General features: G+C 30.8%; 20 protein-coding genes and 1 pseudogene across 25 annotated transcripts in view; 11 read left to right on the forward strand and 10 right to left on the reverse strand.

Annotated features, from left to right (window-relative positions):
* Positions 1-2,715: 2,715 nt before the first annotated feature.
* On the reverse strand, positions 2,716-7,913 carry LOC113861693 (outer plastidial membrane protein porin-like). Of its 2 annotated transcripts, XM_027494681.1 has the most exons (7): positions 7,768-7,913; positions 7,547-7,614; positions 5,549-5,659; positions 4,514-4,600; positions 4,146-4,354; positions 3,695-3,878; positions 2,716-2,967 (listed from the first exon to the last, which is right to left on the reverse strand). In XM_027494681.1, the coding sequence occupies exons 1-7, from the start codon at positions 7,814-7,816 to the stop codon at positions 2,911-2,913; spliced, it is 765 nt and encodes a 254-aa protein (XP_027350482.1). In that variant the 5' UTR covers positions 7,817-7,913; the 3' UTR covers positions 2,716-2,910. The 2 variants fall into 2 exon arrangements, with proteins under 2 accessions (XP_027350482.1, XP_027350481.1); XM_027494680.1 differs by lacking the exon at positions 2,716-2,967 and having other exon boundaries at positions 3,111-3,878.
* A 4,004-nt stretch (positions 7,914-11,917) lies between these two features.
* LOC113863203 (probable auxin efflux carrier component 1b) lies at positions 11,918-14,140 on the reverse strand. Its single transcript, XM_027496698.1, has 6 exons — positions 13,633-14,140; positions 12,833-13,013; positions 12,637-12,722; positions 12,351-12,508; positions 12,078-12,154; positions 11,918-11,984 (listed from the first exon to the last, which is right to left on the reverse strand). Exons 1-6 carry the CDS (start codon positions 14,138-14,140, stop codon positions 11,918-11,920), a joined length of 1,077 nt encoding a protein of 358 aa, XP_027352499.1.
* A 9,305-nt stretch (positions 14,141-23,445) lies between these two features.
* Positions 23,446-25,299, forward strand: LOC113863077 (pectate lyase-like). Its single transcript, XM_027496487.1, has 3 exons — positions 23,446-23,648; positions 23,786-24,443; positions 24,832-25,299. The coding sequence occupies exons 1-3, from the start codon at positions 23,452-23,454 to the stop codon at positions 25,297-25,299; spliced, it is 1,323 nt and encodes a 440-aa protein (XP_027352288.1). The 5' UTR covers positions 23,446-23,451.
* Positions 25,300-29,267: 3,968 nt separating this feature from the next.
* On the forward strand, positions 29,268-32,083 carry LOC113862524 (AP2-like ethylene-responsive transcription factor At1g16060). The gene is made up of 7 exons (XM_027495605.1): positions 29,268-29,485; positions 29,601-29,683; positions 30,661-30,749; positions 30,840-30,913; positions 31,140-31,190; positions 31,282-31,358; positions 31,512-32,083. Exons 1-7 carry the CDS (start codon positions 29,268-29,270, stop codon positions 32,081-32,083), a joined length of 1,164 nt encoding a protein of 387 aa, XP_027351406.1.
* Positions 32,084-33,278: 1,195 nt separating this feature from the next.
* Positions 33,279-47,910, reverse strand: LOC113862525 (annotated as a pseudogene).
* Positions 47,911-50,177: 2,267 nt separating this feature from the next.
* On the reverse strand, positions 50,178-54,048 carry LOC113861585 (V-type proton ATPase subunit d2). 2 transcript variants are annotated; one of them, XM_027494505.1, is made up of 10 exons: positions 53,706-54,048; positions 53,085-53,205; positions 52,613-52,720; positions 52,420-52,522; positions 51,998-52,078; positions 51,811-51,896; positions 51,665-51,724; positions 51,510-51,558; positions 50,818-50,952; positions 50,178-50,608 (listed from the first exon to the last, which is right to left on the reverse strand). In XM_027494505.1, exons 1-10 carry the CDS (start codon positions 53,884-53,886, stop codon positions 50,477-50,479), a joined length of 1,056 nt encoding a protein of 351 aa, XP_027350306.1. In that variant the 5' UTR covers positions 53,887-54,048; the 3' UTR covers positions 50,178-50,476. The 2 variants fall into 2 exon arrangements, with proteins under 2 accessions (XP_027350306.1, XP_027350307.1); XM_027494506.1 differs by having other exon boundaries at positions 50,202-50,608; positions 51,811-51,872; positions 53,706-53,996.
* A 1,742-nt stretch (positions 54,049-55,790) lies between these two features.
* Positions 55,791-59,743, forward strand: LOC113862526 (KHG/KDPG aldolase-like). The gene is made up of 9 exons (XM_027495607.1): positions 55,791-55,984; positions 56,512-56,566; positions 56,936-56,971; positions 57,051-57,095; positions 57,834-57,917; positions 58,165-58,230; positions 58,364-58,402; positions 58,483-58,582; positions 59,589-59,743. Exons 1-9 carry the CDS (start codon positions 55,791-55,793, stop codon positions 59,741-59,743), a joined length of 774 nt encoding a protein of 257 aa, XP_027351408.1.
* Positions 59,744-62,261: 2,518 nt separating this feature from the next.
* On the forward strand, positions 62,262-66,717 carry LOC113863544 (plant cysteine oxidase 2-like). The gene is made up of 5 exons (XM_027497172.1): positions 62,262-62,957; positions 64,303-64,421; positions 64,525-64,687; positions 65,405-65,623; positions 66,051-66,717. Exons 1-5 carry the CDS (start codon positions 62,735-62,737, stop codon positions 66,173-66,175), a joined length of 849 nt encoding a protein of 282 aa, XP_027352973.1. The 5' UTR covers positions 62,262-62,734; the 3' UTR covers positions 66,176-66,717.
* A 4,006-nt stretch (positions 66,718-70,723) lies between these two features.
* On the forward strand, positions 70,724-74,363 carry LOC113863179 (probable WRKY transcription factor 72). The gene is made up of 4 exons (XM_027496651.1): positions 70,724-70,822; positions 71,445-71,966; positions 72,295-72,408; positions 72,895-74,363. Exons 1-4 carry the CDS (start codon positions 70,724-70,726, stop codon positions 73,765-73,767), a joined length of 1,608 nt encoding a protein of 535 aa, XP_027352452.1. The 3' UTR covers positions 73,768-74,363.
* A 1,239-nt stretch (positions 74,364-75,602) lies between these two features.
* LOC113861839 (translation factor GUF1 homolog, mitochondrial) lies at positions 75,603-80,934 on the reverse strand. Its single transcript, XM_027494901.1, has 12 exons — positions 80,476-80,934; positions 79,521-80,262; positions 78,938-79,094; positions 78,778-78,832; positions 78,439-78,506; positions 78,262-78,366; positions 78,106-78,177; positions 77,855-77,968; positions 77,404-77,544; positions 77,259-77,318; positions 76,810-77,011; positions 75,603-75,894 (listed from the first exon to the last, which is right to left on the reverse strand). The coding sequence occupies exons 1-11, from the start codon at positions 80,797-80,799 to the stop codon at positions 76,846-76,848; spliced, it is 2,004 nt and encodes a 667-aa protein (XP_027350702.1). The 5' UTR covers positions 80,800-80,934; the 3' UTR covers positions 75,603-75,894; positions 76,810-76,845.
* Positions 80,935-82,490: 1,556 nt separating this feature from the next.
* On the reverse strand, positions 82,491-85,403 carry LOC113862816 (pentatricopeptide repeat-containing protein At3g61360). The gene is made up of 2 exons (XM_027496039.1): positions 82,901-85,403; positions 82,491-82,791 (listed from the first exon to the last, which is right to left on the reverse strand). Exon 1 carries the CDS (start codon positions 85,123-85,125, stop codon positions 83,566-83,568), a length of 1,560 nt encoding a protein of 519 aa, XP_027351840.1. The 5' UTR covers positions 85,126-85,403; the 3' UTR covers positions 82,491-82,791; positions 82,901-83,565.
* Positions 85,404-86,990: 1,587 nt separating this feature from the next.
* Positions 86,991-89,932, forward strand: LOC113862527 (polyvinylalcohol dehydrogenase-like). The gene is made up of 4 exons (XM_027495608.1): positions 86,991-87,080; positions 87,198-87,670; positions 89,459-89,836; positions 89,914-89,932. The coding sequence occupies exons 1-4, from the start codon at positions 86,991-86,993 to the stop codon at positions 89,930-89,932; spliced, it is 960 nt and encodes a 319-aa protein (XP_027351409.1).
* Positions 89,933-89,948: 16 nt separating this feature from the next.
* LOC113863955 lies at positions 89,949-90,971 on the forward strand. Its single transcript, XM_027497761.1, has 2 exons — positions 89,949-90,062; positions 90,519-90,971. The coding sequence occupies exons 1-2, from the start codon at positions 89,949-89,951 to the stop codon at positions 90,969-90,971; spliced, it is 567 nt and encodes a 188-aa protein (XP_027353562.1).
* A 2,264-nt stretch (positions 90,972-93,235) lies between these two features.
* Positions 93,236-94,023, reverse strand: LOC113863924. Its single transcript, XM_027497706.1, has 2 exons — positions 93,910-94,023; positions 93,236-93,688 (listed from the first exon to the last, which is right to left on the reverse strand). The coding sequence occupies exons 1-2, from the start codon at positions 94,021-94,023 to the stop codon at positions 93,236-93,238; spliced, it is 567 nt and encodes a 188-aa protein (XP_027353507.1).
* A 1,753-nt stretch (positions 94,024-95,776) lies between these two features.
* On the reverse strand, positions 95,777-101,206 carry LOC113862528 (polyvinylalcohol dehydrogenase-like). The gene is made up of 3 exons (XM_027495609.1): positions 101,053-101,206; positions 96,620-96,642; positions 95,777-96,331 (listed from the first exon to the last, which is right to left on the reverse strand). The coding sequence occupies exons 1-3, from the start codon at positions 101,204-101,206 to the stop codon at positions 95,777-95,779; spliced, it is 732 nt and encodes a 243-aa protein (XP_027351410.1).
* Positions 101,207-111,748: 10,542 nt separating this feature from the next.
* Positions 111,749-113,227, forward strand: LOC113863957 (polyvinylalcohol dehydrogenase-like). The gene is made up of 2 exons (XM_027497764.1): positions 111,749-111,862; positions 112,772-113,227. Exons 1-2 carry the CDS (start codon positions 111,749-111,751, stop codon positions 113,225-113,227), a joined length of 570 nt encoding a protein of 189 aa, XP_027353565.1.
* Positions 113,228-114,985: 1,758 nt separating this feature from the next.
* LOC113863081 (aldose 1-epimerase-like) lies at positions 114,986-120,054 on the forward strand. Of its 2 annotated transcripts, none has more exons than XM_027496494.1 (5): positions 114,986-115,324; positions 115,443-115,492; positions 118,368-118,491; positions 118,615-118,722; positions 119,148-120,054. In XM_027496494.1, the coding sequence occupies exons 1-5, from the start codon at positions 115,150-115,152 to the stop codon at positions 119,795-119,797; spliced, it is 1,107 nt and encodes a 368-aa protein (XP_027352295.1). In that variant the 5' UTR covers positions 114,986-115,149; the 3' UTR covers positions 119,798-120,054. The 2 variants fall into 2 exon arrangements, with proteins under 2 accessions (XP_027352295.1, XP_027352297.1); XM_027496496.1 differs by having other exon boundaries at positions 115,094-115,255.
* Positions 120,055-121,497: 1,443 nt separating this feature from the next.
* On the reverse strand, positions 121,498-129,144 carry LOC113863343 (O-acyltransferase WSD1-like). 3 transcript variants are annotated; one of them, XM_027496898.1, is made up of 6 exons: positions 128,885-129,144; positions 128,048-128,620; positions 127,063-127,416; positions 126,712-126,849; positions 126,343-126,526; positions 121,498-123,295 (listed from the first exon to the last, which is right to left on the reverse strand). In XM_027496898.1, exons 1-5 carry the CDS (start codon positions 129,068-129,070, stop codon positions 126,365-126,367), a joined length of 1,413 nt encoding a protein of 470 aa, XP_027352699.1. In that variant the 5' UTR covers positions 129,071-129,144; the 3' UTR covers positions 121,498-123,295; positions 126,343-126,364. The 3 variants fall into 3 exon arrangements, with proteins under 3 accessions (XP_027352699.1, XP_027352698.1, XP_027352697.1); XM_027496897.1 differs by having other exon boundaries at positions 122,455-124,332; positions 128,885-129,070; XM_027496896.1 differs by lacking the exon at positions 121,498-123,295 and having other exon boundaries at positions 126,187-126,526.
* On the forward strand, positions 121,674-124,907 carry LOC113863342 (probable leucine-rich repeat receptor-like protein kinase At1g35710). The gene has a single exon (XM_027496895.1). It carries the CDS (start codon positions 121,723-121,725, stop codon positions 124,360-124,362), a length of 2,640 nt encoding a protein of 879 aa, XP_027352696.1. The 5' UTR covers positions 121,674-121,722; the 3' UTR covers positions 124,363-124,907.
* Positions 129,145-131,645: 2,501 nt separating the features above from the next.
* On the reverse strand, positions 131,646-136,310 carry LOC113862529 (O-acyltransferase WSD1-like). The gene is made up of 5 exons (XM_027495610.1): positions 136,125-136,310; positions 135,243-135,815; positions 133,133-133,486; positions 132,576-132,713; positions 131,646-131,828 (listed from the first exon to the last, which is right to left on the reverse strand). Exons 1-5 carry the CDS (start codon positions 136,308-136,310, stop codon positions 131,646-131,648), a joined length of 1,434 nt encoding a protein of 477 aa, XP_027351411.1.
* Positions 136,311-139,959: 3,649 nt separating this feature from the next.
* The window catches only part of LOC113862530 (MDIS1-interacting receptor like kinase 2-like), a gene marked incomplete at its 5' end in the record, with an annotated part of 7,328 nt that continues 5,924 nt past the window's right edge, over positions 139,960-141,363 (forward strand). Inside the window, one exon of the mRNA XM_027495611.1 lies at positions 139,960-139,989. Within this exon, the coding sequence (XP_027351412.1) occupies positions 139,960-139,989 (30 nt within the window). The remainder of the gene's footprint in view (positions 139,990-141,363) is intronic.

The raw sequence follows: 141,363 nt of genomic DNA on the forward strand, positions 1-141,363 counted from the left end.
ATCCTTTTACACATAGTGCTCAACTTCAATAGGTTGTAGAATAAAGAAAGGAAAAAAGAAAAAACAAGAAAGCCTTTAGGTTGCACCATTATATGCTTTAATTTTATGTGGCTTGTATTTTCTGGTAAATTAAACTAAGATATATTATTCTGGCGTGTATTTTGTGCTGGAAGACTGAGTCCATTTCAGGCATTTGGTTTGTATTTTACTGTTTTTATTATGACTAATTAAAATATCGGATTACTTTAGTTATATATTTTTTTGTCATAATTTACTAAAATGCATATGTGAATGTAACGAATTTATTTTCTCAATTTCAGCACATTAACCGTTGTGAAATGTATAAAAAGTATTGTGCATCATAGAATCCATCCTCATATGATATAAAAATATCTGCTTTTTGACTTACACTTGTGGAGGTAACAATTTTAGTATTTATTTTTAGTGTCATTATTGCATTTTAATTAAATAAAAATATTATTGCACATACTACATTGGGCCTAGGAGCAGAGTTATTTTTAATACAAGAGACAATCTGATTTGAACCCCAAATACAGTCCTATTACTTGTTACAACAAAGATAATCTCTCTCTCTCTCTCGTCATGAGTATTTTCTATAGATATCTGATTTGGGACAATCTACTATGAGCTAATCTCCATTCATGCATTTATATTTGGTATTCTATGTGTGCTTATGATGGCGAGATCGTAGTCATGAATCGCACTTATAATCATAAGGACACTGAATCTTTGGCAGTCACAAGATTATAGCCATAAGTTACACTTATAATCACAGGAACACAAGAATCTTTGATAGTTACACCGCACTTGAGCACTGTATAACCAATGATACATTTTGTTATGAAGTATGTAATCTATTCCCTGCTATATTCTATTGGTACAAATCCTGAATTTAGTGTTATAATGTCTTTTGCAAATACACCACTTATTTTATCATTAACCTCAGATACTAAATTTATAATATCATTCTCTGGGCTATTTGAATATATTGTTATGGCCTCATTGAAAATATATCATATCAATATCCATTGAGTTTTAATCAAACCTGTAAGCACTTGTTTAGTCCATCATGATTTTCTTAGATACCCAAAATATTAAATTTATATATTTAAATATGTTTTAGACCTTATATTTTTATGAGATTTTATTTTAGTTTCTTAAATTTTTTTATTTTAATCTCTCATTTTTTAAAAATTCTAACACTTTTGATTCTTAGTAATAACATGATTAAGTAAAAAATTGATACAAGTAAATTTATCAAATCACGTGATCACTAACAATAGAAAATATTAAATTTTAAAAAATAAAGATCAAAATAAAAAAATTTAGATTAAAATCAAGGTATAATAAAAATATAAAGATCATAATTCTTACTAAATTGTAACTAAGAAAAGTGATCAATTTAGGAGTTAAAAGTGCTAATTGATACATTATATTCTTATTAAATACCTTACAAATGAGAGAAAAAAAAGTTAAAATCATTGCAATTTGTCAGTTATTTAACTCTTCAAAACTTAAATTTTTTAATAATAATTAAATGAGACATTTGTAATAATTTTCGTATTAAGGCTTTGGAAGGGTCATATGAATTAGATCAGAATACTGGTCTTGCGTACGATTTTGCTTGTTCAATATTCGTATGCCAATTGGAAGCTTTTACCATTCATTGTGTGTCATAGATTTTAGACTAGGTCTATTCAGCATATTTATCAATTATCATAGCCACTACTTAATTATATAAATAACTATATTGGATGATTATTTAATGTTAACTTAAAATAAATATGTTAGGCTGATTCTGTAGTAAATTTGCCTTTAATAAAAACCCTGCATCCTTTGGTGACGTTCGTAGTACAAAATGATTTGCTCAGCACAAACTTCGCTTCCTCAAAATTCAAACACGTTACTTTAAGTTTGATCTATTCATAGTTATGTATCGATTGTTTATTTATTATGTTTTGTAGACTCGCCCACCGGTTATTTAGTGAGTTAGGTTCAATTTCTTAGGTGCTTTTTTTTTTTTAATTAAAATTAGAAGTTTATCTCAATAATATGTAATAATATTAAATTTTTCTTTACCGAAATCAAATTCTAATTTTAACTAAAAAAAAGTAAAAATACTTACAAAATTGCACCTAAATTTTGTCCTTTATAAAATACTTTTTATCTAATATATGCTCCTTGACGATAAAGGTTACAAAAAATTACTATCCTCCCATTTCTATTTATTTATCCAATGAAAATAATTATTATTATTTATTTGTTCATGTAAATTTTTAAAAAAATATTAATTATTATTTTTTATTAATACCCTTTTGTCCATATAAAAACTCTAGCTACAACAAATGAACATATATACTAATCGTGAAACCCGAAAGGAAAAAAAATACATTGATAAAAGATAATTAAAAAATTATAACATAATTCTGACAAAATTAAATTCTTCAATCTATATACTTTTGTTTCTCTGAGATGATAAATAAAATTAGAGCTAATATCATAGAACTACTTAAGGGATTTATTATAAAATAATATTTCCACTATATATTCTCAACATACGATACCATCTCTTTATTTCATTATTCAATGTATTCTACTTAATGTAAAAATTACTGTGAAAACGTGAAGAAATAACATTACTCTTTGCTATTGGATCCCTTTCCTTTGGACATCATACCCTAGTTCTAGATTTTAGATAACCTCACTTGTACCTGTAACTTTTGGTGAAATAGTTACAATCTAGGTCGATATTCCTCCGTAAAGCCATAGTCCAAGATGCATAAGACTAATAGTCCATACGGTTGATATCTCTTTTAAAAAATCCATTCATGATAAGTTGACATAATAAAGAAATGTTTTTATCACAATTTGTTTATTTTCGTAGAAGAATTAAATTGAAAACAAATTGTACCCGATAAATGAGAAACCTTTGCTACCTTGAGTAATCTGCATAAATACCATCGAACATTAGTTCGAAGAGGTAAGAAATAGTATTTCAAATCAAAACTTTGAAAGTACTCAACCTCAGGAGAAATTTCCTATCTCTATTTCGATTTGAATTCTAAGGTAAAGAGAATGAGATGTGTAAAGTGAAAAATAAGTATTTATTTACCTTTGATTTAAGAGTTAAGTATATGCAATAGATGCTTAAATTCAAATCAAGCGAATAAGGAAATACTTGACCAAAGAAAATGAAAACAAGAACAAAATACTTAACATTGATCGCATCTTAAGGTAATATGCAAGGTAATATCGCAGAAAATATCCATCAAATCAGAAGAAATGAAATTTCGCATCAAAACCTCAATAGAGTACCAATCCTCATTCAACAGAAGAGGCTTGCTGAGCTTGTGGGCATTTAAGAGTCGCATTTGGTTTTATAGAAAACCTATTTATTTTTACAAGGTTGGATTGCTCAAATGCAAGGAAAACACCATCATGAACACTTCTTACCCAAGAAGAGAACCAACTTGAAGAAAATAATTTTAGTCTGACAGACTATGCTTCCTAACCCCTACCTCAATGCTCTTGCCATGATGGATCAAAATTCTTAGGGTTTGAGAACCAAACCTAATCCAACCTTGGCACTCTTTTCAATGGCCCTGGTGTCTACCTCACCAGATACAGTAAAGAACGATTTGGGACGCCACTCATGCTGGATGAGAGCACTTGCCTTGCCAAAGTTGTTGACACGAGCCTTCAATGTGGTCAATGGATCCAATGCATGTTGGGCACCAAGTGTGAGGGTGTTCTCATTAGTTGAGAATCTATGAGTGACCTCAGCACCAACGGCAGTGTTGGCCAAGGGGTTAACCACATGGTAATAAGCAGCATTCAAAGCATCACCTTTGTCATTCCTGCATGCAAGAACTCATCACATCACAAAACATATAAACTTGTATTATCCGTCACAGGCTTCTGAGATAGTTTTACTTCAACAGTATATGTACGTGTATATGTCAACAGGCATGTCTCTAAAAGAAAAAGGAAAAATCTCTTACAGAGGAGCCCAACAAGGTTCACCGATCAGCTATACAGCCTTGAACAAAAAGTAGACATTACATTTTTTCTAGATGAAGACTGTTAAACAGAAACACACTCAGAGAGGAGCAACAATTACTCACACAGTCAATGAGGCAATCAAGTCATCTTTGGTGAAGCTCAGACCAGCATTGGATTTTGTCAACTCCCCACTTTTGGTGTCAAAGGAGAGATCAGCACCAAGGGCAACAACATTAGTTCCTATAACACCAGAGAAGTTCACAATTGGGTTCGCTGTCAACCCAATGCTGGTGCTTATTCCAGCATAGTCATGCAAGTACTGAATTTCCACCTGTTCCATACAAAAGACAACTCAAACTATTGCCATGAAGGACTATCATAGGTAGTTCTGATAAGGTTGATTCCTCAAACTACATAATTTACTTTAGAACTGCGTGAATTTCCTTTTGATTTTTGAAAGCTTGTTAGACAAAATGGTTTCCTATCTTACCTTTCCAGACCTTTGGTCAGGAACTTTGAAGCTAAAGATAGTCTTCAGACCAGGGGCAGCCTCATTAACAGTGATAGTTGTGAAGAGCTGAAATGCACAAACACTAAGTGACATTAATGAAGGGTCATAGGAGTATAGAAGTAATAAATAAGTCAGAGTAACTTAAGCTAAAATCAAATTAATATTAAATGCTAAGAGTATAATACTTTGGTCCTAATTTCCCAGCTACATGGTACTGGTGGAAAGGGAGCAGATGTCAAGATGCAAGAAGCAAACAAATCAAATTCCTCAAACAAGTACTACAATATTCCAGTCTATTGCTTATGCATGAATTATGTATAGGCACGGATGTATTGTATTGAATATTTCAGTAAATCTGCAATCTCAGTAGCCAAATATGCATACATACTCTGGACCACAATAGTTCCTTCTGCTCACAGAAACTATCAAAATATGAAACTCAGCCTGCACATGTCCAAGAGGGGCCCCATTTTCAATCTTTCAATAAACACCTTTGAACTTACTTATCGTGGCTTTTAACATCATATCCTTCATTAATTTATGAATTGTTTTGAGATTTTCTGCTTTATATAGATTAATTGGACAACCTGTAACTAGGTGTTGGCAAAATTAAGTACTACTTTTATTCATCATGGTGTTGCAGGATATGACCTTTCTTCCAAAATTAATTTATACATATAGTAATTAGTAAGAATAGCTTGATTAAACTTAACTAAGAAAAAAATGAGAATGAGTGATTTTAAAATAATTAGACAATAAATGGTGCTGTCTGAAGATTGAAGAACCAATGCTGGAGAGAAACACTTTTACATGTTATCCTAAAATTGGATAAAACAACAAATTGATTCTTTGGAAACTCACCTCCCAAGGGTAATTAATAAAACAAAGATCAATCACAAATATTGGTTTGACAATTATGAATATGGCACATAAATCAGAAACACAGGAGTGCAGATCTCAGTTGAAAAGAGAAGAGAATAACATATCCAGACAAGACAAGAATGTTAAACTTACATTAGAATCTGTATCAACTTTGATATCAGTAGTGATGTTTTTGTTCTTCAATTGGGTGTTAACATCACCAACAAACAGTTCACCTTTCCTGGTTCCTGATGATGTTATGGCCTGAAGCATAAGCCAAAAAATACAAGACGTAAAATTTCTAAACAGAGGTTAAAAAGATAATGACATAATGGATTTCTCAATTTCATCTGATGGGTTCCATAGGATCAGTTTAAAGCACATATTTACAACTGATAATCTAATATAGTACTATGCATCAGCATCTATCCACTTCAACCCAGGTGTACACATTGGATGGTATATGATGCAGGTTATGCAAACTCTTCTTAATATACATAATGCTAAAATAAATAGTATACAAAATGGACCATAGCAGAAAATAGGACAGATGAGCCACACTAAAAAATGTGAGGGCAACACATCAAATCCCAAAGTGATCGCTACAACAAAGATAGCCGCTATAATGGAAAAACTATAAAAAATGCTAAACATACATAATTAATAATCCTAATACTAATAAAAACTTTACACCATCAACAAATGGAAATAAACAGATTTTAAATTTTAAACTCAAAATTTAAATTGTTATAAGAAAGTTAACATACAAATAATAAATGAGTACCAGGTATAACTAAACCAAAAAAAAAAAAAAAACAAGATTATTTGAGAGAGAGAGAGAGAAAGAGAGAAAGAGAGAACTGTGTATTTAAAAAAGAAAGGGAAAGCAATATAAATCACCAAGAAAAGGGCAGTAATGCAAATTGCCAAAACAAAAACAGAGAGAGAGGATGGTGATTTCATTTCTTTGTTTAACAATCTGTCTATGTGGACTTGGATTGGAGGATGGAAACTTGGAAAGACAGTAACAACAACAAAAACTAAAAAGATGGCTTTGTGTGCAAAATATTGAATATATGGAAATGGAAAAAATGAAGCAATAGAAGCTGCAATTAAAAACAGAGGATGCCTATTGCCTAATGCCAAAATGGTAGATGGGTCATGCGGGAGGTTAGTTGTGTGAAACAGAGGGTTCGTGTGATGAAACTGAAATACAAGACCTATAAGGAAGGCCGATTGGCTGCACTACATTGGACAACCAACCTGAACAAAAAAACTAATCAGGCACTGCAACATGGGCTTTAATTGGTTTAATTTAAGAATTTCATGTATCACCCCCATATATCATCAAGGATATAACACTCTACCAAGAGTGCCTACAAGCATGATAGCTTTGCTCAGCTTGGATGCAAAAACTAAGCATACACCAGCCTGATAGCACATAAAACCAGATTCAGTGTGTATGCAAAAGGAATTAAATTAGGAAAATATAATTCTAAAAATGGTTAAAACATAAGTTATGTGTAGTTGATAGTATAATATGTATTGATACAAATTCAATTGCTACATTTATATTATTCTCATCATGATTCATGAAGCTAAGGGAAATATATAGTGAAAACTGAAAATAAAGCTCTCAGAAAAGTGCAACCAAACCAGTAAATGGGGAAATTTAAAACGACAGAAAATAAAACAATGAGTAAAAAGTGAAAATCCAAAACAAAACAATAATCAAGGACTATTTTCTTCATTTTTAATTAACAGGATACGTTTATTTGGATTCGTTCTCTCTTTGTTCAAAACAGCTTACAATCAGAATGCTGCTGATAGAACTACCGGCTAAAAAGCTCATTTTGTGGTATAATTAAGCAAAGCCAACATTGTGCGGTTGAATGAAGACCCAGAAAGCAAAAATATATATTGTCATAATCGTACCCTTTTTTTAAAATCAATGTCGCAGAGTTTTTCTCACAGTCAAGATATACAGAGAGCACATATTTCATCCAACAAAATCATTCACTTTTCTTAAACTAGCTCCTTGATTCCACCAACATTATTGTGAACAGAAGTTAAATAGAACAATGCGAAACGAATATTCATGCCATGCATTGTGTTCGTGCCACAAAAATTGAAATGAACAAAAGAACTCACCACTCCAGTGGGTGAGTAGGTGGTGATGGTGAACTTCTGGTCACTGTGGTAGTCCTTGAACAGCAGATCTACACCAAACAAACCAAAACCCATTAAAAGATTCATCAAAAAGCATCAATTTTGGATAGTGAAAGAAAAAATCCCACCTACCCAAAAATAAAAAATAAAAAATCAGAATTTAGAATTTCAACACCACAAGCATAGAGAAAGAAAGAGAATACCCCTAGCTTTTTTGCCGATGTCAGAGTAGAGACCAGGACCCTTAGCCATGGCTTGTTTCGGCGAAAATGGGGATCTCGAAAATTTTTCAGAGAGAAGAGTTGAGCCTGTCTGTGAAACCCAAACACTGTCTTTCGCCAATTAAATAAATACCTCAAACCCTAATTTCACCTTTCTTTTCGGACAGTTTTTTTTTTTTTTTATCCTTGCTCACGAAATTTGAAAATTATTCTCCACCGTTTGATAAACAAATGCTGTCGTTTTCCTTTGTGATTTTTTTTTCACAATGAAAATTCCTTTACATATTAATTAATCATCTTCCTTTACTGTGTATTATATCAATATTAAATATATGTAATATTATGTGGAAATTCCTTCATGGATAAAATTAGCTTTCCATAAATTATTAGTATTTAATGTGACTTATATTATTACTGCAAAATGTTGTCTTAAAAATAAAAAGGTAGATTGAATTAATTGAAAGGAAAAAAAACAGTAACGTGGTTCACATGGTGATTAATTTTTTTTAATAATCTAATCAAAAATTAATTTATAGAAGGTAACATGGACTAAAGAGATAAAAAAAAATAAGAATTAACCCAAATAAAATTTAACTTCAAAGTGTTTATTTAAAAGATTAATAAGGTTTAATAATTAATTAAAATATTTTTTAAAGATATTTAATTATAAAAATATAAAAGTAATTGTTATATTATCTTATAAATTAAAATAGATATTTTATATTATCTTACACGTGAGATAATTATCACTATTAATTTTATATCAATAAATAATGAAATCAATGATTTATTTAAAATATATATAAATGCTTTTAATATTTAAAATATTAGAAGTATTACAATTATCAATATAAATAAGATATACAATATTCTTTTAAGTTTACGGATACTATAATAAACTAAAAAAATAAAAATAAATTATTTTTAATGTTTGTGATTTTTAGTTTTAATTTGGTCATTTCTATTTCAAATTCAAAATTAAAGGTGATGGTAGTTGCTTTTTTGTGACTAATAGCAATATTTGGGTTGGTTTTAAGTATTTTCTTTCTAACACACTCCATGTTTGATCATGAGATCTTAGTAGAGTGATTTAAATTCCCCTTGTGCTTCTTGAAGTTGATTAAGCTTTTTAGCACTTCTGTTCTATGTTAAGCAACTTATGTCATTTGTTTGAAGGTAATTATTCATTTATTTTATAATATGTTGAGCACATAGTGGTAATATATGGAATTGTCTACATATAATAACGTGTTATGATTTTATAATATGGTCTTTGTATTAAAACTCAATTTTGCTATAATCTCTTAAATTTAGTGAACTATCTCATACTTCTACATGCCTTGTTTTAATGGCCTAAACTGTTATATATAATGTAGAATGAATCTTGATAAACTATCATTCCTTCGTATCTGTCATATTCTATTATATTGCATATGTTGCCATAGTTTTTACTTAATATTCACTATTTTGCTATAGAAATAAACTGAATTCTCTATCAGTTTTTACTTAAGATTCACTTCAACTATTGGACCTTCTATACGGCAGCGTCAAAATTAAGCCCACAGAGATTTATTTATTTATTTATTTTATCTAAAGCTGATAGAGCTTCTCTTAGAAGATTTTGTCTATTTCTAACAAGCAGGGCCTAATAAGTTGTGCATATTTTGTAGCCTGGGCTCCTTTTTAATGATTTAGGGTCCATTATCGGTATAAAAGGTTCACGTACTCTTGATTTAGCATACTCATCTCAACACCTTCAACCACCATTTATGATCTAAATCCATCATTTATCTTTGACATTCTTAGCTACTTATTTGGTGTGGATCGTGGGTCATCTTTCACATTTTTACAACCTACTTGACAACTTTCTTAGACTTTTTAAAAGTTTCACATGCTTAAAGTGAAGCATAACATTAAAAATAAAAAATAAAAAAAAATCCTAGAAACATAAAGAAATGCAAGTTAATTTAAACTTACGATGAAGTTTGATTTATTTTATTATTTAATGTTGTACTCTTATAAGTATTTATTAAAAAATTTGTTCAAATAAGACTTAGGTGGATGACATTAATATTATATACATGAATTTTTTATTTTCTAAAATGTTATTTGGACTCAACCAACTTAAATACTTTATTGGAAACAAAGTATTCTGATTAAGGATAAATACTTGTTATTAACAAAAAAAATCTTCACTAATTATAATGCCTCAAATACTCAGAGTATAACAAAGATACATATTTGATGAATTTATACATCTAATATAAGAATTTATGGAAAAGACCAGGTAACAAATATAAGGCCGCACAGATTTTAACTTCATTTTGGTGAAATTTTATCCCCTAAACAATTGTTGTAGTCCTCTTACTAATTTGTATATATTCAAATTAATTGAATATCTAATATAAACTTCCAAAATATAAATTAATGTATAGGTTTACTTAAAAGTTCTTAAACTTTGCAGCACGTATATCAATGTGTCTTTTCGTTATTATTTTTAGGGGTTCTTAAGGGATTCTTTAATATGTAGCTCGGTAACGGTGTGATATCATTTCACATTACGTTCAAATTATCTTCAAAACATAATCAACGAACCTGTGCATATAATATTGCACTTAGTTAATCGAATTACAATAATTCCTTTTATAGCTTTGATATAGATAGAACCATAACTTTATATAACTAAAATTTATCCAAATTACATCTCAAAGATGCCTATGAATAATCTTTTGTCTTTTCTTTATCCTTTCAGATAAAAAAAAAGGGTTAGCAACTAAGAGGGAGTGTTGCCATAATGCCATTTGAAAAATATTTTTACTAATTAATATATTTCTCAATTGAAGAGATAAAGAAGACGACGTATGATCATTTTAACATTTTGTTAAGAATTTACATCATTTTACTATAATTTCATCACGGTAAATATTCAAGAGCGTAATTCAACTATAACTTAATGCTACAACACATCATTTTCAACCTAAAAACACTAGTAGGTTAATAAGTGCGTGTATTTGTTTCAACATCAACATGTTTCTACTTAATTAACAATAATAGTACCTTATATAATAAAGCCACCATAGTCCATTTACATGCTAAAATTTTGGAACAATTCTTGCATCTATTCCTAGCTAAAAGTTCGTCCAAGTTTTGAGAGTCCTCATTTAGTTATTCTTTATTACGTTGATTTGAATTTTGGTACTCATACATTATATGGTAGCAATCACTCCCTCAAAATTACTTCCTAGTATGTTATTACCAAAAGGATTAAAAAACAAGGCAATAGGATATATTTTCTTTATTTTTTGAGAGTATAAAAATATTTGTTCCTGCACGCCAAAATTTAAAGTTACTCATTTTCTGTTTTTATTTTTAATAAAAAAGAAAAGAAAAAAATATGTTTGATTAAGTTTAAATGACTTCGTTTGAATAGTTTATTTAATAAGTATATATAGGAAAAATATGTGAAGTAAAATGAACCAATTTTTTTTATAAGTCAAAATTAACTTATATATTTTTTAAAAGATAATTTATTTATTTATTTCAAAATTTGTGATATATAAGTTAATTTTAACTTATAAGAACTTTAAACATTTTATCTTTTTATTTCCTTATCTTATAAACAATTATCCAAATAAAACTGTTATTAACTATACATAACGCGTCATAATCCAAACCTATCAATATATGCTTTACCGAACGTTTTCCTACACATATTTTGTAAAACTCCAAATTAAGTTTTCAATGTCAAAATTTATATATTCTATTAAACCAAAATCGTATCTAAACTAGCTATTGTATGTTTTCACAATAACCAGTATATATCCCAAGGTTAAAAAAACGGTACTCTTCGAACTACCTTTACAAAATAACCGCAATATTCATGGATCAATAAAGAAAAATTATTCTTATTTAAAATATTAAAATTACTCTTGCCTTTTAGCTTAAGCCACAATCTCACTACTTTAATACACAACACAAATTCACAATTATGGTGATCGCAGTTCTTCTTTTATTTTTGGGTCATCTCATGTTGTTACAATGAATCAATACTGTAAATATACTCACAAATTATTATTTTAAAGCAATGTAACGTTGCTTATTATAGTTTGTAGCATATATTTAACACAGCACTTCATATTGCTAATAGGAAGTAGAAAACCAATTCCACTGGCAAGGCAATGAGCATTCCTAACAAGATCCTGTAATGAAAAATAAGAACAACATCAAATCTCAAGCAATATGTGTGTGTGTGTGTTATCAAAGAGATGCTTAGACAGTACAGTAGTACTCACGCAGTGCTTAAAACGGCTGGATGGACATTATACTCTTTGGCAAAAACAAAAGGCACAATTCCTTGGGGTAGAGCTGCCTGCCACATGCAAAATCATATATACTATTTACCTTTAAATGATCTGAAAAGTAGAATGAAAGAAAAAAAAGGTTTTGAGAACACAAGTTAAAGAACAAAAAGGAATTATTTATTTATTTTTATTAAAAATCATATAAAAAACACATTTTTTTTATTTTTATATATATTTTTAATCAATATTTAACCAAAAAAATACCTGAACGATTGCAACTTTAAACAATGTGTCTCTTAATCCAATGACAAGGGAAGCCACAGCCATTAGGGCAGGTCCGATCAAAATTTTCAGTCCTATTGCAACCATTGCTATCCTTGGCCCACATGCTATGATTCTGGACTGAGATGCCATAAACAGACCTATATAAATGTCGACCAAGAAATGCATATACATATAAAAAACTTTTAATGCAATTCTAACAATTGGGTTGTTATTTATTTCATAAGTTCATATTAATGAGAAACCACATGGATCATTTCTCTCTTACCTAAGCTGAACATTGCCATACCAAGACCTCCATTGGACAATAATTCTATTGACTGATTAACCACTTCAGGCATATGTAGTCCCCACCTACAACAGGTTAACCTAATTATCTCCTTATTAAGATCAAGAAACTAAATACAATGATCTCTTGGACTGATCCTTGAATGGAGTGAACATTTAATTAATTTTGTGCCTACCTGAACTGTATGCTTGACCAAATAAAACCTGTTAAAGTTGCATAGGTATTAGGATTTCTGATTAGCTTCTTTCCCACTGTGACAAGAATGGGCACGATCTTCATTTTCCTTTTTGTTCTAGGTTCTGCTTCTGCATCTTCTTCTTCATTTGATTGTAATTCCCGTGCTGTCCCCGTTTCTCCTTTAAACATACATCAAGAGCTGAATCAGAAAAAAGAAAAAGAAAAAGACTTGACACCTTTTCCAAATTTCGGGCTGTTTTGTTTGACAACTTGAATCTAAATCTTGTGCTAGTTGCTAATACGAAGCATAGGCATGACAAGATACAGGCATTAGTTTAACTAATACTATACTGAAGAACTATGACATACATAACTTGTTAACAAAACGGTGTTATAGAGGACTAAAGGAGTAAATATTCAAAGAGCATCTAACTGAGGATGAGAGAAAAGTATCACATACAAACGAAGAGACCGTTAAAATAGTACGTGTTCTCCAACCCCACTTTGATTGTCTTAATTAGATTACTGTATTTGGGTGAACATGATTTTTTATCAAATGTTAAAATTAGTAGAGTATGTCAAATCTCTAATGCATCGATATCAATTTTGGCCTTAGAGTGTGCTTGTTAAAAGAAAATGGCAAGAAGAAAAATGAAAATGAGGGATATATCTAAATTTTTATGTATTTGGTCAAGCTATAGATATTGTCATTTTTCACTTCATTATTTTACTTCTATATGTCAACTATTCCTTAAATCTCATTCCTTACAACGAAAATTAACCAATTATAATAGTTACCTGTGCCTTGTGACGATGGTGCAGCAGGCCTGGTCTTGGCTGCATCAAGTTCATGAAGGAACAATAGCAAATTGTACCACATCATGCTTTGCAAGAAAATAATCTGTGCTAGAAGAACAACTGTTTCACCCTTATACATAGCCTTTATCAGAGGGATCCCCAGAATCAAAGTGTTAGGAAGTGTTGTTAATGACAAACCAGTTATGATCCACTTTAAACCTCCTCGGGCACTGATCTTAATGATTGCTATTAAGAGTAGAAATGCAAGCAATTTCTGAACAAAGTCGGCAAGTATGAGTTTGAGGCTCATTTTGTAGATGTTGTTGGAAGAAATTATTTGAAATGACAAAAGTGGGACAGAGAACTTTGCCACAAATTTGTTTATGCCTGAACATTGATCCGGTGTGAAGATCTTCCACCACTTCACAGCGATGTAGGCCAGTATCATGGTCACATATAATGGGACAGTGGCTGCCACTACATGATAGGCATCGGCTAAGGAAATCATGAGGGCTAGTTGTTGGAAGATTTAGGATCACCTGCAGGTCACTAAGCTGTTTTACAATGCTTTTTAGGCTACTTTGTAGTTGAATATTGAATGAATTATGATAGAATAATCGGTTTAAGAAGCTTCTTTGGAGGCTCTCTTCTATATATTCAAATAATGACCTTAAGATTTGCTCCAAAAGAAAGACCTGTATCTATAATTGGACTGTTAATTTCAGCTTTATTTTTTCTTTCTTTCTTTTTTTTTTTTTGGAGAGGATGTCTTATAATCTATATATATTGTAAGCTTGAGTTATTATATATATGGAGTGACTAACTTCGTTTTGCAATGTGCATGAGACTAGTTTCATTATTATTCTCTTGAACTGTAATATTGCATGTCTGTGATACATTTAAACTATTATCCTGTATAATGATTCTGATGATATTTTGGTGGCTTTATCATGATTTGATAATTATGCGATGAAAAAGGAGCTTAGTGATCAATAAATATAGTGCAGGGCAGGTATTTTAAAAGATAGATTCCAATTTTCTTCTTGGAATAGTCTTTCGGTACATAGGGTCTTTAGCAAAGCAAACCTAGACAGGACCTGCATGCTGACCCAGATATTCAAAACACTATTAGACTGGGAAATCATGAAATAGTTCAATATAATATTTTTTAATGTAAAAGAACATAAATTCAAGTGCCCTATTTTTACCATCCAGCATGTGTTCAGCTTTTGCCTGTTATCCCTCTAACAATTAATCTTCATTCAGTTACATGCAAAATTCTTCGGGTTTAGACTTTTGTCTTTACATGATACACAAATTTTAACTAAAAATTTCCTACATTGAATTTTAGATTTCTTTTTCTATATAAAAAAATTAATTTAAGATTTTTCAATGCTGGGAAGGAAGAATAAAGAAGTTAATTGCTTGTTAAGTAATGAAGGACTAAGTTAAAGAACAGTGTGAAGATGAATACTTTCTAATTTTGGTCAAAAGTGTTCCAGCAGGGAATTTACTTTCAAAAATGTGATTTTTTTTGCCATAAAAGACCCATCATCTCTTTCTTCAGGATGTCTTTGTGAGAGAATAAAAAAAATAAAATCAACCCATCAAAGATATTTTCTTGCGTTGGTTGATCAAGTAATTAATTGTGGTGAAACCTTTTCAAAGTGCCTATATAATGGTAGCAATTAAATTTTCCTTCAACAAAGCAAGTTTGCTGTATTCTTCACTGAGGATTTGGTTGAGCATAACCAAGACCAAAGGACATTTGTAAGACACAAGAAAACTTATTGTCCACACAAAGTTTCCGACAGAAAATGCTTCTAAGCTTGATAGCTACACCATCCACAAGTTTCAGATTAAACAATATTATTGGCTGCGCGCTGCCAAAGAAATTTGACTTAAATAATAAACCATAAAAATAAAACTCATAAAACAGAATAAAAGTAATCAAGAGCCATGCACGGTATGATTAGGAGTAGTCATGGCTAAAGATGATGTTTAATCCCTAAAAGATTAGTATTGACTACCCCAAAACTACTATAAATGTGAAACATTGATAAATTAAGATTTTCTTTTTTAACAAAAGCGAACATTTTTTATGAAAAAAATATATAACATTAAGTTAATATTATAAATATACTTCTAACATAACTTTAAAGAAAACAATATTTATTAATTACTTGGCTACAATTCTTAAAGCAGTTATTAACCAGATTTTTTATGCTATTATATTTTTATTCTTTAGGACTTTCATTGATGTTGGCTTTAAAACTCTCTACACTATCATATATATTATGCTATCATTTAATGTATGACGATATACATGAATATTTTAAACGAACAATTTTTTTAGTTGTATAATGTCATATGATCACAACAGTTTTTATCATATGATCACAACTGGACACATTTTATATAATGTATATTTATGAATCTATATTCTGATTTTATTTTTATTTAAGCGGACGCCAGAGATGCATATACGAGTAGAAAAATAACGTGTGATTAACATTTTCATGTAAAATTATATATGAACATATATTGTTGTATGGAGGAAGAAGCGTGGAGTACGTATGGTATATATCTTGACTCTTTCTGTTCTGATGTTTGAAGGAAAGAATGTTTATTATATAAATTCCTAAGGTGTCAAACAGCAGTTCTTCTTTCTGCTAAAGTTAAAGTTAGTTTTAAATTAATAATAAACATGTCGTTGCTGCAGTAGCGGAAGCTTTTGACCAACCCTACCACTTACATTGTTAATGCTAAAATTAGTCTTTTTCCCAGCAATCTACTTAACTAGTTATTGCCATTAGTCCATTCTTTAAGTAAAGCCCTTTTTCTCGGTGATTCTATACTAAAGAACTCACTGCATTCGTCAATACAGGGTTTTGTTTTCTTCTCTTTCTCCTTAATGAAAATAAAAATAAATAAATATAAATTTAATAATTAATTTTAAATATTTAAAAGTAATAATTTTCAATTAAAAATGAAAGTATATATTTATCATAATTTTATATTTCAATGTGATGAATGCTTTTTTGTTGATAAAAACTTCAGTTTAAAAGTTAACGTTAACAAAATTTTAAAAATAAAAGAGAAGATATATTATTCCAATGAATATATACTGGTTAGGACATAAGCAGCATGCATAAGCTTTAGAAGAACAAAGAGAAATTTGCTCTGACTGCATTTAACCTTTGGTGTTTGGAGATCTTTGGTCGGTGGGGAGAAATAAACTCCGATAAAATTATAAATCAAAAGAAAAGTTAAACTAGTTTAATTGAAAATATATAAAACTTCATTTAAAGAACACTTGACAAGTTGAGTTAATGCATTTTTTTTTGTTTTGATGATTTTTTTATCTTTCCTTTTCCGATCTTTGGGTTGTTTGTATGTGTGAAAGGAAGATTAACTAATATAAAGCTTAAAAATATAATTTGTTTCTAGTTTTTGAAATTAGTGTTATGTGTAATTTAATTCTTAAATATGTTAAATTATTTGTAATTGTAATGACAATTAATAATATGTATTATTAAGGCACGTGAATTATATACATATATAGGTAAATGTTACTTATTAGTTAAATAACTTAATATTTAAAAATGTCACATAATATTCACGTGGCGGGAGGGAATAACCCCCAAGAAAATTACTAGCCAAGAGATTAAACTCGTGTAGTTGCAAAATATAAAACTTCATTCAAAGTGCACTACTTGAGCAAGTTGAGTTACAAAAAGTACATACATTTACAATGTTATATAGACTTACAATCATTTGACAAGTGTATACATCAAAATTAAGCAAATAAAACAGGGTTGGCAAGTTAATACGGAAGCAAAAAAATCAGTGACGAGAGGGTCTTGCCACGTTGCCATTTCAATCCGATTTTGTAGTTTAACCATCTGAAACACTTTTTTTAACCAAATCTTAATGAAACTAAAATACCCAACAAATGGAATGGTTACACTCCATTTGCTCCTAAATTTAGAAGTATAGTTTTCAGCCTTCAAGGATTGCCATCATAATTTTAGCATATGTACATTTTGCTTCCAAAAATAACTCACACCAACCAATCACCATGCAGTCAACTAAATTTTGCCTTGGTTCTTATTTGATCATCGTTATCTTCTATTAGCCAAGGTAAAAAAAGAGTCTTTGAATTTCAAGCAAAACCAGCAAAGTCTCCAAAAGTAAAATAAAAAACAAAGTCATTGAAAAAATAATGGCATTAAGTGCAAGTTACCTTTATCATGTTTGTTGTTTTTGCCATTACTATTCCATGCCTTGAGGGTGGCATTCGTGAGTTTGATGATTTTCTGAAAACACAAGCTAATACGGCCCATGAAATCGCTCTCGAGTCCTACGTGCCCAACCCTGAAAAGATTACAACCGATCTCAGTGTACACGTTAACATGTACTTAACATTATCAACTCTTTTCTAGTGATGATGACTAGTTAGATTACAATATTTTAATATTCTGCGTTCATGTTTAATTAGTTTATCTTAATTTTTAAGAAATGATTATCCATCGTTATCATCTCTTACCACAAATAATTCATTTCCAAACGCGTGTATGATTTTTTCGCTCGTTGAATTTGGGGTGGTGATTCTCACAAAAACTTTGATGCGAAAAATGTTTGTAATGTACTATTGTAAATACACCCTTTAGCATATATTTTTAATTAATTAAGTTTTTTTAAAATTAAGTACTTATCTCATAAATTCGTTAATTTTTAAATATTACTTTAATTTTAAAAAATAAACTAATCATATAAAAATTATTTTAAAAAAATATAATCAAAAGAAATACTAACATTCCTCTTTAATATTATACTGGTAAGGACTTGAGCAACATGTAAGCTTTAGAAGAACAAAAAGAAATTTGCTTTGACTGCGCTTGTAACCATTGGCGTTCGGAGAAATTTGAAATAACCTCTCCGAGAAAATCAAAAGCCAGGAGAAAAGTTAAACTCATGTAGTTGAAAGATGTAAAGCTTTATTCAAAACACTTAAGCAAGATGAATTAAAGCACCTGTGTCTTATGATGATCTCTTTCTTTCCTGAACATTGGTTTGTTTGTACATGTCTGCAAGGTTGACTAATAAATCTTAAACTATAACTATCTTCTTTCTTATGAATAAATATATGTTTTGGTCATTAAAAATAATATTTTATTTTTTCTTGCCTCAAAAATATTGTTGTATGCAATTTAGTTATTGTCACGACTGTGATTACAACGGAGAGAAGAAAAAAAAATTTTTAAAGAAAATTTGCTTTAAAAATGGTGTCACTATTCTTATTAAAAATGAAAAATAAAAGAAAAACTTTTATTTTAAAAAAATTTGGGTTTAAGATTCGATTAATGTATATAAAAGGATAAAAGCATAATACTACAACAAACATACTGTACCACCCTAAAATGAGTTTCTTGATTGTGTAAATTTATGATAATTTTAAAAATATTTATTTAATCTCATTTTAAAATATAAAAAAAGCGAGTAAAATGAAATAACATAAATAAACAAAGACAAAAGTATTATGAAAATTTAATTTTGACTTGTTTTCGCTATTCCATGTATCATTTGGTGTAAACCTTAAGGTGACATAGCTCTCTGTAAGATGAGTGTGTGTTAATTAATTTTTTTTAAAATAAAAAGGTAAAATCATTATTCACCATTAGGATTATTAACTTGTCACAACGCTCATGCCCTTCGTTAAATCACAAGATTAAAAAAATATCCCACCTAAATCAAATATTTATAAAACTGTAAAATAATTATAGGATCGTCAAGTTATCATAACTCATATTTTTTTAATTAAAAAAAAGATTAACACTATGTTTCACCTAAATTAATCTCTTTAACATAAAAAATATGTTTATATTTTTTTAAAAAAAACTCAAGGTCACTAAACTATTACAACTAAGCATATTAATTAGAAAAAAATTTACAAGACATCTTGCATAAATTAAAAAATATTTCTTGATTTTTATTTTTTTAGTTTTTAAAAGATTGAGCAAGTTTATTTACAAATAAATAAAATTAAAATGAACATGTATAAAAATAGTAAATAAATAATATTCATAAAACACAGAATAACAACAACAAAATGTTAAAAATTAAAAATACATGTATTTTCAGTTTTTTTTAAAGTCTTTTTAAAAATTGCAAACAGACATACCTTTTAATATTTTATTTCTTCCTTATTCATCGTTATCATTAACATATTTACAAACAAAAGTAGGGATTACTTTTGACACCCCCTCTCTTTTAACACAGATATTTTTGTAACTCTTAATTTTCTTTTCAAGGTTTAGGGAAAGTAGTCTCGAACAAAAGTTTCTTGTTATGATTGGAACACTGACTATTATTCTTACTTAGTTGTGATTACGATCATGCTATGTTATTTAGTGTGTGAAAGTTTATGAACTTAGTAGAAAATTTGATATTCAAATATGAAAAAAAAATGCTTTGACGTAATAGAGCAGAATAGAACACTGACTATTAAAAAATATTTTATAGATTACATTTGACAATATTTACTCATGATACATAGAATAATAGAAATTATAATTATAATATTTTAATCAACTTTTATATTATACACAAAAATATTTTATTTGACAAGTAAAGTATTTAATAAATTTATTATATTCCTTAAATACATTTTTCTTCATTGTAATGATTTTGTTCTTTATTTAGTTTTATTTTAAATTTTATAGAGAAAAATTATTATTTACTTTTTTCTTATTGTTTAACATAAACTTTCAAAATTTTCATTGATCTCGATATTTATATTTATAAATTTTTTATTATTTTACATAAAATTTAAATTTTTTAAAATATATTTATTTATATTAAATTATTAATACTTAATATATTATTTTTATTATTTTAAAATAAATTATATTTTAAATTTATTGTAATGATTTGAAGCATAACTTCACAAAATTTATATGGTTCGCATGTTTAACTTTTTACTAATAATTTTTTATTGAATATAAATTTTTAAAATTAATAGATACACACATATATATTCTGAGTTTGATGAGAAGGAACTAGAAAGTAACACACGATAAAAAGACAAAAAAAGTACATATATTTATACTTAGAACAATTTGTAAGTGGATACGTTAAGAGTAAGCAAGTAAACCAAAGCTGACCAGTATTTCAAAAAAATATAATCCGCAATATGACGAAGAAAACAAAAAGAATCTTAACAAAACACATTCATAAACCAACATCCATAATATATTTGGATTCTCTCTAATTTTAGCAAAAATTATACATTCAATTTCATTCTTGTTTAAATAAAATGGATAAATTTATGCAAAAATGTAGAAAATAACAAATTTTTTTTATTGTTTTATATAAAATTTAAATATTTTTAAAATTTATTTATTTATTTTAAATTTTTAAAACTTAATATATTGTTTTTATTATTTTAATACATACAAATTTATTTTCATAGAGTTAAATTAAAATATTTTTAAAAAAATTAATATTTTAAATAATTTTATTAAATATTGTGTGTGTGTGTGTGTATATAAAACATTTGTGCATGTACGCTAATCACGAGTAACTATGAAACTAAAATTGATTGAATCAATGCATTGATATTAGTTTTATCTTACGGTATATTTCATATTAAATTTAGTCACTTAATCAAATTATACATTCTTTCAAATTATAATTTTTAGTCTTTTAAAAGTTATATGACAATCCTAATATAAGAACTTTAGTATTGGGTAGATAAATATTTAATAACTTTGATTTATTTTATAACATGGAAAATTTAAAAGATAAAATCAATTTTATATGTGAAAGAATTAAATATAAATAAAGTTTACAAAATAATGAAAATAGTAATTAATTAATATTATATGAATATTTTTTATATTTTATATTAATATTTAAAGAATATTTTAGTTTCTAAATCATTTCATAATTTTCTCATTTAATTCTTTTTTAAATTTAGTTACCCATAAATTATTATTCATTTTATTTGATCTCTCTATTAGTAATTTGTTAACTTACTTTATTATTATACATTCAAGTTATTTCGCATCGTTTTCAATGAATCATAATATGAATGAGATGCATAATTAATAATATCATATTTTTTATGAAATTTTATATTAAAAATTATAAATTTTAAAATTGAGACTTAGAAATATGAACAGAACAAAAGTGTACATGTCACATTATTATTCACTCATTATTTTATGTTATGTTATATGAGTTAAGTAATTAGATTGTACATAGGTAAATATTAAAAAGAGGTAATAAATTAATAATAGATGAACTATATGGAAAAGAAAATAATTTTTGAAACTTGTTTAAAAAAAATAAAACGAGAGATCAAATAAAAAATTATGAATGTTTAAAAGATAAAAATCTTATTTAAGCTTAAAATTAATATGTATTAAAATAAGATCTTTTTATACTTTTTTAAAATTTAAAATAAATAAATAATTTAAAATTAAATTTTAAAAGGTCTGAAACATGAAGGTTAAGGAAAGTATGCATGAAACAAATATATATAGATTAAATTAAACCATTAATATAAATTCAATTCAATTTATTTTTAATATTCCGCAAATATAATTGATTTTTAAAGCACCTCAAATATATTTTTCTAATAATGAATTCTAAACTTATAATTAAAATTGATTGAGATTATTTCCTTCTTTCTAATGATTTGAAGCATAACTTCATAAAATTTATATGGTTTGCATGTTTAACTTTTTATTAATAATTTATTTTTTTATTGAATGTAAATTTTTAAAATTAATAGATACACATATATATTCTAAGTTTGATAAGAAGAAACTAGAAAATAATACACATCAAAAAGACAAAAAGAACATACATTTATACTTAGAACAATTTGTAAATATATATACTAAGCGAGTGTTTGAAACAAATATAATTCGCAATATAATAAAGAAAAAGAAAAAAAATCTTAATAAAATACATTTATAAACCAACATACATAATGGATTTGGATTCTCTCGAGTTTTAGCGGAAATTGAATATCCAGTTTTATTTTTGTTTAAACGAAATAGATTTATTTAAATGAAAATGTAGAAAATAACAAAATTTTTTATATAAAATTAATTTAGCGAATTTTTATAGATCCATGTTGAGAAAGTAAAACTAAATGTATGGCCAAACTTGTGCAAATTGAGAAATTGCTATTCACTTTGGACAATATTAAAGCAAAGAAATCAGTGACGAGTAAATAGGTGTATTCACTTGGACATTATAGAAGCAAAGAAATTATTCACAAGTTGATAGTAATGAGCTGGTGTTGCCTAAGTGGACGCGTTACCTTTTCCACCCAAATTGGTAGCTTAGCCTGAAACAGTACTTATCTTAACCAAGTCTGAATGAAAGTAAAAAGGCCTACAAATGGAACGGTTATCCACTCTATTCGCTCCTAACTTCTATTTTAGTAATAGTAGTTTAGATGAGTTGGGTTTCAAATACTTGTCACTCCTAAATTTAGAAATAGAATTTTCAGCCTTCAAGGATTGCCATCATTATTTAAGCATACGCACATTTTGCTTCTTCCTAAATAACCCACACCAAGCACTGTGCTGCGGGCCTAAATTTTACCTTGGGTTTTTTAGGTATTGGCTTGCTAAGGTCTCCCCTTTTGTGTCCTTAAAGGTTCATTAGTCCCAAGACCTTGGCCATCCTTACCTTCTAAAACCAAGAAAAACCAAAAGAAGGACTTTCAATCTCAAGCAAAACCAGCAAAATCATACAAAAAAAAAAGAAAAAAGCAAAACAATAAACATCGGAAAAATAATGGCAGTAAGTGCAAGTAAGGTTGGCTTTATCTTCTTGGTTGCTTTTGCCATTACTATTCCATGCCTTGAGGCTGGCATTGCTGAGTATGACGACTTTCTGAAAACACAAGCTAATTCGGCCCGTGAAATCGCTCTCCAGTCCTTCGTGCCCAACCCTGAAAATGTTACAACCGAGCTCAATATACACGTTAACATGTACTGAATTAACATTATTAACTCTTTTCTAGATTTGATTATTAGTTAGATTGCAAGATTCTAATACTTTGTGTGCATGAAATTTCTTTTATTGCACTAGGGACTGCGATTCTCAAAAACATCTTTTATTGATGCAGGGCATTGGAGGAGGCATCAAACAGCAACAGGAGGGAACTATCGGAAAAATTCAAGGGAAAATGCATAGCCACAAACCCAATTGATCGTTGTTGGAGGTGTAGGAAAAACTGGGCCAAAAACCGCTTTAAATTAGCTAAATGTGGCAAAGGTTTTGGAAGAAGGGCCACCGGAGGATTCGGTGGGCAAATCTATGTTGTCACCGATAACTCCGATGAAGATGTGATTAACCCTAAACCTGGGACTCTTAGGTATGGTGCCACCCGAGAGGGACCATTGTGGATCATATTTGCACATAGCATGGTCATTAAATTGAAGCAGGAATTGATGGTGTCATCCCACAAGACTATTGATGGTCGTGGTGCCAATGTTATAATTAAGGATGGTGGTGGCATTACCTTGCAATTTGTTAATAATGTCATTATTCATGGCATTCGCATTAAAAATATCAAGTCTTTGGATGGAGGTATTATTAGGGACTCTTGGAACCACATTGGACTAAGAACAAGGAGTGATGGAGATGCCATTTCCATTTTTGGTTCTTCCAACATTTGGATTGATCACATTTCCCTCTCTGATTCTGCCGATGGTCTTGTCGACGTTATCCAGGGTTCTACTGCTATCACCATCTCTAATTGCCACTTGACCAAACATAACGACGTAATTTGTTTATATTCTCCCTTTCACATTTACCCTTTGTTTTGCCCAATAATTCACAGGTTAATACAATATTTATTTAGACAAAACTTAAGTACAATATAATATTACTCATATTGCTTTTTCAATTCAGATTAACATTTTATCTAAGAAAATATTGTTATTTTATCAAGATATAAAATATTAATTTTGAAAGTAGAACAATTATTTAAATTTTGTTATATTAAAGAGCAGTAGTAACGTTTTTTATTGTTAATTAAAATTTATTACTTTGAGACTAACATCATTTTATGAATCTCAATCAACAGTCGAAAAATATATTCAAAACTGTATTAATGATGTCCCTTAATAAATATATGAACACTAATTTGGTGAATAAATGTGTATACAGGTGATGCTGTTTGGAGCTAGCGATACATACGATCCTGACAAGATTATGCAGATTACAGTGGCATTCAACCATTTTGGGCAGGGACTGATCCAGAGAATGCCCAGATGCAGATGGGGCTTCTTCCATGTGTTGAACAATGACTACACTCACTGGCAGATGTATGCAATTGGTGGAAGCTCAGGACCAACAATTCTTAGTCAAGGAAATCGTTTCATTGCACCCAACAATGATGCTGCCAAGTTAGTCACACACAGGGACTATGCAGGACCTGAAGTGTGGGGAAAATGGCAATGGAGATCAGATAATGACTTGTTCATGAATGGAGCAAAGTTTATCGAGTCCGGAACACCTATTGGTAAATTACCATTCAACAAAGGGTTCTTAATGAAACCAAGACCTGGATCTCAAGCCAGTAGGCTAACAAAGTATGCTGGTGCCCTCAATTGCAGGGTAGGTAGGCCTTGCTAGGAACTTTTTTTTTGCTTTCTCATATATATATATATTTACTCATAAAGGAAACAACATAACTTGATAATGAATATAGGGAAATCCTCTAGGATGTTTGGTATGTTCTCATGGTTTAGAGGATGTCTTCAACGATGTTGTAGCAATTATTTCTTTTTGCTTAGGGGAAAAATGTAGATGGGGTGCATTGGTGCTTGTCATGAAGAAATAAGATGGGATAGGAATTGAAAAACAAAAATTACAACTCGATTGAATAACATTTTTCTGTTTGTATTTTCACTCATCTTCCTCTCTTTATTAGAATTAAATTTAAGCGTAATACTGTAAATTTTTTTATAATGTTGCTTAATTATAATTAAATTTTATATAAACAATATGTACGGATATTCAATATTACATTTTACTATATAAATATTAAAATAAAACTTTATTTTTAATTAAAAATATGTTAACGAATGAAATGCTCAGTGGTAGGACGAGATTATACCCACGAATTAATGACGACAAGCGAATACAACTTCATTCTTGATTTTCATCATTCCTTACTTTTTTTAAGTTTTATATTTGTTTAATAAAATGTTGACATGCGATTTAGAGAATTTTGGTACTAAATGTTTGCGAACAAAGTAACACTCCACGTTAAGTGGAATGGAATCTGTCCATCTTTTTATTTATTTATTTATAAAGTTTTTTAATAACTTTATTAAATTTAATTTTTAAGATTAAATTTACATAAATATTGATAATAAATTTTTATTAAAACACAAGATGACAAACTTTATTATGTCAATATTGATAACTTTATTATTTTAAAGTATTTAAACTCTGTTTTAAGAGTTAAGATTGACAAAATTATTTTTTTAATATGTCTAAGAATATATAATAACAATTAATAAATATAATAAAATTTATTAAAAATTATAACAATTGATTTTATCAATGAATTAAATTTTGTGATATTTTTTTAATTTTAAATAAAAATATACCGTTCACTCCATTCCTTACATTGTTATTTGATTTTTTTAAACATGTGTCTAATAGTACATAATAAAAAATTCATAAATATATTTTTTATTAAAAATAATATTAAATGTTATTAATACTTTGTATTATATAATATTTTATGATTTTAACACAAATTCTTTTCATGTATTTTTGGACATATGAAAATCATTTGTTATTTTTGCTTTTTAGTTTTTTTAAAAAAAAATTATTTTATATTTTTAAGATTTATTTATTTTTACTTGTACCCTTATTTACTGATTACAAATGCATTTTAATTTTAATTTAACTTGCCCAAAAAAATTATTAATTTAACTGATCACTTCATATTCTCACCTGTTTTTTCTTCTCTTTTGCATTCACTCTCAATCTCTCTTAAAATTTTAATGAAGAATTAATAAATAACATGATTAAAGGTATGTATTATTTTCTGTAGTTTTTTTAAGTCAAAATGTGATATTATATACATCAGCTATAAACTTCTCAATCTATGTAGAGGGACTATGTATTTTTTTTTCTGTAGTTTTTTTTTTCATTTCATATGGGATGTTGTAAAAAATTTTAGCAGTAGTTTTTATAAAATACTTCATAATTTTTATGAAGTATTTATTATTATTTTTATTTGTCTCTAATAAATACAGTTGGTGAAAATATAAATTAAAATTACCAAAAGTGAATTTTGATAGTGAAATTAATTCAGTTTAATGATATTAAAAGTAAAACTATTAATAATATTTTTAAAATTAAGAAAATTAAAATTTAACTATTTTTATTAATTTGTGTTATTTAGTTGAAAGTTTCTTATAAAGAAATTAGAAAAGAAGCACTTTTTATTGCGTGTCATTTAACACGTGTTAGAAAATCATTTAACTAAATAAAACAAATTAAGAAAATAGTCTTTAATTGCAACATTTTAAATTTATTCCCAAACTTTATTCTGATGTTTGTTATTAAAAAATTAAATATTTAAAAAGGATAAATATAATAAATATTTTAAAATTTCATAAAAAAACTTATATTAAAGATGTTTAAAAAATTTTAAAAATTTAAATAAATAATAATTGTATTTCTTTAGGAAATGAAGAAGAATATCATTAGTACCCAATTTCATCCACTGACATGTTAAATATGAAATTAATAATGTAAAGCTAGTTAAACATTAATTTGACAAGTTGGCTGTCTGGGAATTAACCACCAAATTACAAACGATCCATAAACTCTTTCAAAAATAGGCCAATGACATGTTGTCACATCCAGTAAATATTACTATACACAGTTAATTTTTTTTTTTTTTTATTTCATACACTAAAATCCATGTCTTAAAGCATGAGTTGAAAGGTCAATTTGCTTTTATATACTTACTTAATAAACCAGTCCGTCTTATTAGCAAATGCAAATAAAAGACATTTATAGAAATGTCAAGTTTTCAGCTCTTAATAAATCGAATTTAAATTAAATATATTATCAATATAATAAATTTTATACTTAATAATGTAAGTTATAATATTTAATAAATTTAACCTTTAATAAATTATCAAAATTATTAAATAATTTAATATTACATTATCACTCTTTTAATTGTTTTCTTTGACACTTAAGCATTTTTGTTTAATTCACTTTTTATAGTCATTTCATAAAATAAATAATTAATTAATATAAAATAATAAATAAGTGAAGTAATTAATATAATAAAGAAAGTATAATAAAATTCAATAACATTTTTTCTAAAACTTAAAGTATTAATTATTTACAAATTTGTGTAAAATATTAAACGTAATAAATAGTATATCGACAAGTTGAATGAATATTATGAGCTTTCTGGCATTGGAAACACCGTAAATTTTAGATAACGTGGGGTAAGCAAATTCTATCCCGCCCCAAAGAAAGATTCCAACTGGACAGTGATGAATCCAAGGAAAACACTATTTTGCTCATAAGCATTAACCTTTCAATTTATGTCGTTTTTTTTTTTAATTGCCTCAGAGAACATTCTGGATCTATCGTGTCAACCATGAGTCAAACTTGTTTTTTAAAACAAAAAGTAATTATTTTTGTTTTAAAAAGCATTGTTATTGTTTTAAATTAACTTATTTTAGAGAGTTGATTGGTTATTCTATTGCTCATCTTCCTAGCATTATGAAAAAACTAATAATCTGAAAACGAATTCCCCAACACGCATCAGTGAAAGTAAGGGAACGGGTAATTTAATTGGTTATTACTATTCACAACCATCTCAATTAGGTGCTTATTTTTACCATTATTACTGCATTTCATAATAAATTAGGATTTTGAGAATAATCAAGGCTTATTTTATTAAGTGAGATTCACGGTATAAATTAAACAACAATAAAAAACATAATGTAATAATTTCAATTCACCTAAACCTTTTACTATTTGGCAACCCTGGTAAAAAAAGAAGAAAAATTTTCAGTTAACTCTGATTGTTGTTAGCTTGAAGATACAGTATTGATTTACTATATATGCATTTATCGTGGTACAATAAAAGCGAATGGTATATATAACCAATCACATAGGGTTGACAATAAACTATGTGCACACACTTTTTTATTATAGTTGGTCAATGTGTTGGTTCATAGAAGAGTCCTAATATCAATGAAAGTGTGGGTATATGTGCATTTGAAATTTGGAACATCACTATCACTTTGGGAGAGGAGTGCTTATTATATGGGTATGGAGGGTTAGAATTCTAAAGAAGCAAATTCAAAACTCTTGGACTTTGAGCTGGCAATAGGACAACACATGGCTGTTCTTTAATTTCCCCGAAATTATCGTCCTCCTTGTTTGTAACATCAAATTTGTAGGTAACAAAAAATACAAAAACATAATAAGGCCAAATCAAGCATTCAAATTATAAGAACAATACATGCCTCACACACATTGCATCAGGTTAAGCAAAGTTGAGAAGCATAAGAAGTGTACATAACAGTTATAATATCACAACACAAGAAATGGCAACGATGAAAGAGAACGAAGTGAATCTTGGAAAGAGTAGAATGTCCATGGCAGAAGGTGAGTTCCAAGTAGCAAGGTGTGTCAAGAGAAGACGAAGAGAGGCTGCTGCAGAAAATAGTGGTGATCATAATCATCAGCAGCAGCTGCCACAAGTTGGTGAAAATTCTACAATCAACACTACAAAAAGAAGCTCAAAATTTCGTGGTGTTAGCAGGTCATACATGAAGGAATTTCCTTGTTGTATAGTTTCAAATCGACCTTGAGCATTATGAACTACTTATAATCTTAATTATGTTAAATTTGCTAATCCATATTGAAATCTAAAACAGACATAGATGGACGGGTCGATTTGAAGCTCACTTGTGGGACAAGCTCTCTTGGAACATAACACAAAAGAAGAAAGGAAAGCAAGGTAGAGTTCCATTTTGCTAACTTTTTCTTATGAGAAAGCTGTCAATCTGGTTCACTACGTTAATCTTTTAAAATGTTGTGATCATTATCATGTTAATATTTCAACGATTTTTGTTACTAAATTAGTTTTTTTTAAAGATTTAATTTCTTACTAAATTAGTTCTAAAATATTGAAAATATTACCATATTATTCTTAAAAGAGATTTGATTTGTTATATATCAAATTTATTTATTCAAAGATGGTTTCTTTTGCCACTTTAATATTTTATATGGGTTAATTTGGTGATAACATTTTGGAAGTAACGATTTAAATATTTGAAAGACTAATTTTGATAATCCAAATTTATAAAGAGTTAATGTGTTGATTCTTGTTATTTTGAAGGACTAAAGTGGAGGTTGTCTACATTTGGTTTTCTAAATTATTAGTACTACAGCATTAATTTTTTTAAAATTATACTAAGAAATTAAGCCCTCAAATTTAAATAATTATCACATTAGTTTTCTAAAATTTTTGTTACTATTTATTTCTTCAAAGATTTAAAATTTTATAATCATATTTAATTTGTCGCAATTAATTTCTTTAAAGATTTTTTTGCCACGGCTTTAGCCCTCCATAATGATTGATTTGGTGATGAAATCTTTGAAAGACTAATACAGTGACGATTTAAATTTTTATGATGGTTTAAATTTTTTTAAAAGACTAATTTTGGTAACTCAAATTTTCAAAGGACTAGATTCTTGTAATTTTAGAGGACTAAAGTGATGGTTATCCCTTTTTCTTGTTCATTTGATCCTCCTTGTAACACACTAACATCTTTTGATGTTTATCCTTTCCTTTTGGAACGTGTTCTGAAATTGGACATTGGGACTAGCAGTTTACCTTGGTGAGTAGTTAGCTTAGTTATGAAACCCAATATTTTGGTTTAATCACTTTGTTAGTCAATTATAAGATGACGAGTAATCTTTCAAATATCATAGGGGCTTATGATGAGGAAGAATCTGCTGCCAGAGCATATGATTTAGCTGCACTTAAATATTGGGGAACATCCACTTTCACCAATTTTCCGGTATGATAGTAATTACCTATGAAATAGTAACAATTCTATTTCTTTGCTTAGCTGCAGATGATTTATCTAATACTCCTAAACTTCAAACAGATATCAGATTATGAGAAAGAGGTAGAAATAATGCAGACTATGACCAAAGAGGAGTACTTGGCCACTTTAAGGAGGTAAATACTTGTCATTTCTTTCACATGGACCTTGATAATTATTAATATTGCAGGTACCTCCCTTCACTCCAGGTGCAGGGAAGTACTGTAGGTTTTTACCCTTATAAGAGATAGTAATAGCAGTGTTTGCAGTAGATAAAGTTGTACATATAACTTCACAATATAGGTTTATATATATATATATATATATATATATGACTTTTCTACTTTGAAATTGATTTTACAGAAAGAGCAGTGGCTTTTCAAGAGGGGTGTCAAAGTATAGGGGTGTTGCAAGGTGATATTCCTGATGAATACTACACTATAAGCTTTTGAATTGTTGCTTATCTATGAAGATGAGTCACTAATGCTTGGTGAACATTTTTCAGGCACCACCACAATGGTAGATGGGAAGCAAGGATAGGAAGGGTTTTTGGAAACAAATATCTCTATCTTGGCACCTACAGTAAGTTACATAAACCCTGCACAACCCATCATGGTGGGACACCAAAAAGACTAAAACATGAAATCACAAAAACACAAGCAAAACAAAGATATAGTCATCCTTCTTTCATTCAATCATTAATCTGTGAATAACATATCTTGTTGACCAACATAGGCACCCAAGAGGAAGCTGCACGTGCTTATGACATAGCAGCCATTGAGTACAGAGGGATTCATGCTGTAACAAACTTTGATTTGAGCACTTACATCAAATGGTTAAAGCCTGCAGGAACAAGCACCACAGAAACAAAACTTGAATCACAGGCAGCACTAGAATCTCAAACAGTTGCATCCCCATCTAACTATGCTCCAATAGAAGAGTCAAAATCTTTGACCCTTCACACCAGTTTTTTCAGTCCAGATACCATAAATTCCCCTGTAAAGCAAGAAAACTTTGGAAACAACGCCTACCAATTCTCGAGCAATAAGTCATCTTCTCCCACTGCTCTTGGCCTTCTTCTCCGCTCTTCGTTGTTTAGAGAATTGGTTGAAAAGAATTCAAATGTAGGCGGAGTCAGCGGAGATGAAGCTGATGGAGAAGTCACAAAGGATCAACAGGCACAACTAGCTAGTGATGATGATCTGGGTGGAATATTCTATGATAGCATTGGTGATATCCCATTTGTCTGCGATCCTAATAGATACAACTTGGAATTGGAAGAAAGAGACCTGCACTCAATATTTTGAACATAGATCTAATGTGTAGATTTTGTAACCGTAGTGTGAACTACTATAGAGGGCTTATTTTTTAAAATTTGTCTTGATCTCAGTTATTTTCAAGGACAAGAGAATAACTATACTTGTTAAAAGAACAGCCTTGATTATGTACATGGATACCATAGTTAACACGATCCTGTTTAACAGAAAGCAATTCCTTCATGATATATTTTTAAAAAAAATGGTTTGAAGTTGTGGTTTCAGTTGTTGTATTGGGGTGGTTGAAGGTTGATGCGGGCCAATAGTGGTTGATGCAACTCATAATCATGTATTTTCTTATTTAGCTGCGGCAATCACAATTGAGATGTATGTTTTTGGTGATTTATTCCCTCTACTCTCCACTTGATTAATTTCTTCTTATTAGTTGTGGTTTTCGGTGATTTATAATTATAGTTGTAATTGTCAATAATCACGTGCAAATCTCTAATAAGCTGTAATTTAGCCTGCCAGACAATTTTGGTGCAAGTATATGTGTTCTGTTATGCTAAGTCATGAATTGGCTTTTATGTTTGTAAATTTTGTAACAGAGATATACATGAATAATATATATGCTTTTAATTTGTGTAACTTAAGCATGCCTATCTTTTGATTGGCTATTCAATTTAGAAGCTGAAAATTAAACTTTTCCTATAGATATTGTTAAATCGAACTTCGTACAGTACATTTGTGGCAGTAGATGTTACAAGTGGCTTTAATATTGAAGAAGGATATATAATTGACAGAGTGCTATTCAGCTTATTCAAGCCTACTGCCTTTTACATTATTTTCTTTACTCACTTACTTGAACTCTTGCTGTTACCTTATGTATTGAGTTATCACTATACTTCAACAGAGAATTAGAGCATACTACATGCGATACTACGGAGGAAAAAAAGAATTTCAATATCGTAGTCTTCTAGTTAAAGAATTGCATTATATAAAGCAAACAGATCATGCATATTTCCATTTGATATAGATTATTTAGCATAATTTAATACAGGTACAAATATAATGTAACCATGGGAGCAAATAAGAAAAGAAGACAACTACTATACTGCATAAAACACTTTTTTTTTGACAAAAAAAAGCACTCTTATTAATTGCAATTACAATAGCCGAAAGGAAAAGGAAAACAATGAAAACCACAAAGACAATTTCTCCACAAGTCCAATCTCTCGTTTTCTACTCACCAGACCCTTTTAAGCCATGCAAGTTTCTCTGGACTGAATGTCCATCCTAATGGTACTCTCATAACAAGTCCACCTGCATACCCAATCACTGCTACTTTCCAGTCAAATATAAATAAAGGTCCTGAATCTTGATCACCAAGAAAGGCAGAAGATGGGTTAATGAATGCCTTGCATGATCCTCACATTTCTTCAACAACTGATTCCCACAAAGTCTTTGGTTTCCCACAAATGAATTGTCTTGGAATGTTGAAAACTGCTTATTTTGTGGTATAGGACCTGAGAGATTGTTAAAGGAAAAATTAAAGAATGACAGAAAGGTGAGTTGTGTTAGTTGTTGGTGAATCTTCCCTGACAAATTGTTGAAAGAAAAGTTCAATGCTTCAAGGTTTGAAAGCTTCCGTAATGAGGATGGAACGCTGCCAGTAAAGATGTTATGGACAAGTTGAGCAAAACAAGACCCTTCAAATGTCCCATGATTTCTGAATCTCTCCAGAGATTCTGTTACTGAAATATCAATGGTTATTATCTTGGTGAAAAACTGTTGAAGCTTTGTATAGATCATCATGGCGACATGGCCCCTTTGTTAGACATTGTGAATGAGTAACTATCGAATTCCGTCCAATATTGTCCCTTCTGCTCATACCAAAGATACCATTGATCGTACTGTAATTGACAGCTGTTGGAAGCTTTCATTGATTTCCAATTCTTGATCATTTCTGAAGGCGAATTTCCTGAGAACTCATTGTGAGAAAGATCAATGATGCGAAGCTTGGGAAATGCACCTCCTGTTCATGGAGCACCTTATGGCTCCATAAAATTTATTATTTCGCAAAGCCATAACCTTCAACTCAGGTAAAGCTCCTAGCCAAAATGGAAATGAATCATTGATATGGTTATGGCTTGTCAAGATACTCTAGCATTCCACAGTTGACCAATGCTGTGCAGATTGTTATTGCTCAAGTCAATCACCTTCAAAGCATTGCTTTTGTTAGATTCTTGATATTTTAGGATGTGAAATCAGTTAGAAACGATACTTTTATATTTTCTTGGTTTAGTAACTTGTTTAGTCTCATAGGTAAAATAGGGTGATAACCCAAAATCTGAAGATTGGGTTGCAAAGTAAATGATGTACATTCCATTTTGCTTGTAATGTTGTATTTCGTCTACCAAGAGAACTGTACATGAATGCAACAGTGTATGAATGAAAAAAAAGAAAGAAAAGAACTACCCCAAAAGTTGGGTGTTTTATTTTTTCTTCATTTCCTCTAGTTCTGTTTTTCTTACATGGTATCAAGAGCTTCATTGATCTTTAAGGTCTGTCAAGGAAACCTATTCACAAAAAAACTACCCACCAAAATAGCATCCAACAACAACTCCTTGTCTCCACCTCCAACATTTGTGGTAGAAAACTATGATTTGTGGGCCTGCAAAAATGAGAACTTATTTGAAGGCTCAAAATCTGTGGGATGTGGTGCAAGAAGGAAGCAATCCAACTTCTTTATCAAACAACTCAAGGATAGTTCAGATAAGATTTTACAGTGAAAAAGTAGCTAAAGAGGGCAAAGTACTTGTCATCATACAAGCAGCACTACATGTCAAGATTCTTTCTGAATCTTGAAACTACAAAAGAGACTTAAGACTAATTCAAGGAAGAGTTCCAACGTAGTGAAAGAACAAGAAGGATGAAGGTATTGAATTTAAGAAGATAGTTTGAAGCAAAATAGCGAAGGAGTTTTATGATAAATTCTCTAAGGTGATTATACAAATCAGAATATTAGGTGAAGAAATAAATTATTGAAAAGTTGTGGAGAAAGTCTTAGTCCATGTTTGATTTATATTTAAAAATAATTTTTAGTTTTTAAAAATTAAATTGTAGTACAAATTTGTATTATAACTTATTTTTAAATACTAAGTTTTTTTTTTGAAAATAAATCTAACATTATGTGTCTTTTTAGAGAGATTTGAGCCAAGGATCTACTATCTTGAAGAAAACAAAATTTTTTCTCAGATATCTCTTTGCAAGCCCCTAATTTTTCTACTCTTTGAATAATTATGAGTTTCTTTACAATTATTTTTATTGTTTATTTTATTATGTCTAGCTAAATTCATAGTTAAGACTACAGTGGATCTTTTGCATAACTTTATGTGAACTTTACGCTTGATAATAATTTAAATTTCATTTCTTAATTGATATTTATCCTATTGCACTATATTTGTATGTTTAAAATTGACAACTCTCAAACATACCATAATGAATTATATTGTAGGCGACTATATTGGTTATAGTTAATGGATTTATAAGATAAGATGAGACAAAACTTTAGGTGGACCCGACCTAGTTCTTCTCTTTCAATCGTTATTAAATTGATAGCTCATAAACTCTTTATATTTTCTCTTTCTTTTATCTTACATGACCCTTAGAAGTAATGACTTTAGGAAAAGACTTTTAACGTTACATGATCATTAGGTGTTAATAAATTTAGTATACAAGTGATTGACAATCATAAGAAAATTGAAATTGAAATTAATCTAAAAGTAAATATAAAGAAGTGTAAAGGTAAAATCTTTAGCACAAGAATTCATCTCGACTAGTTTATTATCATATGTTGTGTTGTTTTATTTTCTTTTAATTACTTGAATCTTTATTTTATTAAATTCTATGTATCTTAAGTTCAAACAATTAAATTAAGATATTATTTATACTTAAAAACAATTTTTATAAAATGATATTTCAAAAATTTATTTTAAAATTCTTTATAATTTTTTGACAAATAAACTTGCCTACAAATACATATTAAGGTGAAGTATCATGCAATTGGAGAAGTTGAGAAATTTAAATAAGTTAATCTTATGCATTCACTCAGAAAATCATATTGCATATATCAGGACCAAGACTATTTTCAAGAGCAAGACTTTAAGTAATAGGGCTTGAGTCTAAAATTGCCTAAGTTATTCAATACAAGTTAGAGACATGCATATTAAAATCTTTAAATATTCGCCATTTTAATTTATTTCATTCAGTTCATTCTTTGTATGAATTCAAACATAACATTAAAGAGTACAAAGCACACTCAAAAAGTCAAATGCAAATAACTAAAATGGAAACTAGAACGAATAAAGAGCGTAAAAGTACAAAGGCAAGAAGAGTCCGCAAGACCAAATTCTTATTTCTGACACAATATACTCAACTTCTTGAGAAATGCTATTATTGCAGGACTGTAAGTGCTTCCCAATGTCACTCCCACAACAAGTCCTCCCCCGTAACCAATCAAACCTACTTTTCAATCAAATTCAAGAAAAGATCCTAAGTCTTGATCACCGTCAATGTTTGACTCTGACCTTGAATGATCCTCCTCACATTTCTTCAATAGCTGATCCTCACATAGTCCTTGATTTCCTTCAAATGAATTCTCTCGAAATGTTGAAAACTGTTTGTTTTGTGGTATAGGACCTGAGAGATTGTTAAAGGAAACATTCAAGAATGATAGAAAGGTGAGTTGTGTTAGTTGTTGGAGAATTTTCCCTGACAAACTGTTCAAAGAAAGGTCTAACGATTCAAGGTGTGAAAGCTTCCCTAAAGAGGATGGAATGCTTCCAGAAAGCATGTTGTTGGACAAGTTGAGAGAAACAAGACCATACAAGTCTCCCAAGACTTGTGGAATCTCTCCAGAGATTTTGTTACTTGAAATATCAATGCTTATCAAATTGTAATAAGACCTTTGAAGCCCTTTATAAACCAAAATCATCCCTTTGTTAGACATTGTATATGAATAACCATCACACTCAAAGCACCAATACTGTCCCCCCATTTTAACGTAGGTCGGATCCTCATATTGTAATTCACTCACGTTGGAAGCTTTCATGGATTTCCAATTTTGGATCATTTCTGAAGGAAAACTTCCAGAGAACATATTGTGAGAAAGATCAATGATGTGAAGTTTAGGAAATATGCATGTAGTAAGGCACCATAAAGATCCATGCAAAAGATTATTATGTAAAGCAACAACTTTCAACTCAGGAAGAGATCCCAACCAAAAGGGAAATGAATCATTTATGTGGTTCTCACTCACATCAAGATACTCTAGCATTCTACACTTCACCAATGCTCTTGGCAGCTGACCCTGCAGCTTGTTATGGCTTAAATCAATCATTCTCAGGCCACTTGTTATCGTATATGTTTGAGGAATGGGGCTAGACAAATTGTTTCCATGTAGCATCAAAACTCTAAGAGATTGGCTAAAACTTCCAAAACATGAAGGGATCATGCCACTCAAGCTGTTAGACGACAAATCAAGATGCATAAGAAGTTTCAAATTGCATATGAGTGGGGGTATGTTTCCAGTTATTGAATTGTTGGATACAATTAAGCCGCGAAGATTTGTTTTTTCCCACATCCAACTAGGGAGTGACATGACATTATTGTATGGGATGATAAGATATTCTAGCTCGCTCAGGTCTCGCAGAAATTTTGGTACTTCAACCAAATTACATGAAGACAAAGCTAACAGTTGTATTCGAGAAAAACTTGCATTGGAAGGATTTTTTTCCACTAATTAATGACAATTTGTTGAAAGATAAATCAACATGATCAAGCATTTTGAGCTCTAGAAGCTTGTCAAGCTCTAATTCCCCCTCCAACAAGTTATGGGATAGATAAATAGTTTCTATGTTCTCAAGCTTCAAGAGAGAGTTTGGAATTTCACCATGAAGATTATTTAGCGAAAGGTCCATGATATTTAAATTGGTTAAATTCATCATCCAAGAAGAAATTTCTCCACCTACATTGGAATGGGGTAAGTTAAAATAGATAGCTGAGTGAGATTCACAAAACACGATGGAATCTTGGTACCGATATTAATGAAGCTTAGATCCAAAATATTTATTCCTGATAGCTTACAAATCCATGCATTGCTCTCAGTAGTGAAGTCATTATAACCAACTGTCAGGGTTTGTAAATTGGTAAGATTTGCCAAGAATGAAGAAAGGTGGCCCTTGAAGTAGTTGTATTGAATAGCAAGATCTGTAAGTGATGAATCCATATTTTTACTGATATTTTAGCATAATTCTAGCTCATTTAACAAGAAAAATATATGAAGAAAGCAGAAAAACTCAGAAAAAGAGAATGATTGAAAGTTTTAATTCAATTTGTAGTTATTTTCGCATTTGTAGAATTTATGCTTAGTTCTTAAGGAATTTATCTTGTTTTGAAGGAATAAGAGCAAAAGTCATGGAAATGGAGAATCAATGGGAAGGAAGAGGAAGAATGGCAATGCTGGACTCCAAAATACAAGAATTATGGGTTGCAACCTGGGCGTTATCACTATTGTTAGTGAAAGTGAGCGTTGCCAGTGTGCGTTATCACTTTCGCTGGCGAAAGTGAACGTTCCAGAGAGACTTCATTCCTGATGAGCTGCGCGTTGTCACTTTCGCCAACGAAAGTGAGCGTTCTAGAGGCACTTGTATCAGGACAGCTTGCACGTGGTTACTATTACTCACGAAAGTGATCACGCGCAGCCCTTGACCTCCTTCGTTGCCACTATTATGAACAAAAGTGAATGTTTCAGAGAAGCCTTCAACTCTGCAAGTTGCGCGTGGTTACTCTTGCTCTTGAAAGTGAACACGCGCACTACATAAAGCTTCTGCGTGGTTACTCTTGTGAAGAAAAGTGACAACGCGCAGAACTGGGTTTCTATAAATACCTGATTGAAGCGCGAAACTGGGATCTTTTTGCTCATTTTCTGTTTTGTTAGTTAGAGTCTCGTTGAGAGAGAGTGGAGAGAAGATTGGGGTCGAAGCTTGAAGCTCCAAGAAGAGGGATCGGATTGGAGCTCGTGGCCATGGCTGCTTTGCATTCTTCTTCATCTTCTTCTTCTTCTTTCTCTGTTTTTGTTGCAATGTGTGCTTAATTTCCCATAGTTAGGGGTTTATGGAACTCGAATTGATGTATTGATTCGACTTTATCTTCTGAACTTTAAGTTCTTGGATTAATTGAGTTGTTAATTCTGCTTTTCATGCAATCTCTGAATGGAAATTCATTTGATTAATCAAGAGGAATCTTTACCAATGGGAATTGGATTGTTTGCTCCGATCTGAATTGGCAACCAGAGTTTAGGAATTTCTTAGGGATAAGGAGACCTAATTCTGCAATCTTATAGTTCTAATTCTTAATGCAACCTGAAATTGAATCTCACCTAAGGGATTAGGGAGGTTTAGTGGATTGTTAGGATCAATGAGTTAAGGAATTAACCTTTGGCTAGATATATGTGAAACTGATTGTCAATTATTCAATTGCTTGAATGTTCAGAGGATTTAATTGGATTGATATTGATATTCTTGTGAAGTAAATTCCTAACTATCCTTCATTGCTATTTCATTTTATCACAAATCTTATACTCTGTTTCTCTGCAAGTTCTTTGCTTTAATCGCTTTGGTTTATTGCTGTTATATGTTACAAATCTCCTTCAAAAATTCGTATGGCTCAAATGGTTATAATTATGTGAAGTGGTACTTGAAACCTAAATTCCCTGTGGAGACGATATTCTGATCTTAAATTTACTCATCACTTGCTGCAATCCTAGTGCACTTGCTAGTGTTAGATTGCAAACAACAGTAAGCTGAGTAAGGTTTCCAAGTGAAGTAGGAATAGTCCCTGAAAAGTTGCATAGTGAAATTGATAACCGCTCCAAAGATTTAAGATTCCTAATGGATGAAGGCAGTGTACCATAGAAACTTGTGTTTCTCAGGCGTGACTTCCTAATGAGTGGACTTGTGGAAAAATCAGGAAATTTACCTTTGAGGTTTCGGTTATATCCCAAATCCACAGATCTCAAGTTTGGAAGATGGAATTATAACCAATTTTTAAATGTAAAGGATTGGGTACATCCGGAAGAAATAAAAAAGTGCCTATATGAAGAGAGATTAACTTGGACAAACGTGAAACTTCTTGTGGGATTTCACCAACAAAATTGGCTTCAGAAAGGTTGAAATATCTTAGCTTTGAAAACTCACCTATCCTTGATGGGATTTGAGAGTAATTGAAGTTATTATCAGCAAGATGAAGCCTTTGAAGGTGAACCAGGGAAAAGATACTGCTATTAGCATACACTGAACCATAGAGCTGACTGCTACTAACATCAATGCCAATCACATGACCTGTGGACTCATCACATTCGATGCCATCCCATGAGCAGCAATCTGTGGTTACATTCCATGATGTTATTTTAGGATGACTCAAAGGGTATTGAGAAGCATGTTTATTAATGACAAAGCCTTCCTTAAATAGCAACAAGGCATGACTTTCATGTTCATGACATCGCATGGACCGAGCAAACGGAAAACTAGTAGTAATTATTAGAAATTGATACAAATTTCTAGAATAGTCTAGAAAAAATATTAAGAACAATATAGAAAAAACTAATTGTATCTTCTAGTCTGTAGATGCTTCTAGAGAAAGTTCTAGAATATTTTAAATCTTCAAGTTTCTAGATAGCTCTAGTATATTGAACCAAATGGTGGATGATGCCTATAAATAGGCATGCTACCTCATTGTAAATGCAATGAAGAAGAAGTAATCATAAACATCAATTCTCCATCTCTTGAGTCTCTTACTAAAACTTCTTCAACTACTATTTTTAACTATTCCTACTAACACATTTCAACTATCTTACTCATCTCACCCACACTAAAAACTATCAGTGGCATCAGAGCTATGTTCAGTCATCTACTGGGCATAAAAATATTACCATACTATTTCAAAATTAAAATAAACCACTTCCAAAAATTTCCTAACCCATGGCTAGCACTACTCAACCATTATCTCTTCCTGTCCCCATTTTCAATGGTGAAAATTATGATTTTTGGAGCACAAAAATGAAAACATATTTCACGTTCCAAGATTTGTGGGATATTGTGGAAGAAGGATTCACTACTCCCTCAGACATATCATCCCTTACTGCAGCTCAAAGAAAAGAATTGAAAGAGAATAAATAAAAGGATTCAAAGGCCTTGTTTACTCTACAACAAGCTGTGACTGATGCAATTTTTCCAAGAATAATGGGTGCTACAACAGCCAAAGAAGCATGAAGTACGCTGCAGGAGGAGTTTGAAGGAAGCGAAAAGGTACGCGCTATAAAACTCCAAACTCTACGGTGAGAGTTTGAATTATTAAAAATGAAAGAGTCTGAGACCGTCAAGGATTATTATTCCAAAATAAAAGAAATGGTTAACCAAATGAGAGCTTATGGGGAGAATATTCTTGACAAAAAGGTTGTTGAGAAATTACTAATCACAATTCCCTGTAAGTATAATCCAATTGTCACCACTATTGAGCAAACAAAGGACCTATCTACTTTATCAGTGACAGAGTTGGTAGGGTCCCTTGAAGCTTATGAGCAAAGGTTGAAAAGGCATGATGAGGACTCAATAGAAAATGCCTTTCAATCAAAGCTCAAATTACGGTATCAGAATAAAGGGAATGAAGCAAGAAAGAATAATGGAGAAACTTCTAGAAACAAAGAGAATTCTAGAAATTTCTCTAGAAACAATCAAGATAAATACCCTCCATGTGGTATTTGTAAGAGGACAAATCATGCTAAAGAAGAATGTCGGTATCGTGGAAAACCACAATGTCGACACTGCAAGAAATTTGGACATGTGGAAAAGTATTGTCGCAACAAAAACAAGTATAAAGCAAATTTCGCTGAAAAGGATGATCGAGAACCACATCTTTTCTATGCTACCCAAGATCCCAGTACTGAAACGAGTGGAAATTGGTACTTGGATAGCGGTTGCAGCAATCACATGGCCAAAGATATAAACATCTTCAAGGATATCGACGAATCCATCAAAGTGAAAGTTCGAATGGGGAACGGTACTATCGCTGAGTCAAAAGGCAAAGGCACTATTATAGTGGAGACAAAGAAGGGTACGAAACTTATTACTGATGTCTTACTAGTCCCCAACCTCAAGGAAAATTTCTTAAGTATTGGCCAAATGATGGAGAAAGGTTATTCTCTTCACTTCAAAGGGGACACATGTAAGATATATGACAACAAGGCGCTAATATTGCCATGAAAGCAGAAGTTGATACTTCACGACTTTGACATCGAAGATTTGGCCACTTCAATACTCATGCCTTAAAACTACTACATCAAAAGAATATGATGAATGATCTTCCATATCTTGAAGAAAATAATGAAGCTTGTGAAGGATGTCTCCTTGGCAAGCAACATCGATTGTCATTTTCTACTGGAAAAGCTTGGAGAGCAAAAGACTTATTGGAGCTTATTCATACAGATATTTGCGGACCAATGCGGACACCATCACTACATGATAACAGGTATTTTATCCTTTTCATCGATGATTTTTCTAGAATGACTTGGGTCTACTTCATCAAAGTAAAGTAAGAAGTCTTTGGAATTTTCAAGAAGTTTAAGGCCCTTGTCGAGAAGCAAAGTGGTAAACAGATAAAAGTATTAAGAAGTGATCGTGGCAAAGAGTATACATCTCAAGAGTTTGATAAATTCTGTGAGGATGAAGGCATTCAACGACAACTTACTGTCGCATATACTCCACAACAAAATGGAGTAACTGAGAGGAAAAACTGCACGGTAATAGAGATGGCTAGATCCATGCTGAAGGAGAAAGAATTGCCAAATACTTTCTGGGCTGAAGCAGTTTATACTGCTGTCTACATACTTAACAAATGTCCAACTAAGGCTGTCCAAGATAAAACTCCAATTGAAGCTTGGAGTGGGCAAAAACCATCAGCAAAACATCTAAGGGTTTTCGGATCAATTTGCTACATACACATTCCAGAAGAGAAGAGACACAAACTAGAAGACAAAACCGTACGAGGTATCTTCTTGGGATATAGCACACAGTCAAAAGGATATCGAGTCTACAACTTGCAAACCAAAAAGCTCACCATTAGTCAAGATGTTGAAGTTGATGAAAATGCTGCTTGGAATTGAAAAGATGAAAAGGTTCAGAAAAATGTTTCCATACCAATGCAGCAACCTCAAGAAATTGAAGAAGTCTCAGGTGAGAATTTCTCACCTCCACAACAACAACATTCCTCACTAGAGTCTACTCCAAGACGAGTTAGATCTTTGGTAGATATATACGAGACTTGTAACCTGGCCATAACTGAACCTGAGAGCTTTGAAGCAGCGTCAAAACAAGAAGTATGGGTCAAGGCAATGGAAGAAGAAATAAAAATGATTGAGAAAAATAACACATGAGAGCTAGTAGATTGCCCCACAGATAAAGATATCATTGGGGTAAAATGAGTCTATAAGACCAAGCTTAATCCCGATGGCACCATACAAAAGTACAAGGCAAGGCTGGTAGCTAAAGGATACTCACAACAACTTAGAGTTGATTACAACGAGACATTTGCTCCAGTTGCTCGCCTGGATACTATAAGAACTCTGATTGCTCTTGCTGCACAAAAAGGATGGAACATTTATCAACTCGATGTAAAATCTGCCTTTCTCAATGGCATTCTTTAAGAAGAGATTTATGTGGAGCAACCGCAAGGCTTCGTCAGCAAAGGTAATGAAGGCAAAGTACTAAGACTGAAAAAAGCTCTATATGGATTAAAGCAAGCTCCACGAGCATGGTACAGTAAAATCGATCAATACTTTACACATCAAGGATTCAGGAGGAGCAAAAGTGAGACAACCTTATACACCAAGATCCAAGGTCAGTATGACATACTCATTGTCTCCTTATATGTAGATGATTTTATCTGCACAGGGAACAATATGGAGATGATAGCTAAGTTTAAAGAAGATATGATGAAGACCTTCGAAATGACCGACCTTGGCTTGATGAACTACTTTCTCGGAATAGAGGTAAAACAAAAGAAAGAAGGAATATTTATCTCACAAAAGAAATATGTTGAAGCATTACTCAAGAAATTTAAGATGAATGGATGTAAGACGGTTATCACTCCATTGGTGACAAATGAGAAATTGAAGAAAAATGATGGAGCACCAGAAGCTGATGCATCACGCTACAGTAGTTTGATTGGAAGCTTACTATATCTCACAACCACACGACCAGACATAATGTATGCTGTAAGTCTTCTTTCAAGATTCATGCAAAGTCCAAGCCAAATTCATTTTGGAACAGCAAAACGAATCCTAAGATATCTACAAGGTACAAAGGAGTATGGTATATGGTACCAAACTATGAGTAACTCAAAGTTACTTGGCTACACTGACAGTGACTGGGCAGGATCGATAGACGACATGAAAAGCACATCTGGTTATGCCTTTTCACTAGGATCAGGAACAATCTCATGGGCTTCAAAGAAGCAAGCAACAGTTGCGCAATCAACAGCAGAAGCAAAATATGTAGCAGCTGCTGAGACTACAAGTCAAACAATATGGTTACGAAGAATACTTGAAGAAATGGGAGAAAAACAAAATGAGCCTACTACAATCTACTGCGACAACAAATCAGCTATAGCAATGACAAAGAATCCAGTGCATCATAGTAGAACAAAACACATAGCAATCAAATATCACTTTATCAGGGAAACAGAAGGAACTAAAGAAATCAAGCTCGAGTATTGCACAACCGAAGATCAAGTTGCAGACATTTTTACTAAAGCACTACCAAGACCAAAATTTGAACAGCTACGCACGAAACTTGGAGTTACAGAAATTTGCATCAAGGAGGAGTATTAGAAATTGATACAAATTTTTAGAATAGTCTAGAAAAAATACTAAGAACGATCTAGGAAAAACTAATTGTATCTTCTAATATGTAGATGCTTCTAGAGAAAGTTCTAGAATATTGTAAATCTTCAAGTTTCTAGATAGCTCTAGTATATTGAACCAAATGGTGGATGATGCCTATAAATAGGCATGCTACCTCATTGTAAATGCAATGAAGAAGAATTAATCATAAACATCAATTCTCCATCTCTTGAGTCTCTTACTAAAACTTCTTCAACTACTATTTTTAACTATTCCTACTAACACATTTCAACTATCTTACTCATCTCACCCACACTAAAAACTATCAGTAATTGTGAATAAGAAAAGTGAATGAAGGAGAAGACGCTGTGGTAATATAACAAGAGACATTGTACGATTGTATCTTAGCGTTTTAAGCTGAAAGATTCATACAAAAAGTGGGGTGTGTAAGTTATTTTTATACTAAAATAATCGACTGGTTATACAGCAATTTTAATTCACACGCATTCACATTTATAACTATTGAAAATGTTTAATTTTTAATGAAAATATTAATCAATTAAAGACCGTGTCGTGCACTCTGGGTGAGAGACTGTTTCTGATGTTTGTCTTGGGCTAATTGTGGGACTAATTTGATCACCTTGAAAAGCCTATGGTTTCGATTATGAGTTTCTGAAAAGTTTTGTTTGATGCACTTGACGGTTATATACAGTAGAGTTTGCAATTTTGTATTGTAGTTACTTAATCTTGTCTGTATTTCTGGCATTCAAACGTGTGTTTTACCAAAACACTTCAATCCAACATAAGGTCTATTTGAAGCTTGATTGTACAGTGAGGATTCTGAGGTTTTCTTCACTATCATCCGCAAACTTTTCCATCACTTGGGAGTTTCTGTATTGTATGTATATACATCTGTCTCTATTATTTCACTCGGGGTTTACGTTCTATGGTTATGTGATGTCTTACCGTTTACGATTTCAAGCCATTCATTTGGGGTAATATATATCTTCAATCTAACTATATATCTCTTCAATTCCGTAGCCAAAACGACCGCTGGGTAGAATCAATTGGGACCCAGCAAATTTGGATTGTCTTGATGCAATTTTATAAAGCATTTTGTCTTCTTGATCTCGTCATGTATTTCATTTGGAGAAGTGCTATATAGTACGAAAATATTTTAAACAAAAAAAAAAAAAAACAACCAAAAGAAATTGACCAATCAAATTGCCTTTCACGGAAAGATATAATAAATAATAAAGGACTAAGTCTTTATTTTGATTATGAGGTAGAACGTAATGTTAATATCTGTATTTCATATTTGTCAGATATTTTAGTTTATAAATTCAAATACTGTGAATAGACAAGTAAATTTAGTGCCTGTTATGACACTTCTAAATTTATATTAACATTGAATACTTTTTTAAAATTATATTAAGTTATTAAAAGATATTTATATATTTTTTAAATATACTACTAACTCTACTACTAAAATAAATGATTATAATTGTTTTACGTATTTATTCTTAATTTATTACCTACAACTTTTTCTTTTTCTTTGACAAAAAGCCTTAAGTTATTCCTAAATCCAATTCACAAATCTTAATTGTTGGTTGTTGCATGACAATCACCAATCCAATAATCTTAACTTGTCCATTATTCCCATTGACAAAAATGTTATCACATTTCTGGTCCTTATGAATAATGGGGGAATTGTGACAGTATAGAAAGCACAAACCACAAAGAATTTACCTTAGTGCTTGATGACATTCATGTCCACCTTCTTATGCTTTCTCCAATACCTTGAACAGGTAAGAGCAACATGAAGCATTAAAAAATAATAAAAAAAACCCTAAAACATTGCTTATTGCACTGTTCAAATTTGCTAAATTCAACTATCTCAAACTTCAACAGGTGAATAATTACAATTTGAATCTTAAGATTTATAAGAAAAATTAGGATTCTTTAGTGAAAAAAAAGAAAAATTACAATAATTATTGTTTGACTATATTTACTCGTTTACACATGTAAAATAACATAGTATATATTATGTCATATTTCACACATATTATTTAACGTAATATGTTAATGTTATTTCAAACTTGTGTCAGCGAGATGTAACACACTAATAAATACACTTGAGTGAAAATCAAGAAATTTATCCTTGAAGTTTTGGTTAAATCCTAAATTTATAATTCTTAAGTTTCGAAGATAGAATATTCCAACTGAAAATTTTTCATAAAGTTCACAATGGTAAAGAGTGAGATGTGGTAAAGATGTAAGATTTGTGAGTATATAAAGTACAGATGATGAAATGTTCACGTAACGAAAACGAAATATTTCAAGATTAGTTGAGTTTTGAATTAAGATTTTTAGAGTGGATATTTTGAAATTCAAAGCATTTTATGTCTAAATCAAGAGAAACTAACTTGGACAAATGTGAAACTTGTTGAAGAATTTCACCAAGAAAATTGGCATGAGAAAGGTTCATATATCTTAGCTTTGAAAGTTCACCTATTCTAGATAGGATTTGAGAGTAATTGAAATCATTATCAGAAAGATCAAGATTTTGAAGGTGCATAGGAGAAAAAAGATTACAATTAGCATGCACTGAACCATAGAGGTGGCTGCTTCTAAGATCAATGGCAATTACATTATGTGTGGACTCATCACATTCAATGCCATCCCATAAGCAACAATCCATGTTTGCATTCCAAGATGCTATTTTAGGATAACTTAGAGAATTATGAGAAGCAAACTTACTAATCATAGAGCCTGCATTAAATTTCAACAGGGCATAGCTTTCATCTTCATGACATTGTGTATGCTGAATCAAATGAAAACTGTTTGTAAATGTGGAAGTGAACACTGGATTAAGCAAGAGAAACACTATTGACAAATCAAGAAACGCCAAAAACCCCATTGTATCTTAGTAATTTTATCTAAGCATTTGGATAAAAAGTGAGTCACTGTAATCGGGCTTTTTACACTCATTGAATCCTGGCCTTGGTCAACCATTTGTTGTAAAATTAAGAAAAATATATATTTTACCTGCATGTATGTTACATGCAGTTTAGATATTAACTCTTGAAAGTGTGTAACACGACGTGTAATTTTTAAATTATGCAAAAAAACAAAATCCTTTCTTATAATCAGCTGTCTAATTTTTCTGTTTTTTTTAACAAAAATATCTTCAAATTCTTATTTTCTTCCTTCTTGGCAGGGAACATTTTTTAAAATATTTTTGTTCAAGAAATAGAAAGATTGGATGGCTGAGTAACAAAAATATTTTTTTACACTTTTAAAAATAGAGTGACATATTGTACACTTTCAAAAATTAAGATCCAAGTTGCATATAATTAAGAATATAGAAATAAAATGAACTTTTCTTCAAAATTAATGTCATTGTTAGTCTAACGTGTTGAAATTGGAATGAAAAAATTTGAAGACTTTTATGTAAAATTTTGAAGAAATAAAAATTAACATCAAAGTAGAAGTGTACTTAATAAAAAAAATTTGGAGAAGAAATTTTTTTTTTTTTTATCTTTCAAGTCTTTATGTAAAATTATTTTTTATCTTCTCTAATAATTACCGGAAAAGAAAAATATGTGTCTCATTTTGTAATCATAAGCTTTTACTTATAATAGTGAAATGCTCTTTCACGAATATTTATATCATATCTTTTAGCAAAGAATTATTATGACTATTAAGTTTTTTTATGTAATTTATTATCAAAAATAAAAATAAGAGTTATGGACACGGTATCTACATGTGAGATGTTATAAATTTTTATTGAATATTAAAAAGTCATCAATATAGATCAACAATGTCAATATTAGCCATTTAATTTTTGCTATACTAACTCGAGGACAGTGTTTAACGTTTTGTTACCATATAACATTTTTGTTAGTACAAGTGACATGCGTTGACCACTGTAACAGATTAGCAAACGGAAACGCGTGGTCCATTTCTGGGTTTGACTTTGCCCCTTCGGTGTAGGTTTCTTCAGCCCTTGGGGGGCCCAACTTTAATTTCTTCAACTTTCATGTTTTCTCAGTTGAGCATTGTTAATATTGCTCAAAAGAAAAAAATAACTGAGCATTGTTATTAATTGGTCTATATAAATATAATGTATGTGCACAATTAAGCATTGTGTTTGCCTCCTTTAGGGACCGATCATGGTAGTTTAAGATCTCTCATTTGCATTTACCATAATATAATTTGATATCTCTTACTTAATTTGCTCGATATCTTATGTCATTATTAGTATGAAATTTATTCGGGAAGATGCATGCTATGTTTTACAAATGTGAATATATTTGCCTTGAAATATTTGTACCACAGCTTGTGCTGATTCCATTATATGGTTTTTATTATCTCTCGTTATGTCTCGTAATTCACTCCTTTTCATTTATGTTTTCATATGCCGTTCTTGAAACAAGCTAGGCTCCTTAATGGTAGGAATAAATGTGTTTCGAACAGTCAAACACTTCTTTTCTTTTCTTTATGTGGACCAGTAAGATCTAACTTACTGTTGTATTTTCTTTAATTACAAGATATTTATACGCAGATATATACCTATAATATGAAGTTCGTCGAAGCAATTGGCTGTTGGATTTTGTTAAGCAAGCTTGCGAAAACTTTACAAAATTAACTTATAACTCTCATAATTTTTTTAAAATTATTTTAATAAATCTATTTATATCACTTGTCAAAATAATTTCTTTTTAGTTATTATGCAAACGTTCCTTTAGTACAATTTTCTCATTTAACTTATTTTGTCGGTGATTATTGTAGGCTAGTTAGGTCCATTTGTCAATTACTGTCTCATGCGATGGTTTCAGATCTTAAAATCAACGTACAGTTAATGAATTGAGTATCAATCAAGTAGAAACACGATACTGTTGATAAAACCAGCATTTTCACATTGAATACACCACCATAGGCATTTCTTTTTTTGTTGGTCTACTACATAGACATAATTGCGATGTTCTTGTTCATTTACTCTCAATCTCAATCTCAATCTTCTGGGATCCCTCATCATGAACTCTCATTATGTTTTGATACAATATGATTATAAGGCCAAATGGAGACATCGTCTACAACTCATTTTAGTGTCAGGAGAAGTTTTATAATTGCTTTTGCATTACTCTCTCTATTAGACTTGCTAACAACATCTGAAAGAGATTAAGGCAGCAAAGCGTGGACCCAGCTAGCAATTTTATTCCATATAAATATTATTGCAAAAATCACAACTTACAAATTGAATTTAACACCTTTAAAACTGAACATAATTTAATCAATTTGACTATAAAAATCTTCCTTCCATATTACAGAAGATTTCATCAGCTCAAGATTACTTATTTTTTTATCACAATCTTCTGAACAGTGGCTGCTAGTGTCTATCAATCGACAACTCAGATGGAGAATGCAGAAGGTATACAAACAATTTGTCCAAACGAACATACAAACTATAATGAGCAATCCGACTAAAATATGAAGACAACACTGTCATGAACTCTGGACTTCTGATTCTGAGCCACACATTCTGAAATCCACATTAAGTTCCTGATCTCCTGTTCCCTTAACCTCATGTATGCGAAGAACACTGCATAATGAAACTGCAAAATAGAGCAGCTTACTAGTCAATAAGCCATATCTTAGAGAAAGAAGACAACAATTTCATTTAAGCCAATAAATTTCTCTCCGGCAAAATGACTTCCACTTTTGTTGATCACTTGCTAAGAAAGATCAGGTAACCAATAAAATATTTAACTAATTCAGTATATGTTAAAATTACATAATGATACTCAGAACTGTAAAAATAAACCTGTTGCTCGAACGCCAAGCAAAGCCTTTTCACCTCCTCCTCATAGAATGCCTTGTCAAGCATCTGGCTCTCTCCATATGATAACTTTGCAAAAATAGATTGATAGGGGGGATATTTTTCCATAACAGCACGAACCTACACGAGCAACCAGATAAGAAATTTAGGGCTCAAAAAACATTATTAGAAGAAATCAACATGAAATAAGTAGACACTTCCAATGGCTGTGATGATTAACAAGTATTTAAGGACAAATTAGTAATCAAAACCAAGCACAAACTACAAATAAAATAAAAAGCAGTCAGATCATGTATGTCTTGATAATTGAAGATAAGGGAATCCATAAAAAGAAAATTTAGAAAAGTGATACTTCAGTAAAACATGTGCAACCATCTGTCAGACTCATGGGACAATCATCCAACATACTTGTACAGTTTAAGTCATAAAACAATCTTTAAACTGAAGACAACAAAAATCATAGCAGTATCAAATTATCAATACATCTTTAGGTAAAAACAAACAATATGAACACTGACAGTATATTACACAGACTTGGCTATTAATAAACACAATTCAACCACCTGAGAGACACCTACTAGCAGGGCCCAAGAAAAGTACAAATTAAAATAAGGAAAAAACCATATATCCACCACTATAACAACCTAAACATCACAGAGCCGAGATGTAAAACATACCTGATCAATGTCTTCACAGACAGCAAGTTCCTCATGACCATATGGGTAGCTGTTTAAAATAAGTCAATCATTACCAAAAGAAGCATTCCAACCATATAAATAGTTTTTATTTTAAAAAATAAATATAAATATTTAGCTTGGGATTGAAAGCTTACAGCAAACCAAAATTAGAGTACAATTTCCTACGGTCATCTCTAGTAAGTTCAGTACCAATGCTGCAAGCAAAAACCATGGAGGGCAGTTATGCAAGTATCCAGATAAACAAAAAGGGGTAAAACGAGCCTTCTTAGTTTCAATATACCTGTTTATGGTAATATTCACAGCCCTTCTATCGGCCTCAAAAGCTAGAAGGTCAGACATTATCTCAGCAGTGGCACCACCAAGTTTCTGTAAAGGAATAACATCAAAATTGATTAAAATCAGGGGGGAAACTTGTGAAAAGAGAGTATATATGTCTAATGAACAAAACAGAGCCTCAGACCCTTCACCTGACAAAATCTGTAAAAGTCTTCAAGGTATGCCTTGTAAAGAGTGTTCCTCATTATTTCAATGTTCATATCATCCAAGTCCTTGAGAAACAGAATATAACAACAAAATCAAATCAGCCGAAGTCCAATTTGAGACAAGTATCATGAGCAAATATTTAAAAAATAAATCAGTACCAACAAACACTACAACAATTTAACAATAAAGCAACAAAGTCATTGATGCCTATACTATCAAGGTATTCTTTCCAACAACTAGTTGCCAATAATTTCATGATAATTGATATTAAAATTTCTTAGAAATGTTTTCATCACAATCTATTGGAGCTAAATTAGGGGATTCACAAAGATTATTTCCATTTTCTACAATAGTACTAAAATCCTCTAACAATACAAAATAAAATTCTGGAAAGATGATGATTTACCTCTGATGTAATGCACTCAGAAAAGTATGGAGCCAGAGGAGTGTCAACAAGAACCAGCCTGTAAAGCTCCCGCATATTCTGAGCAACTGCCAGAGTAGCAATACTGCAGAGAACCCCCAAAAAGAGGAAAGGAAAATTAAAATTTTATGTTATTACAATCAATATATCAAAAACTGCGTAGAAATTACTATACCTGTCAAACATGCCAAGTGGATGGCACTTTTCTAGCAGTTCTTGAACATCTCTTTCATGCAAGGTTCCAGTAACAATCAAAACAACATTGTCTATCATGTGACCATATCTACAGGATGAAAACAGTAAGTATATTAGTTTCAGCTTTACTCCTTTTGTTGTATATTCAGGATAGCAGTAAATTCCCATCATAATAAAAGGGCTGCACAGAACTCATTCACCAGAGCCAACCCTGATTTGGATTCAATTTTACAGAAGCAAAGCTGCACTTGTAGGAAGAGTTGCTTACAATTACAGTGCCTAAGACTAATTGGATGTTACAGCAGCAATCAGCTTAGCATTAAAAATATATACTTTAAATTGTTGGTCTCTTCTAGCCCAACCTAATTAATATCGTCAATATGAAGCTAACATTGACAGAGTAAATCAGTAAATACAATAAGAGACCAATCAGAAAAGTCAAGATCACATACGTGATATACTCTAAAAAGGTTGACAAGGGTTCTGTGGCTTGGCATAGCATGTTCTTGTAATCATCAACCAGCTTAAGAGTACACTTCTCCACAATCGTGGTGGTATGCAACGGAGAAGGTTCTGCAATACGTAACTCATCATCCGTCAACATAGACTAATAATTTTAAGTATATCTTGTCAACGAGTAAACACCGTTGTATTCATACAGAAGCAAAAGAATCTACAAAATTTCTTAACTTGATAATTGAATAATTCTCCAAACCTTCATTCAATTCAACAGAGAAAATCGAACAAAACCAGGTGTAACAACAGTTACTCTGAGGAACAAGATCTCACGGAAATTCACAATATAATCATGAAATAGCACGCATTAAAAATCAAATGAAAAACCTAGATCAATGTTCCATTAAGCATTTCCACTTCAAATCTACAAACGCGAGAAAAAAAAATTGCGATTCCGTATAAGCATAATCAAGCAGGCACTTTCAGGAAACCAGAGATGTTACACTCAAACTTAACGGAAACATAATAATCCCTAGCAATCTAATAATAAAATAATTATTAAGTAAATGATAATAATGAGAAATTGAGATTGTGGATCGATGAGAGAGGAAACGCACCGTTTTGAAGGTAAGGACCATACTCGGTGGCGGAGAGGTGCATCTTGATGTCGTCGAGGGTTTCGCATTGGCAGAGATTGTTGTAATCGGCGGTGGTGAGAAGGCCCGCGCGGTGGCCCCTAACGATGGCCTCGAGGTAACCGCCGTGGATGTTGAAGGTGAGAGCTTCGAATCCGTACATTTCGGGTGCGATCTAATGCGATCTCGAATGGTTGAAGGAAAGGGGCAGAGAGAACAGAACCACTTCCTTCACGAAAAATCTGCACGGAGACGATGATGCGGAGGAAAAGGGGTCTGGTTATCACCAACAACAGTAATAATCATCATAAAAAATAAATAAATGCAAATTTTATTACTTTTAGCCCATATTTTTATTATCGTCAAATAATTAATTTGTGAAAAATTGCATTTTCGTATTTCCTTTTCTGATTTTATTTTTTTTATCTTGTCTAAAAAATTAATTAAAACACACTAAATCATTGATAGTATAAACCATTAATATTTTTTTATAATAATTACTTTAATTATAAAAAATAGACTCAAATATAAAACTATCATGTTAACAGTAAGTGAATTGTTTTCAGCGGTGTAAGATTCTACCGTTGCTGTTTTTTTTTTTTTTTCTTCTTCCAAGGGAAATAATTTGCACAAAAAATGTTCATAAAAAGGGTTTATCATTTTTTTTTAATATCAATACATATAAGTTTCAATCATTCATTACTTCTAGAGTATCAAACTAGCAAGTATTCCGTATTTTTGTAAAAATATTTTGTAATTTAGATAGAAAAATATAAGTAACTTAATTATAGGGAAAAAAAAGAAATTTAAAAATAAAACTAGTATTTAATAATTCAGAAAAAAACACATTATTTATCTAAAACGATAATTTATGACATAAATTCAACAATAAATTTTATTTTGAAAATTTATACCTATAAATTTATTAAAATAGCTTATAGAATTTACAAATTATTTTTCATAAATTTTTTAAACAAGTCCTATAAATTGATAAATTCTAATTTAAAAATGTATATTTTTCTTTTTAAAAAATGAGGAATTATTACCGTAAGAAACATGTATCCCTTTTTAAAAATAACTGCGGACGTATTATTCATACATTAAAAAAAAGTGTATAATGTTTCTTACATTAATAATTCCTAGGTGTGACTATAAATGAGGAAAAAGTATAATTTTTTATTTTAGAATTAAAAAATATCTTTTATATTATATGAACATTTATAAATATACGTAGATTACAAAAAGTTAGTGAATATTTCAATTTTAAAAAAAATTATAATAAAAAAAAATACAAAAGTGTAGGTATTTATTTTTAAAATCTTAAAAAATATAGTTTAATTAATTAGGAATTATTTTAATAATAATTTATTAATGTCATATCATACAAAATGTTGATTAAAACGTTTGAATGTCGATTAAGATTATTAAGGACATGATTTTTAATTTGATAACTAATTATAAACAATATCAATATAATTAATATAAAAGTTTATGATACATGTATCATAAAGTGAATAAACTATTAAATATCTAACTGTATAAAAGGAAAATAAATAACAAACTTCACTTCAAAATTATAACATGAGATTGAAGTATAAATATTAATAAATAAAATAAATGAGAAAAAATATATTGGAAGGTTAAATTTTTATTTCTTTTATACTATTTACTTATTTAAAAATATATCATACCAATTAATAAATAAAACTAATAACTTTATTCATATTAAATCCATTTAAAACCGTACAACAAAAAAATCATTTTAAACCTATAATATTATTTCTTTCTCATCGTAGTAAATGTGAAAAATATTTTTTAAAAAATAAGATATAAAAGGAAGTCAGTAAAGAATCTTTTGAACTCTTGCTTTATTTATTTATTTACTCTTAAAAACATGAATGCCGTTTGGTTATTCCGATGTTGCTCAATTCCATCGGTCTATGATCTATCCCGCAATGGATAAGCCATTAATTAATAATTAATTAATCTCCCGCTTAAATGCCACGTTTTTTCTTTCTGTTTTTTGAGTACAAAACAAAAGTTGAAGTGGCATAATCACCACCTACAATGGCTAGTGCGACAGCAACCTTAGCCCTGTGTCAGTGCCCATCTTCTTCTTTTTCTTCGTCTTCTTCTTCTTCTTCTCTGCGTATGCATGTGAGTGTTTCATGCAGAGCCCCTCAGCTTTCAGCATCCTCACTTGACAAAACCCTTCATCGGATTAAGAATTCTGGTATCATAGCTTGCCTCAGAGCTAACAGGTCCCTTTTTCTTCTCTGCTTCTCTTTTTCACAATTCACTTTCTTTTAACACACCCACAAAATAAAATGCCCAAAAGTGGATTTTTTTTTTAATTCTTATAATAAATTTTGGTTTTTGGTTTTCTGAATGACCTTCATCCCTTTGGATGGTTATAATTTTGGTTGTATGCAACATGTGAGATAGGGATGAACTACTTGTCATAGATTAAGTTGAGACACAGTGTCCAAGACCATGTTTAGTCTAGTCTAAGCTTGTGAGGATAGGAAGAGACATCATAGACAGAGTTGAATTAGGAGATTCACGTTAGTCAATCCAATTGTGTTTGTTGCGTGTTTATGTTACTGAATGTAAAGGATGTGAATTTTTTTTTTCCCGTTTTTGCTGAGATGAGATAATTTTCTCAATGGATGTACTCTTAATGACTGAGTTTAATTTGATGCTCACAAGTCACAACTATAGTCAGTAATTTTGTTTTTATTGCAGTCTGTTTATTCTGGCTTACTTTTTATTTTTCACTTACATTTAGTGCAGAAGTGGCCTTGGAAGCTGCAAATGCTGCAATAGCTGGTGGCATTTCAGTTGTGAGTTCACTTTTGATCTTTTATTTTATGTTATTTGAAGTGATACTTGCAGGTGAATCAGTTCAAATGCTTTTGGGCCATTTAGAAAGAAAGTTACTCAACCTTATAGCATTGAAACTTCAAAAGAATATGAATTTATGAATTACCTTGAAGTATTTTCTTCAAACTTTGAAGTTCAAATCTAGATTGCTTATCATTATATGAAATTTGGGAAGGTTGAGAAATTTATAAGCTGAAACAACTGGTCTTTCTTGGTATGCAGTTTGTGGAACAATGAATTAGGATGAATACATTTGCATGGAATATAATGTGGTTGACTATATGTTTTATTGGTGTGTTTCTTATTGTATGTTTTCTCTTTACATGTAGTTGGAGATTGTGATGTCGACCCCAGGTGTGTTTGAGGTTGTTCACCTAACTTTTTCTACTTACTCCCTTTTCTTGTAGTTTAGCTTTAGAATTCACATGCTTCTGGTCTGTGTAGGTTCTGCAGCAGCTGGTGAAGGAGCATCCTACAATGGCTCTAGGGGTATGCTTTCATCATATAAGTTTCTATCTGGTTTCTCACACAGCATCAGTGTTCTTTGTTGGGACTTGGGTGCATATCACGTACAAATCCGGAGAAAATGTCATTTTATTTTTTCAGTTCATTAAACTTTAAGTTTTTAAGATTGTACTGTGTATAACCTAGTGGACATGTTGAGTAAAACATAAATGATGATTATCATGAAGAACTACTAACGCTCACTCTTGGATTGCCTTTTTTGTCTCTGAATATTTTTCTTAGCTGTCAAATGAAGAAAAGTGATTTATTCTTTGGATTATTTCTAACAAAATATACTATCTTATAGAAATTTTGGGAAAAATATGAAGTTGAGGCATTTGAAATAGTTCTGGGTTGGATCTGTTATGCATGTGGACAAGTACATCAACATGACAGCCCCATCATCAGTTAAGAGGAATGACCAACCTAGTTTTCAATGCTTTGTCTAAGTAATGTCACCAAAATCTTTCTGAAACTGTCTAACCTTTCTCTGGCTAGATTCTGGAATGCTGTAATAAAATTTATCTCTTGAAATTATGCACAAATTATTATAAGATGGGAGTTTTTTTTTTAATTATAGGATTTTACTAGCTTGTAAAGGAATTCCACTGCTTCTTATGATTTGTTTTAACATATAGATGATCAAGACTATCATTTACAATACTCTTTCTTGAAATCGCATTTCTGTCAATGTTTGTCTGAACTGAACAGATATTCCCTTAGGTTGGAACTGTTCTCAGGATTGAGGATGCAAAAACTGCAATTAATGCCGGAGCCAAATTTCTAATGAGTCCTGCAATTGTTAAGGTTTGCAATTTTATTCATGTACCCGAAGATGTCACGTAATATCTGCTTGTGCTAAATCACGTTTTTTTTTTTAATTATTATTATTTTTCTTTTTTTCCCCTATAACTATAATTTATTATTCTTGTTTGATTTCGATTTGGAGATTATTGACTGTCACATGTCATTGGGAAGTCACTATTTGTTTGTGGACATAATAGAATGTCTAACCAATGTAAACTTTTCTTCAATTTTGTCTTTTGGTTATCAGGACATTATGGATTACGTTAAGAGTGGTGAAATTTTATATATTCCTGGTACAATGACTCCAACTGAAGTAAGAGTCAACTTTTAGGTTCAAGCCTTTTACAGATCTCATGATCCATTCTTGTACCATTAATGTTATAGCCTCTGCATTTTTTTCTTGCATTTATTTGACCTCTCCTTAATGATCATTATATGCAATGCAGATATTGTCTGCATGCGATGCAGGTGCTAAAATTGTAAAGGTACGCCTACTTCCATGTGTGACACTCTGTTACTAAACACAATAGAAATTCTTACACTTGCCTTTTACCTTGGATGATAGGTTTATCCAGTTTCAGCACTTGGAGGATTTCAGTACATATCAGCACTCAAGAAGCCCTTTCCTCATGTCTCTATGGTTGCTTCTCAGGGAATAACAATAGGTAGCTTTGCAGTCTTCCTATTGTGTTATATATTGAGCAATTTTAAGCCTTGATGCCATCTATAACTCAATAGAAGAATCTTATAGAGGTATATGGTTATTACCAAATATTTAAAATCCCCACCTTTTACAATAATCTTCAAGATGCATTATAAACTGCATCAGAACATAAATTAAATTTGGGTACTAGATATAAAAAAAATAAGGATTATCATATTTAAAATCTCATTACCAACTTGAAAATCCTGACCTTTTCATATGTCTCATCCTCAAATATTTTTACAAATAAGTTTCCCTGTACTTGAAAAAATGAAATGCTCACATACCATAAAACGGCAAGCATTATCATGAATGGTGTTACTTGCGACTTAACAATGTAGAGATCAAAGATTACTATACATTGTAAATATCGTTGCTGCTAGGTGGAAACAACAGTTGTTGTTATGTTACTGCGTGCATAGTTTCTCTATCCACTTGAAATTTTAGCTACCCTTGGCTGTATACGCCCACATGGCACTTATGATGAAAAGTTAAAACATTATTTTCAGAATTCACCTCAGGCAAACCATGGTTCCATTTTACATTTATTGTGTGATGAATCAGAGATTCTTTATATGGTTTGAATAAACAGCAACAGAGGCACAGCCAGTGGATCACAAACATACTACGCAGATTTTGGTCATTTTTCTCACATTCACAATGTTGATTTTATTTAACTATTTTCTAGAAGCATTTGTTTTTGTCAAGGATTTCTGTTTACTTTTTCCAATATATGTTTTAGAACTAACTAAAGTTTCTTGTTAAGTTGATACATTTAAAAAAAAAAACATACACTATAATATTTTTGCAAATCATTTTTTTAGTAGAACCTTCTTATAGCAGCTTTTGATAAATATGCATTGTACTAATCTCGTTCATATATGTCCAATAGACACAAGCATGCATTTTTATTAGCAGAGTTAATGCCAACTATCCAATGTGAGTGACTTTATCTTAATCATTTGTAGATTCTATTGAGGAATATATTTTACGAGGAGCATCATCAGTTGTTTTGTCAGATGCGATATTTGATAGAGACGCTATAGCACAACATAATTTCAGTAAGATATATGAACTTGCACATTCTGCTTCCTTGCTGGCTAACAAAGCTGTGAATAGTTGACGCTTTGTATTTTTGTAAATATTTAATGGCTTTTGCATTTATTTTGAATCATTTTGTTAGAATTTGATAGAGCAATTAATCAACAATAAACACTGAAGTGGATGATGACATAGAATGATGGGTGGGCTCCTCAAGGATTTCAACTCCAATAGCTCTACCTATATCTTTAACATTATACTAAACAGTTTTTCTAAAGTATGATCAAGAGAATGTAATGAGTTTATATATAGTAATTTTTTTTTATTAGAAATCATATAATATCATTTAATTTAATGCATTAATAATATTAAATGTTATGATTTTTAGTAAAAATTTATTATTTATTATATTTTCTTAGATACACGTTAAAAATCATATACATGTATTTGTTTCATTAAACTTCCAAAATTTAATAATACAGGGCAGATGGGAGTTATATGAGAGTTGTATCTTTGCCTTAAATTCCTATTACATATATTCTCACAAAACGCAATTCTCTGCGATTCAGAAGAACTAAACACGATTCTAATCCTTGAAATTGTTTTACTTATAGCCAAAAAAGGACAGGTCCACAACCATGATACTCAAATATATTGAAGATTGATTTTTCTTAATTAGTATTTAGAAGTGATAATATATGGCTATTTACTGAGAATCCTCCTGAGCTACAAAGAGTCAAATATAAAAATAAAAGGCAAAAACTTGGCAAAAAATATATTGTAACATTCCTTTGGGATTACTAATGGTTGTCTTATTTGGCTGATTAGTCAATGGCTTTACGTCATTCATAACATCCATTTGGTAATTTTTTTCATATAAAGCTTTTATGAGATTACTACGTAAAAGTTACACTATTTGAAATAATTACACACTCATTTTTTAGTATGCATGTGTTGATGTGAATAAGTCTCTTAAAGTTAATTTTTCTCTTTCTGTAACCCAGCATCTTTGATAGCTCTTTCTGAACCTTTACAATCAATTCTGAGACTTAATAAGTTGAAATGAAGATTATAAGGTTTTAAAGCTGATAATATGATTATTCAAAATGGTGTTTTATATTTCAAAGTTCTAGAAGTAATAATATACAATGCTCAAAATCAGTTGCTAGTGATAATATAAGTTGTGAATAGAAGAAAAATGCTTTTAGGAGACTGTTTGCAATTACTCACAAAGGCAAAGAGGTTCATTTATATTAAGAGACTTGTACCTTAAGAATATAGTTTAATGAATCAATAAATAAAAATATACATCACAAAAATTATTGTAGCTGTGCATTAAAAGAAACTAAAGTATAGCATTGTTTTATTTTAGTCTTGGGAAAAGGAACTCTAATTTTTAAAATAAAATGAAATTATAATTTTTGTGGACTGTTATTTTTTACTATTTAAAAAGAATTGTTCATGATCATACCTCTTAAAATTGTTTTGCTCCGTAACGAAGAATAAAATTTTGTTTAAAAAGTATCGAAGGTTATTTTGTTTACAATTAGTCAGATGTATAGGGTTAAATTGGTTGAAACTTTATATAAATTTTACTTTTTCTTATTACAACTAGTTTACTTTTTTTATTCTAATTTTTTAAAATAAAAATTGTAATTTAATTTTTCTTTTTACTTATATTATTTTTTTTATAAATACTTATATTTTAATTTTTTATTACTTTATATAAACTCTATATTTTTCGTAAATACTTATATTTATATTATAAAAAAATTTATCATCTTATATTTTGTGATTATAGAATTAAATTAAATTTTTTTAAAAAAAATATTATTAAATTTTTTTATTACATATATAATTAGTTTTAAAAAATGATAAAATTTATTTTTATTTTTAAATTAATATTTTTTGTAATTGTTAATTTTTAATAATTTTTAATTAATAATAAAATATATTAAAAATAGTACTTTTTAACAAGTATTCTGGGAACACTTTTTTTGTACATAGAATACTTGTTTTAAATTACAAAAGGAAGTTGGAGTTTTAAAATAAATGCTAGATGCGGATTACACATCTCAAATAGTCAAACCTAACTTATTTTGCATTTAAAGCACATTTGTTCCAAGCATATAATCTTCTTAAATACTATATAATAAATAATGACATTTATTAACACGTATTTCAATATACATAATAAAAAAATAATAAATTTTCAAAATTTTAAATTTAAGCAGTTAAAAATAATAAAATTTTATTAAAGTAACACATTAATTACAATAAAATTATAAAAATATGATAAACATTTTTTAATTTTACTATTTTTATTACTTAAAATTCAACTCCAAATATTTAATTTAATATTTAAATTAAATGTATAATATTTAATATAATCAATAAAATTTAATAAAAATATTATGTAGAATTTTGTATCATATATTTTTAGACAGAAGTTAGACATGATGAGTAAAAGCAAAAGGAGGCATAAATAAGGGGGAAAGAGAGTAAAAAAGAGTGGTGGCAGGATGTGAAGTGGATTATAGGATAGCAGATGAACATTAAAATCCGCTGTTTGAATAGCCCACTGGAATGCTTTAGCATTGGCCCCTGGTTTTCAGTTTTGCTTCCCCAAACCACTCTCTCTCTCTCTCTCTCTCTCTCTCTTTCCTTTGCATTCATTCCTCTGCCTCTTCTATATCAGCACGTCAATACAAACACAACATCAATATCATTTCATTCTTTTCTCTCACTTTGTGCCAATGCTTGTTTTCACTCTTTTACGCTCTCCATTTCTCCCTTCTACCCGTGTTAATTGTTAAACCCTCTTAGAATCTCATTATTATTTATTATCCCCCTTTATAAACCTTCCCCTGTTTTCCTCTGTTCTGCGTCCTCTGGGGGTTCCTCTTTCCTGCATTTTTCACACTTCTCTTCCATACCCGTTTGCCATAATTCCATTGTCTCCTCATATTAGAACCGTTTGTCTTGGAAAGTTCTCCCTTTTTCTTCTGGGGTGTGAGTGTTCTGCATTCCAATAGTGTTCATTTTCTGGGTTTGTTAAGGGTGGATTGCTTAAATGGGGATTGGGAGGAACTTGGCTGATAGGAAAGGGAGGGGGTTTCGTGAATTGTCTGAAGAGACGAACACAAACAACAAATCTAGGAAGAATCGGCGATATCGTCAGAGGAAGATGTCACCTGGCCCGAGACTGTTTCAAACTTGCAATCAAGTGTTTGCCTCTACTGGCCCTGGGCTTATCCCTTCCCCTCAACACATTGAAATGCTTCGCTCTGTTTTAGGTACAATTACGCTTACGCACGTGGATGTTCTCTTGTTTCAGTTTTTGTTTTTTTTGTTAGTGTTTCTCTTGGATAATTTTAAATACCCTGATTAGTTCTGCTGAGCTACATGTGAATTTGATTGAATTTCTTGTTGTTTTTAATAGGGACGCTTGATCACTTTGTTTGGATACCTGCTTTGCTTTTGTCTCCCATTTCTATAATTGAATGGAGAATGCCGATGAGTTTCTTATGCACTGGTTTCAATAAAAAAAGATATAAAATTATTCAAATATTTTTAATAATTTAAAGCATTTAATATCATTGCATTAAATGTTCCTTAACTCAACTTCAGGATGCAAGTTAATAAGACCCAAGACAATTGCTTAAGCTAACCGCTTGTACCAACTCATGATGTTATCCGTTACACTGCAGATGTTGTTTAGATTGTTTTTTGGATGGTGGGGTGTGCGCTCTTTCATATGTACTATTTTTGTGTGCTTTCTTGGGTTGTGATATGTTGTGTTTTTTATGCATGCGTGTATTTACACAATTGCTATTTTTATTTTTTTGGTCAGGTGCCTGTTATCATGTTCTAGATGTTCCCCAAGAAATTTATTTACATTACCGTTTTGCGCTTACTATATGATGTCAAATCTTTTCAAGTCCACTTTCTAAAATGAACGAGACATAAATACAGACTTCTCAATTTAATCATTGTCAATCAAGTACTGTCTAATAAGTGAAACACCGGTGCTTCTCTCTCCTCTCCTCGTGTTGCATTTTCATTGGACGTCTTGATTTGGAAGCATTATGCCCCTAATATAAATATCTTGTCGTGATGATGGGCCATGTATAGCTGGTTTATAGAAAGGAAATAATGATCAATGCTAAGAAGAATAAAGGATATGGTAAATAAATTTGATGGTGGTGATTGTCAAAAAATAAAGGAATAATTTGGTATGTGTGAAGGACAAAAAACACGTTATTTAATGCGAGTTTAGTCCATGGATGTCAAAGATGACGTGACACTCTCTGATACTGGATACAGCTATTGAGGTTTTTCTTTTCTTTTCCTTTTTTGTTTTGGGTAATTCTTCGTTGACATTGACCACTTTTGTTGCTAGTGAATGTGCCAAGAATTAATTTTCCTCTGGTTAATTCCGTTTTTCATTTATTTTTTAATGTGTACGCAGGATGTAGGGAAAGAAGTAATAAATATATTTTAAATTACTATAAAAATATATTAAATATACAATTTTGGGATAAGAAATATTTTTATTTTTACATTTTTAACGTTGTATTGGACTATCTAACTATGTCTTAGAAAAATGGTTTTAATTTTATATGGCATGTCCTTGTGCAGGTGCAATAAAACCAGAAGACATTGGCTTGAAGCCTGAAATGCCATATTTCAGTACAAACAATCCTCGAAGAACTCCAAAAATCACATACCTGCACATTTATGAGTGTGAAAAATTCTCGGTAATTGATTAAGCTGACTTAAAATGATGACGAGTGTTGGTGTGTAATTGCAATTTCTATTTCTTATATATATATATTTTTACTTTTTGTTTATGTAATTTAGATGGGAATATTTTGCTTGCCACCTTCTGGAGTTATTCCTCTTCACAATCACCCTGGAATGACGGTGTTCAGTAAGCTTCTTTTTGGAACTATGCACATCAAATCTTATGATTGGGTTGTTGACTTGCCTCCTGACATGCCTACTGTTATCAAACCATCACAAAGTGAGTATTTTCTTGTTTTATATATTTTCTCTGTCCTACTATTCACTGTGCCTTATTTATGTGTTTTCGTACAGTGAGACCCCTTGTATTTGTATATGATAAAATGAAGAATATAATATTTTGTCATGCTTGGAGGTTTCCCCTTTTTCTTCATGTTGGTGATCCAGTACAAAGACACATATTAAAATAGCTTAATACATAAAATTAAAAAATTACCTGTTTCCTTTTCTTGTTCCCGCTCTCTATTTTTACCTTCGTTAAATGTTTTAATGATGATCTTCTTTTCTAGAGCATGAACAGGTGAAAAAATAAGGAGGTAAGATGAATTCAAATTTTCTTATAAATAAAAATTAACTTATGTTTCTCAGAAGATTATCTTAAATGAAACTAATGTAGTAGCAATACAATTGAGTTAATCCCAAGAGAACTCCCAAACATGAGACTGCTTTTGTTTGATCACTTAGAAGATAAATATAGCATGTGGTTTCATTTTTAAGTCATTATACAATGATGATAGTTTCCTGGGTTAAGATCAATTTATCTTCCATCCTCATATTGTCAATTTCTCTTCCATCCTCATATTGTCAATTTCTCTTCCATCCTCATATTGCTTTTAAGGAAGATGGATATTATTAAAGAGCATATGTATTTATTGAATCTATGTTTAAGATGCTTGATAATATAGTAAAAATAATTGGCATGTTCCAACTATGGCAGCCCAGACTCCTGAAATGCAGTTAGCTAAGGTTAAGGTTGATGCTGATTTCAAGGCTCCTTGTGACCCCTCCATCCTTTATCCTACTGAGGGGGGTAACATGCATTGCTTCACCGCAGTGACAGCTTGTGCAGTTCTCGATGTGCTTGGTCCTCCGTACTCTGATCCTGATGGCAGGCACTGCACATACTACCATAATGTCCCTTTTTCCAAATTTTCAGGTATTTTGTTTAATATCTGTTGACAAATACTAAGCGGTACTCTTGTGGCATTTGTTAACAGCACCCTTATCTTTTCTAACAACCCAGATAAAGATAAGGTTGTTACAGAGCGGTGTACTGAGTTTTGGATTTCATATTATCTACTAATTAGTTTATAATTTTACACCATCACATTTAGCAAATATCAAAAAGTTTGTCCCCTCATGAAAATGAAAATAAAATGAATCAAATCATTTTCATAAGTTAAGGTGTAAAAGTTAATTTTGACTTTTAATTTTTTTTATTTATCTCTTTATTTTCTTTTTTATTAGTACTTATTTAAACTAAGCCATAATATTTAACACCCTTTAAATAATGGCATACATGCACTATTTGGGCTCATTTCTCTTACCTAGAATGATTAATTTGAACCTTTTAGAAATTTCAGGTGATGGAATATCCATTCCAGAAGAGGAAAGACCTGCTTATGAGTGGCTTCAAGAGAGGGAGAAACCTGAAAATTTTCAAGTAGTTGTAAAAATGTACAGCGGCCCAAAGATTGTGGAGAACTAATGTTGTCTCCTCACCCAACATCTTCATGTTCCTGTGGTCCGTTGCTGAGGTCAAATGTTACTGTAGACTATTGTCTATCAATCTATTATCCCTTTGATGCCACCCCTTTTGTCCTCGAGTGAAGCACTTGGTGCTGTTTTTTGGCCTACAGTTATCATGTACATACCCAAAACAGGAAAGGTCAAGAGTGATGCTTGCACCGGAAAATGATACCAAAATGAAGGTGCTTCGCATTGAGCTGATTATCTAACACTGGTGCTTCTGCTTGTAGAGGGATTAGTCATTTCTTTTAATTTACCTAATTTAAAGCCAAAAAAAGTCACATTTGGTGAATTGGGCTAGTGTACTGTAGCATGTTTTAAAAACCATACCAGTTATTGAATAATGTGAAAACACTAGCTTTTGATTTCTAGTTTAATTGTTTAATAAATCGGTTTAATTATGATTTCTGGTTTTGTTGTGGGTTAACAACAAATGTACCTTTTAAAATATACATATATCTAAAATACTAAAATGAAATAAAATAACATTTGGATTTACTTCTTTGATTTACTATTCTTTTCTAGGTTATTTTATTTTAATTTTTTGGTTGATCAGAACTTTTTTTATTTTTTAGAGTCACTTTTGGATGGCAACAAACGTGCTTTGGGTATTTGGGTAGGAACGTTGTCTTTTGGGAGTTTTATACATTGTTGGTATTCGGGCTTACATGTTAGTGTTTATATCTTTACGCCGGCGGCCCTCTTTAAAACATCAAACCTTTGACCATACAAAGCACATTTTATCATCATTAAACCTTAGACTTTTAACCTTTTAACAAGTTTGTGTGCTGTTATTGTTCTTAGTTTTAAATATGTCTTCTTATACTAGTTTCTTAGTCTCTTGTTCTATTTCAAATTTTTATCCTAACAAATAACTTTATTAGGATAAAAATTTGAAATAAGGGAAAACTTAACTACAGGCTGTTAGTAAATTGATTTTATTTAAAATAGAATGTCGGAATAAAAATGACAATTATCACAAAGCATACTAAATTTGGATGGTCCACCTATTCAACAACTTCATTATTACATTGAGAGACATGATACCAATGCATCCCCATTCGAATTTAAACATGAATTGATCAATACTAATTTAGGCTCAATCTTTAGAAATATGAGATGTAAAGGTTATAGTAGATTAAGAATGTGTATAAGTAAATGGTTTGCTTAAATATATATTCAACAAACTTTTGTCAAATGATAATTTTTGTTAATTTTTAGAATGAAATTTCTTGAAAAGAGTTTATTTTGATAAATTTCACTAAATTTTTTTGACATAAACTAAAAATAATTTTTATGAATTTTAACTTATTTATATAAGTCTAGATAAACTTTGTAAAAAACTACGGTAAGTACTTCCTCAAAATGATTTTGTAAATATAAATTAATTTAGAAACTCATATTCATATGGCACCTAAATAACAATAGAATTACGTATAAAGGCCAAAAGTTTAACTTAACACAAATAGTTAACACACGCTATAGCCCCAAATTACATAATTCTTTAGCCAGATTATTGGATGATTGAAACTAGGAAATGGTTTGTTAATATTTTCACATATAAAAAGCAAATTAAATATTTTTCTGAAGGTTTGGATTAAAAAATAAAAACGGGGATCATGTATGGGTTAAAATTTTAATTTAACTTTAATAACATTATACGTTAAAATAAGGCAGTGTTGAAATAATAAATTAGTTTTAAATTATAACTTAATTAATTTAGCTATTGAATGCTTTTAATTTTATAATTGAATTAATAAAGTAACCTAGTTACATTCATTGAAATTTGAGGTTAAAATAAATCAATCACCCAATAATCTGGATGTTCAATGGTATAATTGAACATTTTGTTTGATAATTAATAGACAGTGGTATTAATTGATGAATTTTTGTTTAATATCATAAAACCACGTGTTAGATATGTATATGGATCATATCGGTGTTTTTGGAGAGCAGGGATAAAGCATCATATTATAGTAATTTATGAAAATTATATAACTTGAAACATTGGAATTTGCAATTAGGAAAACACATTAAAGGGTGACATATATTTAATGAGGAAATGCAAAGAACCCACCTCACATGTTCAGCTAGTCATTCAATTCAAAGGCTAATCCAAACCATTGACCTACTGCCTTAAAATAAACTCAACTTGCGTTAAAGTCGCTGGCTACCCAATTAATTACCAAGAAAAGTCTTTCGGTCTCTATAAAGTGACGCAATTCGACAACCATACAAAATTTCCTTTCCAAGTCTCTTGAAACATATACTATTATTTCATTAATTTTATATAAGAGCTAATTGCATGATCATGTAACTCTTCAAACATCAAGTTGAAGCACCGCACAAGTCTTGGAACGGAGGGGTTAGGTTAGATTATTAAGCCTACAATCAACAAATACTTAGACTAGTTGGAAAAAAAGAAAACCACAATAATACATATGATATATATAATTTCGTTATTTAAACTACTAAAAATTAATATTATGTGAGATATTATTATACACAATTGTTTATTTGTACACATATATGTTTATTAATATGTGTGTGTGTGTTTTAAAAAACAAGGGTTCATTTAAGTGTTCAAAGAATATTTCTCTACATGCTAGCTAACCCTTCAACCAGTAATATTGTTGACCATTTGACCGTTGGTTTTGAATGACTTTCTATAAAATTTCAAAACTGCATAATGGAAACGGTAAAACAGTTGATACATAAGTGCATATTACTTGACCTCCAATGAACCTACAGGGTTCCAAGAGTCGCCTCAATTAATATGCCATGCCTATATATATTGATGAAATATTTAAGGGGTTAAAATGTGACCCTGCCATAGTGCGAAATTTGACAGAAAAAAAAATTCCAATGCCATAAGCCACTAGTAAGTTAATAATCATGGTTGGTTGTTGCCAATTATAAATTTGGAAATGGAATATAAGTTTTTCTATTTTTATTTTAAATTTAATCAAGCCTTAAAGCTCTTTGAGTTACTTAATGGCTAACCAATGTGTATCTGTATGAATGTATGCATACACACCATGGATTAATTAATCATCACATTGACACCATTATGTGTTTTATAATTCAACAGTCATATTCAAGTTCTTTAAATATGTTATAAATCAGCCAAAATTCAGACGGATGACATTTTTTAGCGTATCTAAATCAACAAAAGGGTAATATGTAATACTCAGATCCCAAGACACACGCTTTGGGGCTTATAACAATTTTAAAAGCATTGAGTTAACCTAACATGGACGTTATTTTAAAAAAATTAATGTAAATAAGTAGTTTATTTGTAAGCCACCGAAAGACCAACGATGTTTGATTGGAAACTACAGTTTGAAAATGAAACAGTGACAGTAATTAACGACCGAAAACTCATACTCTAATTCAACAATCATGCTGTGACCCTTGTTTGGCAACTTTTGAATGCCCAGTTTAGTTATTCTTAATATTGTATGATCAGGCTTTAAATGAGCATGTGATTTTATGCTCAATAATTTATATAATAAAGCCTTGATTTTTTTAAGTATAAAAATAACAATTAACATTAGAACACCCTTTTACACTCCAAACTTTTTTTTATTTGAGATATAAATAATAATTTATTCTTAAATACCCATATTTTTTTTATGCTATCAATGAAATTGAAAACTGCTATTGTACCAAATAAAATTGAAGTGAATGTAAATGCTCCTCTAAATAACTAGGATGGCACACAATTTTTTTTGTAATTTAAGATATATATACACACACACACGACATCAATCTAATTTAGATGCAATAACTCTTAGACATGTTTCTATTACTACATTTCTTTCATAAGAATAAACATTGCATGTATTACAAACAGGCATGAAAAAACACAATAACCAGTATAAATTTTTTAATCAACTTGTTCATAAATGATATAAAAGACCATAGTATATTTAATTTAATTATCCATTGCATGACAATGTATTATATTTATACATAGAAAGCGGGTCAATGGCAGTGGACAGCAGAGCAATAGTTTACAACCAGCGTTTGGACCGCGTACTTGACAATGAAATTAGGCTACACCATTGACAAATTACGATTCAGAGGAGCTCACTCGCAGCCATGGTAAATTTGATTGCATAGCCACGTGACGTCCTCTAAGTAATCAGTACCAAGTTTCAACTACAATATTAAGTAATGCACAATTTGAGAGCCAAAATTCAGCTTTCTTCTCCCTTTCAACCTCATTTATGACTTAGATTTGGAGATCATTTATAATTAATTTAACTATACAACAATAATAAAAAAGAAATCCCAAAAATTGTCTGAGCAATTGGTGTTGACATTTGAGGGCTGGCTGCGTAATGAGAGGTAGATAGCTCTGGGATCTGTATTAATTTAATTAAACCGTGTCTAACACATAGTTGATTGGTTTACAAGAGGGTATGAGTTACATGTGGCATTTATATATATTGGGGTTATGTGAGATTGAAGAAGCTCTACTAGAGAAATATTAATGGAGGCCATGCCAAAAAAGTCTAGTTCTAGTGGTTTAGCGATTGAAGAGAAGAGAGTTGCTTCCATTTGCAGTGAAGATGATTTGATTACTCAAGAGGTTAGAAAGGTACACGCCAAACCCTTGCCTTCCCAATTCTTTCTTCTTGTGCAACCACTGTTTCTGAATTTAATTTTCTTTTATCTTATGCTCATTAGTTTCTTAATATATTGTGTGCCAAATATAAAACAAGGGAAAACGAATTTCCAACTTTAATTCAGTGTTTTTTCCCCAGTTTGGTGTTGCTCAGGTTGCCTTTGTTTTCTATCATCATATGAATCATTCAATTAAAATTTTGTTTACAGAGAATTAGATAATAAACATAGAAAGATTGTAGTTCATGTAATGCACAACTAATGTATATATGATACTTTCTTCCCCTGTGATCACTTCTACCTCTTTTTTCCCCATGTAACTTATAATAAGAAATTTGGTTTCTATGTTCACTGAATTAAATTATTGAAGCAAGTTGCTCAAGCAGTTTTGGTCATATATAATATGCACATGTAGTTTGGGTTTCGAATGATCAATCATCACTAGAGGATATTGAGTGACCACACTGTAGTTTGGCATGAAAAATATGGCTAATTAAGTAAACAATAAAACAAAACATTTTCTTCCAATTTTAAATTTATGAAATAATAAAATGGCTAACTATTGCTCTTCATATTATTTTGAAATATATATATAGGAAGATAAACTCAAAGATGCTAAAACTGAGATGGGTGAGGTGAAGGAAGAAAATGAGAGATTGAAGATGATGTTGGAGCGAGTAGAAAAGGACTACCACTCCCTTCAACTTCGTTTCTTTGACATCCTTAACAAAGAAGTTTCAAAAACGGGTGTGAATGATTCATCTGCTTCTCATGATGAAACTGAAGAACCTGAGTTTGTGTCACTTTGCCTTGGAAGAAGTCCAAAGGAGCCTAAGAAGGAAGTGAGAATTGGAAACTCAAACAAACCAAAAGAAAAAGATGTGGAAGCCAACCTTACTCTTGGATTAGACGCCAAACATGTGTTGTCAATGGACATGGGGATGGTGTCTGATTTGAGTCCCATGAACAGCTCAGAAGAACCAAAGGAATCAGAAGCTGAGGGAACATTGTCAACAGATAAATCAGCAAAATTGATAAATGTAAATAATGACATTTCAGATCAAATGCCTGCCAAGAGAGCCAGGGTATCCGTGAGAGCTAGGTGTGATACTCCCACGGTTAGTATCAATGCAGAATTATCACATTTTTAGTTTGAGATAACTTTTTTGTTTTCATGAATAATTATAAAAATATTATCTTATTTTTATTCTATTTTTCATGATTTGTTTTCCCATTTCTTTTATAATTTTTTGAAAATATAAATACCATTAAATTAAATAAAGTGACATTTTTTAATTATTTAAAAAGTAAAAAATTAGACTCAAAGCATCTTTTCAAATTAAACGTGTCCATAATTATATTTTCATTCATTCTCATATTCCAAGGGATTTTAATTGTTTTTGTAGTTTTTACTTGTCTAATAGCCAGTGGTATTCTTTCAAACAGATGAATGATGGGTGTCAATGGAGGAAATATGGACAGAAAATATCGAAGGGAAATCCATGTCCAAGGGCATATTATCGTTGCACTGTTGCACCAACATGCCCAGTAAGGAAACGGGTATATAACTACAAGCCTTGTATTAAAATAGTTGTTATTTAAGTTATTAAAAATTAATATTATATAAAATTATTTCTAATTTTATATTTAGACATATAAAAAAGTACATAATTAAGAGAAAATATTATATTAATTTTTTAAACAAATTTTTTATTTTTTTATAAAAATATTTTAAATATAAACTACTATTTTTTATTCTCTTTTTTATTCATCCAAACAAGTAAAGAAAAATCTCTCACCTCTTTCTCCCTTATTTTCTTCTATATTAATTCAAACACATCTTTTCATATATTTCTTTCTTATCATTTTCTATTTTAATTATTTTCTTTCAACTTATTTTTTATTTCATCCAATCATATTATTAAATTTATCTCCAAAAAATGATACACAAAATATTTCTCATACTAATATAGTTGTTTTGTATTTGAAGTTGTTTCCTACATATTGAATAAGAATAACCCAAATTTAATGCATGAATGATTTCAGGTGCAAAGATGTGCTGAGGACTTGTCCATCTTAATCACCACATATGAAGGAACACACAACCACCCACTTCCAGTTTCAGCCACAGCCATGGCTTCCACAACTTCTGCTGCTGCTTCCATGTTGTTGTCAGGTTCTTCAACATCTCACCCTACATGTCAAAGTTTTGCCTCTTTTGGAAATGCCCCTACTACACAATTCAATGGTCTAAATTTTAGTCAGCATTTTGGTGAATCAAGAGCCAAACAAGTCTTCTATCCACCAAACCATGCCTCATCACACTTGTTCCCAACAATCACTCTAGATCTTACTTCATCCTCCTCATTAACTCATGCTCATCACTTACCTTCAATTTCAAACCCAAGATTATTTTCACCAACTAGTCTCAACTTTTGTTCCTCAGAGCCTAACTTCATACCATCCAATTGGGGTAAAGGGTTCCCTAATAATGGCACTACCACTACACCAACTGACAAAATCCACACAAGGCAAGTTATCCAAGGAAACCATTTCCAGGAACACTTTTTTCAACAATGCATAACAAACCAAACTCCTTCCAAGGAAGCTTTGGCAGAAACAATAGCCCAAGCAATCAACACAGACCCAAGTCTTCGCTCAGTGATAACTGCTGCAGTTTCATCAATTGTGGGACAAGGATCAAACAGTGGAAACCAAGAAGGATTAGAGAAGGTTTTAGGTTCAGGTTTGAACTTAAAATTGGGGGAGAATCTGCAATTGGGTTCTCTCAATCCCTTGAACCAGAATGGAAAAGGGTGTTTGACTGATTACTTCAAAAGGTTGTCTTCTTCAAGTTCTGAGGCAGGAAATTTCATTTTTCTCCAACCACCATTGCCATTTTCTCTCTCCAAAAAGTAGCACAAATCAGTTCAGCCATTATGCTACAGAAATAAAGACACGTATCATTATTTTTCTCTTTCTCTTTCTCTTTGTCATAGCTGGAAAAAACTCCTCTAATACTGGATGAATATAGTAGAAGAGAGAAAGACATGTGCATTTTGTGGCGTGTCCAAAAAGCTCCTCTTTGTTACCTACTAAATGCACTTATCTTTCTCTATCATATTGCATTCATCCAATAAATGGAGAGAATCCTCTCCCCCCTCGCGGCCTAGCTAGGTTCAATGGTCCTGTTATTTCATGTCAAACTAGGACCCTTAAACAAAAGATTATAGTTAGAACAAGATGAAGTACAGCTAGAAATCAATGTTCTCACCCTCTACAATCTAGTTATTCCATGTCATTTTTCTAACACTCGAGCAACTGCTCAGACTCAATAGACAACCAATTACAGAAATTACTACAAGTGCAGTTGGCAATGCATGCATCCCTTTATATAAGTTAATATTATCTACTTATAAGCTTTTATATCGTTTTGTGGTCATTAAAAAAATTGTTATGTATTTTTTTTGTTCAATAACATGTCTATATCATGAAAGGTGAATTCAGCAATTATTTTAAATATGTTAGATGACATTCAATGTTAATATGAAATTGAGTCTTTTACCATTAGAAATAATTTTAATGTAAATGTAGAATAATGTTCTCTAAGTTGTATTTTTTAGAATAATTCATGTTAGAAACTTGTATATGTTAGGAAAAAAAAAAGATTTATTGTGATCCTAATTATATTTTGAGAGAAGGAAACTATATGCTTGATACAATGCATGGGAGGTTTATAATGTGACAAAATCATTTTTAAAAGTGTTTCAATTAAGTCTCATTTTGTTAAAAACCATTAATTCTATTAAATTTTGTGTTTTTTTTTTTTGTATGTGCACTATTTATCTTCTTTCTTAGATTTGCAACTTTTTTTCTTTTTTCCACTTCTTCCTCTCTCTCTTTTTGCTTTTCTTACTCCTTTTCTTCTTCCTCCTGGTGAGATTTTCAAAAAAACAAACAAAAGATAATGACAACGTTGTTGAAAAAAATGGGCATCATGTTAATTAAACTTAATTAGGGCAAAGGTGCAATGAAGCATATTCCAATTTGAAACATTTTTTAATGAGTCATTCTAGTGACTAAATAGGAGGTAAGCAGTTCGTGATAAAATTTTTTGTGGTGACAACAGCAAAGAAAGAAAAATAGAGATAAAAAAAAGACAAATAAAAAGTGAGGAGAAGAAGATGAACAATGATATTTAACATTTTTAATGAAAAATTGATTTATTTAAATTTTTTAGAAGTTAGAGAACCAAATTAAAATCTTCAAAAGTTAAGAGATTAAACAAAAGAAGTGTAGAAGCTAGAGGACAAAAATTATAATTTTGCAGGAAAAAAAGACCCTGAAATCTCATTCCAGGTACAGGGTTGCATAGCATTAGTAATGTAAGTAGTAGCTGAAAGTCCGAAACAACTAAAACCAATTTCCATGTAAGTGTCCGTATGATTGGAATGAACAGGTAATCACGTTGATAACTTGCAATTATGTGGATTACATAAAAAAACAGATAATATAAGTAATTGAAACGGAACCAATTTATTTCGTCTAGATTTTGACTTACAGTATTTTAAGATTAAGTAATATCAAGGATCCAATTATACAGTCAAGAAAGACAATTGAATATTTTATATTTGACCCCAGAGATTATCATAATTTCTCTTTTTTTATGGAATCTATTCTTCATGGACGGTATTGACAGGATGCAGGAGTTAAGAGAATTTTGGAGTTGTTGCCATATATGTTGATTGAATTGGAAAAATGGGAACATATCCATCTTCTGTACAAAAAATCGTAGCTGAGATCAATGAAGTATTCGACGACAATTCATTTTCATCGACCTTGTCAGAAAGAAAACAACAGTTTCTAACATATAATAACATCAGTAAATGGAAGAATACGGATTAAACAATGTTACAAAGAAAATTTGTTATTTCCATTTATCAACGAATAAGCCAGCGGAGTTAATAGCTTTCTCATATTCCTCTTTTATTGTTTTTAGCCCTTTCAACTTGGCAAATTCCACAGCATTCAATTTCGGTCAGGCACCTACATAAACAAACAGAAAAAAATAAGGAAATTCAGTTAGTACGTAAACATTATATCGTGGGAATGAATGTAATTGAACTTCCAGCACAGAATTTTCACATAAATACAACCAAGGATGGTCATCAAATCAAAACATTGATAACTAGGCTTGAATTTCAAACTATATTCGTGCAAAGAGAAATTTTCAAGCAAAGAAATAATAAACCATATCACAAAGCTAAAGCTGGATTTACAGGCAGCTATTCCTTAAGGCTAAATCCCAAAAATAACAAATCAGCAATCACACATGCAGCTTTCATCCAAACAGATGTATAATTTCAAGATTCCTTAAACATGTTTTTGGTCCTTCAAATATCCCTCATTTTGATTTTAGTCCTTATAAAATCCCTACATTTTTGAAAATTTTTAGTTTTGGTCCCTAGACTCTAGTGAATGATGATGTGGTTAACTGATACGTTGCCATGTGCCGATTTTTAACGTGTCGCTTTTTTGTAGAGACACATTAATTAGAGAGACCAAAATCTATAAATTTAAAAAATGTAGGAACTTAAATAAAAGAATAATAATTTTGTAGAGACAAAAATCAAAATGCAGTATATTTTGAGGAACAAAAAGAATATTAAATTTAACCCTTTCTCGATTTAATAAACAAACCCAAAGAAGGACAAGAAATAAATCTTCCTCCTATAGAAATCAGAGTAAAAACTTCACCTATAATTTAGGTTCAATTTTTTTTTTTTTTTTTTTACCATAATAGGTGTGCTTTGTAGTCAAATATTAAGTTTGATACTTCGACTTTAGATCTAAGACAGTAAGAGTGGACAGGTTAGTCCATGTGCAATTCTTTCTACCGGCAGATGGCTGGATGCAAATTAATATTATTGGAAAAGAAAAAGGAAAATAAGAAAGTATTACCATTGTGCAATACACACATATCATCAAACTTGTCTGCTAAGAAACCTTCAATAGTTCATGAAATGCTTCTTGGGGTATATCAACAGAACCAACACGTTTCATTCGCTTCTTTCCTTCCTTTTGCTTCTCCAACAGTTTCCTTTTTCGAGTAACATCACCGCCATAACACTTGGCAAGCACATTTTTCCTCAAAGCAGAAATCCTACAAAAATGTGAAAAGGCTTTAGCATGGCAGCAGATGATTATGGCATGTGAACAAATTGCTTAATTTTTGGTCCTTCGTTTTACTTAGGGGCCTTAAAATCCACCTATGAAAAGTCTATTGGAAACAAAATGACCAAGCTATTTACAATACTGATCAAGACTATTATATTCATATTTCTAGCTAAAGGTTTTACAGCAACCATTCCCAAAAGACACATTAGCAAATGCTTTAAACAGAAGCTTACGTCTCCCTTGCTATGACTTTTGACCCAATGGCAGCTTGTATGGTTATCTCAAACATTTGCCTGAACAAATTTCGAGAATTTTTGGGATGAGTTCAAACTAAAGAAAGGGCATGAAAAAATAAAATGATTTCTTAAATAAAAAGACCTGTCTATGACTTTCTTCAATTTCTCTGTCAACTCACGCCCAACACGGTATGCTTTCATGTTATGAACAATGGTTGCCATTGCATCAACTGGTTGTCCATTCAAGAGAACATCAAGTTTCACCAGATCAGCTAGCTGATAACTGTAATTGCAGCCATTTAATACATTATAAAGTAGGAAGCATGCCACTTCAAACATACAAATTTACTCTCTTATATTTGATAACATATAACAGTCAATAAATATATAATAAATCACAAATTAATTTTCAAACAAAAGTTGATGGGTATGGGTACAGTATATCCATTAGGTATTTTTCTGTACAAATCTACATTTACATGTACCAGATCATTGTTTCAAAATACACATAGCACAGCATATTATCGATGCACTAAGGCAAATACAAGTGGTTGCACAACAATAGGGAGAAGAAAAGGGGCCAGGGTAGTTACTCTGAGTCCTCATAATCAAACGACGCATAGCCCGATGTTATACTCTTCAATTCATTATAAAAGTCAACGACAATTTCCCTCAAAGGCATGCGGTACTTCATGAATACCCGTTGACTGCAGGAGAGAAACTTGAAGGATTATTACTTATTGCTTCAGTAAGCGATAAGTTTATGCACAGACAAAAATATCCCAATAAATCACATCACTTTTCAATATATATATTAATCGAATGGAAACAGGCAAAATTGTACCTGTCAATGAATGAGTGCTCCAACTGCTGACCCCTACGCTCAGAGACAAGGGTAATAACAGGTCCCACATACCTTAAATCACCAATAAATAAGATGGCAAATATCAGGCTCTGAAAGCAGCAAATAAGTTATACTCAGGGTTGTACAAGAGCTTACTCACTAGGAATGATTATAGTAGCTATTACTGTAGGTTCCCAACAAGCCGTCACTCGTTGCTTGGGGTTAGAGGGTAATGAAGCAGGATTCTGAACTTCTAACTTGCTGAAATGCACATCTAGAATATTAGTAAAACATAGTGGAACATAGCCTGACAAAAACAACTTTTTTATCTACCTTCCATCAGAATATTCGAATATATAAGGCACAGTAGGAACAGTTGAGATTACATGAGCTCCATACTCCTGTTTACAGCAACATGATATTTGTCACCAACTCATCATGCTTGAAAACAGGAAAAAACAAAACTCAAGTTCTTACTTCTTAGTACAATATATGCATTTACCAAAGACATGCCATACATATGTAAAAGTTGGGCATCCGAGACAAATCATATTCATGATGCCTATGAAGCATACATAAAGTTTAACAATTTTGAAGGCATTTTATATTGCAAAATATATCTTCACCATCAGCTTAATGTTATCAATTGGTTTCCATACAAGGACATCTTACCTGTTCTAGCCGTTGATGAAAAACGTCCATGTGCAAAAGGCCTAAAAATCCACACCTGATTGAACATGATAAGAAACACACGTTATTCCAGATGAAGCTAAATGTCAAATTTTTGCAGAACTGAATTCCCAATTCATTCTTTTAGTAATAGATACCAGACCTGAACCCCAGACCAAGAGCAGTGCTAGTTTCTTTAGTAATAGAAACACTGGCATCATTGCACATCAGCCTCTCTATTGCATGGTTTAGCGCTTCAAAATCAGATCCATCTGCTGGATAAAGACCAGAGAACACCATATGTTTTGCTGGCTTGAAGCCTACAGTTTGAAATTATAAAAAAAAGAAAAAGAAAAAAAGACGTTTAGGACCAAGATATGCACCCATATGTACTATAAACAATTCGATACACATGGAGAAAGGAAAAAACAAACATAATATCACATATGCTGATCATTTAGGTACATACTTTTTACAGAAAAAAATAATAAAGGCCTAGAAATGAAATGAAATCATTCTATTTTCAGTAAGTCCATTATATAGTACCTACAAGTGTAGCAAGCGAATGAGGTATACATGATTCAAGAGATTCAATGCAGCAGAGAGTAGTATGAATAGCCTACAAGCATGGGTCTAACAACCAACTATCGTAAATGAATAGTAGATGACAAGTGATTTTACAGTTTCCAGCCAAAACGTTAAAAAATCAATGTTTGAAAATGGGAGGTGAAAGATGACAGCTATACCTGGAAGAGGCTCTACAGCACTCCGTGTATGGTAAATTGTATCACCAACACGAGCTTCTTTGGTGGACCGCATGCCACTTACAACATAACCAACTTGTCCGGTAAGCAAGATTCCAGTAGGAGTAAGTTCAGGATGCATGATGCCTATATCCAAAGCTTCATATGACTGACCAGTAGCAGCAGAAGAAATCTTATCCCCCTTGCGCAAGACACCATCAACAATGGCAACATGGCATATTACCCCTTTGTATTCATCATAATATGAATCAAGTAAAAGCATGCGTAGTGGAGAACTGCTCCTCCCAGGAGGGGGAGCTATGCGCTCTATGACTGCTGGAAGGACTTTCTCAAGACCCTGCCCAGTTTTAGCAGATGTCAACAATGCATCACTTGGGTCAAGATCAAACATCGACTTCAATTGGGCTTTAACACGATCAGGATCAGCAGTGGGCTGGTCAATCTTGTTGATAACAGGTACAATTGTTAGGTTAGACTCAAAGGCAAGGTAAAAGTTAGCAACAGTTTGTGCTTGGACTCCTTGAGCAGCATCAACAACCAAAAGCACACCCTGACACGCTGCTAGTGACCTTGACACTTCATAACTAAAATCCACATGTCCAGGAGTGTCAATAAGATTCAACAAAAAATTAGGTGACTCCTTTCCATCACCACCATCTATGTTGTGCTTATAGAACATTGTTGCTGTCTGTGCTTTAACCGTGATTCCCCTTTCCCTCTCCACCTAAGACATTTTTAAACAAACTTCAACAACTATGCCACACATGACGTTAAAATCAAGAAATATAACATTACACTCGATCATTGTCATTCTACGTCCTAGTTAACCCTACACTTCTGAAACAAGAAGCAATTTTTTACAATACCCAGTTCATATAACAATGAAAATGGTCATACCCAGATGAAAAGATTGAAAATTTTCAACAACATAGAGTACCTGCAATTTATCAAGATACTGAGGCTGGCCATGGCCTTTCTTAATGGTTCCAGTGAGTTCTAGAAGGCGATCAGCGAGAGTGGACTTTCCATGATCTACATGTGCAATTATTGAGAAGTTTCTGACGAGTTCTGGGGGATACTGATTCAAATCTATGGTGCTTTTCTCTTTGGAGCTGTTTTGGCGTGACTGGGAACAGAACAGTGCATGGCGTTGATGGGTTATTCTGTTGATTAATGGATTGAAATTGGAATTGAAATTGCGCAACAAAGACAGATAATTTGATTGCCTCAGTGTCTTAGAAGCTTTGCTAAGATAACCCATTTCAGGGCTTTTAGGCTTCGGTCACCCTAGTCTGAAACTGCGCTATGCAGAACGCGGGTGCAACCATAGCAGAACGAAATGTGCTTGATTTGCTTCAGTACGACGTCGTCTTTGAATCCAGCTTAAACGGACATTAGGGTTATGTTTGCTCCAAGTGGCATTGTTGGGCCTGTTTGTTTACGAGTGAAAAGTGATTCTGAGATATAATTTTTTAAAATTTATTAACAAGATATTATTATTATTATTATTATTTTACAAATAAATTACATGACTAATATCAAATTTTTAAATACATATCTCAATTAAACAGACAATTTTTAAAAAGTTTAAATAAAAGCCCCTTAATTAACCTTGTGAAAAAGCTACGCCAAGTATACATACATTACGTTTAGAATTAAAGGCTATGTCTGTGCTGAGGTTAAGGAGTGGGATGAGATAGAATAGATTAGTATTTTATAATGTTCCACTGTTTGAATTATTAAAATCTAAATGGAATAGAATGATAATAATGGAATAGATTCCGTCTCATTCCTTCCATTCTCCCTACTTTTTCTTCTTCTCAATTTATGAAGTATATAAAGAAATCAATATTATTATATAGCGTATCTAAACAATGAAGTAATATTTATCAATTCAATTTCATTCCATTTCATTGTATTCATTGGTTTAACTACAAATTTCCATGCTGATTCTGAATTAATGGCTATCCTAAGAGGCTTAGTTTTGACTTAGGAATATGGTGTAGTTGATTTGTAATTCTAATGCCCAATTAGCGGTGAATCTAGTTTACATGCAGTGAATGAGAATCGCAAATATGTGTGCATTGTCTATCACATTCAGATGGTTTTGGCCAAAAAATGGATTGCAGTTGTGGAGCACAAATACAGGGAAGCAAGCTCAAGTGTAGACTAGATGGGGAAGCTACTCCAGTGATATTTGTTTGGATATGGAGAAAGTTTTGTATTGTGCAGAACCACATGATACTCGTCAATTATATTATGTCATATATATAAATTTTATAATTTACAAAAAAAATTGACACATGACAAAATATGAGTGGTCGTAATCATCCAATAATTGCTCATTTGGTATGATGAGAGTGATGCATGTTAGTTTTTTTTTTCAACCTAAAGCACAAGTATTTTCAATGGAAGATTGTATTTCAACCAAGAATATTTATACTATAATAAGGACGACTATTTCTTTTAGTGATTTTTTTTTTTTCATACCACAAAATCTTACTCGAAGAGAATTTGGTAGTGTTTAGTCTTGCTATGTTATTTTTCTACTTTATTTTTTGATGTATAGGAAAAACACAATGAGCGAGATTGAGCAGAGAGAAAACATGATGTCCAAAGTCATTTACACTTGTTTGGTTCCACAAGATTGTAGAGGCAGGAAAAAGAAAACTTGGCTTACAATTTTTGTTTCTCCCCTTATTGGCGAGAGAACCGGAAAGAAATTAGTAACATATTTTAAGACTACTAAATTACTTTTCTAGCTCTCAAATATATATATTTATATAAATGAAATTTTATAACTACTATTTACTTGTAACTTTAAATTATATAAAATTTTACAGAGTTTATGTTATGAACACAATCAATGGAAGGGTTAGATAGATAGAATTCATTGTTCGTAAAAAATTATTGAACAAAATAAGTTTAACAACATTACTATGAATTGGATTCAAACTCAAGCAACGTGAGCTTATTTTTTAATTTCTTTAGTATCCAAAAAGGGGCAAACCACCAAATTATTACCCTGTGGTAAAATTTGAACAAGCAAAGACCATACTAAATTATCAGTATGGTAATGTGTAAATAGTGTGGCAGTATATGAACTTAATGTTTCATGGCTGATAGCTTTTGGTTCCATGAAGGAAAAACCCTCATTGTACGATCATACTCTGGGTACAAATTTCAAATTTCAAATTCCATATGAAACTCACTAACCTCTGAACCTTTATCCTGACAGTCTCTACTAACAATGCTGCAAAAACAAAGAATTGATGATCATGATGATATTACACAGGCTTTAAACTTTAATAACAGCTAATGGAATTACAAACTAAAATAGATGTGATTATAAGACATCTCACCATATGATCATATTGGCTGGCAGGTCCAGCCACTAATCATATCAAAAGCTGTTGAACCTAAGAACATTTTTAAGTATTGGTTGAAAGCTCAAGTATATCTCTGACAAACATGACAGACAAATGCCCTTTTGCCTTGAAACAAGGAGTATGCAGAAGTGCAGCAAATATCAATACATTAGCTAAAACTCAACTCAATCATTACAAGATCAGTAATGATCAGGTTGAACTTCAAATCGCTTGCTCAAAATTAATAACAATTGAATAAGAAAGTAGAATCTACCTTCATCCAATTATCCTCCATCTACCAATGGCCCATACAAATTGGACTGCCCCCCAGCTGATTATAAAATTTTAGGTGCTTGCTTAAATGCTACCATGTTAATGTTGTGGCTTGGGATATATTGAAGTAGCTATTTATTGCTTGAATTGTAGTAAAGGCTTTAATATCAATGCTTGGGTATTAAGAATATTGATATTTTACAGAGCTTCCAAGAAAATTAACTGAGGATAAGTAAACTTAAAAAGATATACATGATTTTAATCAACAAATTTCTTTTTAAGACTTTGAAATCAATTAACAAACTATAAATCCTTCAACTGCAATTCAAAGAAATGTACATGTTATATTAGAAAGGAAAAATCCTCCAAAATCAGGTAGCAGTAATTTATTTGAATATTGTAACCCTGGAGGTAGAAATACCAGTAGCATGTCCTCTAGAAGGTGGTAAGACACTTCGCAATTTTTTAATCATCAGGTCAAGCTCCTTCAACTTGTCCATGTTACCTGTCTGCAGCAAAAACCTCTCCAACATTAGAAATGCTGCAGAACTCATATGTCTTCCTCTCTCCAACATTTGTTTGGAGCACTCAAAAGCTTCTTGCACCAAGCCCCTAGAGCATAATCCAGTGACCAAAAGATCTAAAGCATGAGCATGAGGACAACAACCTTTCTCCACCAGGTACTTCCATAAACATACACCTAAATCTAGCCGATAATTTTGACAGAAAAACTTCATCAGCATCACAACCGTCCTTGTTTTCAGAACAAAATTCCTCTGAGTCATCTTCTGGTAAAGCTCACTTACACCTTCAATCCCTCTTGATCTCATCAACCCTAAGAACACTGTATGATAAGTTACACTATCAAGCTCAATGTGTTTGTCAACCATCTCGTCCATCAAGGAAAGTGCAGACTCAATATCTTTAGTTCTAACCAAAGCAGCAATTAAAGCATTATAAGCACCGGTATCGGCAACCAAGTTCCTCGACGTAATCTCATTGAATAATTGCCACGCCTTGCCTTTATTTTGAACCAACCCTGCTCCATGAATCAAAGTAGTTACAGTTTCAATAGTAGGGGCAAAGTTCCTACACTCCATCTCCTCCAAAAGTCTCAACGCATCACCAAAACAACCTTTCTTACAGTAAGCATCAATCCTAATATTATAAGTCACACCATCAGGACTAAAACCACGCCTAACCATTTCATGATAGAAAAGCTCAACAGAAGTAACATCACCTGAATCTTTGAAACCCAAGAGCAGAATATTCATGGTCTTAGTATTGGGACTAAACCGCGGCACCATCTTCACGAACACAGACCTCGCTTCCTTCATCTGCCTCTGTGTGCAAAATGCTTTAAGAAGCACATTGAACTCATCAGTACCAAACACCATACCAACAAACACCTCATCCTCCATCCTTCTAAACGCATCAAGGGTATCCTCAAAAGATTGGAACTTGGCAATTTTGGAGAGCACAATGCTCATTGACTTGAGGGTAAGCAAAGAAGGGTGCGTCCTTGAAATGTCTTTCAACAAGGTCCAAGCTTTGTCAAAATAGCGCATCCTGGTGAGGATGTGGAGGGTCATGTTGAGAGAAACAGTACTTGGGGGGTTGTGGGAATGGTTGAGGGAGTAGTTGAAGAATTCCAATGCCTTGAGGCCATTGGAATGTGAAGCAAACAAGCATCCAAGAACGTTTTCAACAAGGGAAGTGGAGATGGTGGAAGGAGGGAGGTGGTGGAGGAGTGTGGGGTGAAGGGGTTGGTGCGGGAAAGGGTGCTCGTTGATGATTCTGGTGAGTGTGTCAACGTTAATTGTGACATGGGAACGTGATTCTGGTTGAGAGCAGAACTTGAAAGTGGTGGAACATGGTATGTACGAGGTTGTCTTGTAGGGGATTTGAGTGTGGTTCTGATTCAATCTGAAAATGAGTGCCAGCATTGTTGTGATGAGTGTGGTTCTGATTCAGTGCAATTTCTCTCTGGTGCTGTTTTGGCGTAACTGGGAACAGAACATCACTGAAAAACGTTGGTGGGTTATTCTTTCAGTTAATGGATTCAAATTGAAATTGCAAAATAACGAGGGGTAATTTGATTGCCTCAGGGTTTTGGAAGCTTTGCTCAGATGACCCATCTCAGGGGTTTCGGTCACCGGAACTGCGCTTTGCAGAACGCAGCCACTGTTCTTGATTTTTGCTTCACTACGACGTCGTTCGTGATCCGGTTATATTGGGCTGGGCCTCCGAGAGCAACATTTATTTTCAATTTTTTTAGGCTCTTTTAGTTATATCGTAGTCCCATCGAAAATAGTATAAATAAAAAGATAAATTATCTGGACCAAAAAAATAGAAAAGAGATAAATTACACTCTGGTACAAATAAAAAATACACTCAAATAGGTTATAATTAAATGAAAATTTACTTATTCTTTTTTGTAACCTATACAAATTTTTCTTAATTTTTGTAATATAATATTATATGGTATTCAGCCTACATTAAAAAAATTGTACAGATATCGGTGTGGTATATACTTAGTGGTGTTTCCTTTAATAGACATTAACATAAAACCTCAGTTAAAATTTGATCTTTATTTTAACGCCCCTTGTATTCTTTCTTGTAAAAATTCTTAGCAAAAATAATTCATTTTAAAATTTTCTATAATGATTTATTTTAATTTTAATATATTAGTACGCCACTAAGCCTAATATATTGCTAATGCAGAGATGTATTTTATTTTTCCAAAATGACACCGAACTTAAGGAAGTATGCTTGTTAGATATTGCAGGCAGATTTGGTTGGAATCCCATAAGCATGATAAATTTTAAGACACTGGTTGATGAAGCTTATGAACTGAAATCCAAATATAAAGGTTTTTACACATTATTTATCCTAAATAGACAAATCTTAATTTTCTGTGCTATTTATTATAAATTTAATATTTGGTAAGTGTTTATTTTTAATTTCAAAATGTTAAATCAAGAAAAACTATATATTATATATATATCACCATCCATTCTTCCAAAATCATAACGCTTCTTTGACTTCGCTTTACAATGCGTACATCAACTTTGACATAATTGATTTATCATATATAAATAAGATATCCACAGTGCACTTCCAGACATGTGATTTATGTTAGTTTTATGTGTAGAGGTTGCATTTTTCCGCAAGATACGTTAAGCATTTCATAAAGTTATGTATCAATTCGCACTAAAACTTTTTATTGAGATGAGTAGTTGTCACCCCATAAAAGTTTACGTTATGAGAATGGAACGTTGACTAAACTCGAAGGAAGAAACGATTTGGGTCGGGAAATGATTTTCAAACAATAAAAGTGATGTTTATTTTATTTAAAACTTCTTACACAGTTTACATAAAATGATCATGGAAAATAAGAAGGATAGAATTGACCTTTTTATATCTTATACAAGTTTAATTTTTTTTAAATTCAAAATAATAAAAATAATTTGATTTCTATTTATATCGATCTAGAATGTCACTTCCGTTATAATCGTTTTTATATAATTTTATTTACATAGTTCTTGGGTATGACTTTTTGTTCCTTTAGACAAGAAAAATGAAAATAAAATAACTAATAAACTCACATAAAGGAATCAAGATGGTACGAATAATATTATTAAAAATAAAAATAATGCTCCCATTATTTTAATATGTTTTAATAAATTCAAAGTCAGATTTTGAGATCAGACTGTCCCCATGCTTACTTTGTTTTTTTTTTTTTTTTTTCTATATATATGTGAGTCTCTGCAATAAGCTTCCCAAACAAATTAACATCTTCGCAATTGCCATGCCACCACCTAAACACAACATGTACATAGATCTTTGTTTACTTCTGTTTTGTGTTCATGCGGTAGTAGTCTTTGCTGCAGGATCATATGTATGATATATTAATTCCCACTCTAACATTTGCTATAGCGAATATATATAATTATATATAGTTTTAAGCATTACTCTAATGAATTAAAATTAATCTAATTGGTTTCTTTGTTTTTAGGGGCTTCCACAACAATCAGAAGACTGGTTAAACCACGGTGGAGATTTGTGGAACAGAAGATACGCTTACAAAGAGAATAAGATCAGCCCAATAACAGCACCGAACCTACATCTGAAATGGAAATTCTATGCAGGCAAAGATATCACTGCAACACCAGCCATATATAATGGTACCCTTTATTTTCCAAGTTGGAATGGTAACATCTATGCAATTAAAGAAGGCGATGGATCCCTTGTTTGGAAGCAGAACTTGCACCAACTAACAGGTCTAAATGCAAGTGGGTTTGTTTTGAATGTAAATTGGACAGTGTCAAGGTCAACACCCACTGTTGCTGGGGATTTGTTGATAATTGGAACCTATGGTCCTGCTATGGTTATTGCTCTCAAAAGAACAAGTGGTGAACTTATGTGGAACACCACTTTGGATCACCATCCTGCAGCAGTCATCACCATGTCTGGAACATATTATAACGGGTAATTAAGTACTATTGCACATTTCTGATTCTCTATGCCAAATTAATTTCCTTAGAACCTTTCTGATTTCTTGTTCAAATCTGCAAATGAGCTTAGTGCCTCTACAGATCTCTTTATTAATATAATTTTTGTCTAGTAAAAAAAATTATCAGTATAAATTTTAAAATTTATACTAACAAATAATGTATTATATTAATATTTAATATATTGTTAATATGTATTATTTTTATTAATAAAATAATTTATTGATATATTATATTATATTATATTGTTAGTACAAATCTACAATATCAATACTAATAATTTAATTTAATATTAAATTATTAATAAATGATAATTTTTACAATGTCTTCTATGATATGGATTAGTAAAGCTGCCTTTCTATCAATTTTTTTTTTCTTCTCACTCCAATTAAATGACAGAAACACCCGTATAGGATCGATGTAAATTAAAATAAGTAAGGAGAAAAGAGGAATAAAAGAGAAAGTAAGACATGTAATAAATGATATGCTAACAAAATAAATAAATTTTTTAAAAAATGTACCATAATAGACCTATAAGAAAATAATATCATACTAAAAACGTTAAAAGGAAGCAGGTGATTTCAATCCTTTATATATTATATGAAGAAAGTAACATGCTTAAGTTATTCATGGGTCAGATTGTCCCCCTTTTATTTTTCTTTTGTGCATATCAGTGACTTTGACAAATTAATCACTTAAAAAGGATACAAAGAAAAGAATGAAGGGACGTCACAAACTTTCCCTTAGCAAAATGATAACATTTATAATAATAAAACACAAGAACGGACAAGTAATAATACACAGTTGTTTGCCACATAATAAGGTGGCTTTTATATCTGATTTAAATGCATTATAGAGCTCGTGTCTGTAGCAATACATTGAGTCATTGACCAAATTATATTCGTCATTTTAAGATGTAAGATTGACCAATTATAAAGGTGTTCTGATCTTTCATAACCACTAAATATAAATTGAACATTAGATATCTCATATTCCGTAGATAGGACCGCTAAAAATATCCAAATCACTTTTATATCCTGGATCTTGGACTATAATGTAGCGACATCCAACGTAGTTATTACATTCAGAAGTTTTAAATTCACACATACACATTGTAAAACAAAACATAAAAAAAAAATTGCCTATAACTATTTGCTCCCTGCATCCAAATTCATAAATTAATTTTTAATATTTTTAATATTCATTCAACATATTTTTTTTCTCTCTTATTTACTTATCGTATCATCCATCAGTATATATTAATCACTCACTTTACCTGTTTTTTTTTTTTTTTTATCTCTTCCCTCATTTCACACTTTTTCTGGAAAGTGAAAAAATAATTTTTTGTTCACAATTGTTATAACTAAGCATACAAACCAATTAATGATAAATTCTTTAGCACTTTGTACATAAGCTTATGGCTAGATAGTCGCTTCAAGAATACGAATTCTAGTTCCACCTACCTTGGAAAGTTGGACTAATGCATACATTCTCATCTAATTTTTTTTTTCAACTGTTTTCTAAAGGAAATTAAAAATTTGTATGCTTTTATTTAGATGCTGTTGGTACAGCTGATTGTTAATTATTAAAATTTGTTTTAATTTAATAAAATATTTATATTCAATATTATCACAAATTATTAAGATAAAATTTAAATTTTGAAAGATAACAGTAATAGCATCACTTAAAAAACTGCGTTTTGTGGTTTTTGAGTCACTTGTTTTGACCTAATTGCCGCTGGTGCATTGTATTGAACTCTCCACAGAGGTTACTATGTAGGAACATCTTCACTAGAAGAAGGTGCAACCATTGAGCAATGTTGCATATTTCGTGGAAGCTTTGCAAAACTTGATGCTCGATCTGGTGCCATCTTATGGAAGACCTATGTGTTACCAGATAACAATAACAAGAGAGGAGAATATGCAGGAGCTGGCATTTGGGGAAGTAGCCCCTCCATTGATGCCTATAGAAACCATGTCTATATAGCCACTGGGAACTTGTATTCTGCCCCATCACGCATAATCCAATGTCAAGAAAAACAAAAAAATGGAACTAAGCCTACTGAACCAGATGAGTGTGTTGAACCAGACAACCACTCAAATTCAATCTTGGCCCTTGATTTGGACTCTGGGAGTATCAAATGGTATCACCAGTTAGGAGGCTATGATGTGTGGTTCGGTGCATGCATCAACGCTTCAACTCCTAATTGTCCTCCTGAAGGTCCTTCCCCAGATGCTGATTTTGGTGAAGCACCAATGATGTTGACTACATATGTAAATGGCACCAAGAAAGATCTTGTTGTTGCTGTCCAGAAAAGTGGCTATGCTTGGGCTTTAGATCGCAACAAAGGCAATCTCGTTTGGTTAACGGTAATAGATAATTTCTATTAACAAAGAGCTAACTGATATTATTTTAATTTATGTCAGATATCTATTCATATTTTCATTACACAAGTTTATTACATGATAGCTTCATGACAAAATATGTGTCATTAAGTTTATCAACTTTAGATGACCAACGACAGTGAGTTGTGTGTGTTTTTGTTATCACTTTTATTTAATTGATTTTGTTTAAGTATTTATTTTTTATTATAATCATATAAATAGTAAAGATATTTAATATACTTTTTAAAAAATAAGAATAATAATATACACAAAAAATGATAATAAATACACTCCAAAACCGTTACTTGAAAATTGTAAGAGAATTTGTCTTTCTATACAATTCCTGTGCTATAGAGTCACGTGGCAATCCAATTAAACTTGATTTTGTATGCCTCTAACTCATTGTGAATTGAAATTAAACTCATTCATATGCATTTGTAGGAAGCTGGCCCCGGAGGATTTGCAGGAGGTGGAACGTGGGGGGCAGCAACTGATGAAAGGAGGGTTTACACCAACATTGCAAATTCCCAGAACAAAAATTTCACTCTTTTCCCATCAAATAGGATTACAACCACTGGTGGGTGGGTGGGAATGGATTCCTCCAATGGAAAAATTCTATGGTCCACGGCTAACCCAAGTAATAGCAGTGCTAGTGGCCCAGTTAGTGTTGCAAATGAAGTTGTCTTTGCTGGATCCACGGATAAAGAGGGATCCATTTATGCAATCAATGCTATGAGTGGGAAAATTTTATGGTCCTATAAAACTGGTGGCAGTGTCTATGGAGGCATGTCAATTGGCAATGGGTGCATATACGTGGGTCATGGATACAATGTAAATCTGGGGCCTCTCTCGAACTTGACTAGTGGAATCTTCCTCTTTGCTTTCTGTGTCTAAAGAAATGTACATACTCAATATTTTAACCATTGATTGCATCAATAAAACAGTAAAACTATTATGCTGGTATTCAAATTTGTTTTCTTGGCTTGTGGTTGATAATATGGAGTTTTAAATATTTATTTTAATTTTTGTGTTTGATATCTCTACTCATAGAATAATATTGGGGTGGGAATTTATTGAAAACTAGCATGCTTTTATTATTAACAATAACTATTATATTATATTAAACAGAAATAAATTAAATAGATAAAACATTTAAAATTAAGACAAATATTATGCAAATAAATTGTTTAAATAAAAAAAATGTATCATCTTTATTAATACGGTGTGTCAAAATTTACAAGTTAAAAATTAAAATTAAATTGAGACTGATTAAAATTATGATAATTTCAAATTTTAAGTTATTAAACATTTTTTTTTGTTTGGGTAATGTGCATCAAGATTAAAATTTATATGAAATTGAAATTAAATTTAAGGAATAATATTTAAAAGGAATAAAATGTTTTAAATAAAACTAAATGATCGATACAAAATAAGATAAGTGACTTAATTAGAATAAAAATAAATCTTAAAAATATCGTTATCCAAAAATAGATTCAAATTTGTAACATAAAATTAATTAAATTCTAATTTAAATTTCATATCAAATTAACAATTAGTTACCATTATACTATTGATCCATATAAAAATATATGATCAAATTCTGGTGTACTGTAAACATCATTCTTGTTTGTTTTTATTAGGGAGATAAGAGGAGACCCACCAAAACCGCCTTCTCAACTTGGCGTGCTAGGCACCGAAAGAAATTTACGAATGAGTTTTACTAAATTTGTGGTCTACTTATGCGGCTATAGTTAGGGGGAAATAACTTGACTAAGTTAGGAGTCTCACGTTGAAGGATCTCTTGTTAAGAGGTTTAACATTTATATCTTACGTTTGCTTTCATTTAGGAATTTTGTGTCTTTATTTTTTGGTCATGGATTTTTGTGTCTTTGAGGTTAATTGTCCCTTCATTATGATTTTTGGTGTAACTTCACATGCAACCTCAATTTTAGTTTATCGCCATGCATAACTCATCACAATATCAGTGATTCCATTGAAATTTGGAAGAACACCCTAATCACCTTTGTGTTATGTGTGTGTGTATTAGAAAGTAGTTGTCTGCATATTGCAGCTTTGCATCATACACAACTTATTGTCAGTGATAAGTGTGAATCTACATGGACCTTGAACTTGATTCTTTGTTTTTTTTTTTTTTTTTTTTTTTTTTTTTTTTTTTTTGGGCGTTGAGCATTTATGATCTTATATTTGCTTGAGTTTCGAAATTGGTCTATAGGCAATAAGAAGGAAATTGAATTCTTTCATCCACTTTTGTTATAGTGTGGCTCATTGTGCTAGACATAAATTCTTATCAAGCGTTGAGCAATAGTTTTTTTCTTAAATCTTCTTGTATTGAGGTGAAACTGTTTCACTAAACAAATTTACATAGAGACACGTTTGTGTATAGAAAATCAAATGGATCAATACCTTCCCAATGATTTTTGTCCTCTGTGAATGCAAGCTTAAGGACTTTGAAGTTTTTAGATACCATAAATTGCTGTGTTATCATGATTATTTAAATTTTTCTATGAAAAAATATTTTCATCTTAACTATGTTCGTATTTTATCTTAATTTTATCGTACAACATATAGGTGATAAATTAGCAATTCACATCTAAAAAAAATTGTGATTGCTAACACTTTTTGTGGTATAATTTTTTTTTAATGAAAATTGCTTTGTTAATATAAACATTTTGAGTTTTTACCAAAAAAATATAATACGTTATACTAATAAATAATATTATTAGTATATATTATCAATACACAAATGTTATGCTACATTATTTGTTAGTACAGACAATAAAAATCCTTACTAACAATTACACTTTTGTTAGTCGCAACTAGCACTAATGTTTAGCACTTTTTTATTTGTTAGTAAATAGAATTTTTTTTAATGATTTCTTAAATATTATATTTTAAAATGCCTGTTTAAAATTTTGTTGAATATAACCAATAACCAAGACAAGAAAATATCATGATGACAGTTTCTGATTTATTGATCCATTCAAATTTAATGCACGATTGACAATAATTTAATTTTGTTAAATAATTAATTTAAAATCTTCTTTTAAAAAGCTGATAAAATAATTATTTTTTAAAAAATAAACTAATGCCAACATGCATGTTATTAGCCATAAAAAGAAGAAAAAAAACTACATAAATTAAACACAGAACGCAAAGAGGAAGAGTCCACCAGTCATGTTCAAGAGTGCCCCAAGGCTTACATTGTAACCATTACCCACATACATGCACCCATTTTTAACTGACATGCCTCCATAGACACTTGCTCCAGTTTTATAGGACCATAAAATTTTTCCATTTTTGGCATTCATTGCAAAGATGAATCCATTGCTATCTGTGGATCCAGCAAAGACAACATCGTTTGCAACACTAACTGGGCCATTGGCTGTGCTGTTTCTTGGGTTAGCTGTTGACCATAAAACTCTCCCACTTGAGCTATCCATTCCCACCCACCCACCAGCGGTTGTATTCTTATTTGATGGCAAAAGAGTGAAATTTAGGGCCATAGAATTTGCAATGTTGGTGTACACCCTCTTTTCATCAGTTGCTGCACCCCAATGTCCACCCCCTGCTAGCCCACCAGGCCCAGCTTCCTGAAAAGAAAAAAAAAATTGAGTTTTTAATTTATACAAGAGCTTTATGCAATCAAATTTATTTGATTAAATCATCAATATCATGGTTTGGAAAGACAAATTCTTATACATTTCTCAAGTAATAGATTTGGTTTCTCAAAATTTTATGAATCCAATAACATAATATCAAATAGTTCTTTTGATAATAGAAATTATTCAACTAGAAATGAATTATCTCTTACTGTAAACCAAGTGATATTGCCATTGTCGCGATCTAAAGCCCAAGCATAGCCATTTTTCTGGACAGCAACAACAATATCTTTCTTGATTCCATTTACATATGTAGTCAGCATCATTGGAGCCTCCCCAAAATCAGCATCTTGGTTAACACCTAAAGGAGGGCAATCTGGATTTGAAGCATTCAAACATGAAAAGCGCCATACATCATAGCCTCCAAACTGGCCGTACCATTTGATTTTGCCAGAGTCCAAATCAAGGGCCAAGATTGAATTAGAGTGGTTGTCTGGTTCAATACACTCGTCAGGTTGCGTAGGGGAAGTTCGATTATTTTGTCTTTCTCGGCATTGAATTATGCGTAATGGGGCAGAATATAGGTTCCCAGTGCCAATGTAGACATGGTTTCTATTAACATCAATAGAGGGACTACTTCCCCAAACGGCAGCCCCAGCATAATTTCCTTTCATGTTATTGTTATTTGGCAACATATAAGTCTTCCATAAGATGGCACCAGATCGTGCATCTAGTTTTGAAAAGCTTCCACGAAATATGCAACATTGTTCAGCGGTTGCAAGTTCTTCTAGTGAAGATGTTCCGATATAGTAATATCTTCATGCGGAGAGTTAAGCATATAATATTGCAGTAGAAGTGTCAAGAAACATGGCCAAGAAAAAATAATAGAAACTAAAATAAAAGAAAAGTAAACTTTGTTGAAAGAAAAATAAAATTGTATTAATCTAAATGAGTGAAAATGTTTTATTACAAGAGGAGATAAAGCTTATATAGCCCATAAACCACTGACTAATAACCATCTTAACTAATTTTTAACAAAAGGCACAAGGATCGATATATATATATATGAGTATAATCATACATAAACAATTAATATTAATAATAACATAAAATAACATGATTATTTAAAATACTTTTATAATTTGTTAAAATAATTATATGACTTTTTTATGTTTTAATTTTAACTATTTACAATAAAATTTAAAGGTTAAAATCCATACTTAATATGTCAATAATTACATGTAAAATTCTAAAATATTAAAATATTGACAACTTTGTCAAAAGAAATATCTCTTTTTTTACTCACCAAAAACAAAGAGAAAACAAAAATCCAGTAGACATGGTTCAGTCATAAGTTAAATCTAAAACAAATTCTTGAGATTAGATTCATAGTCTACCGAAAACAATTAAAAGTGCTGAGGAATCGGTGATTAGTGTGTATACCTAGTGCAAAATTATTAAAATTTCTGAAAATCTATTTTGGGGCATATCTCGTGCTCCTCCGAGCTAGTTTATAGTTAATAATGGTTCCTGTTTTATTTCAACAATAATAATTAACTAACTGCAGATCTTTTGTCCGGTCTAGTTTTTCAATAATCAATATTATCAATTAGTAAATCTAGGTCTGAAATCTTTCCTTTACTAATATAACTGATTAAATTGTCAATTTCATTAATTTGAAAAAAAAATTCAAGTGGAAAAACTGAACCCAAAAATAATTTAGGAAGAATTACAAAAGGTTGTACAAAACTAATTTAAATTTATTTTATCATATATATAAACACTTAAGTGGGAGTTAACTTTACCGATGTATCTTATGGCCGACCTTATAATTTTTTTCAGTTTATTTCAACAACTTTAAGGATAAAGTTCTTATTTAACAAGCGAATAATTACACTATTTTCTATTTTTAAAATTTCATTAAATAGTTTGTTACATATGTTAATATACCACAAATGACATATCAAGAAAAGATTTGAATTCTTTATCAAAACAGGTTCATTGACAGTCTTAAAAATAGAATAAAGTTTCAAATAGAGTATGATGTTTTCTGCCACTGATAAGTTGCTTAGCGCAGTTTTAGAGAGTGAGAATTTGAATGGACAAAATTAAAGGCTTGTTATAAAAAAAGCCAAGAGAGGTGCAGTTGTATTGTACTGACCCATTGTGGTATGTTCCAGACATGGTGATGACGGCAAAAGAATGGTTATCCAAAGTGGTGTTCCACACAAGTTCACCAGTTGATCTTTTGAGAGCAATAACCATAGCAGGACCATAGATTCCAGTAATCAGCAAATCCTCAGCCACAGTGGGTGTTGATCTTGACACTGTCCAATTCACATTGGAAACAAGGCCAGTTGCATTTAGACCTGTTAGTTTGTGCAAGTTCTGCTTCCAAACAAGGGATCCATCAGCTTCTTTAACTGCATAGATGTCACCATTCCAACTTGGAAAATAAAGGACTCCATCAAATATGGTTGGTGTTGCAGTTATGTCTTTTCCTGCATAGAATTTCCATTTCAAACGTAGGTTCGGTGCTGTTGTAGTGCTGATCTTATTCTCTTTGTAAGCGCATCTTCTGTTCAACAAATCTCCACCATGGTTTAACCAGTCTTGTGATTGTTGTCTAAGCCCCTGGACACAAAGAATCAGTAAGAATAATTTTAACGATTTTTCTTACGCGAATACACAATAAAAACTTATATATAATAATTTTGTATTTAAATTTATAAAATATTACATAATTTGATATCTTAATCATATTAAATATTACATATGATTGTTAATAAAAAAATATTATTCATTATTTTCTTATAATATATCATTGATTACACGTTAAAAAAAAATTTTAATTGATGAGAGGAATCATTAAAGTATATATACAAGTGCTATCTAAAATGACAGTGGGAATTAATATCATACATCTGATCTTGCAGCAAAGATGACTACCGCATGAACACAAAACAGCAATAAACGAAGAACAAAGTGCATGCTGTATTGGACCACGGAGATGGTGTGGCAATAAACAATGTATGTTTGGGAAGCTCATTTCGAAGAGACTCACATATATATGGAAAAGAAAAGTGGCCTAGTTGCATAAGGACAGTCTGATATTCAAATATTTGACTCTGAATTTAACACATTAAAAAAATTGTAGCAATATCCACCACGTTCATAGTTTTAATAAAAATATTTGACTTCATAGGAATGAATCAATTTTTCTTTTTCGATCTTCTTATTTTTATTTTTTTATAGGAATAAAAAGTCAATCAAGAACTACAGTTCAAAGAAAATTACATTAATTAAGAGGATCCCAAGCTCATCTTTCTTATTATAATAACAATGTGATCTTCTCTTTAAATAAATAAAGGGGGGGGGGGGGATCAAGTGAATGGCTTTTTGGCTAACGTTTGGATGCTTGAATGTTTTACATGAACTATGTATTTAATATATTAGGTTTAATTGTGTTTATTTTCCCGCTTTTTAGTTTATGTTTAAATTTGATCTTTCTAATTTTAATTATTGATATTTAGATTTAATAGTTTTTCTATTCTTAAAACTAAATCTTTCAATTTAAATTTTGTCTAATAATTAACAAAAATATAATATAGTGTACTATAGTATTAATTTATATATTAATGATAAAGAATATATATATATATATATATATATATATATAATATTTTAATAAAAATAAAAAGCACGCATAATTGACTTTAAATTTCACACTAAAATCTACTGGACAGCAGGGAAAACATTTTTTTTTCATGATTACCCGGAAACTATTTCCTTTAAAAAGAAGTTATCCTAAAATATTAGTAGATAATCATGACCTATTTTACATAAAATTGGAATCCTAAATTTTAGGTTTAAATTAATTTACACTTTTTACTCTTATTTATTTTAATTTTTTATCAACTTTGGAGTGGTTGAATTTATTTTGTGTAAAATATATCTAATAGATGAAGTTGAATGCATACTATGTTTATGCTGTTCATGGTTATTAAATTTTTATTAATTGTCAATATTAATGATATATTAATAATTTATATTCAGTGCACTTATCTCCATCGTATATACTAAAATTTAACAAAATCTACCCTTTTAATTTGAGGTCTGATTAAAAGAATAGATTTTGAGGGTTTATAACCTAACTTAAACTTTGACTAAAGTTAGGCCAATATTTTTAAGAAAGGTCAGGTTTTAAGTTATTGAAAAAACCTTTCAACGTTAATAAGTAAACTAATTTTTTTAAATAAATCAATCACACACATATTAATATAATATAACCTTATATTATTGTGTTAATTTTTCGAGTTACAAGTAAACTACTTTAAGTGTACATAAATGATATAATAATATTAAGTTTATTATATTTTATCATTATAAGTTATAATAAGCAAAAATATATTAAGGGGGAGAAGAATTCCAATCCATATACACATCATAATTAATTAATTTTAAAAAAGTTATCTTAACTAATATATTACATAGTAAGTCCATGAGAATTACCTATAGACAGTCTACATCTTAACAACAAAGTTTTATATCATGATAATTTGGAATTACATGTTGGTAAATTTATTTAAAAGTTTGGGTACTTTAGCTTGTATAAAGACACGTTCTTTAGCCTTAAAAATAAGTATACTAACTTATTTTAAAGGTATAAAATTTGCTTTCAAATACATTTTTAGGTCAAGTAGACTTTTTAGAAGGTTATGTCAAATTTTAATATAGAGTTAAAAGAAATATAACAAATTTGAAAAATAGATCAAACACATTTAAGGTAAAACAAGGCTTGACCTAAGCAATTTATAGAAAAGTAAATTTTGTGAATTTAGTTTGTATCCTATCGTGCAGGGTAATGCTGGTTCGGTGACGTTGTACTCTGCAGGCGCAGTAATTGAGCTCAGCCGCTGACTTACATAAATAAAACCCTCTCTGATTCAGACACCACCTCAGTTACAAAGAATAAAATTTAGGGTTTAAAAAAAGCTAGCCACAGTTTTTTGTTTGTTTCTACTTTTAGTGTTATTTTTAATTAAAATAATTTTTTTTATTTTAGTAAAAATAAATATTTAATCTAAATTATAATTTATTAAATAAAATTTTAATTAAAAATACCATAAAAAATATTAAAGTAACTGCAGCCATCACTAACCACTGTATGCATTTCTCACTTGCCATTGGAGATACGGCAAACAGAACACCATTAGCCACATTGACTGCGCCACTTGTAGTTAATATTGCTAGGATTGGCTATCACCATCCCTAACATTCGTACCTAAGGATTTTGTTCATAGTGGAATAAAAGTATATTTTTCATCCTTCTTTGGAAGATTTCAACCTCTTTCTTTTGAAATTTAAAATGAGAAATTAATCAAATTGGGTTGATCTAACATGAAATAAGGAATTGACTGTGAGTTATTCTAGATTAAATCGATAACAAATCATAAATGAAATGCTTAAAATAAGTAGATGATGTATATTAAATAATCACATGAAAATTTGGGTTCCAGCAGCGGTGAATTTGCCCATTTGAAAAAGCCTATAGCCCAGATAGTTCCTTTGTTATGTTTTAATGCATTGACTAGTTTCTTTAATTTTTTTAATTGCTTTATCATTAAATAGAATTATAGTTCATTTTAATCCCAATGACATCAATTTAATTTTGTAAAACAATAAATGTTTAAAATTTATTTGCAAGGTACAGACAGAAGATTGAAGGGACATCAAATAGTTAGAAGCTTTCTCTAGCTGGTGGCACATGATGCCCTTCTTGCAAATGCCAATAAAACTCTTAGACATATGACATAATGCGATTTGTGCTCTTTGTGGGAACCATAAAGAAATACATTGCATGCTCTTCGTGATTGTGGGTGCCAACTCATATTAACTACTATATTTGTTCACTCTCGATAGAATACAGTAGTTAAGGTATAATTTAGGCAAGGGGATTGTCACATATATTAAAGAGGATTTTCGTTTTTTTTTTTTGTTTTTTTTTTTTTGGGGGGGGGGGGGGGAGGGGTATATTATTTGTAATTTGGCAGTGTCAAAATAGAAGGGATGTTTAGGTGCACTATTCTTCCGTTTTATTAGAGTTATTTTTTGGATAAAAAAAAAGGGTAAAGATAAAACTTAGAAAATTTTAAATGAGAAGAAAAAGGTTCATAAATTCTCATAAATTCACGTTTTTGAGTTTTCATTTAAAATTTATTTTATTAACATTCCTTCCTTTTTATTTTTCATTTTTTTTTCTCTATTATCCCCTTCAAACTCTTTTTTTTTTTCTAAACTCTCAAATAAAGTTTTAGACTTCTTTTAAAAATTTTTAAATGAGAAAGGAATAAACTTTCTTAAGCTTATGATTTTAAGTTTCTTCAGTTTAAATTTTATGTTATTAATTCTCTTACTCTCTCTTCCTTTATCCTTCAAATTCTTTTTTTTTTCTCCCTCCGTGAGTTCTAGATAGTTGCATGATATAGAAGTTGTCAATATTTATTTAGAAGAGATGAGATGGTGCCAACTATTTTGTACGGAGTTGTTTAGGAAGGAAAAGAGATTTAGGATGCCATAGAGGAGGGAAGGACACATTTTTTATTTTCACAATGATCCTATCTTGATAAGTAATAAAATTTTCAAACAAAACCAGAATACTGATAATAAACCAATCACAAAGATAAACAGAGACATCTGCTTTACATGTAATCCTTGACTAATTAAAATTGGAGTTCAATAAAATCTACAGCTGCATCACACCCACACACTATAAAACTACTTTCTCAAAAGTCAAGAGCTTATTATTATTATTATTATTTACTAATCAAAATAATTTGATTGGCCGGCAAATTAAGGTCAAACCTATCTGAGATTAAGTGACATTAAAATATTGAGAAGCTTAGATTTCAAGTCATCCAAATTTGGACATATGTGATGAAGTTGAGTTCGCATAATTTAGTAGCCTTTACATGAATGACAACACCGATTTGTTGGGAGCAAGGGTAGACCTGCGACATTGGACTAAGCACTAGTTTATAAAAGTGAACATAACATGACAACATTAATTTCTAGATATATGTGTATCTATCCTCATGTATGACCAATGATTTTTCATTTTGTATAAGTAAAAGAGACACTAATATATCCATCCAAATCTTTAGTTACAATCTTTGTTAGCATTTCATGCAGATAAGACCATGAGTTCTGGTGAACAAAAACGTGATTCCCATACTCTGCAACCCTTTGCCTTAATCTCTTTCCTCAACTTCGTACTTTGGGCAAGCAATATCACTATAATACTAAATTGTGTAAATATTCATTTAAATATTTATGTATTATTGGCTTAGCATAACCTGTCACACCCTCAAGAATTGGTTTCCTACCCTTTCTTCCATTTGGAACATTTACTTGCAAATCCTCCCATGTCAAGAATATGCCCTCTTCATCCCTCTTAGTACTCTTGGACATTATCATTGCTTCCTCTTCAATTGTGCTCACAAACTCCATGTTCAATTGCTGTAATAACTGGCATTATATTGAACAGCTGGATCAACAAGAAAATTCATAAACTCTTTCCATATAATACGGTTTTGAATATTTTTGAATTCTAGCATCATCCATGTTTTTCAAAATATTATGACTTCCATTTCGTGACGAAAATCTCTCATCGAGGTTTGGGAAGGTAAAAGGGGCTCTGTAACCGAACCACGAAGAAGATCGAGGAGGGTGCCGTTTCATCGTTGCTGAACGGAGCCATTAGTATTGCAACGACGTCGAATAGATCTTATCTGAGAACTTACATATTCAATTTCTGATCTCTGTAATCGTATTATTACTTTGGAATTATCACTTAGAATATATCAGAATTATCACTTTGGAATTGGGATTTAAATCGTCAAGTCAGTTATCAAATTCGGGTTATGTATTATGAATTACAAGAGAAGGAAGAAGGAAACGTTGGTTTTCAAATTATGGGGATGACTGTCTTTTTCTCTACGCGTGAATGCCGATACATAATCATAAATTACGTTACCAATTTTTTTATTTCTTTTTTCTTAATTTGAAACGCAAAAGAGAAGTTGGAGAATTCAATGGTGGAACGGAGGTTTAGAGGAAGGGGTAAATTTGGTGGGCATCTTGGAAAAGTTCTCAACAATTCCACATCTTACTTTTTTACGAATTTTTCACTTGTTACTGGTGTCTCAGCCTTGTGGTGGGTATTTCAATGGTGGGGGAAGGTGGTTGATGTTTTCATACCTCAAAAGAGTGATAAACTAGGATGTCGTTTTGATTTTGTGCATTTTGTGGATGTGGCGGATGCCAAGAGTTTGGAGGCTAAGCTTAGATCTATTGTCATTGGCAGAATGCGCTTGTCTATTAACTTGACAAGGCATGCAAGGGAGAAAACTGTGGGTACAAAGGTGTCTGCGGAAGGCAGTGAAACAAGGCACTCTTTTGTCATAGGAGCTACAAAGACGTCAGGGAATACGTATGCAGACAAGCTTAAAGCACATCATCTAGTTGAGACACACATAGAGCAGAAGTGGGTGGAAAAGAAGAAACATTGGACTCACCTTGAGTTCGAGGTGGATGAGGGGGCGAATTCAGGAGTGTAGAGGTGCTATGGTCGGACACCTTCATAGAAAACAGGATTTGAAAAATATGCGAAGGGCTCTCCTGCAAGAAGGTATGTTGGATATTAATCTCACGACTATGGGTGATGATATGGTGTTGGTGGAATCTGATGCGAAGGTAGATTTAGAGGATATAGTATCGCTCAACAAATTGTGGTGGGAGAAATAGAGTGGCACCCAAGTATGGTTGCTGCACAAAGGGTGACTTGTGTACATTGTTATGGGGTCTCTTTACATGCTTGGAATGAATTATTCTTCCGTAAGTTAGTTTTTTCGCTTGGTGATTTTATCCAGATAGACCAAGTCACGGCAGAAAGACAACGATTGGATTATGGGAGGATGCAATTAGGTACTACCATTACTGAACTTATCCAGCAAAACATTACAGTAAAAGTCAATGATCGTTTTTACTCAATAGTCATACTTGAAGAGCATGCCTGTGGCATAATAGCCGTAACAGAGGAAGGTGTGACTAACTCTTCTGAGGATGACAATGACTCATCTGAGGTTGGTTCAATGGAGTTGGAAGCGTTAGATAACTATTCTAGTGAGGAGGAGGGTGTGCTGCAAGGTGATATCAGAAATAAGGGTCGTTTGGTTGATTCTGTGATTAGGGGTGAAGTGTCAGCAAAAGGGTGCATGGTGGATAAGGGTTTGGGGGCTGGTGGTGTGGATGTTATGGGTCTGACGGTGGCTATTAGTGATGTTGTGAATGAGCCTTCTGAAAATGTGGAGAGAGGAGTCCCAATAGCAAGAGATGAGTTAAATTTATCAGACCCGTTTGGATTAGATGCATTGATTTGGAAAAACCCAGAATCATGGGATATGAAGACAATTGGGACAGCACAAGTCGACCCCTTTCAATCCAAAATTGAGAGAGAGAGGGTCAATGTGTGTGAATCCCTTCGGAGGGCACGCTTTGTGAAAGGTAGTCAAGGTAATGAAGGAGAGAAGAGACATAAGAGCGCAGTTTCTAAGAACCCCTTCAAAAAAACTTTAGGAATCACAATAAAGAAGTGTCAATGTCATCGCAACTTAAAAGACATGTATCGCTAACTGATGAAATCTCAACTAATGTTTTCAAGAGCTCCTACAACTCGCATCCTCCCAATCCTTCAGTGGAGGTGGGGGAGCAAATGGTTGCTACAAATTGTGATAATGAGGTAATGGCGTCGATGTTACTAGACATTGGTAATAAGGTTGGTTTGGTTGTACATGGTAACGATGAGCAAGTTCGAGAGAAATTGATTGAGATGGAGGTACGTGATAGAATGATTGCGAAAGAACATGAGATTCCCTTTGATTCTAAATAAAGATTGGCTCATTTAATTGTCGAGGGTTGGAGAGCGAGGTAAAGCAAAAGAAGGTGTGTGAGATTGTTCACTCTGAAGGTCTGGAGTTCTTGGCGATTCAGGAAACTAAACTTGAAACATGTAATAGTAATTTATGTGCACGTCTATGGGGTTCTGTGGATTTTGATTGGTGTGCCTTGCCCTCCATTGGCAGAAGCGGGGGTATGCTTTCACTTTGGGATACTTCTAAAGGTAAAATACTTTTTTCCTCTTTTGGTACTAGATTCCTGGTTGTTTGCTTGCAGGTATTGGCTACTGGAAACATATGGGATGATTTGCTCATGACAAGAAGGGGTTTTGGCAAATTTATGTGGTGTATATTGGGTGACTTCAATGCTGTGAGATAGGTGCAAGAGAGAAAGGGTTGTCAAGTAGACCATGGTATCTCTGAAATGAATGGCTTCAATTCTTACATTCAAGAAATGGAACTTGTAGATCTTCCACTTGTGGGTAAAAACTTTACATGGATAAAAGGGGATGCTTCTATGATGAGCAGACTGAATAAAGTCTTTGTTTCTAGTTCTTGGCTTGATTACTGGGGAGATGGTTTCATTCAGGTTCTGAGCAGAGATGTGTCTGATCATTGTCTCATTATTCTTAAGCATAAAGTGGTTAACTGGGGTCCGAAGCCATTTTGATTTAACAATTGTTGGCTGACTCATAAAGGAGTTGTGAAGGTGGTGGAGGAAGCGTGGAAAAGAGATATTTCCCTTTCATGGGCTGTCTAGAGAGCTAGCCAAAGGTTGAGGAATGTTAAGATTGCATTGAAAAAATAAAATATTGAGGTATTTAGAAATGTTGATAAGGTGATCTCTGATTTGACAACTGAGTTGAGCTTGATTGATGATAAAAATTATGTGATGGAACTTTCTGATGTGGAGAAGGAGCGTTAACAGATATTGGTGGGTGATATTTGGAAGGTTAGAAAGAATAGGGAGAGTCTCATAGCCGAAAAAGCTCGAGTGAGATGGAAGAAAGAGGGTGACTTAAATACAAAGTTCTTTCATTTGTGTGTTAATGGGAGGATGCGACAAAATAATATACATGCGCTTCAAATTGGGGAGAGATGTGTAGAAGAGGTTGATGGGATTAAAGCAGGTGTGGTGTCCTATTTTGCGGCTCATTTTAGTAGTAAAGGTTGACTTCGACCTACTATTGATGTTAATGATTTACCGAGAGTCTTTGTTCTATAGAATGAGGGGCTTGTTAATGCTTTTTTAGAGGAAGAAGTGGGAAGGATGATTTTGGAGTGTGAGGGGGATAAAAGTTTAAGGCCTGATGGTTTCAATTTTGTGTTCCTTAAGAGGTTTTGGGGAGTGATCAAGGAAGAAGTGATGGGTATGCTTACTGAATTTTGTAGAAATGGGAAACTACCTAGGTCTTTGTTATCTTACTTTGTAGCACTTGTACCAAAAGTGTCTTGCCTACAACAAATATCTGACTTTCGGCCTATCTCATTATTAGGTTATCTTTATAAGATTGTTTCCAAGCTTTTGGCAAATAGGTTAAAAGGGGTTTTGGATTCAATAATTTCAGAAGAACAATCAGCCTTTATCCCGGGAAGGAATATGTTAGATAGTGTACTTGTGGCTAATGAAGCAGTTAATTATGTGCGGAGGTATAACAAGAGGTTTTTGTGTTAAAACTTAATTATGAGAAGGCTTATGATTCGGTGGAGTGAGGATATTTTTTGTTTATGTTACGTAGCTTTGGATTTTCAGAAAAATGGGTTAGTTGGATAGAAGCTTGTGTGTATGGGGATAACCTATCAGCTTTGATTAATGGTTGTCCTACATTGGACGTTCATATTGAGCGAGACTTAAAACAGGAGGATCCTCTTGCCCTTTTCCTTTTTCTTGTGGCAGCGGAAGGGTTAGGAGTTCTTATGCGGAAGGCAGTGGCTTGTGGGTTGTTCTCTGGTGTGAAGATTGGGGGTAGGGGGACTGGATATTTCTTTGCTGCATTTTGCAGATGACACATTGATTATGAAAGGGGCTTCGGTTTAGAACTTATGAACTTTGAAAGCAGTATTGCGTAGCTTTGAATTAATGTCAGGTATGAAAATTAACTTTCATAAAAGTTGTGTATTGGGGATTAACACTAGTGATGACTTTGAAAACTTGGCGGCGGAGTTCTTACATTGTAAGATTGGTAGTTTCCCATTAAAGTATCTCGGGTTACAGTTAGGTGTTAACCCGAGAAAGCCTAGTGCATGGAAGGGTGTGTTAGAGGCTCTTAAAAAGAGGTTAGCGTCATGGAAGCATAGGTATTTATCGATTGGAGGTAGGGTGACTTTGATCAATGCCGTTCTTAATTCAATGTCATTGCACTTGTTATCCTTTTTTAAGGTGCTGAAGTCGGTGATAAAGGAGATTGTCACTATCCAACGGTATTTTTTATGGAAGGATGTTAAGGGTGGATCTAAAATTCTGTGGGTGAAATGGGAAATGGTATGTAGACTGCGGAAGAATGGTGGCTTGGGCATTAGGAATGTGCAGTAGTTTAACTGGGCGCTTCTTAGTAAATGGTTGTGGTGATGTGTTAATTGTTCTAGTTCATTGTGGGTGCGGGTGTTGAAATCTAAGTATGGAAGATTAGCTTCTTTTATTCAGCGTTCATCAGTCCACAATAGATGTTCTTTGTGGTGGCGTGATTTGCTAGAGGTTATTCATCAAGGGAATTCATGGCTGGATGAGAAGTTTGATAGGAGTGTGGGTGCATGTTTACACACTCTTTTTTGGAGAGATAAGTAGGTAGGCGATGTGCGATTGTTTGAGGCATTTCTGCGATTGTTTGCGGTGGCGAGGAATGCTGAATCATGTGTATTGGAGAATAGTTTTCATGATGGCACTAGGTAAGTTTGGGATGTTAGTTGGCGAAGAGGACTCTTTCAACATGAGATCTCAAGCTTTAATATTTTGTTGGAGCTTGTGGATGAGATTGCAATTAAGTTACTACAAGAAGATAAATGGGTATAGAGGGCAGATTCTTCAAGTTGTTATTCAGTGCAATCTGCGTATTTATGACTGTTTGAACTTTTTGGTAGTCCTAATAGTGTAGATCAGTGTACGGCAGATGCCTTGCAAAGGTTATAGAGAGGGAAGGTCTTTCTTAAGTGTATGGTATTTTCGTGGCAATTGTTGTTGAATGCACTTCCTTGTAAAGGTTTGCTGATTGATCGTGGTATTCAAATTGATTATATAATTTGTTGCTTCTGTCATAGTTTGGAGGAACTTCCAATTCATTTATTTTTAACGTGTTCAGTTTTATCTCAAATCTGGTACTTTACTGCGCGTTGGCTTGGATTCTCACTGGTTTTGCCTTCAAATTTATCGACTCACTTGTTTTCTTGGGTTGGTGTTGATTGTAGTAAAAGAGAAGGGATATGCTTATTAATTATTTGGGTAAGTACAATGTGGTCTTTGTGGTTACATAGAAATAAAATTGTATTTTCTAACGGTGTTTTGGATGAGAGGGAAGTCATAAATTCTATTATTTTGAGATACTGGAAATGGCTATCACTTGTTAGTAAAAGAGAAGCTATTTTGTTAGCTGATTGGTATTTGAACTCACGAAATTACATCAATCTTAGCTTTGTATAAATATATTTTTGCTTTTTATTTTTTTAAGTAAGTAATTTTTTTCTATGTAAATAGTTTTGAGTTTTCCTTGAACTCTCTCTAATAATATATGTTTTTGCCTATAAAAAAAAAATAAAGTAAGTTTATTAAATACTTTAATTTAAGTCACATATATAGATATACTTTTTCATTTTACATATCTCTTTCATTTTTAAAAAAAAATAAATTCATGTAATTTAACAATTTTACCCGACAACTTGGATTGAAAAATAATTAGCAATCAATTGGTTTCAGTTGGTATCTCCAAGGTCAGCTAGTTGTATCTAAGAAAAAAACGGAAAAAATGAATCAAACAAAATAAAGTATTTGGAAATTAAATGACGCGAGCGAAAGCACATTAACTGAAAAATAAAAGCTGTTGATTTGATTAAAATTGTCCAAGTTAATTCTACTTTCTATTCTTTGGAGTAGCGTTGACAACTAGCCAAAAAATAAATAAACAATGAATAATACTAGAAACGTAAGCTCCTTAAAAATTGCTTGTGTATATATATATATAGCAACACCGAATTTAAACCTATACTTCATAAAGAAAAAACTTAAATATAGTATTTTAAGTGATTTTAATGTTATTATTTACTTAAAATGGAATTTTATTCTAATGACAAATACTAAAATTTTTTAGTATCGACTTTTATTACATAATTGTCAACGTAAAACTCCAAAAAATAAGAACACATAAAACACTTTAAGCCTCGATCTATATCAAATAGGAATTATCATACCATGACTTAATGCCAACCATCACCCTTATTTATAATATATTATAGTGTTAGCTCTGATTTTCTAGAAATTTGTCCTTTTCGGGTGAAAGGCAATGCAATATTAAATCCTCCCATGAAATCAACGAGTGCCTGCCCAATTGACAGGGAAGAATATTTTTATTTGGTGGGAGAAACAAATAAATAATAATAATGTTTCCTAATTAGTAATTACTGTATATCATATAATAATTGTACATTCCTGTATATAGCTATGTTATATAATGATATGTCCAAACATACCCGGAAAGTCTTGAATGCTTACAGTTGAAACGGTTAAACCTGAAGTGCATTTGCAACTTTCCAAACCCATGACACAATTCGAGAAAATCACCTGTTTCATTATTTCTATGTTTCTATTTTGCCTACTTCCAAGTTCAGTATCTCAAGGTTCTGATGTAAGCCGCAAAACTATAATTTTGCTTCCTTCATATTTATAATGAAATATTATTTCATTTACAGACTATTTTTATTTATTTTTTATCATATTATTTCTCTTATTTTTTATCATATACAATCACGGAGTGTATAACTAACATTTTTCCATTTCTTATGATCCTACTAGTCTATTAAATTGATTAGCTACTTCTACGCTAAACCAAGTTTACAATTTTTGAGTGGTTTTAGGACAGTTCCAACACTACAGAGCAGGCTCAAAATTGGTTAAACCATGGTGGAGATATATACAACAGAAGATATGCCAGCATGGAGCACAAAATCAGCCTTGAAACTGTTTCCAACCTAAGTTTGAAGTGGAAATTCTATGCAGGAAAAGACATAACAGCAACACCAGCAATTTTCAATGGCACTATCTACTTTCCAAGCTGGAATGGTGACATTTATGCAGTGAAAGCAAGAGATGGATCTCTTGTGTGGAAGCAGAACTTGAACAATTTAACAGGCCTAACTGAATCAGGGTATGTGCCAGGTGTTAATTGGACAGTGACAAGAGCAACACCAACAATAGCTGGTGATGATAATCTTCTCATATATGGAATATATGGTCCTGCTATTGTTATTGCTGTCAAAATATCAACTGGTGAGTTGGTTTGGCTTACCCGTTTAGACCGCCATAACACCAGCGTTGTGACTATGTCTGGAACTTACTACAACGGGTAAGTATATATTTTCTCAGACCCATTAATAATTTTACTTTGATTAATAGTTTGTTTTTAACCTAGGTCACGAGGAGTAATGCTATTTTAATATTTGGTTTTGGAAATTTATACATTTTATATAACTATCGTATAATTACTTTTTAATTTGTATAAGATGTTAATTCAGATTCTCAAATTGGATATTAAATAATATTATTAAGTGATAATAATATTATAGACAATACAAATGAAAAATGCAGTTTATAGATGTTTAAGTCTCTTAAAGAGTTTCAAATTAGTTATAATTGGTGTATCTGGGAAATTTTTTTATATTTAATTAAATAAAAGACTTCCTTCACAATTAGGGCTGCACGTATAAATTAGTTTGTGCTGTGCTTTATTTTACATAAATGTTTGAATATATTTTTTATTTTTATATTTATTTGTTTTTTATTTTAGATTCTTCCATTTTTTTTATTTTGGTTTATATATTTTTTTAAAATTTAATACTTGTGGTCTATGATAACTATTAAATAAAAGCTTGATAAAAAGATAACCGTATTAATTTTGTAATAAATAGTGTCAGATTAAAATAAAAAATTAATACAATATAAAGACTAAATTCTTTTAAAAATTACTGAAACTAAAATCTTATAAAAATATAGGAATATAATATACGTATAACCAATTCTAATCCAGAAGATAACAATTAATTTTCTAGGTCACCAACTAGTTAATGCATATTGAATGGTAATCTGTAGCTTGTGCATGTATTCTTTGTATTACACTGATATCACACCCGTATATTGTCGCACAAGTTGCAGTTAAAGATGTATATTTTCGATATTTTTTATGGACATAAATATTAATAAGATTATTAAACAGTAAAATCAACCATCAAAGTTGAAAATTTTACTAAATTCAATAAATGATTCATAAGGTGTTGAGAATTAAAAATTCTGCTGATGATAAATATGAAAAGAATAAAAGTTGTGACAACATCAAAGAAAAAATAATCCTGTCTCCTCTACAATACATATGGTCCAACAGATAAATAATTGTCCTTAATAAAAGTAACTAGTTTAATTAGTAAAATCAGATGTGGAATTAGCAAAATGTAAGTAGATGATCATTCATATGATATTTGTCAAAAGTTTCACAGTTAATCAAGATTCAAAATAGTTTTGACTTATTTTATATAGTGAATAAGAGAGTTACATCATCTAAATTTGATGTAGAAATTAATATAATCTATTAACTATATTATATAGAAATATGATAATATTATAATAGTACAAATATAATCTATAAACATATATTGATAAAATGATTTTACAAATATTCATTTATATAAATATAAGTTGTATGATAAGTTTATACATCTTTAGATTTATATAAACAAATATTTGCAAAATTACTTTGTTAATTTATTTGATATAATTTTATTTTCTGAATTGTATTTTATAATTTTAGTATTTTATTTGTTAATTATTGTATGACTTCAATTTATATAAATATTTGTTAAAAATAATATTTTTTATCAAAATATTTTATGATTTAAAATTATATATATATATATATATATATATTAGTAATTAAATATTATTAAAATTCATACATTTATTAATTAGATCATGAACATGAATATTTTATAAATTTTTTTATGACATAACATTATCTTATTGTCCTCTATTGTACAGTAGATCAACTTTTGATAAATTTTATATACCTGTAAGGATATACATAAATCACAAGATAAATATTTACATTCAAAATGAATGAAAATTTTAAATAAGTATGTATTAAGATATTTATCACATAAGTAAATATTTATATTATAAACAAAATTAATAAATAAGTTAAGGTAACAGTACATTTGTTTCATGTCATATAAGGTATGTCTAATTGTTTTTACTAATTGCTATAAATTAATCACGTAAAAAAATATATAATACCTGCATTGTTCAAGTTAAAATAGTCGTTAAAATATATATAAAAAAAATCCAGGAAAGACGCATAAAATCACCTAAAAGAATTCACAAATATTCTTTGCACTAAAATTTAATCTATGTAGGGCTTTTTATGTTGGTTCATCTTCCCTAGAAGAGATCCTTAGCGCTAAAGAATGTTGTACCTTTCGGGGAAGCTTCTCAAAGTTAGATATTCGATCTGGTCGCATTTTATGGCAAACCTTTATGTTACCTGATAACAATGGAAAACGAGGAGAATATTCTGGAGCAGCTATATGGGGAAGTAGCCCTTCCATTGATACATTAAGGAACCATGTTTACATTGCCACTGGAAACTTGTATTCTGCCCCTTTGCATGTACGCCAATGTCAAGCAAAACAAAATAATTTGACAAAACCCACTCAACCTGATGAGTGTATTGAACCAGAAAATCACTCTGAGTCAATCATTGCCCTTGACTTGGATAGTGGTAAAATCAAATGGTACAATCAATTAGGAGGCTATGATGTAGCGTTTGTTGCATGCGGTAATATATCAACACCTAATTGCCCATACGTAGGTCCTTTTCCAGATTCTGATTTTGGGGAGGCACCAATGATGCTTACAATTGATGTGAATGGAACAAAACAAGATATTGTTGTTGCTGTACAAAAGAGTGGGTTTTCATGGGCTTTGAATCGCGACAATGGCAAGCTTAGCTGGGTTACGGTAATAATTTTATATATACCATTGTTTTCTTCTATTTCTTTTTTCACTAAGACATTTTTACAAGCTGTAGGATAGGTGTGATAGTTGAATAGTTTTAGTATGGTACTAGAGCGTAGTTTGTAATTAGCGAAGATTTATGCAAGGTAGCATTATTAAAAGTTAAGAAATTATGGAATTTTCTTTGGAATATATTAAAATGCTGTAAATTGTTATGACTCACAAGAGACTTGTTGTCTTACAGACACAGTGATATGATTTATTTATCGGTAACTTTTGAAGTTAAAGTATATAAAAGTAATAAACTTTTATTAAAAAATTATTAATTATATTAAAAATATAAAAGTATAGCAAATACTCTATTTTTAATCAAAATTTGCTATTTTTATCTACTTAAACTCAACCTTAAAAATTAAAGTTAATAAAACTGTTTATTCATAAGGTTTATACCTTAGAAATACAAAAACTTCAAAATAGTAATCATGTCATGTTATACCCATATTAAACTAGCATTCATGTCTAACATTTGGACACTTTATGTTTTATGTTAATTTTATATTATATCTATCATTTAGTGTACGTCCTGTGATTTTAAAAACTTGCCATATCCTTCTGTGTATGTCTTCTCAAGTCCATGTCTCATTTCAAATGCATACGTTTTAGCTCGATACGCTACCTTTTGTATCCCAAGATTCTTCAAGCAAATACATGTAGATATTTTTCCATTTGGTAGATGAATTAGTTTTACAATTTACTCAGAAACTCTAGAATATTAGTACATAGAAATTTCCAGCATAATCAATGGTTTACTAGAAATTTTAGTAGAAGATAACTCTGAATTTCTTGTGAATTCTAGCAACACTTCATATATCTGTTGTTAGTTGTCAACTTTTTTTGCATGTATTTATGTAGGCAGCTGGACCTGGTGGGTTTGGAGGAGGTGGAACATGGGGAGCAGCCACTGATGAAAAAAACGTTTACACTAACATTGTTAACTCAGATAACAAGAATTTCACTCTTAAACCATCCAACAAGAATATTACAACCGGAGGGTGGGTAGCAATGGAGGTAGGGAATGGCAAGATCTTGTGGTCTATAGCCAACCCAACTAATGCCACTACTAATGGTCCTGTTACTGTAGCCAATGGCATCATCTTTGTAGGATCCACGGATATAGAAGGCTTTATCTATGCAATAAATGGCAATACTGGTGACATTGTGTGGTCGTATAAGACTGGATCCACTGTTTTTGGTGGAATGTCAGTAAGTGATGGGTGCATATATTTAGGAAATGGATATAAAATAGGTTTTGGATTATTAACTGGAAATTATACTGCTGGAACTTCGCTCTATGCATTTTGTGTCTAAGCAAATTTATTAAGTTAATGATGGAAATAAAGAACATGATCATATCATGTTTAGTGGTTTTAACTTGTGATTAAGATGGGATCAATAAGCACTAGCAAGAAGTTGGAGTGTACCAATTCTCTTGGAATCTGGAGTAAGTTGTATTAAAAACCATATGATCTATTGTATGTTTGGATATTTAATAAGACTTGTGGTAAAATTACTTACTCCCATTGATTCTATTTATAAGAAAATTCTCATCAAATCACTCATGCATATTAAAAATACATGTCAAAATTAATTGATGTATTGATTTTAAAATATTATTAAAGTCAAACTCTACTTAATTTCATGTTAGTTGTGTCACTTTAATGTCATTAAATTTTTAATAAAATTCACTAAAAAATTGAATCTAATATTTTGCATCTCATACACTCCAAAAGCTTGGTTGTAAGTTGTCTTGTAAATACAATCCTAAAAGATAAAAAAATTAAGAGTGTCTTATAAAAGAATTGAAAGGAATATATCACTTTGTACACACGTTTAATAGTTAAATTTGCATTTTTATAAATTATATCATGTGCCAATCTTAATAAAATGACATATTTAATATTAATATATTAATTTGACTGTTCAACGATGCTTACATATCAAAAACAGAAATAAAAAGGAAATAATGCATACAATGCTTCGGGTGAATAGCAAATTATAGACTTATCCTAATCACTCAAACTAATTAATATTGTTCTGATAACTTAAGAGAATAAGCCTAACTAAATTAATCAGGAGAACATAACACAATAAATATTTTTAAAGAAAGAAATCGATTAGTTAAGAAGGTGTCTTCCAAGACTCCAACAGGTAAATAAGTCAAAATATAATATATTTTGAGTTGTCAAGAATGTTTTGTTTTTTCACTCCAATGTTTATGAGATAGACTCTGGGCTGTGGCCTTGTTGCCATAGAGGCCCAACTCAAGAAATTAAGCCAACATTTTTTTCTTGGGTCAAATCAACTCAGCATGTTGTGATGCATTTCTTAAACAATGAACAGACCAAGCAACTTTCAGGCCCATACCAAAAAATTCAAACTCAAAATTTGACAGTAAGTTTTAGCCTTTCCTTTTAATTCTTTTTCTTTTTTCATTTCCGTAGTTTTAATAATTTTTAAAAGATAAAATTTAAGTACAATATCATAAATAATATTGTTACTGTTCTTTAATCAAAGATGAAATTTTATTTCAGTAATGTATATTAACATTTAATGCTCTAATGTCTTAATCTTTAATAACAATTTTTATTACGCAGATTTTGATGTCAACATTTAAATTTGATTAAAGAAAACCAATAACAATATTTCTTATATTATATTTATGGTCTGTCTTTTCTTAAAACCTACATATATATTATATTTATGGACTAGAAAAAACATACTTAGGTTTACAGATTGCTACGAAAATAGAAAAACTAAGTTAGTAAAGTCTAGTAGTAATGTCAAAGACACATCGCCAATTTATGACCTATTTTAAAATATTTCTTTATTTTTTATACAAATAATTTTTTTTCTTTTCACAAATAATTAAGAAAGCAATATCTTTTTTTATTTTATAAATTTTTATATTAATTTTAAAATAACATTTGATGAAAATAATATGATATTTTTATGATTTATAAAAACAAAAATAAAACCAAAATATTATTGTAGAAAATCATTAACCTGGGAGTTAGGGGTCACATGATGACAAATGAGAAGCACGCACAGGTCCAACTTGGCCTAGTCAGAGTATCATATGAAGAGTGGCTGCAAACCGAAAATAGCTTACTGCTTTTACACACTCTTCCCCATTGTGTTTCCATTATTCCCAATCCCTTGCTATTCCTTTATATTACTGGCACTACCTATTCTCATCCTTATTTCATAGCAAATTCCTGTACAAGAGGAAAATGACCAAGATCTTTGTGCTGTTGCTATGTCTGCTCTTAGCATCTTCTGGGTTTGTCAATGGCTCTGTTAAGAAGGAAAAGATTGGAATTTTTGAGCTCAGAAAAGGTGACATTTCCTTGAAGGTCACCAACTGGGGTGCATCCATTTTGTCCCTTGTTCTTCCAGATAAGACTGGTATATGCTTCTGTCTACTCTCAAATGCAGATTCTTTTATGAGCAATTTTCTTTTCTTAATTTCCTTGTTTACTCTATATTTCTAAAATTTGTTTCTTTTTCTTTGATTTTTCTTCAGGAAAGTTGGGTGATATTGTTCTTGGATATGATTCAATTAAGGATTACAAGGTGAGTCAACTTTGTACTTTCTTATCTTCTGCTTTCTTTTTTGGTGCCAGTCTACAATCTCCTCACTGTTCAACAACTTGGATTAATTCAAACATGTGATAGCTATTAATGTTTAGGTTTCGGATAAATGCGAGGCTAAGAATTGGAGTATAGTTTGTCGCTAACTAACAGATTCATTCTAATGAACTGACTCCTAGTCACCACTTGCATCCATTATCTACTCTTATGATCTTTGATAAACTATTTTTATACCATTCTAAAATTATTTTAATTAGCAACAAACATGAAACACTGATACATTAGTTTGATTTTGTGGGATAAAAAAGTGTTTATAATTTATTTTCTTTTGGTTTATTTGATATAGAGTTTCATTTTATCATTTATTTAAGGCCATGTATATTTTTATATGTACGTGATAAGGATATCTTTGACGTTTATATCTATTCATTGAAAAAAGGGTCACACGTAAATTAAGATTTGAATACAAAGTTACGTTTTCTAATTTTCAATGTCCCCTTTCCCAGTTGTTTCCACTTAGACATTTCTATTCATCATCCATACTTAGGCTACATATGAAAATATACTTCTTTCTATTATATAAAGCTCATCCCATCTAAATTATTTATTTGTTTTTAACATTATGCATAATATTTAAATATTCTTTTTTTAAAATATAAATATAAACTTATGTAACATTTTAACATTTTTTTTAAAGTAACTGAAATAAATTATAAATTTATAAAAAAAAAAGCATATAAGTGTTGACGACTAATTAAATATAGATATAATTAGCCTCAGGTGGTGTGCTGGCATACATAAATGTTAGGTTAGAACTGAGGAAATAATATCCTGCAAAAGAAAAAGGAGCTGTGCGATCACCGGGAATATTGGGTGGGTTGCAATTATGTCCATGGTATAATAATTAGTTGCAATCATGATGAAAATAATAAAAATATGTTTTTCTTAAATTTTTGTGTCTAACATTTTTAATTGATAATTATATATTAATTTCTTATATAAAAATTAATAAGTTTAAAATTTATTTATATTTTAAAAATATAATACTTTGATTAATACTTTGTGTTTATATTTTACAATGATAAAATTGAATTGTGATTTAGGAAAAAACTGTAAAATGACAGGACCTAAAATATCAATATATTCACATGAAAAAAAATAATTTCTGAACTTCATATTTTTTAAAAGAATTAAGTAAAATTATCCGATGATCAAAGTTCATGGACATTAATTTCCTTCGAAACACCAAATCTGTCTTATTATTTTAGGAGTTATAGTCATAACATTTGAAAAAGGGTTTTTAGTTATTTGCAGGGTTATTATATTTTTCCTAAAACTCAATTTTGATGATTTTGTGATTTTAATAATAATAACATTCTTTTAAGAGATTAATTTGTTGGGAAAAGAAGAAAAATGTCACCTTTACCCCTTAAGAATTACCTTTATAATAGAGAAATAAAATAAAATAATCATACAAGAATATAACGGAGAAAAAATCACAGTCGTTATTTAATGACAACTAAAGAATAGTCGTTGTCTAATGACAACTAGCGAATGACATTATGTGAAAATTTTTACAACGTATAGACTATTCTCCCTTACTCTAATTACACTCACATTAACGTATAGACTATTCTCCTTTATCCCAATTACACTCACATTCTCCAAAGCAAGTAATTAAACTAAATCTCACAACACTCTAATACAAGAGTATAAAAAAAGTCAAACACAGGTTTAAAGTATTTCTAACAGGAGTGTGGACCTAAGTCCATTATATAGCCTTTTTCACTCACTTCCTTATTCATTCTAGACGATGTGAGACTTCTTCCAACATACCTTGAACAATATGAAATTTTTAATATGTACTAATTTTATCAATCCCAACATAATTTTAGTACCTATGTCCTAAAGAATTCTTATATCAGTTAATTATAGTAAAATATTATAAATATATTTTTTAAATTAATTATTATAAATAATATAATTAAAGGATAATATAACAAATTTACACTTTTAATATATTTTAACTGAATTCTAAAACTCTATACAAGAGTAAAATTTATATTACTTTAATTTGATAACTCTAGAATGTTGAGTAATTAAAACAATCTATAATTGGAGAATATTATACGGATTTTAAGTACACGACTATTTAAATTCAACCTATAATTAGAAAAGATTATATGGATTCTAAATTTGATTCACCAAAATGATTCAAATTTGATTATTTCAATTGACAAAAAAATTATTTCTTTTGTTTAAAATCATTGAAAATGAATTTTATGTTTCGATTAATTTTTACACAAATTTTGCAATAATGAATTTTGGTGAAATAATATTATTTGATGTATTTTGGACTTCATATTGTGACTTAAATAATAATGATATTTTCGCAGTAATCAATTTTTAACATGATTCCGGTGTCCTATTTTTTTATAATAGAAATGAAGAGATCTCTTTCTTTTGTAAAAGAAGGGGGTTTAAAATAGTATAGAAAAAATTAAAGTATGGAGAAAATCATTATTCTTCTAGCAATAATTAACGTAGAAAGCAGGCACTACATTAGTAGCACATGGAAGTTGGCCTCTAATGATAATGCATGGAAACATGGCCACAAGTCAAGTGATGCATGTGTGGCCTTTAGTCATTTTACATTAACATGTAACACCACTTGAGGACCCTACTATTAAAGGTTTACATGGTGGAATTAAGTTGGGATGAAGGAACATTAAAATAATCCAAAATCTTTTAGGTCTATATATTCATAGTTTGTTCCTTTTATGTTTGTATCTAACTTCTCACATATAGTGGATAACATGTAACCAAGTGATTGCAATTCCAATCAAACTATATGCAGAATGATTCAACATACTTTGGAGCTACTGTTGGCCGGGTTGCTAACAGAGTTGGAGGAGCTCAGTTTACTCTAAATGGAATCCATTACAAATTAGTTGCTAATGAAGGAAATAATACACTTCATGGTAGGTATGTTTAACCATAAGTATCCATAGCAAATAATATATACTATAATTGTATTGTCCATTTAGCACTGTATCTCATCTTATAGAATGTACTCAGTGTCCTCTGCCTGCCTTACTAATTAGGTGGATTAAGAGGATTTAGTGATGTTCTTTGGAGTGTGACAAGGTATCATAGAGAAGGTCCAAGTCCCAGTATTACTTTCAGTTACCACAGTTTTGATGGTGAACAAGGTATACAATGCCATTATCTTCATTATATCTGTGTCATTGCACTTTTATAAATTTTCTTCTTCTAAAGCTTAAATATGTTTTTTTTCTCTCTCAAAATGTATCAAATTTTGATTTTAATCTCTATAAAATTATTTTTTATTATAATTTACATTTTAAAAAATTCATGATTTTAGTCTCTCTTAATGTGGCTTCAGGAGTAAATAACACGTGGTAACATTACATAATTATTTAACAATAACTAAAGATTAAAACTAATAAATCTTAAAAAGATGAAATTAAAAAATGTTTATAGGAACCAAAATGAATATTGGTATAATTTAAGTGACAAAAATATATCTAATCCATTTCTTAATTTATATACCTCTATTAATTTCTGACAAAAGAAATACAGGTACTGATTTTTTATGTGCTCCAATTGTGTTCAGGATTCCCTGGTGATCTCCTAGTGACTGTGAGCTACATTCTAACTGGGAAAAATCAATTGGTCATAATTATGAAAGGAAAAGCATTAAACAAGCCTACTCCAGTGAATCTGGCCAATCATGCTTATTGGAACCTAGGGGGCCAAAACAGTGGCAATATTCTGAATGAGGTGGTGCAGATCTTTGGTTCCAAAATCACAGTTGTTGACAGCAAACTCATTCCCACAGGCAAATTTGCTTCTGTGAAAGGAACTGCATATGATTTCCTCAAGCCGCATACTATTGGAAGCAGGATCAACCAGCTAGCTGAAACTAAAGGTTATGACATAAATTATGTGTTGGATGGTGAGAAAGGCAAAAAGATCAAGCTAGCAGCTATAGTGCAGGATAAGAAATCAGGGAGAGTGTTGGAGTTGTACACAAGTGCTCCTGGTTTGCAGTTTTATACAGGTAACTATGTTAAGGATGTGAAGGGAAAAGGTGGATTTGTGTACCAATCTCATGCAGGACTGTGTTTGGAGAGTCAAGCTTTCCCTGATTCAGTGAATCATCCTAATTTTCCTTCAACAATTGTGACCCCAGAAAAGCCTTACAAACATTACATGCTTTTTAAGTTTTCCACTAAAGCTCCCCATGAGTTCAAAGAGACCTAAAAATTGGACCTTCTCCCCATTTCTAATATACCATGGTAAATCAGTGTAATATAACCCTGAATTTCATCCAAACTTGGGTTCTGAATAATTAGTGACCCATAGAATTGTGGCTCTTTAGAACTTTTTCAAGGTGTTTCTCTTGACAAATCTTGGTTCTGATTTGTTGCTTTTAGTTTATATTAATTATGTATGACTGATGCAGAACTCTTTTCTTAGTTCAAATGTGAAGTATTTTTAATAAAAATTCCATCTTTGTTAGGAAATTCATTCTTCTTTGCTTCTCGTTATTATACATTACATTTTATAGGCCTGGTTATTTTTTTCTCCACCTCCTGACTTGTAAAGAGCAAGTTTGTTTTTGACATTTTAGTTAGAGTAATTTTATCTCTACTTGTATAGATACTGCAGAAATTCAATTATTCCCTCTACTCTCAGTCAAAGTTTCACTTTTAATCATTGAAAATAATCAATTAAAGAATGCATTTAATTTTTGTTAACATTGACTTTAATTGCTTTAATTAAATAATGGATAAATTACATTTTAGGCCATCCTGGTTTAGCTCAAGAAAATTTTATGCCCCTTTATAATAAAATTTTGGCAATTTATTACCTTATATTTTGCTTTATCATCGCACATTGCCACCTTAATACTTTTTTTAAAAATTCTATTTTTACAGGAAAAGTATGCTTTATAAATTATAGAGTTTGTATTTAATACCTTATTGTTTAGTTCAACACTCTTATTGAATAATATTTTTAATATAATGAGTAGATTCTCTACGTAGTTATCTATCAAATTTAAAATAACGTCAAATATTACAAACGATAAACGGGAAACTAACAGCTTTTTTTTTTTTTTAATATATAACTGTTATTAAAAATATATCAAAGATGTAATATAATAATTGAAAAAACAATTAAAAATGATAAATTGCAAATGACAATAATTCTTACAACTATGATACTTCAAGATTAGATGATAATATAATTGTTTTTACAATAATACTTGTTTATTCTAATAAAATTCTAAAAACTTATTTAACTTAAAACAGTATAAGTTAATTTCTTCTCAGTAATTATGTATATTATGGAAAAAAACTAACAATTTGACTGCTCAGAGATGTTGGTCAAGTAGATTATCTAAAATACTTAGCATATCTCTAAAACTACAACATCAATTTGCGAATACAGAAGCAGAGACAATGTTCCTCCCGAGGTTATTCTTTTCAGACATATTTTTATGTAACTGCAAATGTGAGTTATATTCATTGTCTATACAAAGTATGCGAATTTGAATACTTGATAGTTTATTTTAATCAAAATACTTTTTGAAAGAAAAAATAATTATTTGTTATCCTATCGAGAAACAGCTGTTCTATTGAGACCCTAGTCAAAGTTGGAAGTGAAGATCTCGATGATACAAAAATGGGAGTTTAATTTATTCAATTTAGGCATGAGCAATAATTGGAGGAAGCACAAATAAAATTTTTTCGTGACTTCTTCTCAAATGTTATTAAATGTTAAAATTATTTAAAAAATTAATATTAAATATTTTTATAGAATACATAACTTTTATATTTAAATTTTTTATTTTTAACCTTCTCAAATTTTTTCGTCACACAATGTAAAAATCCTTTTAATAAATTCTCAAATTCATTTAGAAAAAAATTAAAAGTGCAGATTTTAGCTGTTAAAAGTGCAAAAGCTTGGTCCTAATTCATATTACAAATGTTTATCAAATTGACCATGGCATAGGTTAGTGTATCTCAGTATCTGTACTTCAGATATTCAATCATGACCATACATTCTGCGTAATTGTTTTTTGTATCTATTTTCTCGTTAGTATCTTTAATCAGCACATGATATGTGTGGTCAATGATTAAAAGCCGCGTTGACCCACAAATTTTGGCTTCTAAAATCAGTTAATGCTTTACGTTGAAGTTGAGGATCAACCTTATATACATCAAATTAAAACATCTTTTGTCATACTCCTAGTCATGGCATTGCCAATTCCCAATTATACGATGGTAGGAACTTGGTACAATGTACTTGTTATCTCTTGGACTTGTTTAAGCATTGTAATTGTGTCAGATGCAGCATCTGAATCATCACCACTAGACATAGAAGCACAAGCTCTGATTGAAAGTGAGTGGTGGAGTGATTACACAAACCATGTTCCTAGTCGTTGCCAATGGCCAGGCATTACATGCAACAATGCTGGAAGTATCACAAACATTTCTTTGCCAGCAGAAGTTCAATTGGGAAACAAGTTTTGGAGATTCAACTTCTCTTGTTTCCCAAACCTTGTCCACATCAACCTTGCTTCACATGGAATCGCTGGGAGTATTCCACATGGACTAGGTACACTTTCCAAACTCACTCACCTTGACCTATCTTCTAATGATATAGAGGGGCCTATACCATTAAACATTTGGAATCTAAGTAATTTGGTGACCCTGAATTTGTCTAGAAACAAGCTTAATGGTTCAATTCCACCTTCTGTGGGGCAGTTGACTAAGCTGAACTCTATGTTTCTTGATAGCAATTTGATTGTTGGGTATGTCCCTTTAGAGTTAGGAAGGCTGAGGAATCTGACTCAATTGAGTTTAAGTTATAATTGTTTCATTGGTCCAATACCTGTGGAGATTGGTCTATTGAAGAAATTGAAATATTTGTGTCTTAGTATGAACAAGTTGAATGGTTCTATACCTTTAGAAATAGGGGAATTGAACAACCTTTTGATTCTTGATCTTAGCACTAACAATCTCACTGGTGAAGTAGCCTCAGTTTTGGATAAGTTAACCAATTTGACTGAACTAAACTTGTCCAACAATGAGATTTCTGGAATGTTACCAATTGATACTACCCAATTGAGCCAACTGAAGTATCTGAATATTTCAGATAACAAAATTTTTGGTTCAATACCTCAAGGCATTGGAAAACTGTCCAAACTCTTAGTCCTAGACCTGTCAGGAAACATGTTGAGTGGAGAAATTCCAGCCAGTCTTGCAAATTGCTCTAACCTTCAGGTGTTGGCTTTGAGCCATAACAATATAACTGGCACCATTCCCTCTCATGTTGGAGATCTTGCTACACTAGCTTTAATTGATTTGAGTCATAATTCAATCATAGGAGAGATACCCCATCAGCTTGGGAATGTGAAATACATAAGGACCTTGGATCTCAGTTATAATGAACTCAGTGGAAGCATTCCCAATTCCCTAGCATTATTGAGGAAGATAAACTTGTCCCATAATTCTCTAGAGGATGAGATCCCAGATGATCTCCAAGATTCTTTTCCACCAGATGCATTCAGTGGCAATGAGTATTTATGTGGCAACAACACCCCCTTCCGCAGTTGTTATTCTCCTAGCAGAACAAATAATATATTCTGGACCCACATGAAGATTTTCCTTCCGCTCACAGCTTTTCTTGCTCTTATTTGTTTTGTGTATGTGCTCCTCTGCTGGTGTAAGGTTGGTAGTTGCAATTGCAAGTCTGAAGCCGAAGAAACAAAGAATGGTGACATGTTTTCAATATGGAACTATGATGGTAAAATTGCATATAAAGATATCATTAAAGCAACAGAAGGTTTTGACATCAAATATTGCATAGGGGCTGGTGGTTGTGGTAGTGTCTACAAAGCACAACTACCTAGAGGTAGAGTAGTGGCCTTGAAGAAACTCCACATTTTAGAAGCCAACCAGTCAGCAATCCAGAAGATTTTCAAGAATGAAGTGAGAATGTTGACAAAGATAAGGCATAGAAATATTTTGAAGCTTTATGGATTCTGCTTGCACAATAGGTGCATGTTTCTGGTTCTAGAATACATGGAAAGGGGAAGCTTATATTGTGTGTTGCACAATGACATTGAAGCTAAGGAGTTGGGTTGGACCAAGAGGGTGAACATTGTGAAAGGCATAGCGCATAGCTTGTCATACCTTCACTACGATTGCAAGCCAGCAATTATTCATAGAGATGTAACAACCAAAAATGTTCTCTTGAATATACGAATGGAGGCTTGTCTCTCTGATTTTGGCATAGCCAGACTCCTAAACTCTAGCTCCTCCAATAGAACACTACTTGCTGGCACTTATGGATACATTGCACCAGGTGAGGTTTTGTTATATGATGGCTGCTTCAGTTTCCCTTATTCTCAAAAGGGTGTGTTTTTTCTTACTAGGTTGGTTTTGCTTTTTGATGCAGAACTTGCCTATTGTGATTGTGTGACTGAGAAATGTGATGTCTTCAGCTTTGGAGTGGTTGCTCTTGAAATTGTCATGGGAAAGCATCCTGGAGAACTTGTTTCCTCATTAACATCTGAATCTACTCAAGAAATTCTCCTTAAAGATATATTAGATCCAAGACTAATATCCACCATCAATCAACAATCTGCTCAGAGTTTAGTTCTCATAGCAACACTAGCCTTTGCTTGTCTTCATTCTCAACCAAAGTTTAGACCAACAATGCAAGTAGTGTGTGACATCCTTGTCACCGGAAAGCCCCGATTAACCAAACCATTTGAAGAAATTTCACTAAGGCAGATAGTAGATCGGGAATTGTAACAAATTAGATAAAAACCTACACTTTGCTCGGGTAGTATGTTATAGGATAAAACTTATGTATTGTTAACTGCTTTCATTAATTAATATTATAATTTCATTTTAACGAAAGATTTGCATTTAATGCTATTACAGACTGTCGAGATTAAACTCTTTACTTTATAACAACACAAGGAATTGTGTTTAAGTTGTGTTGAATATTATATTGTTGACAGATAAATGACAGTGAAAATTGACAGAAAATATACCAATAATATTAGTAAAAGCTTTTAGAATAAATAATTTCAAAGTGTTTATGTAATAGAAAAAAAAATTAGTTTCAATTAGCGTAAGATAATAGCGTGGTTGTGTAATTTAAAAGTAAAAGTGTGTGTCCTGCTAAATACAATCTGTGTTTGTATTTATATTTTTATTTACATTTGTAAGGCTTCTAATTTGTGTAGCCGTTTTTAATTCGGGATTTATTTTTCCGTAAGCTATAAATCAAGCTTCTTCATCTTGTAATGTTAATTTGTTTAGTTGCCTTCAACTTTATTTACAATCCAAGATCAACTCTTTATTTGGCCTATGAATCAAAAACTAAATTTGGGAAGGGTGAGAAGTTAATTTTATTGCATCTTTATTACATTTATTTAAGTGACTTTATTGTGCATTTTATTCATCGGAACTAAACTTCACATTACCCGAGAACACTTGTAAAAATGTGTTAAAAAAAACATATTGAAAATCTTGTAAACGTAAAAATTACAAGTAGTAATGATAAAGTAAAAATGAATTTTTGTTTATTTAAATACAAATTTAAATATGCTAATAATAAAAATTATTGACTAGGCTCATCTTAAGCATTCCTTTTTCATCATATATAACTCCCAGTTTAAATAAACTTTCTAATAAAAAATAACATTTATTTATTTATTAAATTCTCTTATTTAGCTTATTTAAATTTTAAAGAGATAAATTATTTATAACTTATATAAGAAAAAAATTATTATTTTAAATATTATTTTTATATGAAGATATGTTTTAAAATATACTCAAACTTAGTCATAATATAGTTTAACTAATTTTAACAAAGATCAACCACTCCTCTTGATTTTCTGTTGTATTTCAAGGATATTTATTCAAGTCAGCTGGTATATGATCCAAGATTAACTCCTTTCTTCGTGCAAGCAACTTGGTTCATTTTGAATAATTAATTCGTTCAAAAATTTACACAGGATTTGAACTCAAGTAATCAAACGTTTTGATAATTGATTTTAATCTAATAACAGAATTCAAGAAATAAAAATGATAAATATTTTTGTCAGTAAAACAATATAAATACTTCAAAATAGTTGCACTAATATCACTCAATAAATTCTTTTCAAGTATCATTCATAATTTTCGTTTGTATCCCGTAAAATAAGATTTTACTTATAAATTTTTAATTCTTATATTAGACAATATTATTTTTTGTATTTTATAATACATTTTTTAAAAGACAATAATATCCTTTTTTAAGTTTAATGTTTGTATTTTTATTTATGAATTAATTTCAAATGTTGCATATTAAAAATTGGGTTTTAATTTTTGGACATCGATTTTTCTACACTGTTGACATCATCATTCTTTCTTTTTTTTTTCTTTTTAAATCTCTTTACGGTATTATCTTTTCATGCCCAACTTCTCATGCTTGTACGTGGGCGAGAGTAAGACACCGTGGAGTGTATAAAGATAAATAATCTTAAAATTTAAGGTCTAATGGATGGTTTTAATTTTTTTTATATTTCCATATTATGTTATATTGGGTGTTTAGGATTATAACCTTATTTAGTCAAAGTCAAACAAACAAGAAACTTATAAATCGTCGTCAGATTAATTGGAGAAAGACAAGAAAAAGAAGAAAACATACATACAGATCCAAAGTAGATAAGTGGGCATCGTATATTAATTTTCAATGCATACACAAAACAAATATATCAAATAAAACATTAGAATTTTGACCTTCATTTTTGGTGAGTACACGCTAATGTTTGGTTTCTTGAGGAATTTTCATAGCTGCTTGGAGTATTACCTCAAATGCACTGTGCATGCATGATTTCAACTTCCGTTCGTCTATGAAGTCTTTTTCCGTTTTGAAGGTAACTCTCATCACTCCCATATAGCTCATAATTGAAATCACAAGACTCTGCAACCCACACAATTAAATGATGTTTAAATATTGCCTAATAAAAATTAACTTAATAACTTATATCTCAAAAGTTAATTTAAGAAAAGATACTGTATACGTTTTTTCATCATCTAAAAGAAGGCATTCAATCCAGATTGTCTTATATTGATTAGGTAAACAAAGAAGGGGAATAAGAAATATACCTCGGGTCCACCAGCCAATGTGAAGTACAATCCTTTCACAGGATGGTTAGCCAAAGACATTTGTTGTACTGGTCCCACCAAGTTTGAAATCACTGCACTAGATTTTGTCAATGTGCTACGAATGTGTTTAGCTACTGCCTGTAACAAAAACAAATTCTGATTAAACTGCTTATATATAATTAATGTCTAACGGTTAAAAAATTATCTGCATTGAAATTATAAAAAAGAAGCATTAATGATATTTTAATTAAAGTATTTTTACTTTTAATTTTTTAATATTCAGTGTCTTAATTAGCATTAACGTACGTTGATAATATTATGATCAAATGTAATTCAGCCAAATGTACTAACCTCTTGTCCCCTGAATTTGCCTTCTACGTCCAAAAGTGTTCCGGTGAGGGCAACAGCTAGAGATTGTTTCTTCCTCTTGATTATGTTATGTGAATCCCAAATAAATTGTAGAGGACTTGAAATTTTGCTTTCACTTAATTTTGGTATTGGTACATGCAAGAACGTTATTTTGTTACCCCAAGGACCTTTAGCTTTAGTGTTGAGCATATCATTGATTGATTGGTAACCTTTAATGTTTCTTGTATTCAGTAATACCAATGCAGTGGAGTGTGCAGTATTTGATTTGGAGTCCATATCTTGCATATATAACCGAGTCCCATAGAATACAATTCCAGTGACCACATCGTTTATAGTCTGCAATTAGAGACAATCATGAGAAGAAAACAAGGCAATCCAATGTCAAATGCAACCAAGAAAAGGTTGTAGTGAGATGCAGAGTATGGTCTGATTTGAGGTTGAGAGATAATAAGGTTGTTCCAAAACCAATGCAACCCCTTAAAAGAATGTCTAATAAACTTTCAGGAAACTAACAGATTTGAAGAGCTAATCATAATTTTTAATGATACTAAGTGGACAACTTCTTTAGATTTCTGCACTAGATTTTTAATGATATTGAGAAGTAATATATAATGCACTATGACACGCAGATCATGGTCCCATCAGATTATAATTTTTCTTACTTTATATATTTATAAATCTAATTAATAATTAAATAAAAATATTAAATAATTTTTAAATTTAAGCATAATAAATGTATATTTTTTATTTAATATTTATTTAATAAAATAAAAAAATAAAATTTGATACTTGTTTTATAAAATAGAAAAGTTACTAAGATGATAAGTATGAAGATATCTTGCAAAACTCTATCCACATAATAACTCTGACAAGTAGGTGATCTAATAAAGACTAGGCATTCTTATTGGCGGTTGAAAGGGTGAAAACCAAAAAACAAAATTTCAACAACCAAAAATTGTTATCATACCACTCCAAGCCTGGATTTGATGTCTTTGATTTGGTCAATGGAGAATGTCATGCTTGATATGGAAATTGGATGAAAATCAGCTCCTTCATCTCCTGATCTTATTGGTGTTATGTCATCACTAATGATGCTACTCTTTAATACGCTCCATCCAAAATCCGACACAGTGTTGAAGGCTGAGGACAACATCCAAGAAAATTTTCTGCCAAAGCTTTTGGTGGAAGATTCTTCTTTCGATTGTTTGAGAGAAGGAAATGATAAGGGAAGAGAAGGGTCATCAGCTCTTTGGAGACATGAAAGAAGTGCACCCATTAGAGAATAACCATCTCCAAGTGCATGATGAAGCTTAAATATTACACTGCTACATGCATCCCTTGTAGGGTAATTGACTATGTGAATTTTCCATAAAGGTCTACATTGTGGCAATTGCTCCATTGCTATGCTTGACAAGTAATCATGAAAATATTTGTCATACAATTCCACTGTTTTGCCTTCGGGGAATACAGGCATGTCCACATGGTCTTTCAAATTTACATCAACTTGCTTCCATCGTTTCTCTCCTTTTTTATTTTGGACCTGTTGTCATATATTTGAACCATGCTAGTAAAAATAAACCAAATATATGGAATACTTATTAATGAGTAAATGATCAAATTGGGTCTATTAACTTGACGATGAGATGATGAACCACATATTAAGTAAAGATGCAACAAAAGTCACAAAGCAAATATTAACGCAAATAGAAACTGTTTTATCTTACACATATAATCATATTCTAATATGGCATTCTTAATTATGTCTATGATTAAGTGTATATAAGGAAAGCAAAAGAGATCAAACCATGATGGAGGAGAAGCGTGGATTAATGGGAAGGAAAACATTTTTAAGAAGAGTGAAGGCTTGCGAGTCATCTATTGGAACTTCAAATTCTATAACTCCAATAACGTAGATGCATAGCACAGAGCTGTTGAAGTATTGTCCCACAGGACTAACTGGTACTGTTTGCTCCTCCATTTGGTGTTCCATAGTGCTATATTTAAAATTTTTGGTTCGCAATCAGAGAGATGAATGTTAAAAAAAACCCCTGAATTTTTTGAGTTAAGAATAAAGGAGAATGAAACCATATATATAGTGTATAGAACAAGGGATAGAGACGTGCCAGCGTGACAAAGATTGATTTTACTTTGATAAGAACAAGGTAGTGCAAAATTGACAGATTCAACTATAAATATAAGAACCAGAAATTTAGGCGAGATAATATATACAAGTTAGAAGCATTGTTTTTCGAGAAGTGTTGGCCAATAAATAAATGAAGCACACAAAATTTTATAGGTGTTGCAACCATGCAGAGGTTGCAAGAACTTAATATGGAAGGAAGTCTTTCAATGGGACCATAATGATCAGCACCCCACTGCGAGTTAAAATGCACAGCTAGCTGACACCGCCAAATTCAAATCCTTTGTCATTACTGTCAATTTGACTAAATATTCAGTAATTATTATATTTTTTTATCTCTTTTTTTTTTATTCATTTCACACGTCAAATAGAGTATGAAATAATTGTTTTTTTTTTTTCTATATTTCAGAGTCAAATTCTAATCCATATTAGTCGTTAGGTCTTTCAATATATATTTTATATGTATTTCCCTGTAAAAAGGCAAGCTGTAAATCAAATGTAATGTTATCATGTTTGATGAAATATTGAGTGAAATACAAACCCTTTTTCTCTTCTCTTATTTTCACAGCTTGTGTGATTCAGTTAGTTTATAATGTCTACTGATCATGATGTCAAATAGAAATTACTGTGCTATGACATACTTTCAAATGATATCATACAAGAATTACTTTCCTAAATGTATTTTACAATTTAAGTTGACTTTAATATATTTGGTCATTTATGATTTTTTTTCTTTATAAAAAATTCTTAGTTTGAAAGTCAAAATACTCCTATTGCTTTTCATATTGATAAAGATTGGGCGATTATTGATAAAGATTGAAAAGAAACTGCAGAGTGTGGAATTATAGTTTCTATCATATATAAAAATTTATTACATTAATTTTAAAAGATAAAGTTATAAAGGAATAAAATAAATGCAAGGATGAGATTGATGCTTAAAGAATCACACATTGAATTAGGTACACCAATAAGCACTGAATATTGATGGCTAACTGGTAACTGCATATCACCGAAAATTAAAGAACAAAATTAAAGCTGACAGGTATGTTTGTCATATAATGCTAATAAATTCAACCATTTCATACTCTACATTTCATGGTTAAATGGTCCCTTCCCCCAGCAACGTGGAATCAAAAGCGAGTGTTGTAGATGTTGAAAATTTCAGGTCCCTAACATCTGAAAAAGAAAAAAGAACTATTAATCATGGCTTATTGGCTTTACACCTTTGGCAAAAGCTAGAAAAAAGAAAAACAAAAACAAGTTATTCACCATATCATGTGATTTTCCAGAGAAAAAAAATAAAGATTTAATTGCATTTTCAGTTCTTGTATTTTAATTAATATGTTTTCACTTTATATAAATAAATAAGATAAATCAGAAAGAAAGCAGTAAATGATCCAAATATTCATACTCGGTTTTTCTTGTCAGCAATCTTCCACGTAGTTGATTTATCCAAAACCGAAACATTTACAGAAATTGTTAGAATGGTCGGAAAATATTTTTAAAATATTTCAATTGAAATATAAAACAAAAGGATATGTCCCACAGAATATAGTACACCTTAAAGGTAAAAAAAATGCTATTTAAATAAATAAAAATAACAGATAACAACAGGGAATAAATATTTTACTTATTTACATGAGTAAAAATCACCGTAAAAATAATAATAATGATAATAATAATTTAATTAAACAATAATTATTTAACACAAAAATTATTTTTGATTATAATGTTTTTATTAAAATATTTATTTTAAATGTTTATATTTTTAAAATTCTATAAATATTTGATTAACATAAATAAATTTTATAAAAAAAATCATCCTCTCCTTCCCATGTCCCTCTCTCTTTCCTTTCCTCATTTTTTCTTTATTTTTGAGGTAAAGACTAAAATAGTAAATATTATTAGTATTATTATTGCTTTTTCTCGTATTTCTATTCACAGTAAATAACTCAAAAATTTTACTTCTAACTTTTCATCTTCAATTAGATTCAAAATTCAAACAAATTAATGCTGATATTCTCCTTCTCTCGTGATTTGTCTTTCATTCTTCTTTTCCCTTAACGGTTCCTCCATTTTTGTTGGTAAGCTTTTTGAAGTTATTTCGTTTTACATTTTTTTTTTCTACATGCATAAGAAAATTAAAGCAACTAAGAACTAGTACAGAATATAATTCTCTCTAGAATAACCTCTTTTGGCTAATAGGAAATAAATAAATAAATAACAACATATATGTCCAAAGTTGGCAGAGAGAAAAGTGACCACATTCATTAAGCTTCAAAGCATACACATAACATATTAATTTAATAATCAAGGAGCCAATTAACCTGTGAAATAGTAACAGGCGCGATACTTTTGTTTTAAAAAAATATTGTAATAAGCAATACCAATTATCCAACACAAATATAATCAAGAATCTTGACTTCTACTTTGATGGGGAGCACACAAATGTTTTTGTTTTGGGAGGAACTTCTGTTGCCGCTTTGAGTATCATCTTAAATGCACTTTGCATGCATGACTTCAATTTCTTCTCATCTATGAAGTCTTTTTCCGTTTTTAGGGTAACTCTAAGCACTCCCACATAGCTCATAATTGAAATCGCCAGACTCTGCAATCCATAAAATTATATAGTGTTTAAATATAGATCATTTATATATTTCACACTTGAATCTTTTGGGTAAGAAATTGCCTTCTTTAAATGTTTCTGATTTTTGCCTTTATTGGATTACTTAATCACATTTGTTTTCCTCATACATTATGCTTTGGAGGGAAAGGAAATTAAACTCAAATGTTAATTTTTTTAAAATAATAAAGTTATATAATATTTAAGGTTTAAATGTATTTTTAGTCCTAATAATAGTATAAGAATTTAATTTTAATAATTAATTAAATTTTATTAATTTTTAATTCATACAAAATACAAAAATCATGTGTTTAAATTTTTTATGGAGGACTAAAAATACACTGCTTTTCTTAAATATAAAGATAGAAAGAATAAAAGTTAGTTAAGAACTAAAATAAAATTTGAATAATCTTTTTCTAGCAAAAAAAATTGAAAAATTTTATAAAGATTACAAATATATTTAACGCTAGCTAATATATATGAAAATAAACAGAAATTAAAAAAGTTAAATATGTGTTGATTATTTTTATATTCTATCTTAAAAAACTATTTATTAAAGAAAAATACCCTTATTTTTCTTTGTCTCGAGAACCTTACTTCTAATCATATCCCATACCTTAAAAGAAAGAGATTAATTTATTTTTTCTACCTCAACACACCACAGCATATGCTACTTAAATTCTTGTTCGCACAGATGGTTTATACAAAGTTGGAAGGAAGTTTAGGGGATACCTCAGGTCCACCAGCCAATGTGAAGTACAAGCCTTTCACAGGATGATTGGCTAAAGACATTTGTTGTATCGGTCCAACCAAGCTTGAAATCACTGCACTTGACTTTGTTACTGTTCCTCGAAGGTGTTTAGCCACTGCCTTCAACAACATTGAACCAACATGGTTGAACCACTCTGATCCAGCTTAATTCTTATCATATATACAAGTTAAATATATATATATATATATATATATATATATATATATTTTAATTTCTATATAAATATTTTATAACAATTTTAATTTCTGCCATTATAATATCATCAGTAAAAATTATTGTTTATTTTTAATAATATTATAATGACAGAAAAGAAAATAGTTATATAAAGACTAAAATGTTAATTTTTTAAAATATAAAGACTAATTTATAAATAAATAAATATTTATTGTAATCAAATGCATTTCAAGGTGAGACAGAAATTTGGGAAAATAAAAGCTAAATGAACAAAAGAACAGATGGAATTGGTAAGAGACATAATAATATCATAATAAAATTAAATCTAACTAAAAGCACTAACCTCTTGTCCTCTGAATTTGCTCTCTATGTCCAAAAGTGACCCAGTGAGGGCAACAGCTAAGGACTGTTTCTTCCTCTTGATTATATTATGAGAGTCCCAAATGAATTCTAGAGGGTTTGAAAGTGTCTTTTGATTTAATTTAGGTATTGGCACATGCAAGAAGGAAATTTTATTACCCCAAGGACCCTTGGCTTTGGTACTGAGCATATCATTGATTGATTGGTAACCTTCAATGTTTCTCGTATTTAGTAGTACCAATGCAGTGGAGTTCGCGGTTTTTGATTTGGAGTCCATATCTTGCATATATAACCGAGTCCCATAGAACACAATTCCAGTGATCACATCATTCATCGTCTGCAATTAAATAGAATGATGCAAAGAAAACATGATATTCTACTTTCAGAACCAACCAAGAAAAGTTCATGTTATTAATATAATTAAGGTATCAACAGAAAGCAGATAATAATTACATGTCATTAATTTATGCTAGTTTCATTATTTAAATATTAAAGAAATAATATTATATATAATTTTTATTAATTTTTATCACTTTTGTTTGTATCTTATCATACATAATTAGAACATGGTTTTGACCAAAAAACATTTTAGTCAGAGCTACATGTCATTGTTGAATGGGAAAGAAAAACATCCCTGTGCTTATAAAGTGATGGTAGAAAAAGTGATCTAGTTTCAATATTTAAACTACAAAATATTGACACTACATATAATATAAAATATTTTTATTTTTTACATACATATTATTTGCCCACAAATATATATTTTTTCAGCTGTACAGAAAACACGTGAGTTTGGTTTTTGTTTATTTATTACAATTGAGACTAGAGGAATAATAGATAAGTAGTCTCACTGTCTCAGGTATGCTTTGTAGAAGGATTGATATACCCTTATACTTCATGTAATAATATTTTTCTTACATAAAACAAAAGAGTTGTTGAAAAATCATTTTCCTAACATGCGCATAAATGAGTTAGGTCGCGGGATCTGAATTCCAAAAGATACTGTGAGATGCAGAATAATAAGCATGTGTGTATATATATATATATATATATATATATATATATATATATATATATATATATATATATATATTCCTATTTTTGAGGTCTGATAAATTTCAAGACCTAATCATATTTTTAAAGAAAATTTAGTCGTTTCATCATCAAATTAGTTTATTGCTTTGAATTTTTTAAAATTTCATCATCCCACAAATTCAATCTATCCATTAAATAGACAAATATAAATATTTATAATTTAACATTACACTTATCATCTTTATTTTTTTATACATTTAAGAAGTTAAACAATATAGAATTTATATATGAGACATATTTTATCTATTAATTTTGTATTATTTTTATAGCTAAAATTCAATTCTCTTTATAAATGTTACTTCCTCTAATTAGAAACTTGTATAATTAATTATTTTAAGAAATTAAAAAATTTATTTATTTTCCACAATATTCCTAAGTTATCATTATTTGATCTTATAATTATACTTAATATTTTTATCAACCCACTAGACATTTATAATTGTTTGATCAGCTATAATTTAAATTCTCATAAAACATATTGATTATCTACATTTTTATTTTATTTTTTTTTTCATGTTTTTATTATTTTTACTCTAATCCTGTATTTTTCTTTGTTTAATTTAATTATATAACTTTTCACCATGGGTGCAAAGTCAGGAGAAAAAAATTTAAACAAAAATTTAGGAGACAAAAAATGTTATCATACCAAAAATTTAAATGAATTTGAAAATTATAATATTAATGATCCGTATTTTTAAATATTGCTAATTAAAATTAGGCAACATCCTTTAAATATAGTTTATGTTAATCTACACACATAATTATTCAAATAAACTTGCAATCGAAAGGTATACATTTAATTGCATAAAATGTGTAAAATTTTGTTTGTTATCTTAGCCTTAAAAAAGGTTTAAATAATATTTTTGACCTTATTATTGACTTAAGTTAGTTTTTGTATATAAAAAATTTATAAATTAATTTTTATACATATTTTTATTTTTATTTTTACGTTTAAATTAAACGACATTAAATAAACTTAATTTAAATTGTTTTCATACCACTCCAAGCCTGGATTTGATGTCTTTGATTTGGTCAATGGAGAATGTCATGCTTGATATGGAAATTGGATGAAAATCAGCTCCTTCATCTCCTGATCTTATTGGTGATTTGTCATCACTAACGATGCTACTCTTCAATACACTCCATCCAAAATCTGACACAGTGTTGAAGGCTGAGGACAACATCCAAGAAAATTTTGTACAAAAGCTTTTGTTTGAAGATTCTTGTTTGGATTGTTTGAGAGAAGGAAAGGATAAGGGAAGAGAGGGATCATCAGCCCGTTGTAGACAAGAAAGAAGTGCCCCCACTAGAGAATAACCATCTCCAAGTGCATGATGAAGCTTAAATATTATAGTGCTAGATGCATCACTTGTGGGGTAATTGACTATGTGAATTTCCCATAATGGTCTGCTTTGTGGTAATTTCTCCATTGCTATGCTTGATAAATAGTCATGAAAAATATTGTCGTAGGATCCCACTGTTTTGCCTTCAGGGAATACGGGAATGTGGACATGGTTTTTCAAATTTACATCAACTTGCTTCCATCGTTTCTCTCCATCTTTATCTTGGACCTGGTTTCATTTATTTGAATAATGTAGTCAAGATAAACTAAATGAATGAGATGATCAATCTGATGATGAACCACGTATTAATTAAGTAAACAAAAATGCAATAAAATGCAAATAATAATAATGCAACGTATATACAAACCTATATAAAGGAATTGGCTTAGATATAGCGCTGCGGGATTTAAAATTTCGTGTTTTATTTTACATCAAACATCATCTCGTTGTATAATAATGTTCTTAAGTTCATAAAACTACTATTCTTATAATAAATAAATAATGCAATAAGGGAAGCAAGTTGAAAAGAGATTAAACCATGATGGAGGAGAAGCGTGGATTGATGGGAAGGAAAACATCCTTAACAAGAGCAAAGGTTTGCAGATCATCAATTGGAACTTCAAATTCTAAAACTCCAATAATATATACGCTTAGCACAGAGCTGTTAAAGTATTGTCCCATAGGACTAACAGGTTCTGCTTGCTCCACTTTTATGTGTTCCATAGTGCTATTTGTTTTTGGTTCGCAATATGAGAGATATGAAACCACTCAAGTTTAATTTATGACTTGAGAATTAAGCGGAAACGGAACTAAATATATATGTATATACAGTAAATAGAATTGAGAGGAAATTTAAAGAAACTAAGGTAAAGACGAAATGCAAACGATAGAGACGTGCTAGCGATAACTTGCTACTGAAACGTGGTAATTTACCTTTTAAAATTTAACTGATTTTATAGGAACAAGGAACGGCAAGAGTGACCGATCAACGACAGGCACCAGAAATTTAGGTGACGGTCCAATATTGTTCGGAATAGAAAAATGAGAATAAGCTATTACTCAAAAAAGAGAAAAGCTTTATGGAAAAGTATATTAATACATTTATCATGATTTTTCATATATTTTTACTGTGATTTTTACTAAGGGCATTTAAAATTCCCATTAATAACTTTTTAAAAATTACTGTATTACGTATTTTCAAGTAATTAATAGGACAAATTAGAAAAAGACAGATTTAAGTGTGCTAAGTTTCTTTCTTTTTTTAAAAGGCAAATGACATCTATTATTTTTATTTTATCTAAATTACATGTATACATTTTTTCCAAGTATTTAATTTTATTTTTGGAATTCAAATTTAAACTACAAATCAAATTTTGTTGATTTAAACAATCGGTGATAATAATCTGTTAATTGAATAACTTGAGAACAAAACTCGAGTGACTAATATAGCTCGAGAATAATAAGTTTTATTAATTTTACCGTATATATATACACACACATGTACAGTGTACTCCACGAATTATTTGTCGATTATCTATTATATTTTTACAATACTTTTTTATAATAATAATAATAATGATAGATAGATAGATAGATATTAGGTTCTTCTCTTAAACAGGTAGGTGTAACAAAATTAAAAGAAAATGTATAATAATTATTTCCTAAAATATATATTGTAAATTTCATTCACTTGTCTTTGTTTGACAATTTACGATGACCCCCCCCCCTCCCTCTTTCTTTTACATCTGGGAGTTTTATAAAAGTCAAAATATGCGTATTGTTTTTCAATTTCATGCATTTTGTAAAAGGTGGTTGGGTCATTTCGGCGATAAAAAAAGTATATTTCATAAGCGTTTGAATTCTTAGTTGAAAGAAGCTGAGCTAGGTTCACCAATCACCACCCAAGATAGCTGGCTAACTATATATACCACCGAAAATTAAATAACGAAAGATGACCGTAGAATGTATTTTGTCCAATATGTTTGTCAACACTCTGCAGACATCACGTAATTAATACACATTCTTTGCCGAGAAATTCAAGTATTCGACAATTGAGTTCATATACTCTAGATATTTGTTTAAGATGAATGACCGTAGAATATATACACATTCTTGCTCCTGCTTTTTTTTCTTTCAAGGCTTAAGAAAAAGAGATTATCTGAACTTTATAAAAAATATTATTAATTTATATTTTTTAAAAATGTGAGGCATCTTAATAATGTATATAAGTTATGGATATTAAGAAAATTTGAGTAATATATTTTAGCTGCGTATCTTGCCATCAAGTGGACAGGCTTACTGGAATTGAGGAATGACACAAAACCAGCGTAACATTGAAAATACAGAACTTAGACGGAAGAACAAAATTAATGTGATTAAAAAGTAAATTTCATGCCATAGAGACACTAGAATTCTGTAATGACGATCATATGATTCGGTTTTTGCATATACCACAAAAACAATAATATGGCTTGCGTGTTTAGTTTTATAAAAATCAGTACAATATCTTTCTGAGGGAAGAAAGCTTATATTTTATACTATCTTTCGATGGAGGAAAGGCTACAGAGAAAAGTTAAGCAGTGTTATGGGTTTAAACTAGGAGAAAGAAAGAAGACGAGAGAGGACAGGAATGGAGAAAGGGAATCACGGTAGTCTTTATTTTATTAAAATATTTGTATTATATGATCATTGTAAAAACTATTAAGAAAAATATTATATTAAAAATAATTATTTTTAAATTAGTTTAAAATTAATTTTTATATTCTTTTAATATTTTTTTTTGCTGTTTTATTCATCCAAACAGATTATTTTTTTAAAAAAAACCCACTTATTTAATTCATCTAAACATTATTTTTGTTTTATTTTTTATACTCTTATTTATTTTCCCTCTGTTTCACCTCTCTTACGCCTCAAATTAAGATTCGGTAGTAGTGAGGAGATTAATTGGCGGAGGGGAAAGAGATTGTCTATGTTTCTAAGGATTGAAGAGTGATCGCTGTTATGTCAACGCATTGTCATTAACGTCTCTTCCTCTTACCTGCTCATTATTTCACTCTTACTCCTACCACATCCCTCGTGTAACTATCACATCAAAAGCAATATATATATATATATATATACGTTATTATACACAATATCCCAACATTTCCTAGGTGATCTTTCTCTTTGGAGGGAAAGATCTGGTGAGTTACTTTCAAAACTCAAATGTGATTCCTTAGAACATTTCAAGTGGTATAAAGATACCTTTATGTCTAGGGTCCTTACTAGGGAAGATTGCAACCAAGCCTATTAGAAAGAAAAATATCTTGATGGTCTTCCTAAAGCATTCGGAGACCTTATTAGAAGTAAACTCCGAAGTCGCTCTCCTACTGGAGAAATCAATTATGATAATTATGATTATGGTCAACTTACTGCTATCATTATCCATAGCGGTATTAAAGTTTGCCAGAAAGATAAACTCCAAAATCAACTTGCTAAAGAAAAAGCTTTGAGCAAGAAAGAATTAGGTTCATTCTGCGAACAGTTTGGTCTTCCATCCTGCTCTCCCAAGAGGAAGAAACATGCCCCTAAGAAAGAGGCTGTAGAACCTTACAAAAAGCCCTATAAGCGCATATACAATAGAAAACCCAGTCCTAAGAAACAAGGGGATAATGTCATCCCCACCAATATTCCCAAAAAACCCAGAACAGGCGTAACCTGTTACAATTGTGGTAAACCTGGCCATATTAGTAAGTATTGCAGGCTAAAGAAAAAGATTAGTAGCCTCAATCTAGAGCCTTCTTTAGAGGACCAAATCAATAATCTCCTGGCTGATACCTCTGATGAAGATTCTAATAAATAATCTGAAGAAGAGGTCAACCAAATTCAAAATGATGACCAAGCTTCTTCTTCTGACAGTGATGAAACTCCAGAAATCAATGTTTTGACAAAAGAACAAGATCTTCTTTTTGAAGCTATAAGCTCTATTTCGGATTTCCAAGAAAGAAAAGAATTTTTAAACAAATTCAAAGAGGTTTTAGAAAATAAACCTAAACCTAAAGAATATTTTACTTCAAACAAATTTGATATCATAGATATTTTCAAAAGATTATAAAAGAATTCTAATATTAAACCAACCACTATTCAAGACCTCCAGATTGAGATAAATAATCTCAAGAAAGAAATCAGAGAAATCAAAGATCAACAACAAATTCATCAAGTTATTCTTTCTCAGTTAGATGATGATTCTGACATTGAGAAAGTAGAACTTCCTGAGGATAATGATTCTGTAAGGTTGATTCTGGTGATCTAGAAGAAACTTTTATGTGTTTGATCAACAAGGTCAAAATACAAAAATTTTACATTAATATCAGAATCGTTATTGATGATTTTGTTCTTGACACTTTGGCCTTTTTTGATACAGGTGCTGATTCAAATTGTATTTTAGAAGGACTAATTCCTACAAAATATTTTGAAAAAACCTCTGAAAAACTCAGCACTGCTAGTGGTTCAAAACTGAAAATTAATTATAAGCTTTCTAAAGCTGTAATTGAAAATCAAGAACTTAAGATTGAAACAAACTTTCTTCTTGTTAAAAATTTAAAAAATGAAGTGATTTTGGGAACACCTTTCATAAAAGCTCTTTTCCCTTTGCAAATTTCGAAAGATGGTATATCCACTCGACATTTAAGGAAACAAATAACCTTCAAATTTTCTAATAAGCTTTTTACAAAAAATATTAATCTTATTCAAAACTATATATATATATATATTCAAAATTAGTCATGAAAATTCTAAAGTTGTTGGTGAAGAGCATATCATAGGTGATTAAGGATGTACGTAATGCTGTCGGAGCCTAAAATAGTAAAAAGAAACAAGTCCAAATCAACCAGGGGATTTGGTTCTAAGGGATCCTCAATCCTCTCAAGATACTCTTGTACCTGAGACAAAATCTCAGTGAGATCCACTTTTAGAAATAGAGAGAAAAAAAATATAAATTGTTGGAGAAGAAATAAAAAAATATTATAATTGTTAAGAAAAAGTAATAAAATAGTTGATGTAATGAAAAAATATATTACTATAAAATATTATAATCTTACTTGAATTTTATGTCTTTCTTCCTTCTTACTCACTACAAGAAAAATATATTATGTCTTTCTTCCTTTTATGCAGTGTAGCAATTGAAGGGAGATGTAGTGGTTTAAAGATTAGGATAGAATGTGTTGGAAAATTTTTTAATTTATCTCTGTTTGACTTAAAATTTTAATAGGATCAGTTGTTAGGACTTAAATTTCACTTAATCAAAAAGTAAGGTTTAATAAATAATAATATATGAAATAAGACTGAATCAACTTAATTTATTGATAGAATAGATAAATTTTAACATTAAAAATAATTTTTAATAAATATGGGACACCAAACCAAATTATGACAATACAAAGTATGATTCAAATGTCATTAGAATATGTCGAATTTAATTTCTAAAGTTAAAATATATAATTAAATTCAACTTAAGTCTGGGAAGAAATTACAAGTCGATTTTGAGCACTCCTAATTGTGATTGCTAAACCAAGAAGAAAAATTGTTAGTGCTCAGATGTTAATGCTATAAATGAACCTTACAAAAGCAAACTTAATACTTATTATATATATGAGAGATGTGGAATATTATTATATGCGCTTATAATGGTGACAAATTATGTGTATGCATTGCTTAAAAGGTTAGGTCACCTATTATTTGTTCAATTAAAATAAGTTGAGTGAAAATGATATATATCATATCATGTCATTTACGAGTG

The sequence above is a fragment of the Abrus precatorius genome, unplaced genomic scaffold, assembly GCF_003935025.1.
Source record: "Abrus precatorius isolate BTA unplaced genomic scaffold, Abrus_2018 Scaffold3, whole genome shotgun sequence".
Classification (NCBI taxonomy): Eukaryota; Viridiplantae; Streptophyta; class Magnoliopsida; order Fabales; family Fabaceae; genus Abrus; species Abrus precatorius.

Coding starts and splice junctions, on each gene's coding strand:
- LOC113861693 (XM_027494680.1), bottom strand. CDS start 7,816: ATGGCTAAGGGTCCTGGTCTCTACTCTGACATCGGCAAAAAAGCTAGG. Junction 7,615..7,767: donor CATCGGCAAAAAAGCTAGGG/GTATTCTCTTTC, acceptor TGTTTGGTGTAG/ATCTGCTGTTCAAGGACTAC. Junction 5,660..7,546: donor CCTACTCACCCACTGGAGTG/GTGAGTTCTTTT, acceptor CTTATGCTTCAG/GCCATAACATCATCAGGAAC.
- LOC113863203 (XM_027496698.1), bottom strand. CDS start 14,140: ATGATTTCCTTAGCCGATGCCTATCATGTAGTGGCAGCCACTGTCCCA. Junction 13,014..13,632: donor ACCATCGTCACAAGGCACAG/GTAACTATTATA, acceptor GTATGTTTAAAG/GAGAAACGGGGACAGCACGG. Junction 11,985..12,077: donor CCAGCCGTTTTAAGCACTGC/GTGAGTACTACT, acceptor TTTTCATTACAG/GATCTTGTTAGGAATGCTCA.
- LOC113863077 (XM_027496487.1), top strand. CDS start 23,452: ATGGCAGTAAGTGCAAGTAAGGTTGGCTTTATCTTCTTGGTTGCTTTT. Junction 23,649..23,785: donor CTCAATATACACGTTAACAT/GTACTGAATTAA, acceptor TTATTGATGCAG/GGCATTGGAGGAGGCATCAA. Junction 24,444..24,831: donor ACTTGACCAAACATAACGAC/GTAATTTGTTTA, acceptor ATGTGTATACAG/GTGATGCTGTTTGGAGCTAG.
- LOC113862524 (XM_027495605.1), top strand. CDS start 29,268: ATGGCAACGATGAAAGAGAACGAAGTGAATCTTGGAAAGAGTAGAATG. Junction 29,684..30,660: donor AAAGAAGAAAGGAAAGCAAG/GTAGAGTTCCAT, acceptor CAAATATCATAG/GGGCTTATGATGAGGAAGAA. Junction 31,191..31,281: donor AAGTATAGGGGTGTTGCAAG/GTGATATTCCTG, acceptor AACATTTTTCAG/GCACCACCACAATGGTAGAT.
- LOC113861585 (XM_027494505.1), bottom strand. CDS start 53,886: ATGTACGGATTCGAAGCTCTCACCTTCAACATCCACGGCGGTTACCTC. Junction 52,523..52,612: donor CCACTTGGCATGTTTGACAG/GTATAGTAATTT, acceptor GGTTCTCTGCAG/TATTGCTACTCTGGCAGTTG. Junction 52,079..52,419: donor CTGAGTGCATTACATCAGAG/GTAAATCATCAT, acceptor CTGTTTCTCAAG/GACTTGGATGATATGAACAT.
- LOC113862526 (XM_027495607.1), top strand. CDS start 55,791: ATGGCTAGTGCGACAGCAACCTTAGCCCTGTGTCAGTGCCCATCTTCT. Junction 57,918..58,164: donor TGAGTCCTGCAATTGTTAAG/GTTTGCAATTTT, acceptor TTTGGTTATCAG/GACATTATGGATTACGTTAA. Junction 58,583..59,588: donor TTCTCAGGGAATAACAATAG/GTAGCTTTGCAG, acceptor AATCATTTGTAG/ATTCTATTGAGGAATATATT.
- LOC113863544 (XM_027497172.1), top strand. CDS start 62,735: ATGGGGATTGGGAGGAACTTGGCTGATAGGAAAGGGAGGGGGTTTCGT. Junction 62,958..64,302: donor AATGCTTCGCTCTGTTTTAG/GTACAATTACGC, acceptor GTCCTTGTGCAG/GTGCAATAAAACCAGAAGAC. Junction 64,688..65,404: donor TGTTATCAAACCATCACAAA/GTGAGTATTTTC, acceptor CAACTATGGCAG/CCCAGACTCCTGAAATGCAG.
- LOC113863179 (XM_027496651.1), top strand. CDS start 70,724: ATGCCAAAAAAGTCTAGTTCTAGTGGTTTAGCGATTGAAGAGAAGAGA. Junction 70,823..71,444: donor TTACTCAAGAGGTTAGAAAG/GTACACGCCAAA, acceptor ATATATATATAG/GAAGATAAACTCAAAGATGC. Junction 72,409..72,894: donor CATGCCCAGTAAGGAAACGG/GTATATAACTAC, acceptor GAATGATTTCAG/GTGCAAAGATGTGCTGAGGA.
- LOC113861839 (XM_027494901.1), bottom strand. CDS start 80,799: ATGGGTTATCTTAGCAAAGCTTCTAAGACACTGAGGCAATCAAATTAT. Junction 78,507..78,777: donor TTCATCAACGGCTAGAACAG/GTAAGATGTCCT, acceptor TGCTGTAAACAG/GAGTATGGAGCTCATGTAAT. Junction 77,319..77,403: donor TTGAAGAAAGTCATAGACAG/GTCTTTTTATTT, acceptor AAATTTGTTCAG/GCAAATGTTTGAGATAACCA.
- LOC113862816 (XM_027496039.1), bottom strand. CDS start 85,125: ATGCTGGCACTCATTTTCAGATTGAATCAGAACCACACTCAAATCCCC.
- LOC113862527 (XM_027495608.1), top strand. CDS start 86,991: ATGCCACCACCTAAACACAACATGTACATAGATCTTTGTTTACTTCTG. Junction 87,081..87,197: donor TCTTTGCTGCAGGATCATAT/GTATGATATATT, acceptor CTTTGTTTTTAG/GGGCTTCCACAACAATCAGA. Junction 87,671..89,458: donor TCTGGAACATATTATAACGG/GTAATTAAGTAC, acceptor AACTCTCCACAG/AGGTTACTATGTAGGAACAT.
- LOC113863955 (XM_027497761.1), top strand. CDS start 89,949: ATGATGTTGACTACATATGTAAATGGCACCAAGAAAGATCTTGTTGTT. Junction 90,063..90,518: donor GCAATCTCGTTTGGTTAACG/GTAATAGATAAT, acceptor ATGCATTTGTAG/GAAGCTGGCCCCGGAGGATT.
- LOC113863924 (XM_027497706.1), bottom strand. CDS start 94,023: ATGATGCTGACTACATATGTAAATGGAATCAAGAAAGATATTGTTGTT. Junction 93,689..93,909: donor GCAATATCACTTGGTTTACA/GTAAGAGATAAT, acceptor TTTTCTTTTCAG/GAAGCTGGGCCTGGTGGGCT.
- LOC113862528 (XM_027495609.1), bottom strand. CDS start 101,206: ATGGAGTTTGTGAGCACAATTGAAGAGGAAGCAATGATAATGTCCAAG. Junction 96,643..101,052: donor AATTCTTGAGGGTGTGACAG/GTTATGCTAAGC, acceptor TTCATGCGGTAG/TCATCTTTGCTGCAAGATCA. Junction 96,332..96,619: donor TCTTTGCTGCAAGATCAGAT/GTATGATATTAA, acceptor CTTTGTGTCCAG/GGGCTTAGACAACAATCACA.
- LOC113863957 (XM_027497764.1), top strand. CDS start 111,749: ATGATGCTTACAATTGATGTGAATGGAACAAAACAAGATATTGTTGTT. Junction 111,863..112,771: donor GCAAGCTTAGCTGGGTTACG/GTAATAATTTTA, acceptor GTATTTATGTAG/GCAGCTGGACCTGGTGGGTT.
- LOC113863081 (XM_027496494.1), top strand. CDS start 115,150: ATGACCAAGATCTTTGTGCTGTTGCTATGTCTGCTCTTAGCATCTTCT. Junction 115,325..115,442: donor TGTTCTTCCAGATAAGACTG/GTATATGCTTCT, acceptor ATTTTTCTTCAG/GAAAGTTGGGTGATATTGTT. Junction 118,723..119,147: donor CAGTTTTGATGGTGAACAAG/GTATACAATGCC, acceptor AATTGTGTTCAG/GATTCCCTGGTGATCTCCTA.
- LOC113863342 (XM_027496895.1), top strand. CDS start 121,723: ATGCTTTACGTTGAAGTTGAGGATCAACCTTATATACATCAAATTAAA.
- LOC113863343 (XM_027496898.1), bottom strand. CDS start 129,070: ATGGAACACCAAATGGAGGAGCAAACAGTACCAGTTAGTCCTGTGGGA. Junction 128,621..128,884: donor CACGCTTCTCCTCCATCATG/GTTTGATCTCTT, acceptor ATATGACAACAG/GTCCAAAATAAAAAAGGAGA. Junction 126,850..127,062: donor GCAAATTCAGGGGACAAGAG/GTTAGTACATTT, acceptor TTTTTGTTACAG/GCAGTAGCTAAACACATTCG.
- LOC113862529 (XM_027495610.1), bottom strand. CDS start 136,310: ATGGAACACATAAAAGTGGAGCAAGCAGAACCTGTTAGTCCTATGGGA. Junction 132,714..133,132: donor GCAAATTCAGAGGACAAGAG/GTTAGTGCTTTT, acceptor ATGTTGTTGAAG/GCAGTGGCTAAACACCTTCG. Junction 131,829..132,575: donor CATTGGCTGGTGGACCTGAG/GTATCCCCTAAA, acceptor TATGGATTGCAG/AGTCTGGCGATTTCAATTAT.